Source organism: Phyllostomus hastatus, unplaced genomic scaffold, assembly GCF_019186645.2.
Source record: "Phyllostomus hastatus isolate PE091 unplaced genomic scaffold, TTU_PhHast_1.1 phas_contig_147, whole genome shotgun sequence".
Classification (NCBI taxonomy): Eukaryota; Metazoa; Chordata; class Mammalia; order Chiroptera; family Phyllostomidae; genus Phyllostomus; species Phyllostomus hastatus.
The window spans coordinates 187,290-302,593 of NW_025333603.1; the positions used below are offsets into that span (position 1 = coordinate 187,290).

At 37.3% G+C, this 115,304-nt stretch overlaps 1 protein-coding gene and 1 pseudogene across 1 annotated transcript; one reads left to right on the forward strand and one right to left on the reverse strand.

Annotated features, from left to right (window-relative positions):
* Window positions 1-17,653: 17,653 nt before the first annotated feature.
* On the forward strand, window positions 17,654-45,959 carry LOC123831710 (annotated as a pseudogene).
* Window positions 45,960-51,649: 5,690 nt separating this feature from the next.
* Window positions 51,650-111,705, reverse strand: HOOK1 (hook microtubule tethering protein 1). The gene is made up of 22 exons (XM_045857479.1): window positions 111,452-111,705; window positions 104,716-104,801; window positions 98,161-98,233; window positions 95,522-95,572; window positions 94,213-94,345; window positions 90,712-90,779; window positions 89,185-89,247; window positions 88,055-88,138; window positions 85,942-86,108; window positions 79,570-79,710; window positions 77,962-78,163; window positions 75,322-75,432; window positions 71,925-72,012; window positions 71,784-71,844; window positions 70,062-70,202; window positions 66,914-67,007; window positions 65,268-65,302; window positions 64,632-64,714; window positions 63,898-63,998; window positions 61,611-61,712; window positions 59,212-59,280; window positions 51,650-55,335 (listed from the first exon to the last, which is right to left on the reverse strand). The coding sequence occupies exons 1-22, from the start codon at window positions 111,512-111,514 to the stop codon at window positions 55,165-55,167; spliced, it is 2,187 nt and encodes a 728-aa protein (XP_045713435.1). The 5' UTR covers window positions 111,515-111,705; the 3' UTR covers window positions 51,650-55,164.
* Window positions 111,706-115,304: the final 3,599 nt, after the last annotated feature.

Here is a 115,304-nt window from a genome sequence, read left to right on the forward strand (position 1 = left end):
CTGTATTAGGTTCACCTTTCCCTTCACCAGAGAATTATAGCTCTCCAAGTTAGAGATTGGTGAAAAGGAAAGGAATTATTTATTCAAGTTATGCAGACTTAAGAGTAATGACTTAATGCCTTTATCAAAATCCCAAAGTCCCTTAAAACACCCAGAAACACACACAGTCCTGCCTTACTCCCTTTGCCCAGTCTGGGGTACCATTATCTCAGGAAAAGAAATAGAAGTCCATGGCTCAGGCAGCCCCAGTTCTTCCCAGGAATCCATGCTCAGCTGGGAGGACTCCCTCAGTTCCCAGCACCATCAGCTGTGTTGCAGGGATCTCCAGCTCAAGCCGTGTGGTGGTTCTCTTCTGAAACTGAGGGATGATTCTCTGCTGAAGCTGTGTCGTGATTCTTTGCTAAAGCCGTACGGTGATTCTTCTCATGGCTGCAGGGCAGTTGGGGGTGGTCCCCACTCTTCCAAAAGCACCTAATTCTCCTCACTGCCACAGCCGCATGGTCATCTCCTCAATGGCTGCCAACTCTGGGTTTAAATCCCTGCTCCAATCTTCCTCTCTAGCCCCATTTCCGACTCCTCTCACAATCAGCTACACTTGCCAGCAATCCCATATCCTTCCAGCTTTACGGGGCTGCCATCATGAGTCTGGGAAGAGGTGACCCTCATGCCGTGGAACCAATCATCTCCAAGCACTCAGGCAGGCACTGTAACTAGGGGGAGTTGCCTCCTAGTTACAACTTGAGCAGAAGTTCCTTCCATCTCCCTGGCTCAGAACATGGCCACAGCTATTTAACATATATATATGCAACCAGTTAAAGGTTAGAGATGTGTTAAATGACCATGCCAGAGGTTAGCTACAAAGGTCAGTTGCTGTGCAAAACAGCTCTCAATGGCCCTGCTCCATGTGTCCCTTCCCTCAATTCACATCTGTGGTGGAGGGCAAGGACATCCTATATATCTTTCTAATATTTCCTGGACACCTTGAGATCTGGACCCCATTACAAATCCTTATTTTGGGGACCCCCTGGCCACACCCTTCTACAAAATCACTTTTTGAAACTGCATAGATCTACATATACTTAAAATAAATGCTGAGACATTTTTAAGTGAAAATTGCAAAGTTCAGGATCATACTTACAGTAAGCAACAGTTTGTACATTAAGAGGATGACTGTGAATACAAATGCATGGACCTATGCAGGTACTTTCTGAATGCTGTCTCCACTCATCATCTCCCATTCTTTCAGCACTCCACAAGCTTCGTCTCCTGTCACTCAGCTGAGATACTCTGAGATCAGTGATTTCCACATTGACAACTTGAAGAAATATTATGTCGTTCTTATCTTGCTCTGTCTTCGTAAAGCCAACACACTGACCATTTCCCTTCTAAAAACCTTTTCTGTGTTTCATGTCCTCTGAGATGTCAGATTCTCCTGCATCTCGTCCTACCCACATACAGGTTTACAATCTTTCTTCCAACACTTTTTCAAGATCCTCCAAGCTTCTCTTGCTAAACCAGAAGTTGTGGCATGTACTTAGGCAGACTTGCTGAAATTCTGTTTGCTCTGCAGACTTCAAGTTCTGAATGTACTTTCCCAGACTTGTTTACCCTCACACCATCTACTGAGAGCTACTGGCTAATCTCTACATTGTTCCTGCCTCATAGTTCTCTTCCTCCTCCCTGTTTTCCTTTGACAAATCCATATGCTTGTATAACACCTGATGAACACCTTTCAGACTCTCAACCCTGCTAGCAGTTACCAAACACTTTCTGTTTCTCCATTTGTCTGGTCTGTATTTAAGGACTTCTGGCTTCTTTTCTCTTCCACTCCTATGTACTGGGATCTTTTATTCTGTTCTGGGAACTGTTTACTCCTCCATGCCTAGTCATTCTAAGTGATGCCACCCAATACCCTGACTTAAAAATACTTCTTTCCAGAACACTACACCTGAACATCCAACTCTCTACTTGACATGGCCACTTGGATATCTAATAAATGTGTCAAATTTAACACAGCCAAAAGAGTCATATTTTCCTACTCAAACCTGTTCTTACTTCTGTTTTCCCCATCTCAATGAGTGGTGCTACCACCCACAATTAAAATATTGACATAGTTTTACTTTATTCTTAAGAATTAGATATTTTACCTTTCTTCCTTTGTAAAATGTGGTTCATAAGAGTACTTACTATTGAGTGATTAGTGAGGATTGAGCAAAAGCCCTCAAAATATCATCATCATCATCATCATCACTTTTATGACTCTCTTTCCATCAACAAGCTGATGTTATTAATTCCATTTCCAAAAGCACATCCTGAATTCCATAGGATTTTCTTCACTTCCTCTACTGTCACCACTATTAGTCATTATCCACCAGCCTGTTCACTGCAGTGCCTGAAATCACTCCTCAGCCTGTCTCCATGCTTCTGCTCTAATAAGTACAATACATCTTCTTTAAGAAATGCAGTGTCTTTTCACAGGAGAAAAATCAGATCCCATCACTTTTTGGTTAAAAAAAAAACACTGCAGTGGCCTGTAATCAAACTTAACATACAATCTGAACTCCTTACCCTGCTTACAATTTCCTTGCCCTACATGATCCTGTCCTGCTGCCTCTCAAACATTTCCCTGTGCTTCCCTCTCCTGCAGCCACTCTCCCCTAGCCATGTTGTTATACCAACATGGTTCCCATCATAGGGTCTTAAACTATGTATATTATTTTATTTGCTCTACAGACACTTTTTAGGTAGACATACTCCTACCTTTCTATGTTTTGCTTTTGTCGGCTGAGCTTTTGTTGTCACATTGAAGAAATCACTGCTAAGCTCAATGTTGTGAAGTTTTTCCTTTATGTTTTTTCCAGAGTTTTATAGCTTTGAGTCTTATGTTTAAGTCTTTAATCCAGTGTAAGTGGATTTTCATACATAGTATAAGGGTACAATTTGATTCTTTTGTGTGTATACATTCCTTTTTCAAACACCTTTTGTCAATTGCTATTTTATAATATTGACACCCTTGTTGAAGATCATTTGACCATATATGCATGGGTTTATTTCTGGGTTCTCTGTGTGTCTGTTCCATCAGTTTGTATGTCTGTTTTTATGCTGGTGTCATACTGTTTTCATTATTGTAGCTTTGTAGTATGTTTTGAAGTCAGAAAGTAGGAAGCTTCCAGTTTTGATCTTCTTTCTTAAGATTGTTCTGGTTATTTAGGATCTTTTTTGGTCCCATGTGAATTTTAAGATTACATTTTGATTTCTGTAAAAAAAAATGCCATTTGAATCTTGATAGAGATTGTGTTGAATCACCTTAAGTACTATGGTCATTTTAGCAATGCTAAGTGCCCTAGCCCATGAACAGAAATTATCTTTCCATTCGTTTGTGCCTTCTTTAACTTCATTCAATTATAGTTTATACTTTTCAGCATATATTTCTTTTACCTGCTTGGGTAAATTCATTCCCAAGTGCCCATAATTTATTCTTTTTGATGCTCAACTGAAATAATTTATTTACACAGGTGACATTATGTCCTATTCAGAAAACTCTAAAGCTTTCACACACCCACAAATTGTTAGAAGTAGTAAATGAATTCAGCAAAATTTTAGGAATGATACAAAGATGAACATCACAAAAATTAGTTGTATTTTCATACATGAACAATATGAAAGAGATCTTGTTTTTTTTTTAAATCATTGTTCAAGTACAGTTTTCTCCCTTTTACTCCCAATCCAGCCCACCCACCCAACCCTTCCCTCTTCCCCTAGTTTTTGTCCATGTGTCCTTTAAATTTGTTCCTGGTAAACCCTTCCCATTGTCCCCTGAAATTCCCTCTTCTCTCCCCTGTGGTCACTCTCAGCCTGTCCTCTATTTCAGTGTCTTTGGTTATATTTTGCTTGTCTCTTTGTTTTGTTGTTTAGGTTCCTGTTAAAGGTTAGATCATATGGTATTTGTCTTTCACTGCATGGCTTGTTTCGCTTAGCATAATGCTTTCCAGCTCCATCCACGCTGTTGCAAAGGGTAGGAGCTCCTTCTTTCTTTCTGCTGCATAGAATTCCATTGTGTAAATGTACCATAGTTTTTTGATCCCTTCATTTACTGATGGGCATCTAGGTAGCTTCCAGCACCTATCTATTGTAAATTGTGCTGCTATGAACATCGGGGTGCATAGGTGCTTTTGGATTGGTGTTTTGGTGTTCTTAGGATATAGTCCCAGCAGTGAAATTGCTGGGTCAAAAGGCAGATCCATTTTCAGTTTTCTGAGGAAGTTCCATACTGCTTTCCATAGTGGTTGTACCAGTCTGCAGTCCCATCAACACTAGGGTTGTACTAGGGTTCCCTTTTCTCCACAACCCCTCCAACACTTGTTGTTTGTTGCTTTGTTTATGATGGCCATTCTGACTAGTGTGAAGTGGTATCTCATTGTGGTTTTAATTTGCATCTCTCTGATAGCTAGCGATATTGAACATCGTTTCATGTGTCTTCGGATTTTCTGTATGTCCTCCTTGGAGAAGTGTCTGTTCAAGTCCTTTGCCCATTTTTTAATTGGATTCCTTGTCTTCGTAGAGCGTAGTCGTGTAAGTTCTTTATATATTTTAGAGATTAAACCCTTGTCTGAGGTATCATTGGCAAATATGTTTTCCCATACAGTTGGTTCTCTTTTAATTTTCATACTGTTTTCTTTAGCTGTGCAGAAGCTTTTAATTTTGATGAGATCCCATTTGTTTATTCTTTCCTTTATGTCCCTTACTCTAGGAGACATGTCAGTAAAAAAGTTTCTGCGTGAAATATCTGAGATTTTCCTACCTACATTCTCCTCTAGGACTTCAATGGTGTCACATTTTATATTTAAGTCTTTTATCCACCTTGAATTTATTTTTGTATAAGGTGTAAGTTGGTGTTCGAGTTTCATTTTTTTGCACGTGGCTGTCCAGTTCTCCCAACACCATTTGTTGAAGAGGCTATTTTTACCGCATTTTATGTTGCTGCCTCCTTTGTCATATATTAGTTGGCCATAGAGACTTGGGTTTATTTCTGGGATCTCTGTTCTGTTCCATTGGTCCATGTGCCTGTTTTAATGCCAGTACCAGGCTGTTTTGATTACAGTGGCCTTGTACTATATTTTAGTGTCAGGTATTGTGATCCCTCCTACTTCACTCTTCTTTCTCAAAATTGCAGCAGCTATTCAGGTCATTTATGATTCCATATAAATTTTTGAAGTGTTTATTCTATGTCCGTGAAATAAGCCATTGGTACTTTAATAGGAATTGCATTGAATGTGTAAATTGCTTTGGGTAGTATGGACATTTTGATGATATTAATTCTTCCAATCCATGAACACGGTATATGTTTCCATTTGTTTGTGTCTTCCTTGATTTCTTTCCTCAGTGTTATGTAGTTTTCTGAATACAGGTCTTTTACCTCTTTGGTTAGCTTTATTCCTAGATATTTTATTTTTCTTTGTGCTATTTCAAATGGGATTTTTTCCTTGATTTCTGCTTCTGTTGTTTCATTGTTGGTGTACAGAAATGCCTTTGATTTCTGGATATTGACTTTGTATCCTGCTGTTTTGCCAAATTCATTTATTAGGTCAAGCAGTTTTTTGGTGGAGTCTATAGGATTTTCTATGTACAATATCATGTCATCTGCAAACAGTGACAGTTTTGTTTCCTCCTTTCCAATTTGGATGCCTTTTATTTCTTTTTCTTGTCTGATCACTGTGGCTAAAACTTCCAGTACTATATTGAATCAAAGTGGTGAAAGTGGACAGCCTTGTCTTGTTCCTAGTTTTAGTGGAAAAGATTTTAATTTTTGCCCATTGAGTATGATGTTGGCTGTAGGTTTCTCATATATGGCCTTTATTATGTTGAGGAATGTTCCCTCTATTCCCACTTTGCTGAGTGTTTTTATCATAAATGGGTGCTGTACCTTGTGAAATGCTTTTTCTGCATCTATTGATATGATCATGTGGTTTTTGTCTTTGCTTTTGTTTATGTGATGTATTACATTTACTGATTTGCGAATATTGTACCATCCTTGCATCCCTGGAATGAATCCCACTTGGTCATGGTGTATAATCTTTTTAATGTATTGTTGGATGCCGTTTGCCAGTATTTTGTTGAGGATTTTAGTGTCAATGTTCATCAGTAATATTGGCCTGAAGTTTTCTTTCTTGTTCTGTCTTTATCTGGTTTTAGAATTAGGATGATGTTGGCCTCAGAAAAAGAGTTTGGTAGTCTCCCATCTTTTTGGATTTTTTGGAATAGTCTGTGAAGGATATGGGTTAGCTCTTCCTTAAATGCTTTGTAGAACTCTCCTGTGAAACCGTCTGGTCCAGGGCTTTTGTGTGTTGCGAGTTTCTTGATTACTGCTTCAATTTCTTTTGCTGTTATTGGTTTGTTCAGGCTTTCTGCTTCTTTTTCATTGAGTTTTGGAAGACTGTATTTTTCTAGAAATTTGTCCATTTCACCTAGGTTTTCAAATTTCTTGGCATACAGTTCTTCATAGTAATTTCTTACAATCCTTTGTATTTCTGTGGTATCTGTTGTAATCTCTCCTCTTTCATTTCTGATTGTGTTTATTTGGGTCTTCTCTCTTTTTTTCTTGATGAGTCTGCTTAAAGGCTTGTTGATTTTTGTTTATCTTTTCAAAGAACCAGCTCTTGGATTCATTGATCCTTAGAAATGTGCTTTTAGTCTCTATGTCATTTAATTCTGCTCTGATCTTGGTTATTTCCTTCCTTCTACTTCCTCTGGGCTGTCTTTGTTGTTGTTCCTCGAGTTCTTGTAGACGTAGGGTTAGGTTGTTTGTTTGAAATGTTTCTAACTTTTTTAGGTGGGCCTGTATCATTATGAACTTCCCTCTCAGGACTGCCTTGGCTGTGTCCCATAAGTTTGGGGTTGTTGTGAGTTCATTTTCATTTGTTTCCAGAAACCTTTTGATTTCTTCCCTAATATCATTCTTGATCCATTCATTGTTTAATAGCATGCTATTTAATCTCCATGATTTTGAGTGTTTTGGGTTTTTATTCCTTGGGGTTGGTTTCTAGCTTCAGTCCCTTGTGATCCAAGAAAATGCTTGGTATGATTTCAATTTTCTTGAAATTGTTGAGGCTTGTTTTGTGTCCTATCATGTGGTCAATCTTTGAGAATGTTCCATGAACATTTGAAAAGAATGTGTATTTAGCTTCTTTGGGATGGAGGGCTCTGTATATATCAGTAAAGTCCATTTCATCAGGGGCATTGTTCAATGCCACAATATCTTTGGTGATATTTTGTTTGGAAGATCTGTCCATTTTTGATAGTGGGGTGTTAAAATCCCTCACTATAATTGTGTCGCTGTCCATATCTTTCTTGCAGTCCTCTAAGATTTTCATTATGTATTTGGGTGCTCCTATGTTGGGTGCTTATATATTTACAATATTTATGTCTTCTTGGTGGATTCTTTCCTTGAGTATTATGAAGTGACCTTCTGGGTCTGTCTTTATGGCCCCTTTTTGGAAGTCTATTTTGTCTGATATTTTGCCAGAGTACTGGTACCCTAGCTTTTTTTTTCCTGTCCATTTGCTTGGAAGATTTGTTTCCAGCCCTTCACTTTCAGCCTGTGTAGGTCTTTTATCCTGAGGTGGGTCTCTTGTAGGCAGCATATGTGTGGGTCATTTTTTCTTATCCATTCAGTTATTCTATGTCTTTTGATTGGAGCATTTAATCCACATACATTTAAGGTTATTATTGATAGGTACTTATCCATTGTCTTTTATGTACATGTGTTCCTCTCTCTCTCTCTCTCTCTCTTCCTTCCCTTTCTTAAAGCAGTGCCTTTAGAATCTCTTGCAGAGCTGGTTTGGTGGAGGTGTATTCTTTTAGACTTCTCTTGCCTGGGAAGCTTCCTATTTGGCCTTCTATCTTGATTGAGAGCTTTGCTGGTTAAAGTAGCCTTGGTTGCAGACCTCTGGTTCTCATTACTTGGAATATTTCTTGCCATTCTCTTCTGGCTTGGAGTGTTTCCATTGAGAAGTCAGCTGTTAGCCTTATTGGGGCTCTCTTGTATGTTATTTCCTGTTTCTCCCTTGCTGCCTTTAAGATTCTCTCTTTGTCTTGAAATTTTGCCATTTTAATTATGATGTGTCTTGAGGTGGGCCTCTTTGGGTTCCTCTTGATTGGAGCTCTCTGTGTTTCCTGGATTTGTGTGACTTTTTCTCTCATCAAATTAGGGAAGTTTTCCTTCATTACTTTTTCATATAGGTTTTCTATCCCTTGCTCTTCTTCTTCTCTTTCTGGTATCCCTATTATACGGATATTATTACGTTTCATATTGTCTTGCATTTCTCTTAATCCCTCTTCATTCTTTCGGAGCCTCTTTTCCTTTTCTTGCTCTTTCTGGGTGTTGGTTTCTACTTTGTCCTCTAACTCACTAATTCGATCTTCTGCTTCATCAGTCCTGCTTTTCATTCCTTCTACTGTGTTTCTCAGTTCAAAAATGGCATTCTTCATTTCCTCTTGGCCCTTGTTGAGATTTTCTATTTCCTTTTTCATGTTTATATAGTTTGTAGTGAGATTGTTATAGCTTCCCTCTAGTTTCTGGTAGCTCATTGTGAGTTCATTGAGCTTCCTGAGAATCATTGTTTTGAACTCAATATCTAATAGTTGAGTTGCCTCTATTTCATTTAGCATTTTTCCTGAGGCTTCCTCGTTTCCCTTCAATTGGGGGTTGTTTCTTTGTTTTCTCATTGTTCGTGGGATTCTTCTTGTTAGCCTCTGTTTCTTAAATTGATCTGTTCTGGTTCCCTGTGATTATGGTGTGAACTTCTGTGGTAGAATACTTGTGAGATTCAGTGGTGCAGTCTCCTTCGTGTGTCCTGGTGTTCACAACTTCCCCCTACTCTTTTTTGTGATAAGTTGGAGGAGTAAGGCAAAATGGTTTAAGACAGCAAGACAGTATACTATGATATTTACATTAGCAGCCAGTAAAGAAGAGATGGGATATCCTTTGGCTACTTATAGTTTTAACCGTGATCCTGCACCCCACTATCCATTTTTTAGAAAGGATGGAAAGAAGGTAAGACTCTTAATGGGGATGAGAGGATTGTTGGTTGGATTTAGAAAGCTGTGAGGCTGTGGGAGGTCAGATTCTGAGGTAGAGTTGGAATAAAGATTAATAAATAGGAGTAGTGTGTAAAAGAATAGAGACAACCCCCACAATAATATAGTTCAGGAAATTGTGAAGTGGGCTGAGATCAGGTAGGGGTGTTGAGTAGTATTTACAATTGTATGAACTAGGTCTTATTTATAGTAATATTAAAGCAACAATCTTGTGGCAGAATCTATGAGATCTAGATAACAAGAATATGAGTATAGAACCTTGAGAGGTGTACTAATGGAACACAGATGAAGCATAGTAAATTATCAACACACTGTGACTGAGATAACAGGGGGAACCTATCAAATGACAGTATAACCAGCCAAGCAAAGAAGATTATACAGAAAGAAAAAGAATACCAAAATACTATTAAAATGAAAAATGTCAGAAAAGTGAGAAAAAGAAAATACAAATTTGCAGTAACTTGCAAGCTCAAAAAAAAGGGAAAAAAAGCAGAAGATGAAGTGCAGGAGAGATAAATTTGGAGTGGAAGAAATAATACTAGGATGAATGGAAGAGAAACATAAGGGATTGAGAGATATAAAAATAATAAGAATTGAAAAATAAAAAGTCACTTAAAACACAAGATAAAATCAATCAACCAACAACAGCCAAAAAAAACAAAACAAAGCAGAACAAAACAAAAACCTCTTATTGGTTTCTAACTGGCCAGACCAGTTTTTCTGGTCTTGCTGACTTCAGCAGGCTGAGGGGCGTTTGAAATGCTTATCACTCTTCCCAGGCAAGTATCAGTAAGTCTCTCAGGTACTATCCCCAGGGCCAGCAGGGCGCTCTCCCCAGAGCCAATCTGACTTTCCCCTACAGGACCCTGGGCCCTCCCGAGCACACTCTCTGGAGCTCACTGCCATAGTCTCCCGGGCTCCGGGGCCCCGCAGGGCTCCTGCATCTTTTGGGTTTCACGATGCAAGCTTTGGGGATTGCAAGGAGACGTGCCATTCCCCCAAATTCCACTGCAACGGGCACTAAGTTCTCCAGAAGCACCCACAACTTTTCTGAATTCATGGTGCAATCTCTGGGGATCATAAAAGGGCGCACCCATCCACCAAATTTTTGAGTTTCAGGCTCTAGGAATGCTCTAAGCGCAGCATCCCTTCCAGGTTCACAACACGAGAATCAGGATTCCCAAGAGGGCATGTGCCTCCACAGTTCACCACTGCAGGCTCCAGAAACCTGAGAATGCCCCCACCCTTTCCTTGATTGGGGCTGCGGCGAGGTCTGGGTTTTCCACCGATCCACACTCCCACTGGTCTTGGGGTGCAGGCACACTTCCAGGCTGCCCTTGGTCATGCTGGCAGGAGGCTCTCACTTCTCCCAGGGCTATGGGTGGGTGCTCGCAGCCCCTGGGCCATTGTCTCCCAGTCCAACTCCCCTGTCTGTGCCTTTAAGCCACAAGGTCTCCCCTGGTGTTGCTCAACCCCCATTGTGGGTGGAGGGAGCAGCGACTCCGCTCTCCCGGGTGCCCTGAGGCAGACCTGGGAGCATTGGGCCTACACCCCCCTGGTTCCCACGCTGATCCTGGGGTCCCTGTTGTCCTGAAGCAGTCTTCTTACAGTCTGGTTTTTCAATGACCGCTATAATTTTTGATGTCCTGTTTTCAAAAATGTTTCAGTAACCTAGGCCACTTGCTCTGTTCTACTGCCAATCCGTGAGTTTCCTTCCTCTTCACAGAAGCTGAGAATCATGCTGCCTGGAGCAGAGCCACCATCTTTTTTTTTATTGTTTTTTCTTTTTATCCATTGTGACGGCCTCTGTCTTTTAATTAGTACATTGGCATTTAAAATGATTATTTATATACATTAATATCTATCATATTTATTACTGCTGAGTTTTGTTTCTTTTCTCTTTCCCTCATTTTCTACCTTAACTGATCATTGTCTAGAATTTTATTTTCTCTTCTGTTTTAGCATATCAACTATATTTCTTTTTCTAAACTTGTTAAGTGGTTGCCCTACAGTTTACAATATACATTTCCAAGTGATTCAAATCTACTTTCAAATAACACTGCACTGCTTCCTCAGTGGTGTTAGCAACTTCCAATTTCCCTAATTCCTTTCTCTGTTCCTGATAACATTTCCTCAATTCTATCACTTATTTATAAACTATAATCACTGAATAAATGATTGGTACTCTTTTTATTTTAAGCAAAGTGTTATCATATCAATTAAGAAAAGGAAAATAAAAGATTTATTTACCTTCATTTATTTCTTTTCCAATGATATTCCTTCATTTATAGATATAACCTATGTCTTTTTTCTTCTTTCTGAAGAACTCCTTTTAACATTTATTGCAAGGCAGTATTACTGGCAACAATTTCCCTTAATTTTTGTTTGAGAAAATATTTACTCCTCATTAATGTTCTTTAAAGCCTACTAATTTAGGATTTACTTTTATTTTCCCTCTAAACTCTAATGGATTTTTTCCATTACCGTTTATCACACTTATATCCCCCTCCCCTCTATATCACCCACCTGTTGTCTACCTGCATGAGTCCTTTTTCCTTTTTTCTTGATCTCTCAGTCCCCTAAAGTCCCCATAGCTATCAACCTGCTCTCTATGAGTTTGTCTCTATTTTGCTTGTTAGTTCAATTTGTTCATGAAATTCCACATATGAGTGAAATCATACAGTATTTGTCTTTCTCTGACTGGCTTATTTCACTTATCATAATGTTCTCCAGGTCCATCCAAACTGTCCAAAGGGTAAAATTTTCTTTTTTATAGCCATGTAGTATTCCATTGTGTAAATATCCCATAGTTGTTTTATCCACTCATCTACTGATGGACACTTGGGCTGCTTCCATATCTTGGCAATTGTAAATAACACTGCAATGAATATAGGGGTGCCTATGTAAGGAGTAGGGAAAAACTTAGACCATGAGAAAATAGGAACCTAGCTAGCTAGAGCCAGGAGATTACTAGGTTACTGAACAAACAATCCTGCCTTCCCGCCTTATGCAAGAATGCTTGGTTTGAAATTCCCGCGCTCGGTCTTTGTAAGCGAATTGCTAACTGCCACGTCTGCTTCTGTATAACGCTTGCTTGCCCGCCCCTATATAAGGACTTAGGTGTAAGCGCTCGGCACGTCTCTCGTTTGCAGCTCCTTGTGGACACTGTGTCGCTGGACACTTTGAGAGTTTGCCCCTGTGCAGGTTAAACTTGGCCAATAAAGTAACATCTTTGATACCCTGAAAGTCTCCGATATTTGTTCTCACGTTTGCTGGATGCTACAGCCTACATTCTTTTGAGTTAGCATTTTGGATTTCTCTAAATATATTCCAGGAAATGGTATTGCTAGGTCAAAAGGCAGATCCATTTTTCACTTTTTGAGCTCTCTCCATACTGCTTTCCATAGTGGCTACACCAGTCTCCATTCCCACAAATAGTGCAAAACGGTTCCCCTTTCACCACATCCTTGCCAACACTTGTTACTTGTTGATTTATTTAACAGCCATTCTGAAAGGTGTTCAGTGATATCTTATTGTGGTTTTAATTTGCACTTTTCTGATGGTTAGTGACATCGAGCATCTTTTCATGTCTATTGGCCATCTGGATATCCTCTGTGGAGAAATGTCTACTTGGGTTTTTTGTTCATTTTTCATTTGGTCTGTTTGTTGTTTTGGTGTAGAGTTTTATAGGTTCTGTATAAATTTTGGATATTAACTTCTTATCAGATATATGTGCAAAAATGTTCTGCCCTGGCTGGCGTAGCTCAGTGGATTGAGCTTGGGCTGTGAACCAAAGCATCGCAGGTTTGATTCCCAGTCAGGGCACATGCCTGGGTTGCAGGCCACGGCCCCCAGCAACCACACATTGATGTTTCTCTCTCTCTCTCTCTCTCTCTCTCTTTCTCTCTCCTTTCCCTCTCTAAAAAGAAGTAAATAAATTCTTTAAAAAAATGTTCTCCCTTTCTGTGGGTTGTCTTTTCATTTTAGTGACAGATTTCTTTGCTGTCCAAAAACTTTTCACTTTGATATAAGTGCAAAAAAATTTTGATAAAATCCAGCACCCATTTATCGTAAGAACTCTCAGCAAAGTTGGAATGGATGGAACAAACTTGAACTTAATTAGAGCCATATATGACAAACCCACTGGGGCATCATAGTCAATGTGCAAAAACTATAAGCCTTCCCCTTAAGACCAAGAAAAAGACAGGGATGTCTGCTTTCACCTCTCTGATTCAACATAGTACTGGAAGTCCTAGCCTCAGCAATCAGATAAGAAGAACAAATAAAAGGCATCCAAATTGGAAAGGAAGAAGTAAAACTCTCTATATTCACAGATGAGATGATACTGTGCATAGAGAACCCCAAAGATTCCACCAAGATTCTAGTAAAACTGGTCAATGAATTCAGCAAAGTGGTAGGACACAAAATTAATATCCAGAAATCAGTTGCATTTTTATACACCAGTAATGATCTATCAGAAAATGAAACTAAGAAAGCAATCCAATTTATAATTTCTCAAAAAGAATAAAATAACTAGGAATAAATCTAACCAAGCATGTAAAAGACGTGTAGTCAGAAAATTATAAGACACTGAAGAGAGACATTGAAGAAGATACAAATAAGTGGAAGCATATACCATGTTCATGGACTGGAAGAATTAATATCTTTAAAATGTCCATAATACCAAAAGCAATCTATAGATTCAATATAATTCCTATCAAGATTCCAATGATATATTTCACAGAACTAGAACAAATATTTCAAACACTTATATGGAACTACATAAGGCCCCACATAGTAACAGTGATCCTGAGAAAGCACAAAGCTGGAGAAATCACACTACCTAATATCAAGCTATGCTATAAGGCCATAGTAATCAAAACAGCATCGTACTGGCATAAAAACAGACACATACATCAGTGGAACAGAATAAAGAGCTCAGAAATACCCCATTCCTTTATAGTCAATTAATAGTTGACAGAGGAAGCATGCATGTACAATGGGCTAAAGATAGTGTATTCAATAAATGGTGTTGAAAAAATTGGACAGATACATTCAGAAAAATGACAATAGACCAACTTCTTACACCACACACAAGAATAAATTAAAAATGGATCAAAAATTTTTATGTTAGACCCAAAACCATAAAAATCCTAAAGGAAAACACAGGCAGCAAAATTTTGGACATTATTCATAACAATTTTTTGCCTGATATATCTCCCCAAGCAAGGGAAATAAAAGAAAAAATAAGCAAGTGGGAGTACTTCAAACTAAGAAGATTTTGCACAGCCAAGGAAATCATCAAAGAAATAAATGGACTATTTTTTCATGGAATGAGAGAACATATTCACAGACACATCTGATAAAGGGTTAATATTCAAAATTTATAAAGTACTTACAAAACTCAACACCAAATACAAACAAACAATTCAACTAAAAATGGGTTAAAGATCTGAATAGGCAATTCCCCAAAGAGGACATCCCGATAACCATGAGACACGTGAGAAGATACTCAATATCACTACCCGTCAGAGAAATGCAAATGAAAACTCCAATGAGATAACACCTCACACCTTTCAGAATGGCTATCATCAATTAATCAACAAACTGCAAGTGTTGGTGAGGATGTGGAGAAAGGGGAATCCTTTTCTACTATTTGTGGGACTTTGGACTGGTGTAGCCACTATGGAAAGCAGTGCGGAGAGAGCTAAAATAATTAGAAATGGGTCTGACTTTTGACCCAGTGATTCCGCTTCTGGGAATTTATCCAAAGAAATCCAAAACACTAATTTGAAAGAACATAAGCACCTCTGTGTTCATTAGAGTCTTATTTACAGCGACTAAGATATGGAAGCAACCAAGTGTCCATCAGTAGAGGAGTAGATAAAATAACTCTGGGACATTAACACAATGGAATCCTACTGGACAGTAAAAAGAGAAAACTTTACACTTTGCAACAGTATGGATGACCTGGAGAACATTATGCTAAGTAAAATAAATCAGTCAGAAAAATACAAATACCATAAAATGTCATTCACATGTGGAATCTAATGAAGAAACTGAACTAACAAGGAAAATGGTGACAGACTCATGGATGGAGAGCAGGATGACAGCATGTGAGTGGAGGTTAGGGGTGGAGAGTTGAAGCAAAAAGGAAGAAAGACTCATGGACATAGACAGCACTGTGGTGATTGCTAGGGGAAGGAGGTATAAAGGGACTAAAGGGTAATGGAAAAAACACAATAAATATTAAATAAAAATGGAAAAAAGGACTAATGAGAAAGCACATTGGAAAGTATAGTTTCATCTTTGGTTTCAAATAAGTGGTCTTAATTTTTCTTCTTATAGAAGTTTGAATCAATTAATGGTTTAGATGGGATTTAGAAGTTGGAATGAAAGAACATATTCACAGATACATCTGCTAAAGGGTTAATATTCAAAATTTATAAAGTACTTACAAAACTCAACACCAAATACAAACAAACAACCCAACTAAAAATGGGTTGTTTTCCCATCGAAACCATTAATTCTTGCAGCTTTCAGTTAAAGTCCAGTTCTTCATTTTTACAACTCTATGAAAAGTCAGTATAGATCACCTAATCTTAAATATGACATTATTCATTTAAGTCCTTGGCACAATCTCTCACTTGCAGTACTATACTAATGCTGTACTATTTTTAAAAAAATACAAGGGGAAGAAGGAAGATAAGTAAAAAATTTTCATCATCATGGAAAGGGGTAGAAAAATTATGGGGTAACAGTAGAACTCAATATGCTCCAGCAATTCCACTTCCAGGTATTTATCTGAAGAAACCAAGACACTAAATTGAAAAGACACCTGCACCCCTATGTTCTTTGCAGCATTATTTACAATAATAACCAAGACATAGAACCAACCTAAATGTCCATTGATGGATGAATGAATAAAAACATGTTTTCATTTATATGTATATATATACACATATTTTACCATATGTATGTATAGATGTATATATACCTATATTAAATAAATAAGCATATGTTAAATATAAATAAATATATTAAATATAAATATACATATATGTATATATAAATATGTATACACATATCCCATCATATATGTGTGTGTGTGTCTGTGTGATGGAATATCATTGAGCCATTAAAAAAGAATGAAATGCTGCCATTTGTGACAACATAGGTACCTCAAGGGCATCACACTAAGTGAAATAGGTCAAATAGAGGAATCCAAATAAGAAGAGCTCACTTACATGTAGAGTCTTTAAAAGTAAAAAAAATAAATAAATAAAACACCAAGCACATAGATACAGTGAAAACATTGGTGGTTCCCAAAGGCAGGGGGTGGAAGGTTGGCAAAAGGAGTAAAGGGAGTCAAAAGGCACAAACCTGCAGTTATAAAATAAATAAGTCCTGGGGGAGTAAAGCACAGCACAGCCACTATAGTTAGTAATCCTGTGCTGCTATTTAAGTTGCTAAGAGAGTAGATCCTAAAAGCTCTCATCACAAGAACAATTCTTGTAACTATGTATGGTGACAGATATTAACTAGATGTGTTGTGGTGGTCATTTTCCAAATGTATACAAATATCAAATCATTATGTTGTGCACCTGAAACTCAATTTAAAACACTGTGGTGTAGTGAGAGAATTCTACTTGGCTGTTAAAGAGAATGAACTGAAGTGACACATAGCAACCTGGAATGATCTCAAACACATAATACTGAGGTTCTTCTTAAAAACAGTTCTACAATAATTCTTTTAAAATAATAGTTATATTAATATTCACAACATTGTATGGATGGACAAAAACTGTAGTAAACAGAAAGATGTAGCCTGGAAGGATAAAAGCAAAGGTCTGACTAGTATGTCCATCAGGACATTGGAAAGATACCTCTTCAGTGTTAATCACCTATCAAGGACTAGGGCCAGTGCTAGGAACTTTGATGTAAGGCTCTTACCTCATTTAGATGTTTTGCAAACTGGTGGATTCATTTCCTCACTGTGTATTTGGTATTTAACCTATTTGTGTGCAAGATGGGACTAAGAAGAGCGTGGCCTAATTTTGTGAGAGTGAAGTAATTTGTATAAAGAGGCAAGTGTGCTGCCTGGATATAAGTGCCCAAGAAAGGTCAGCTGCTTCTGTTGGCTTGACTGTTTACTAGGCATGGTTCAGATCCCAGAAACTTGTGTGAGAGCATGATTGGAAAACACGGAGCTCAAATGCCTGTGACACTCAGATGCCTTGAAACCATAAAAGCAAGAGCCACAGCAGTCCCAGGATGAGACTTTCCAAGCCTAGTGCTGGTTCTCCCTGGTATTCAGTGCCTGAAGTCTGGCCAGCTGCCTGGCTGGGTGGGGAGAGGAGGAGGGGTGGAGAGGAACAGAGGAAGCTGGAGCAGGGCTGGCCAGGAGTAGCAGGGGGCAGGGCTGGGGGAAGTTCAGGAACAAAGTTCAGTGGGTAGGGCTTGGTGGAGTAGGGAGGGATGGTGCTGAAGGGTTTGCACTGACAGAGACAGACTGAACTTTCCTGCTTAGACCACAGAGAAGCCAGGAGTCCTAGCGATGCTCAGGGTGATGGGCTCCCTAGTGGCGGCCATCTGGAGGACATTCAATCCCAGCACTCTCCTGCTCGGTGCCATAGTCTTCCTAGTCCTTGCAAACTTCTTCAGAAGACAAAGGCTCCCAAAAAACTACCCACCAGGGCCCAGGAGTGTGCCTTTCTTTGGGAACTTCTTACGGGATTTTATGCAGCTTCATCTGTCCCTTCCAAAGGTAGGAGCAGGCTAAGGTGCTGGACCCTATGACCTGCAGGTGGAGGACCATCCCGGGACTGAGAGCAGGAGGATGGGTGGCTCTGCTGCTAATGCCAGTCCTCTGGTGAACCCCACTTTGAGCCTCATTTCCCTCAGCTGGCAGGATTCCATATGCCCTTTCTAGGGATGAAATATTGCTAACTGTTTACCATTTGTGTGCTAGGCATATTACATTCTTCAACTCACTTAATGGTATCTTGTTAAACATTATCATAACATATTATTGTAACATGATGACCTTGTCCTCTTTAATATTGGTATCCTTGAGGGGAGAAAAGCTGTACTTTCCCTCTCTCCCTCTTGAATGTTCCATTTCCCACGTGTAAAATACTAATACCACCTAAATCCTCACCACTTTTCAACTGAATTGCTCCCACCACAATGACTGAGCACCTGGGTGTTCTGCAATCATCTGTGTGGATGTAATTATGCAATATGCTAAAATGACTTTCCTCACCTCAGATTTTCTTAGCACTTCAGGATGTTTCTCCTTGACAAGTTCAGTCTCCATCAGAAGCCACATAGAACCCTTAGGACCTCTTTCCCCTTCTTTATAATAATTTCCCATCAGGGACTCCTTACTGGGCCACTCTGAAATCCTTAAAAATGTCTCCAACATCCAACACTTTCTCGACAATCCTCAACTGGTTTTCTGCCTCTCAGCACAGGTTCCTTGCTGAGAGGCAACACTGTGATACGTGGTTTTGGAAAATGAAATAAAACAGTGAAGGGTCCATAGTAACATGACTCAGCAAATGTGCAAAAAGATTAGTTCCCCTAGAAATGCCTGGAGCACTTGAAGCATGTGCCTATATACTCGAGTCTGGATGGAGAAGGTTTTATCAGTTTCTGGGAGGAACACCCAATTCGTAACTACTAACAGCATTAGTCACAGCATTTTAAAAGTAGGCTCTTAAATCTGTACCCTAGTTTAAGAAATGCATTGTTTTATTTCCAAGAATTGGGAAGTTTTCTAGTTTTCTTTTGGTTAATGAATTCCATTTTGATTCCATTATGGCCAGAGAACATACTTTGTATCATTTCAATTTTAAAAATATGCTAAGGTTGGCTTTATGGTTCAAGCTACACTCTCATGCATGCTTGCGGGGGAAAAAAGTATGCTAGTTGTACGTGGCTTTTCAACTGTGCGTTATGTCAAAGCCCCTAATCCTGGCTTTGATCAAGCATCATCTGTATTCTTCTGCTGTTGGGCAGAGTGTTTAATACATCAATTAGATGTTTATTGCTTGACTGTGTTGTTGAATTCTTCTATACCCTTTCTGACATTTTATCTATTGGTTCTACAAATTACTAGGAGAGTCATGTTGAAATCTCCAACTCTAAGTACAGGTTTGTCTATTTCTCTGTTCAGTACTGTTTATTTTTCCTTTATGCATTTGGAAGCTTGTTTACTTGGTGAATGAAGGTTATAATCATCATGTTATCTTGGTGAAGTGACTCATAAATTATTAGGTGACATCCTTCTTCATCCCTGGTGATTTTTTTTTTTTTTTTGCCTGGACTTTACCTTATGTGATATAATGTAGTCAATGCAGCTCTTTTTTTTTAGTATTTGCATGGTGTATGCTTCTCCATTTTTTCACTTTTATCCTATTTCCATCATTACATTTGAAATGAGATTCTTATAGACAGCACATACGTGGGTCATCTTTTTCTTTTGTCAATCTCTTTTAATTGCTGAATTTAGATAATTTGTATTTAATGTAATTATTGATATGTTGAAACATAAGTCTGCCATTTTATTTTTTTCTGTTTCTTATTTTTCATTGCTGATCTTCTTTCCTGTTTTCCTGTGGGTCACTTAAACATTTTTTTAAGATTATATTTTATTTTAATGTTTTGAGTATATCTCTTTGTATTTTGTTTTAAGTGGTTGCTCTAGAGATTGGAATTTGCATACTTAGCTTATTGCAGTTTCTGAGCCTCAACGTTTTACCACTTCAAGTGGAGTATAGGTAACTTATGACAGTTTGGGTCTCCTTAGCCTCCATGTTTTATAATATAAATGTCTTAAATATTACCTCTACAGACATCGAGAACCACATCAGACAATATTATAATTTTCCTTCTAATTGTGTAACACAGTTTTTTTTAATTCAAGAGGAACAGAATAGTTTAAGTTTTGCTATTTATTTACCTCTTTCTGTTGCTCTTTCTCCATTCCCAGTGTTCTAAGTTTTTTACCATGACTACTCCTTATATCTCAAAAACTTCTAAAATCATTCTTTTAGTGCTGGTTTGCTAAAAACAAAAACAAAAACAAAAACATTTCCTACCCTTTCATTCATCTAATAATATATTTCACCTTCCTTTCTGCAGTGCATTTGTAGCGGATATAGAACTGTAGGTCTACAGTTTCTTTCATTCAACACTTTTAACTGTTGTACCACTTATTTCAGGCTTCCATGTATTCTGACGAGACATCTGCTATCATTTAAATTGTTGTATCCCATGAGCAATGAGTTGTTCTTCTCTGCCTGCTTTCAAGAACTTTTTATTTGTTTTCACTTTTCACAGATTTGATTATTATATCTCTGGGTCTGAATTCTTTGTGTTTATTGGGTTCACTGAGATTCTTGAATCTCTAGGTTTGTCTATTACCAAATCTGAGAAATTTTTAGCCACTATTTCCTCACATATTTTTTCAACTCCACATGAATTTTTCTCTATTTCTGGAACTCTTGGACAGTGATGGCACAAGTATTAGGTCTTTTGTTATTCTAACACAGTTTCCCGGGTCTCAGTTTTCTCTTCTGTTTTTCCAAATTTTCTATTGATCTGTCTTCAATTTGAGTGATTCATCTGTCATTACCCCTCAGCAAATGAGGTAATGAGTTACTCTAATTAATGAGTACTCTACAAATGAGTTACTCTATTGACTATTTTTTTTGTTTGTTTAGATTATTGTACTTTTCACTTCTAAAATTTCTCTTTGGTTCTTATGTATGTTTCCTTTTTCTTTGTTAAGAATTCTTACTTTTAGCCCTGGCTGGCGTAGCTCAGTGGATTGAGCGCGGGCTGGGAACCAAAGTGTCCCAGGTTCAATTCCCAGCCAGGGTACATGCCTGGGTTGCAGGCCATAACCCCCAGCAACAGCACATTGGCGTTTCTCTCTCTATATATATATCTCCCTCCCTTCCCTCTCTAAAAATAAATAAATAAATAAAATCTTTAAATAAAAAAAGAAAAAAAATGTTTCTTTAAAAAAGAATTCTTACTTTTTAATTTTTGAGAGTGTTTATATTTGTTTCCCAAAACATTTACAATAGGTTTTAAAATATTTATCCTAGCCCTGGCTGGCGTAGCTCAGTGGATTGAACATGGGCTGGGAACCGAAGTGTCCCAGGTTCGATTCTCAGCTAGTGTACATTCCTGGGTTGCAGGCCAGAACTCCCAGCAACCACACATTGATGTTTCTCTCTCTCTCTCTCTCTCTCCCCCCCCTTCCCTCTCTAGAAATAAATAAATAAAATCTTTAAAAAAATATTTATCCTATAATTCCAACATCTGTATCATCTCAGTATTGGTGTCTACTCACTGAAGTTGAGATTTTCTGTATTCTTGGTAAGCTGAATAATTTTGGACTGTATCCTGGATAATTTGTGTATGATGTTATATGACTCGATACCATGTAAATCTTTTATTTTGTCAGGTTATCACTGGGTTTATGGTCAGAATTATCACATTTGTGGATTGTGGTTCAAATGTCAACTTAAGTTCTAAAACCTCTGCAGTGCTATCCTGATCTTCCCTCTCTCTCTCTGCTACACACACACAATGTGTTGCTTAAAGGAACCCCAACAGGACTCCATCCTCCATTCTCATCAGGCTAAAAAGAATGAGGGTAGGGACAATGAGGATGGCTAGGGTAGAGTGTTCCTTACTGTGGGGGAAGTTGAAGTCAGAGATCTACCCTGATCTGCTCCATGGGAAGGGACACCTCCTTATTTCTGGACAAGAATAGAAATCAGGGGTTCATGGGCCCCAGGGGACTGGTGAACTCCTAAATCTGCATACATAATTATACATGCATACAGTACTCTACTGTAGAGTACATCCATGACATACACTAAATTTCCAAAGAATTCTATGACAAAAAGTTAAGAGGTACTGTTATTAAATTTTATTTCTTATTTCCTTAAGTTTCTTTTTTTCTTTTCATTTATTGGATGAAATACTTTCTAACTATAAAAGTAACAGACACACTTTGAGATGGTATAAAATACAGCTCAGGGAATGAGAAAGAATCTTCCCTCTCCTTGCACCCACAACCCCAACACACACGCACACAATCACACACACACACACACACACACACACACACACACACACACACACCAGCTGTCAGTAATACCTCCATAGGACTTTGGTCTGTATCTTTTCATATTCCGGTATAATAAAAATAACATGATACCCATTTGTAACATTTTATTTGGGCTTCTACATATCAATAAATTAAAATTGAACTTCTGATACAGCAAATTATTTTAAAAACATAAACAGAAAAAATTTCAAAATGCAACATTGATATTGCCAGAAAGGTGTTAAACCTCAGTAAAACACATAAAAGACCTCTTTTGTCTATTGGAATGATAGGCACACGTTTGCACGCATGTGCACCCACACTGCTCAGTGCTGGTGGGAGTTCAGAGGAGCAGGCCCTCCCACCTACAGCTGGTGGGATTGAGAATTAGTACTCTCTTCCTCTTTTTAATTTCATTTCTTTGTTTCTTTGTCCTGATGGTTCTGGAGTTTAAGTACGTAGAGCAAGTAGAATCTCACTCAATTCTTTTATCACTAACCTTCCACTTGTAATTGTTTTTTCTTCTAAATATTTCTTTTGCTCCACCTATTTAATTCTACATTTGAAATTTGCATCCCTCATTTGAATTTCCTCTCTCTTACTACTGTATTTGCCCCTCATAGAGCTCCTCTGTTAATGCTTTTCTCTTTATTTTTTTATGTTCTTTCTCAACTGTAAGCCTGTGTTACCCTTTTCAACCACCTTATTTTAACCACATTCCTTCCTTTACTGACTGGTTTTTAAATGACTTGTTTAATGTTATACATTAAAAAGTATGGCCTATCTTACAAAGTCTTCTGAGATTCCCTCTGAGTCATACATTTATTTCCAAGTACAGCAATTACCACAATGACCAGTACAGTATATTCAACAGTTGTTGGGTATCACCAGGGCTTCAGGGGGTCCTGTGACCTATCCATGTTTACACAGCTCATCATACCATAAAAGTTTCTCATCCAGTAATCTTGGAGTATTCATGTACATGGACATAGCACTGGTAGAGATGGGAGTCTGAAAAAATTCATTTCAGTAAATACTAATGATGTGCTGACTCCCTCCCAAGTACTGGCTGAGAATCTAGGTGGTCTTTGAGCTTAATATGAGATTTTCAGCTGTTCTAAAAACATCCTTATTGAATATTCTAAAGTAGTCAAGAAACCCTTCTTGTAAAGCCTAAGAAGTTTATCCCAGTGTTCAACAAGATATCCCTGTAGTTTCTTACCAGCAGACCAGCTAGAGATGGAATCTGGGCTCTGCCCTTTCTAGCAAGACAGGGCATGCTGTGCTAGAGATGAACACAGACTGATGGAAGACTCTGGCCTGAAAAATCCACAAGGATTGAGTTCAGTCTCGATTTTTTAAAATTAATTTTTATTGCATTTCCCATTACTATTTATCCCCCTTATGCCCTCTTACGCCTCCACAGATCGACCCTGATCACCACACTGTTGTCCATGCCCAAGCATCCTTTTTTCTTTTTCTTGATTCATCCGCCCATTAACCACCCACCGAAGCAGTCATCCATAGCTTTGTCTATGAGGCTGTCTCTATTTTGCTTGTTAGTTCAGTTTGTTCATTGGATGCCACATATAAGTGAAATCATATGGTACTTGTCTTTCTCTGATTGACTTATTTCACTTAGCATAATATTTTCTAGGTCCATCCATGCTGTTGCAAAGGGTAGAGTTTTCTTCCTTTGTATGGCTGAGTAGTATTTCATTTTGTAAATATATTGTGGGAGATGGGTGGTGGAATGTGACCAAATCCATTATACTTGCTTCAATGGGCCTGATGGGGTCCAGGGAAATAAGGTGCACATGGGGGAGCATGAGTGCTTGGAAATCATGGAGACAAGGCCCCAGACACCTGGAGGAAACAGACCACTCCTATTAGATCCACTGCCTGCAGCTACACATGCCCAGCAGACCAGAGGCAGGGCCAGGCTTTACCAAGAGCCCTCCCTCTCTTGAATAGGCAGGTCAGAAAAGACTTTGATGGGTGACCACTCCTTGTCATTTAATCTGTCCTGTACATACCTGCACCTTTGTGCATATTCATGACACACCCACATACTCTTCCATTCTCCCCTCTGCCCCTCTCTCACTCTCACTTTCACTCTCTTGCTCTCACTAAAGTCAAAGGACCCCACTAAACTCTAAGGTCCTGGGACCACCTCAGATGCACATTCTTTGCCTTGAATCTTACACAATGCCTGCAAAATCCTTCCACTACTCAATAGCTTTCTCACCTTGACTACATTACTTTAGCTATGACTCATTTTCCTTTTCTGAAAGACAAGGGAAATCATTACTATTGTAGGGTATTGTGAGATTGAATTAGATAAAACATGAAAGATGCTTAATATGGTACCCAGTGGCTGGGTCCATCTGTGACCAGAAGTGCCTTCCTCCCACACATCCCTGGGGTCTGGTCCTGTCTTTCACCACAGAGCACATTCATTACTCAAGAGACTCTAGTGGCTGTGCACCAGGTACCAAAAAACAAACTGCCTTTCTCATCGCTTCTCTCATTCTTCTTCACAGAACCACTTGATGAAAGGGCCATATTCTGCCTTTTCTAGCTGGGGATGTGAGGCTCAAAAAAATGAGGCAATTTTCTCAAGAGCCCACAGCCAGTGAACTATAGAGTTACCATTCACACACAGCTCCAGAGCTAGAGTGCTTTTCCTCACCACTGGTCCCAGCCCTGGAATGCATTCTCTGTCTTCCAGAGCACATGTTGAGAAAAGGGACTTCTCTTTTGTTTAAAAAGATATGATTTAGTAAGAAATCCGTGCTTGCTATTCCAGACTTACACTGCACAGATGTCAGCCTTCTTTGTGAGCCACAGGTGCTGAATTCTGTTCACTAGACTCTAAGACGCTTGAGGTTAGAGACTTTGTTTATTTTATTATAGTTCCATCTTCATAACTCGTTTTCAGGACAGTGGAAGATGCTCACTCAATTCCTACAGGTTGAAGAACTGATAAAATGATTTATAAGGGATGTACATGTCCTATAGTGAACTAAATCCCAGTGTAGTTGAGAAGAGAATAAAACAGGGGGAAACATTCCTGTCAGCTCAAAGAGAGCACACACCCTTGCTCTCAATATAAGCCCTCCAGCTACACACTCCTTTCTTGGACACACAAAGGTGTGCACATTCACATCTGACTATTTATTTTTCAGTATGTGAAGAAATATGGGAACATTTTCATCATGGAGTTTGGTGTCTGGCCTATAGTTGTTGTAACTGGATTGCCATTAATCAAAGAGGCCCTTGTCCACCAGGGCCACAAGTTTGTTGACCGCCCCATAATCCCCGTTCGAGAACGGATCTTCAAGAAAAACGGTAAGTTTCTTGACCAATGTCAGATGTGTATGTTTAATAATTCTAAGGTCTGTTAATGGTGCCTCTGAGACTAGACCTCTCCAGCACACCCTAGAGACCACGCCCATTATAAAACTGCTGCCTTTAGTGGAAGCTTGATGTTCTCATTTCCCTAAAAAGGCTGCCTTCCTGAGGATTGTGCTGGGTCAGCCCCAATGTCAGGGAGTTAGAATAAACTCCGTCTCCTGTGTGAACTCATTCTGCATGCTTTGAAAAACAAGTGACCAGGCTTTGATAAACAATGCAGCATTCCATGATGCACTGAGAGCCAATACTTTCTTTTTCTGGTCTCCCATTGCAGATCTCTTCCACTAGGATAAGGGATGTGGATCTGCTTCCTTCTGTTGGTTTTGTCATTTCTGCTCAACTGTAGGTCCCTATGCTTCATCATTAAGGCTGTGTCCACAGGCTATCTCAAGCCTTCCAGTATACATTGGAACAGTATGGCATGAACAGTTTAAATTATCATTAAATAAACTTAAACATTTAAAAATCTAAATGAAAAACTCAAATTTATTACTCTACCAAAGCATAATTTTTTCAGATGCGTCCCCTTCCTCTTTCAAATATTTTATCTGCTAACTCTACATCCATCTACTCTATTATCTGCAATGTGAAGCACAGTGCTTAACACCAGCAATAAAACAATGAGTAGGACAGATACAATCCATGTTCTTCTGTAAGTCAAGTTCTAGTCAGAGAGAAAGACTATTATCTAACTGTAATGATTTAAAGTTGTTTGTAGATATGTGCAGAATGTACTTATTAGGGTAATCTAATCTAGTCCTAGGATTCAGGAAAAACTAATGTAAGTGACAAACAATTTAATCAAGTAAAGAGGCAATCAGGCAGAGGGAATAGAATACAAAAAGTTCCAGAGGTGAGAAGAAGCACAGTGAACTTGAGGAAATGAAAAAGTGGCCAATGCGGCAAGAACAGAGATCAAATGGAATAATTAAATGCAGATGAAGCTGGGGAGCTTGTCTAGGAATAGTTTATGCAAGGATTGGATAAGGATGTTGGGTTTTATCCTAAAACAAGGAAGCTCTTAAATGGTTTTCAGTAGAGAGAGGAATCATCATATAAACATTGTACATTTTAAAAACTTGCTTTGGTTGCAATGTAGTGACTGAAATAAAGGAAGAAACAGACTGTTGCAGCATTTTAGGGTAGAGAAGGTGATAGCTTGGACTAGGAAGGTAGCAAGATAAGACAGTACACTAGGTTACCCTGGGACAGTGGCCGTGAAAATACATGGATTCAAGATATTCAGGAGATAAATCCAGTAGGATGTGATGACCTAGAAGAAGAGGGAATAGAGGGAGAAGGAAGTGTTTAAATAGACATCCAAATAAGTATATGGATGGAAAGAAGGGTGTTTGGGAGACAAGGAAAGTTTGGCTTGGGTGGGGAGTTGTATGGAGAACAGCATAAATTCCATCACAGTGATGCTGAGTTTGTTTTGAAGTTGGTGAAGTCAAGCAGACAGTCATATATCTGTGTGTGGAGCTCAGAGATAGAAATAGAAGGTCACTATCAATAAATGCTATTTAAATGTTTAGGTGTGAGATTTTCCAGAAATGGAGTATAGGAGAAGGAGAGAAGACCTTCTCTCAAAGAACGCCATCATTTCAGAACTGGGTACAAGATGAACTGGCTAGAGATATGGGAAGTTCTCTGTTTTCAGAGAACTTGAAAAAAAAAATCTGGGAAGTGTGGTGTCCTGAACACCATTGGAAAAGAGTGTTTCAAGAAAAAAGTGTCTCATGTTGCTGAAAAACCAAGTAAGATGAGGTTAAAAAGCAACCCTCGATTTGAGAGCAAGGAGGGCCATTTCACTGAGAGAGTAGAGCCAAAGCCAGACATTAAAAGGAATTGAAGAGTGCTCTAGAAGTGAAGAAAGGAAAGGGGTGTGGCCTTACCCATGTTATACATGAAATGATGGTATGTTGAACACACCAAGATGCTGTCTTTTCCTTTGCCTGCATGGGATATTCTATTGCCTCTGCTTTCTTCAGTAATTTTGTAGGAGGGTGCAGCCAAAGGGTCCCCAAAAGAAGGATTTGTAATGAAGTTCAGAACTCAAGGTGTCCAGGAAATATTAGAAAAATATATAGAATGTCCTCACCCTCCACCCCAGGGGAAGGGACAAGTGAAGCAGGGCCATTGAGAGCTGTTTTGCATAGCAACAGCCTTGCAGCTACCCTCTGGCGTGGTCGTGGTCATTTGGCGTATCTATAACCTTTGACTAGTCACATAGATATGTTAAGTAGCTGTGATCAGCTCTAAGCCAGGGGAATGGAAGTAACTTCCCCACCCAGATGTAACTGGGGGGGGGGCGGGGGGCAGGTGCCCTGAGTTACAGCGCCTGCGTGAGAGCTCAGAGAGGATTGGCTCCAGGACGTTGGGCCACACCTGCCCAGACTCATGATGGCAGCCCAGTAAAGCTGGAAGGATAGGAGTTCTGGCGTGTGAGGCCGAGTGTGGGAGGAGTTGGAGGTGGGGCTGCAGAGGAGGATTGGCCGCGGGGATTTAAAACCCAGACTTGGAGACTATTGAGAGAGAACCGTGCAGCTGTGGCAGTGCAGGGAGGATCGCAGCCATTGAGAAGAGAGAACCATGCGGCTTCAGCAGAGTGGGGACTCCCGCAGCCGTGCAGACACCGTCTGGGATGCAGCCGCCTGCAGCTCCTCTACCAGCCGGCTCTGCAGCCGCAGCCACGAGAAGGGGCCACCAGTAAGTGACTCGGGAGCACCGGGTCACTGCCCGGCCGCCGCAGTCACCGCCAGGCCTCCGCAAGCTGCGCCCGCGCTCTCACCGCTCTCGGGCTCAGCTAACCTTGCAGCCACCTGCTCTGGCCAGGACACAATGAGCTCCGCGCTAGCCCTCTCGGTGCCACTGCTGCTGCTGCTGCTGCTGCCGCCGCCACCGCCGCCGCCGCTACCGCCCTCGCTTTCCCAGAAAAGGGGGATCACCCCCACGCCCTCGCAGCCATGAGAAGAATCACCATGCGTCTTTAGCTGGAGATCCTGGCAACACATCCAGTGGTGAGGTGAACTAAGGAAGGCCTGCCAGCTGAGCACAAATTACTAGGAAAAAACGAGAGCTGCCTAAGCCACGGACTTCTATTTCTTTTCCTGAGATACGGTACCCCAGACTGGGCAAAGGGGGGAAGGAAAGACTGTGTGTGTTTGTGGGTGTTTCAAGGGACTTTGGGATTTTAACAAAGACATTAAGTCATTACTTTTAGTCTGTATAACTTGAATAAATAACTTTTATAATAACTTTAAATAATTTTTTAAACAACTTTTCTTTTTCACCAATCTCTAGCATGGAGAGCTATAATTCTCTGGCTTAGAGAAAGGTGAACCTAGTACAGGGGGACCCCAGGAGAAATGGGGATCAATTCAGTAGCATTGTGGGACCCTCTTACCTGGTGGCCAATCGGGGAGGATCATGGGAAACCAAATGTGCAGTAGCTTTAAAGTAATGCAACTACTTGTATATACTCAGTAAAAGCCCACCAAAACTAGCCAGGAAGGATCCTCCCTATAAGAATAGAGTCCCTCCAGCCCATGAAGTCAATCTCTGCTTGGAGTTGGCCTGCTCCCATGTTCTCTTCCATGAACTCTGGGTGTTCGGTTCAATTCTTTGTCCCGATCACTAAGAACCTGGTTACCTGTGCCCACCTGTGACAATTTCTTCATTTTTGAAGGTTAAGTGTAGATGGGACCTCTCCTCTAAGACCCATTAAAGCCTTGCCTCTTTACAAATATGGATTTTCTTACCTATGGGTGCTTTCTTAGTGTATAGCATGACATAAACACGTAAATATAGCTATGTGACTAGTAATGAAAGCATGGGCTTTACAGTCAGGCATACATGAATTTGAATGCCCACTCAGATGCTTACTACCCTGTGTGTGTCTTTGCAAACTTTACTTTTTCCCTTTTACTTCAGTTTTTTTCATCAGCAAAGTTGGAAAGGGGTTGATAGTTGTATTTACCTCCCAGAGTTTCTGTGAGTACTAAATTACATAATGCATAAAAAATACTAACGTGTTTGTTATTTCCACCAACCAGTGCATGGGAGCAATTATATTCATTGCTCTGGGATGATGGATCTGAATACTGCCCAACTGCCTAATGACCTTTTCCTTTCTACAGTCTCATAGAAATTCCCATACCATATGTTGGCTTTCTTTTCATAATGCTGGCTTTCCTTTTGTCAGGATTGACCCTGTCCAGTGGCCAGATATGGAAGGAGCAAAGAAGGTTCACCCTGACAACACTAAGGGACTTTGGTTTAGGAAAGAAGAGCTTAGAGGAGCGCATACAGGAGGAGGTCCATCACCTGGCGCTGGCAATAGAGGAGGAGAAGGGTGAGTGTCCTCCTCTAGGACATGTGCAGGAGACTGTGGCTCTTTCATTCACTGAACAGATACTTCCTCAGTACTTACATGCTTGTCCTGTGCCCAGCACTGATGCGTGGGTCACCGGCCAGCAGTGATCACAGAACGCTGTGGATGGCTCGACGAAAACACGTGAGAAAAAAACATGCACAGAGACAAACTAGTTTCTGTGGAGAAGTAGGGACTAAATGGCCACCCCCTCTAGTGAGGAGCATGCTGATTTACCATCCACACCTGCTTTTATTTGGCTCATTTTGCATAATAATTCAGGTAAAGTACAGTACTCATTAGGGGGAAGTAAGGAACCATAGAAAACAAAGAACTCTGCCAGTCTATTTTGAGTCGGGGTCAAAGAGCTATAAGACTTTGAGGAACAAACTAACTTCCTCCTAGGACCCTTCTCATTCAACTGAGAGCATTCTAAACAAAGAAGGTTTCACAGTAATTTACATATTCTTTCTTAGGCCTGATCACCTGGGGAATACACCCTTTTCAGCACAGAGCTGCACCACCCAGTCATTGTTTCAGGCTTAGGTGGAGCACAGGAAGTAAGGCAACCAAGAGATACGGATATTTTCTCCCAGACCATGAGAACTCAGGCTATATCAAAGCCGAGGAGCGAGGGTCCGTCACCCCCTTTTGCTGCAGCCCCCCAAGTCCTTCTTTTGGGGGACCTCCCAAGTTATCGTGCCTGTCTTAGGTTGTTCCCCCCTTGGGGAATCTTACCCGTCTTTGGCTAACCGACCAAGCTTTTTGGGGTTCAGTTATGAATGAAGCAGCAGAAATAGCACTCCTGCCAGGGAGATAAGCTTTTGTCTCCTTACTGGCTTACGGTTCCAAGGGCGTTCCCTTAGCCTTAGCCTAGGTGGGGGTTTCAGCTTCTGATACCAGTCAGGGCGGTTCCCAACACAGCACTGTATTGGGCCCTGAGGATATAACCAAACAACTAACCATGACCCTGCCCTCAGGGAGCTCTAGAATTAAGCACAAGAAGAAGGGCATTAAACACATTATTGATTTTAAACCCCAGTCATCAGTTTGACTTCCTAGGCACTGAGTGACTCCTTGCTGTATGTCTGACCCAGTCTAGGGTGCTGTGGCCACCGCCTCAGGTGTGTTTCTGTCCTCAGGATGTCATATGTCATGTAGACTCTCAGTAGAAAACAGAAGCAAACCAGTCTGAAGGATCTACCTTTTCTTCCACCTCCAGGACAGCCTTTTAATCCTCACTTCAAGATCAACAATGCAGTTTCCAATATTATTTCCTCCATCACCTTTGGGGAGTGCTTTGAGTACCAGGATGATCAGTTTCAAGAAATGCTGAAGTTGATAGATGAGGTCGTACACCTAGAGGCGTCAGTGTGGGCCCACGTAAGGGTTTCTCTTTTCATTTCTTGGTTAATGATGCTGGGGCTGATGTTGGGCACGGGTTTTTTTAGTCTACAATGTAATCCTTTAAAATTGACTTCAACACAATCTTATTTGAAATCAACCTGTTACTATAGTGTTTTACATAATGTAATTAAGTACATGTTGTATGCAAAGAACATTTTCAGTCTTCACATGAAACAGTGAACTTCACATGCCATACACCTGTGCTCTTATCTTTTTTAATTAAAAAGGTCAGGAGTGCCCTTGTGTTTGAGTTCCCCCATCCATGTCCCTCTCTAACTCTGAAATTTCTAAAGGGATAAGAATAGCCACCTCAGACCTCCTGTCTCAGAACTTTTCTTCTGTGCTTGGTTTCCCCTGGGCATCCTGTTTTGTGATTCATTTGTATTAGTTGCTGTTTTTGAAAATTCTGGATAGTACTCCATTTTATGGGTATGCCACTGTTTACCACTCTCTTCTCTATTGAGAGACACTTGGGTTATTTCCAGGTTTTAAATGTTAGAAGTAAAGCTGCATGAACAATCTAGTACAATTGTTCCTGTGGATACATCCATTTATTTCTCTTCCATATATGAACCTCAACATTAAAGATGCCAGGTTTCCAATGCTACTTCCCTGTTTGCATGCCCATCAGCAGGGTATCATCAGTCTTCGAATTCCATAGGGTAAAGGCATTTGGGATTCAAACCTTGCCCCTACCTTGGTGGGCCCTGCACTCCATTTTTGTCCTGGGGTGTTCTGAGTCTGTCAAGAACTCTGTGAAGCTTCTTGGTCTCTCAGCCACTGTTCTGGGTTTGGAAGGCATGTCTAAGTAAAAATCAGCCCAAAGTCTTAAGGTAGCCTCTCTGGTATCTAGAAACAGGTTTATTTTTATGTATTCCTGATAAGCATCTTTGCCTGCACCTCTATGGCCCATCACACCAGAGTGGATAAAGATGTTAGTGTCAGTCCTGGCACATGCAAATGCCATAATGAATGTGAGCTTTAATTTTTATTATTGTTGTCAAAGTTATGTTTGAATTCCTTGTTCTCACTTCAGACATGTTAGTCCCCAACTCAGCGACTCCATTTTCGCTCTTCCTATTAAGACAGAACCCAGGAAGTCATGAGAGTTCAGGGTACCCACCTGACTTTCTCTAGGAAATGAAATTTCTAAAGGGATAAGAATAGACATCAGAATAGGGTTAATAGCCATTTCTTAGAGTCCCAAAATAGACCAGGGGCTTTGATGGACAACTACACATTCTATCTGAGTTAATTTTCACAGAAATCTTTTAAAGATGAAATGAAGCATCATGGTGTATGCAGGCAGGTAAGAGAATGTGTGAGCAAATCCACATAGTGGTGCACCGGCTCTGGGATAGGTGCTTAATGGAGCTCAGGTCATTTTGCCACCAGTATAGCCCTGGGGCCCCATCGGCAACTAGTTGAACTAAGTAGCAACAAGTTACATCCTCCTCCTCCTCATTATTATTATTACCAAAGTGTTATAGCTAGAAAGCAGCAGAGCTGTTAACCAAAACCAATAATGTAATAAGTCTAGGTGATTTTCCATTATGCTATGCTATTTCCTACCAGATTATTATTAGAGAAAATATATTCAAAACCATCTTTATTTCATTAAAAATGAAATAAGGTAATGCCCTCATTACCTTAATGGGGATAAACACATATGTACATTTATATACATGTACATATGTATGTATATGTATATATACATATTTTGTGATATGTGTATATACATATCACAGAAGAATGTTAACTGTCATGAAGAAAAATAAGACAGGATAAGGGAATGGAAAGAAGGTGACAGGGGTGCTGCTACTTATTGGATCATTACGTGAGGCTGCTCTAAGTAGATGGCATTTGGGCAGCAATTTAATGAAGTAAAGAGGCTGGAGTTCCAGAGATTTCAGAGGAAGAGCCTTCCAGCTTGAAGGAATAGCAAATGCAAAGGCCTAAACAGAAACATCCTGGTTGCTCTTACAGAGACCAATGGGGCAGACTGGAGAATGTAAGGTGGCTAGGAGTGACAGGTGTGTGTAGGCACCTGCTCGTGTAGAGCTTCTATGGCTAGAGAACATGTAGCAGTTTACCTGTGCGTCTTGGGGAGTCATTGAAGAACTGATAAACAAAAAGTGAAATGATCCTATTAAGCCAGCAATTTTTAACATTTCTCATCTCATGGCACATGTAAACTAATTACTAAACTTCTCTGGTGCACCAAAAGTATACACTTTTTGCTGATCTGACAAAAATAGGTATAATTTTGATTCATTCGCACTGTACAGCTATTGTGTTGGTTGTTGCCATTTTTTTTTTAATTTTACATTCTAAGGAAAAAGTTCCATGCCTCTGACTAAATAATCAGGTATTGCATGTTTTAAATTTTTTTCTGCACACCAGTTTAAAATCAGTGGATTAAACTGTTAAATGATCACTCCCCAGTTCTGTAGAAAATAGACTGAGAAGAGGGTTAAGAATCGAATCAGAAAAACTATCAGAGGCTGTTACAGCATCCAGACAAGAGACAGCGGTTTATTGGAGCAGACAGAGCAGTTGGGGTGGTGAGAAATGCTCTGAAACAGTACGTTTTGCCTGGAGTCCTGAAATGCTTTGCTGGAAGGATAAGAAGAGCGATGCGAGACAGAACAGTCAAGGTCCAAGTGCAGGCAGACAAGAGCTAAAAAAAGAACATTTCTGCTGTCTTAAAAAGTAGGGGACTGGGTCCATGATGTCTCTGTCATTGTTCTGTTTTTCTCAATTAGCTCTATAATACCTTTCCATGGATAATGCACTTCGTTCCTGGAGCCCACCAAGAACTCTTCAGCAAATGGGAGAAACTGAAATTGTTTGTTTCTCATGTGATTGAAAAGCACAAGAGAGATTGAAATCCTGAGGAGACAAGAGATTTTCTTGATGCATACCTCAAGGAAATGGAAAAGGTGAGGAAACCACAGTTGTTTCCTGAGCTTTGTTTTTGAAGAACAAATAGAGATGTACTGTTTCCTATGGATGCTGTCACGAATTAACTTAGTGGCTCACAACAGCACAAGCACAAATTTATTCTCTTCCAGCTCGGGAGGTCATAAGTCTGAAAGCAGTTGGAATGGGCTCCAGTCAAGGTGTTGGCAAGGCTGGCTCCTTTGAAGGTTCTAGGGGAGAAACCATTTCCTTGACCCTTCCAGCTTCTAGAGGTTGCCTGTGTTGCGTGGCTCATGGCCCTCTCCTTTATCTTCAAATCCATCAGTGTAGCACCTTCTCCGCTACCATTCTTACACCTTCTCCTTACAACACTCTTGCCTCCTGTGATTGTATTGGGCCCACTGGGATTCTCCACATTATCTTCCTATATCAAGGCCCTTAACTTAATCATATCTATCATAAAAAGGGATTTCAATCCCTTTTTTCCACATACCTTCTACTGGTTCCAGAGATTAGACATGGGCATCTTTGTGAGTCGTGATTAAACTTAGAACAGGGGAGTAAAATTAGAAGCAGGATTTCATACAGTGTAAGAGCAGCATTAACTTTTTCTGGCTGGTGTAGCTCAGTGGATTGAGTGTGGGCTATGAACCAAAGGATCACCAGTTCGATTCCCAGGCAGGGCACATGCCTGGGTTGTGGGCCAGATCCGCAGTAGGAGGCATGTGAAAGGCAACCAAACATGGATGTTTCTCACCCTCTCTTTCTCCTTCCCTTCCTCTCTCTCTAAAAATAAATAAATAAAATCTAAAAAAAGAAGAGCAACATTAACTTAGGATGGATGAAGCATTTAGACGTAAAGACTAGGGTTAGGTGATATTTGGCCAGAGGCCTTGGGAATGCCCAAATACTGCCTTTTCATCTTCTAGTCTCTACCCTCTACCTATATCTTAAGGTGCTGTATAAGAAAGGAAAAATAAGACTTGAGCCTCAAAGCTTTGTTTTATTCTTGCTTGGATCTGTGCCCAATTACCTACCCCTCCCTCCTTCCCCAGGACAGAATGCAAGGGAAGCTGAGTCAGTTGCCAGAGTTTATTCTCAAGGCTTGAGTGGAACCCCATATTACCCACTTTCCAACATTATAGGAAAGACATAGGGGTGGGGGGAAACAAATGGGATGTGTAGCATTTAAAAGAGTACTCCTTCTGATGAATATACTTCATTGCATTAGTTTCATAATTGTTAACTATCATATTATTTGTTCCTCCTGTGGAAGTTGGCAGAATCTTGGATTTCTTCCCAACCCCCTTTCTTATTTCACCTTCCTGGTGTGATATTAATAGAAACATTGATTTCTGATTAGAGGAGGAGACTTCCCTTGCCCTATGGTGTGCCCACATGGGACTCACAGTAAGAGGAATGTGGACCAATTGTGGCTTTCAGAGGAAGGTGGTAATGACTATGGGCTGTCCTAAGGAATGATGGGTAGATTCAGAGAGTTTTCACCTACAAGGAAAAGACTGACTGAGAGATACAAAACTTGTACATAGAAGAATTAAATTATTCTTTCTAGTATCAGTATAAATATTTGTTGAGTATTTGCTGTGTACCCACTGCCTCTCATATGAATCAGAAGGTCCTCTTCAGAGGCATGTTTTGTTATTTCTATTTTATAAAACGGGAAACTGAAGCACAGGCAGGTAAAGTAACTTGCCATGGGTCATAGAAACTGTGAGCACTATGGTTAATGTCGGAACCAAAGTCCATCTCCCCACTGGACTAATAGCTTCTCTTTCCACTGTACTAATTGCTTCTCCCAAACTATAGGCATTAAAAACTAATTTTGATTTCCATTCACCCAAACTAACAAAAGCTTCCAGCACTTGGGGAGGACTGTGCTAACAATATTGCTGCAATGAGACTCTGCCTCCTGAGGAGACCAAAGGGGAAAGCCCTTCCTCCTAGGGCCCCCTCCTCCCACATGCTCTCCCTAGGATGAAGCCCCTCGGTATCATGGTAACCAATAACCCTCTAAATCCACTAATAAGCATGGTGCTTTCTAGCATATGGGCAATGCTACTTCCAGTTTCCATGAGGAAAACCTCATCTTCACCACCCTGGATCTCTTCTTGGCTGGCACCGAGACAACTTCAACAACGCTGCGCTGGGCTCTGCTTTACATGGCTGTCTACCCAGAAATCCAAGGTGAGCATGTCAGTGGGTGTCCTGAGCCAGCACACAGTGGTGTCTCCTGGAGTATGCTGCCCCAAAGGTGGGAGCAGAAGATAGCATGGTAGACTGGAAAGGACAATAGGATGGTTATGAGGCCATGTGGACTTGAGAATGGGCACATTTGGCAATTTTTCAGTCATGATTATGGTGGATCCCACCCATACAAATATAACAGAGTCCCTGCCCTCAGGAAACACAAAGTCTAGCAGGAAAAACTTTGAAGGTAATTGACATTGTGGTGCATTCAAAGAGAGTTACATTCTCACGTGAAATTTTGCTCTAGGGGAGGTTAGATGTCAGACAATACAAAAGAGAAAAAATGGGAGGAAGGGAGAAAGGTGGGAGAGAGGGAGGGAGGGAGAGAAAGAAAAGAACCCTGGTCTTGGCCTTCCCTCCTTTGAAGTTATGTCTTCCATTGCCCTAGAGATGATGTTCAAACTTGTTAGTTTCAGACTTCATACCCTACGATGTGCCTCTTACTTCCTGTCCAACCTCACCTCCACCCACACTGCATGTAGCCTCATTAAATCACATGTCATTTTTGTTGCATTGTCATTGTTTATGCCTCAGTGTTATCGCACCAGCTTTTCCCTCTACAAGAATGTGTTTCCTTGATTTTCTGACTGGTAAACCACTAGCTCTGCTTGAAGAATCTGCTAAACACTACCTCTCATTCCATGTTTTTCCATTCCCATAGAGAATGCCTAGCACTCTCTCTCTAGAGATGACCTAACACACCTCCATTACCGTGTTTATTGCACATCATTTATACCTCTTCCTCACAGACTGCAGTTCATTCAGAGACAGTGAGAGTTAGAAACAGTTTCCTTTTTCCAGTTCCCAGAACAGAAATCAGATTTGTTATTATACAGTTGTTTAAACTGTGAGTTACAGTTTATCAGAGGAATATAACATAAATTTAGTGGATCAAAAACAATTTTTTTCCAGAAATAAAAATAGGATAGAAAAGATCAGAGAGCTTCCCATGTAATAAGGATAAGTTTATTTATGTAAATATATATATCTCCTGAGTCACAATGCAAAATGTCTTTGCACTCTAAATCACACTATTTTTTTAAAGTTTAAAAAACCTTGATTTCTGTAGTAGAGGCTCCAAAGTAATAATGGCTGAAGATGACAGCAGGTCACACCCATGATCACAGCAGCGTCAGTCACAGTCTCCAGGAGGTGGCAACTGTGTCCAGAGATGCAAGACAGGATAAACAAAATGTGGAGTATAATGGAATATCATTCATCCTTAAACAGGAAGGGAATTCTGACTCATGCTGAAACATGGATAAACCTTGAGGACACCGTGCTAAATTAAATAATCCAGTCATACAAAGACGAATACTGTGTGATTCCACTGTGTGAGGCATCAAGAGTAGTCACATTCAGAGAAACAGAAAGTAGAATGGTACATGCTGGAGGCTGGTGACCAGGGGGGAGTGGGGAGCTATTGTTTCATGGACATAGTTTCAGTTCTGCCTTTAAAAACATTCTGAAGACTGGTTGCATAACAATGTGACTATATTTAACACTATTGGGCTGTACTTTTAGAAAAGTTAAAGTGATAAATTTTATGTTATGTGTATTTTACCATAAAATGTTGTTAAATGAGCAGTAAAAGTACTATAAAATAGGAGTTTATTGCTCTCAGGTATGAAATTTGAACCACACTCTGCAGAGCCCACTGGGCTCCACCTCTCCAGTGTGTGGTTGTTGTGTTGTATCTAAGATGACGCCCTCACTGCAGTGGCAGATATTGCTCCCCACAAAGACTGCTTTTCCACCATGGAGACGGGATGAAGTGGAGGGGCACCTGCTAAGTATTAAACATTCCTCCTACACACAGTCCATTAGTCAGAACTTCGTCACATGATCACTCTTAGTCAAAAGGGGAATCTGGAAGATGGAGTCTTTGGCCTGATAACCAGGTATCCAGCTAAAACCTCTATTGTAGAGAGAGGAAAAAAACATATTGGGGGACAATTAGCAGTTTTTATTATTATTTGGGTGCTCACTTCAATCAGGTAACATAAATCTCAAAATATCCCTAAGATGGAGGTAGATTTAGTCTCACTTAATAGGAAGGGGAAACTGAGCAAAAATGTTCACCCAGAATTGTTCCATCCCACGACCAGCTTTCCACTCTCCATCTACCACCTTGAGAAACAAGAGTCGGTACAGCCCACTGCAGTGGTTGGCATTTTGATCCTACCTATTTATTCCATTCCTGAGCTTAACCAGGCTCAAGGAAAGTTATAGAATTATAGAACTTTCTCTTCTCTTCAAGAAAAAGTACAAGCTGAGATTGACAGAGTGCTTGGCCAGTCACAGCAGCCCAGCATGGCTTCTCGGGAGTTCCTGCCCTACACCAATGCCGTCGTCCATGAGGTGCAGAGAATGGGAAATATCCTCCCCTTCAATGCGCCCAGGTAAGTGACAGCTGATACCACCCTGGCTGGGTACTACATACCTAAGGTAATTAAGGACTCCAGCCTGAGTTCTTCAAGCTCATCTTTTTAAATGACAGGAATCTGAAATAGAAAAGTGACATGGACTCTTGTCCTAGAGAATCACTTAAATGGAGAGTGACATACATTATTCCTGATTCAATACTAAAATATTTCTTCATGTGTGGCCTTTGGAACATTAGTTCAACTAGATATTAACAGTTATTATGGAGGGGGAGGGAGATTCCTAGGTCAAATATGTGTCAGCAAAGACGGGGTTTTCTTCGCTGTGGGATTTCTGTATTACTGTAAAATGTATATTGTGAATCTGTGGAGATATAGCTGCGGCCAGTTTTAGTCAGATGTGGCCATGGAATTTTCTTCTTTGCCTTGGTAGAGCATCTTTCAGGACTAGGGACCTGACATAATTACTGTGAAAAATTCTGCTTCACAATCCTGGGGCTATATATGAAGGGTCAACTGAGACCAGCTGGACCAACATCTAACATTATTTTCCCACAGGTGTTGTTTCAGCTTTACTTGCAGCACCTTGGGAGGTGGAATTGGGGGTGGGGAGTCTATCCCATAAGAAAAACAAATCCAAGTGTGTGCAATATTCAGTATCAGAAAATGAGAGAGAGGAACTAACACTTATTAAGTAGCTATTATGTCCCGTGGAATACGGAGACTCTTTCAGAATGCTTCATCAGTTCTCAGTTTAAGTCTGTTATTTCTATTATATAAATTGGGAATCAGGGCTCAGTGATTCAGCCTGTGTAAGGTCTCTCAACTACAATGTGATGGGTTTGGTTCAGGAACCAGATCTCTTCTGATACCCTGGCTCACCTCTTTAATACTACATCCTGTTCTCTACACAGGAGTTGTGTTACTTTGACCTTAAGTGAGTCATCTTGGGATTGCTCTCAGTTCCTCCCTTTCAATCCCTTGTCCTCAGGAAGGAAATTCTGATCTCTGCCCCTAAGGTTTGTGATCTCAGCAGACAGCTCTCTTGTGCCTCCCGGTGCCCTCTCTCCACACTGCATGTTTACAGCTCCCTTGCTTTCTCACCACTTGGACAAACTCTGGGTGTCCGTTCTGGTTGTCTCTGTTCTTCTCCATGTGTCCTACCTGGAGACAAGCTTAAGAGGCAGAAGCAGGAAGGTTTATCCATTGTACCCTTTTTGGTCATTGTCCCTGCCCACCCAGGGAAAGCAGCTGTGCCTGTAGCTATTGCATTCAATGATTCCTGCTGATTCTACATTGTAGGTGAAGGCTGAAGTCTAAATTAATTCACAGGTGCTGCTTGCATTGTCATAGCAATTTATTTAAGCTCCAGGGAACCATCCCAGTCCTACCCCTGATTTTTAATGCCAAAGTTAATAACCATCATGAGAACTGAGAGACTTAAGTTACTGTGTAGTGGAGGCCAGGAGCCATGGGTTTGATGTCACATAGGCCTAGATCAAATGATGGTTCTACCTCCTTTTGTTATGTGACTCCGGGCATGTTATTTAACATCTCAGAGTTTCTCTTTTGTGGTTTGTAAAATTCATGAAAACCTACCTCACAGATAGTAAAATGAGACCATGCATGTAAACCATTAAATCTAGAGCTGAGTATAGAGAGTACTTTAAATAGCAGTTATTCTAAAATTAAATCAACAAATGTTCATTAAGCACCAAAATGCTCAAGTCTGGGAAAATGGCCCTGAGGACAATACCACACAAGTACATACTTAGAAACTATAATAACTTCCCCCCTGGAAACACTCACAGGTTTCTCTAAACATCAGTGCTGGCTGGAATGGGGAGTGGAAGCAGGAGTGGTCCAAGGAGGCTTCCAAAGGAAGTGATGTTTGAGCTGAGGACAGCAGAATTCTTCAGGGTTAGCTCAGTGACAAAGTAAGGAGGACAGACATTCAGATACTGTAAAGAATATTTCAAAAGGTACAGAAATGAGTGGGAGCAGAGCTGTTTGAGAAGCTGCAAGAGGCCAATGTAATGGGAGTGCAGGCAGAGAAAGAATGGCCCAGACGGGGGCCACACAATGGGTCTGTCACCTCAGAGTGATGGGAAGCTACTGAAATGTTCTCTCAAGATCAAGGTATAGGTGGATGGGTAGATGGGTATGACATGAATTAATCCTGTATTCAAAGTTCACTCTGGTTCCGGAGTGTGGAGCAGAATGAAAGGGGAGAAGACAGGAGACACAGTTAGACAGCTATTGCAGGAGTAGAGACAGGAAGGTGGTAGCCTGGACTATGACAGTGGACACAATGGAGGGGTCAGAATCAAGAGAAATCTACAGTAAAATCAGCAAGGCTCACTGAAGAATTTCATGAAGGCACAATGTGGGAAAGGAAGGCTTTAAGGACGACTCTTGGGTTCCTTGCCACGTACTTGCGTGGACAATGGTTCCCTTTACTGGGTGACCTGATGCTATTATCAAACCTCCTGTGCAGTGTAGTAGACATTGGAGGGAAGAGAATGGGGGACACAGGGGTGAATGAGACACCTTTTACCTTGCTAGCACTGCCATGGTTACCACTTTAGTGAGCAGCTGGGTTGATTTTGGTACAGTCCTGACTAGCAAAGCTCTTACACTGTATGTCTTCTCTAAAGTCCTACACTGCCTTGTCCCTGTGGAGAAGATCCATACTCAGTCAAGAAAAGCCCCACCTCCCTAATAAATTCCCAGAAGGCATTTGCTGTCCATTATTGCAAGCTGTACCATGGCAAAGACTAGGGCCCTGGGTGTGTTGGAGAGGGATGGCTGGACTCAGAAGATGGTGGGATTGGAAGGGTGAGGATATGGGCAGGTTCCGATCTGAGAGCAGGGTACTTCCACTGTGCTGCATAGGTGAAGCCTGTCCTGAGTCTTTGCTACCTCCTCCAGGGCACCACGCTTGTGACCAACCTGACTGCACTGCACAGAGACCCCACAGAGTGGACCACCCCTAACACATTCAATCCTGAGCATTTTCTGGAGAATGGACAGTTTAAGAAAAGGGAAGCCTTTCTGCCCTTCTCATTAGGTGAGTGTGAAAACAATGAGAGTGCATGAATCCAGAGTTCCTCTGCCAGCCCTTTTCTGCTTTTCTCCCCAGCATCCTTTGCTCTAGTTGGAATATCTCCATACTCCACGTGAGTACTACCTAGCATGGCTCCCTGTTACTGGGGTTACACCTCAGGATACCCTGGGCTGGCATTGCTTCAGGCTTCCCTCACTTCCTGAGCCCTTGCTTGCCTCTGATGGAGACTTCAGCTTCACTTTGTTCTGTCCCCCAGAACACAGGGGACAGAGACTCAGGTCTTGCCTCTTGCTCACAAAACAGTTGGACACTTGCCATCTTTATAGAGTTTTTAAATGTTTCAAGTTCTCTTTAATGGCTACCCACTCACATGGAATTAGAGCCTTTTTTTAGTATAATAAGGGGATGTGGTGGAACAAGGAAAGGAGCTACTACTTTTATTATTATGGGTATCAGGACAGACTGTGAATGCCATGGCTGGATTGGATGGAACTCTATTCTATATGTGTGCCCATTTTGCCTCTTTAAATTTAAATTGTTCTGTATAAATCCAGGTAATACATTTACATGGTAAACTACTTGAATGGTACAAAAGGGGTGCTGTGTCAACTCTTGTTTCCAAACCAGCCAGTTCCAAAAGGGTGTTATAAAACTGTGAAATGAATAACAAAAATTCTTTGTATGTTTTTAGTTTCAAATTAGGTATTTTTCATCAATTATTTTAAGTAATTTCCCAGTTCCTTAGTTCTAAAAACATTTCCTGAGCTATTGTGTGCCAACAAGTGAGGCCTGAGGATCTGACAATGAATGAAGTGGAAAAAAACAACTGTTCTTGTTCTAGTGCAATTTACAAGGTTTGTGTTACTGTCACCACTGTAGAGATAATGAAACTGAGGCTGAGGGGGGTTAACTATGGCAGCTTTTTATACTTTTATAAATCATAATTTCTTCCCTTTTTTGCATTGACTATGTATGATTTAGGGAGAAAATTATTATACATGCAAGAGAGATAGTTGTAGTGACTACTGTGGGTGTTGGAGCCCAAGTGGGGTGAGAAGGGCATTTGCAAAAAGGAGGGAACAGCGGGATCCTACACTGGGTGTCAGACCACAAGCAAGATGACGCAGGGTTTGCACAGCATGGCTATGGCAGCGATGGAAGAGAAGTTATATACACAGGATGCTGCTCCAATAAGTAAACATACTGAGGATAATGGGAAGAAATTACAAATAAGGGAAGGGAATAATAGAGTGAACTCTGTGGTGTTGGATTGAAACCAGGCATTACCTATATGAACTCATATTTTTGATAAATAGGTAGGTAGGTAGATATAAAAGTAAATGACATAAACATGGATGTATATGTTTAAATATATACACACACTGTATACATACACAGATTTCCCAGCTCTACCCACTGAGATGCCCTGGGAGCGACACCACCTTAATACCCATGAGCTCATTTAATGCCCAGATCTTGGTTTCTGCATAATGTTATCCACTGAAAGGAACCAGGATTTTTTATAAAAATTGCTGATTCCTGCCTGGGAGAGGGAAAGTATAAACTGAACCAGGAAAATATTTTTGTGCTCCAAATTAAGAAAATACCATCTGGAATGCTCATTTACTAGACAAATGCCAAGTATCTTGAGATCAAAACACTAATAACAAATTTTACCTCTTTGAATAAAAATAAGATATTATGAATTCATAAAACATAAGTAAATGAGTGTATAAATAAAATGCAGAGAAAAGGAAGCATTCCCTTTAACAATATTAATAATGCATAAAGACTGATGGAATTTTAAAATTCCTATTCAGACAACTATTAAATTAGTAATTTGTCCAAGAAAGAGCAATGAAAACTAGTTCTTTGAGGATTGGTTTATTCACATAGTCTCAAAGTAGTATTTATTAATTGCAAAGAGAAAAAGATAATTTTGCAGGAAAGAATTGGTAGATACCACCATAATGGTCACCAGTAATGGGACAGATCACAATCATGTCCCACCTGACTGAGTGAAGAGAACACAGCCTCATTTGGGTGATCTTGCCACCAGGAATGTGCGACCTCACAACCTGAACCTAATCATGAGGCAACTTGAGGGACATTTACAAATAATGGGTCTGTCATTTTCGAAAGTGCCAAAGTCATGGAAGCTGAAAAGTCATGTGCTGATGCTAAACTGGATCCTTTACTAAATGAAGGACACTAGTGGGAGAATGGCAAAACCTGATGAGGACCTCAGGGGAAGATAGATGATGGTGACTTCCTGATTTGGTGGTTATGTCAGATAATGTCCTTGTTTGAGGAAATCCACACTGAAGAGCTCATGGGTAATGTAGACAATTTACTCTCAAATAAGTGAGAAAAAAATTAAGTGTGTCGTATTATTCTTGCAAGTTTTCTATACATTTCAAATTAAATTAGAATAACGGGTACAATGTGGAAAGTATTAGAGGAAAGAAGTGTAATACACGAAAAGCTATTTTAGTAATGCTACCACCCAAATGGTTTACTTACAGTAGTCTTTTAAATTGTATTCTTCTGGATATTTTTTTTATAACTAATGAGACAAAGTTACAGATAACCTATTTTACAGCTGGAATGTTTGATATTGTCCAGCAAATATATTAAGATATTTTGATTTGCTCTCTATATTATTATTTGGATTCAGTGTGTATCTCAGGAAATACATAAAACACAGATCCCACGTTAAACACACATTTCCACCAATGCCTAGAGAATTTAACTTGCCTTGAATCACATGTCTAGAAAATGGAAGGAGTTGAATCTGATCTCTGTCCTCTGCCTCCAGTTCTGGACTCACATACCCAGGCCTGAGATATGGCCCTCACAGTAAAGGATCCAGCCTAGGGCCCATGTTAGAAGCAAAGGCACTTTAAAGGAAGGATCATCAGGCATCAGGACTATTCAGGGAGGGGTGCTGAAGTAGTTCCAATGTAGAGGGCCATCCATGTCAGCAAGGTCCATGACCATTAAGGACGAAAAGGTGACCTAGAGGACAGATGCCTAATGCTTTAGAAACCCTGCTGGCATTACTGGCTTATACTTTCAGATAGTACTCTTCTGAGGACTGGAAGAAATTAATGTTTTTCTGCTTTTGTCATTGTTGTTTGTTCACTGATTTTTTACAGTCTGCAGGCGAGACCTCCACTTTCTAGGTCAACCCAGGCCTCCCACTTCTATCATCACCTACACCCTGCACCTTCACCTGCCTGACCCTGAAGGCACTGCACTGAGTCCACACACATGTTTCCTATGCTTTGCTTCAGCCCAGTGGTGGTCAGATTACATAAGCTTCTGTACAGAACGCCACAGGGCCTAGCAGGCCCTTCTTCTGTTGAAGATTTGCAAGATGTAATAGGTTTCAATCCCTGCTGGGCACTGACATCAGCTGGAAACATAACTCATCTTGTGTTCTTGTCTTTCAGGAAAGCGGGAGTGCCTTGGAGAACAGCTGGCCAAGGCTGAGCTCTTTATTTTCTTCACCACCCTTTTGCAAAAATTTACCTTTAAGCCTCCAGACAATGAGAAGCTGAGCCTGGAATTCAGAATGGGCCTCACCATCTCCCCAGCTGACTACCGCATCTGTGCTGTTCCTCGGACACGAAGGTGGTAGGGAAGGAGAGGAGAAAGGAAAGCAGGAAGAACGGGCATGTCCTCTGAAGGCTCGGCACCTGCTCTGAACCGAGGAAGCAGAGTGGAAGTGGCTCTGAGCAAAGAGCGCAGGCATTGGAATCACAGGGAACTGGATTCAAATCCAGTTTTATCTCCTCCAGTGTAGCCTTGAGCAAATCATGTATCTCTAGAAAACACCCCCAATGATATTCCTAAAATAAAACCAATCACATCAGGCCTTGAACTTGCTAATTATCTTGGATCTTGTCTTACATTTTTTCCCAATCAGATCACCTGAGTGGCACACTGAGAAATTGGCCAAAATACTTCACATAATATGATCAGTCTCCTCATCTGTAAAATGAAGGCCTTTGTTGAAAGAATCTCTGAGTTCTGTCCCTGCCACACTGTACATTTGGGCTGATTGTAGATGGGCAGGCATTCACACACTCCGCGTGGAATAAATGTGAAGCCACTAGGCCTCACCCCAGCCTAACAGATGGATTGGGACCCACAGCCAAGAGAATACGACCATAATTAATGTGAAACTTTAGGGAATAGATGACTGGGAGTAACTGAAGTTTATGGCAATGTAAAATGACTCTTCTTTTTCCTCAAAGCTCTTTAGAGAGATTCTAATATGAAGTTTCATCCTGCCAAAGCACTACATAAAGCTTTTATGTGACTTTTATAACTCTTATTTCTCACCTAGTCTGAAAGCTCCAGGGCCACTTTCCCTCTTCCCTTGCATCCATGTCTGAAAAATAATGTGCAAGCATGTGACGTTGTCTGTGGCGTCCTGGCTAAGGCACAGATTTTACCCCAAAGGAATCCAGGCTGTGCATCTTTTCTTTCCCACTGTCCCACAGAGACTCAGCACTGTAAATATAAAACTTAGTCTGATGGCAGAGGATTTGCAAATAGAAAAGCAGAACACACAGGATAATCTAAGTTCATATGGAAATGTGCCCAGGTCAGACCCAGCTGTCCTACATGCCATAGGGAGAGGTTACAGCCAAAGAACTCTCAGGATGCCCTACATATTTACAGGCAGGCATCCTGTGTAAATACGTATTTACAGGAGGCAGCACTGGCCTGAGTGAACTAACAAAGTAATCAGCACAGTTTCCAGGGGTAGGAAGCTACTTTGTGAGGACAGGGAATTCAGAGCTCTAACTCTTGTCAAAGGTGCTCCTTGGTGCCAAGCCAACACCAACAGGAATTTGAGGTGTGGTGAAAGAAACTGCTTTCAGTGCAGAGGAACTCAATGGTGATACAAAAAGGCTGTGAAAACAGCAGGACTTTGAGGCAGCCCCAGGGCCAGGTATCCCTGGGGCCATGTCCCTCTTGTGCTGGGCAGGCCTGCTCTGCTCAACACTGTTCTACTCAGCTCTGTTCCAGTCCACTCTGCACCAGTTTGCCTCTCTCTGCACAGGTCTTTCTTCATCTGCTTCGGTGAGATGTCTTCAGTGTTTCAGTGAAGCCAAGGAAACAGTCTTGTCTTTAGTGGAAAGGGAAAGTGTGCTCTCCCAGTCAGTGGGGGTGGGGATAGCTTACCCTGGGTTCCTGATTGGTCGACCTTTATACAAATGAGGGCTCCAAATGCTTGCATTTTGATTGGTCCAACAAGCATGGCCTTATTAGTCAGCAGGGAGCTGCTCTGATGGTTAGTGAAGATGTTGATGGGAATAAAGCTGCACTGATATAATTGGACAGGGAAGCCTCAGGCCTATTGGTTGACACAAGATTTCAGGAACTCCTAGGATGAGATCAAATGGCACAAACACAGTCTAGAAAGGCAGTTCAGTGCAGGAGGCAGGAATCTTAGTGCAGGCTTTTTCCTGAAGTGTGGTTTGCATGAGAGGCCCCCGTATATAAGTGCCTGCGAGGGCCTGTTTTGGTTTGTTGTTGTTGCTTTTTTAAATTTAAGCCCAGTTAAGACACCAGAAGACCTTAGTAGTAGGCATCTTCATTCTCAGGTTCATTCTGGTGTCAAGCTCTTCTCCCCTTCAGCTAACTCCAGCCTACTTAGCCTGTTGAGAAACTACCAAGGGAAGGGGTAGCATATTGGGAGTGAGGACGTACATAGGACTCTGAGTTTCTTGTCTTCAAACTTAACTGTGACTTTGAGGAAGACATTTAACCTGGCAAGCCTCCGTTTCTTCCTCTAAAACATGGGTATGAGAGTAACAACTTCACTCAGTGGTGGTGAGAATAAAATGGACAAACATAGCATGGGACTCAATAGAGTGCAACAAAAATGTACCTTTATCCCCATATCCCCATCCCCAAACTTAGAGCAGTACTCCTTTCTGCCAATGAATGAAGTTTCCACAGAGTCCATCACTTTTCTAATTGCTCTTACATAACAAACATTCTGCTTGTCATTTTCATTCCGCTTGTCATTTTCATTCCCTAGAAGCCTGAGTTTTGGACATTGCAATTTGCAGCAATTTACAGCCTAATAAGTATACAATTTACAGAACTCTATAAATGAGCTAATTTAGCTTCCTGTTCAACCCAGTTTTAGAACTGAAAGGTTTCCAGGTGAGGTGGGTGGGGGTGCAGCCAATACTTCTCCGAGCACCAGGTGCTCCCTCCTTCAAGCATTTACATTACAGAGGGGATGGGGCTGCAGCCCAATTGAACAATGGAATGGAGCCCTTCACCATGAGAACCACAGGCAACTGAAGAATCCAACTGCAGCTCTATCCCTGAGCATGTCCCTGGTGTGCAGGGTGATGTCTGAAAGCTTCCCTTCACTACATGTGAATGATTCTATATCATATGGAACTTCAGAGAAATACAAAGTGTATGCATTCACCTTCAACATCTACAACAGCTGCCCAGGGTTTTCTGAGATGAGGGCAATGTTCTATATCTGTACTGTATATCATAGGCACATGCCATGTGTGGCTGTAATAAGAAAATAAAATTTAATTGAAATTCATGATTAAATATCTAATATGGCTAGCAGACAGCCTATTGGTCAGTGCAGGTCTAGAACCTTGAGTTGCTCTTAAGGAACTACTGCCCAAATGATGTGATGATGCTGGACCAGCATTTATTACACAGTTCAGGAAGTTAAATATACAGAGTCATGGTCTTTTGGGATCATGAGAATCTACCTTAAGTGTGACAGAACTTCACTCTTGTTTCCACCTTTGCAATCTGGCACATTAACTTTATTCATGGGATGAAATGAAAATCTATTGAGCCTCCATTAACAGCAACAGATTTAAACCTTTCCAAAACATAATCTAGGAATATGGAGACTTCACTTTTTTAAATATTTTGCAACTCATCTTGACAAGCCTGTATAGATAGGGAAATAAGATGCCAGAAGAAAGAAACCCCAAAATAAAGTAGGAATAACAATGTTTCTTAAACAAGAGAAATCTGGATTGCAGGCCCACAGCTGACATGGCTAAGTGATGACTTCAAGGATACAAGCTCTTTCTTCCTTGTGGGTCCACTGTCCTTGACAATTACCTTCAGACCAGTGGCATTCTAAAGAAGGGGAAAGGGCTGGCAAAGCATATCCATTCTTTTAATAAGCACACATCACTACTGTCCACACCTCTTTGGACAGAACTTACTAAAATGACCCCACCTAGTTTCAAAGGAGTCTGGGAAGTGCTTATGTTTCCCCCCTATATGTAAGGTAGATGTAACAAGTTAAAACATGGGGTTTACTAAGGACAAAGAAAGGAATGGAACTTGAGAGATGAGTAACAGTCTCTGCCAAAGAAAACACACATGATTTGAATTCCACAATAATGCAAAATGTCTATATTCTAGTGGTGAAATTGGAGAGATAACTGGGAAAACCAAAAATCACTTTTACACAACTGCTCATTCACCAAATAAATTCAAACATAAAACAAAATTAGAAAAGTTAAATTAATGCAATGACTTTTTTTTTTACTGATCTAAATATTCTACGTTCTGTATTTAAAGCAGCAAATAGGACTTCTGGCCAAGATGGAGGCATAGGTAGATACACTGTGCCTCCTCACACAAGAAAAAGAAGGACAAGAAATTTGAAAACAAAGAACAACCAGAACTGCCAGAAAATCAAACTATATGGAAATATGACAACCAAGAAGTTAAAGAAGAAACATTCATCCAGACCAGTAGCAGGGGCACAGATGGGTAGCCAGGGTGGAGAGGACTCACAGCAAAGCGGCAGCTGGAGGACTTGGGTAGGCAAGGTGGAGGCTGGTGGAGTGGGTGGTCCCACATTTGCGTGAGGATAAACTGGGAGGTACAACTGGGGATGGAGACAGACTTCGCAACCCAGGATCTCAGTGAGGGGAAATAAAGCCTCAAAATCTCTGACTGAAAAAACCTGTGGGACTTGAGGCAGCAGGAGAAACCCCCACCCTCACATCAGTTTCTTGGAGAGACCCACAGGGAGGCACCTAGAACACACACTATCCCACCAACCTGGGAATCAGCACCAGAAAGGCCCAATTTACGTATGGGTAATGTAGGAAGTTACTGAAAGCTGGTCAAGAGGCCAGAAAGCAGCACTATTCCCTCTTTGACCTCTCCTCCACCACCAGTGCCACAAGGCAATGATGTGGGTTTCCCAAGACCTAGGCTCTGCCCCTACTACGAAACGGGTATCGAGAAGAAAAATGGCCCAAATGAAAAAAAAGATCAAAGATCCAGAAAAAATACAACTAAGCCATGAGGAAATAGCCAACCTACCAGATGCACAGATCAAAACAGTGGTTATCAGAACACTGACAGAAATAGTTGAGGATGGCCGCAAAGTAGAGGAAAGAGTGAAAGCTATGCAAAGTGAAAGAAAGGAAAATTTACAGGGAACCAACAGTGATAGGAAGGAAACAGGGACTCAAATCAACAGTTTGGAACAGAAGGAAGAAATAAACATCAAATTGGAACAAAATGAAGTAACAAGAATTGAAAAAAATGAGGAGATGCTTAGGAACCTCTGGGACAACTTTAAACATTCCAACATCTGAATCACAGAAGTGTCAGGGGAAGAGGAAGAGCAAGAAATTGAAAACATAATGGAGAACTTCCCTAATCGGGCAAAGAAAATAGACTTCCACAAAGTCCAGGAAGCTCAGAGAGTCCCAGAGAAGTTGGACCCAAGGAAACACACACCAAGGTACATCAAAATTACATTATCCAAGATTAAAGATAAGGAAAGAATCTTAAAAGCAGTAAGAGAAAAAGAGACAGTTATCTACAAAGGAGTGCCCATAAGATTATTAGTAACATTTTTTTTTTCTCAAAAGAAATCTTAACAGGCAAGAAGGGGCTGGAAAGAGGTATTCCAAGTCATGAAAGGCAAGGATCTACATCCAAGATTACTCTCGCCAGCAAAGCTGTCATTTAGAATGGAAGGGCAGATAAAGTATTTGCCAGATAAGGTCAAGTTAAAGGAGTTCATCATCACCCAGCCCTTACTATATGAAATGTTAAAGTGACTTTTCTTCTTATCTAAAAAAAGAGGAAGATGAAAACTCTGAACAGTAATATGACAAAAAACACAACTATCAACAACTGAACCTAAAAGAAAAACAAAAATAAATTAAGCAAACAACAAGAACAGGAACAGAATAATAGAAATGGAGGACACATTGAGGGTTATCAGCAGGGAGGGGGAAAGGAAGAATTGGGGAAAGGGTACAGGGAATAAAAAGCATAAATGGTAGGTACAAAATAGACAGGGGAGGTTAAGAATAGTTTAGGAAATGAAGAAGCCAAAAACTGATATTTATGAACCAAGGATAGGAAGTAAGGTGGGGAGGAAGACTGGTGGGAGGAGGGATGGAGGGCTATAAAAGGGAGAAGAAAATGGGGCAACTGTAATAGCATAACCAATGAAATATATTTTAAAAATAAAAAACACAAATAAATCAGCAAATAAACATGCACTTATACCTACTAAAAATCCATCATAATCACACAGAATTGGAAAGTTTATTTACTTAAAACACTTTACAACTATTAAACTGTTATTGGACAATCATTTATTTAAAATACCCTAAGTACAAAAATAAATCAAACATTGCTTCTATTTTTCAAATGTCAAAGTCTTTTCCATAGAAAATAGAAAAAAACTTTTAGAAACTAAATATTACAATTAAGCTACATCAGGTTGTTTTTTTTTTTATCCTTACCCAATGACATTTCCATTTGCTTTTTTAGAGAGAGGAAGGGGGAGAGATAAACATCAATGAGAGAGAAGCATCAATTGGTTGCCTTCATAGCACCCAGACTGGGGTTCTGTGCCGGGACTGGGGCATCATAGGGCCAGACCAGGGATGAACCCAAAATCTAGGTATGTGCCCTTACTGGGAAATGAACCCACAACTTTTTGGTTATGGTATGATGCTCCGACCACTGAGCCACACTGGCCAGGGCACGCTACATCAAGTTTAATACCTGCACACCATTTTCTTTTGTGGTTGTGCTTTAGTGCTTTACCAATTTCCATACTACTTCTTTGCAATGTACAGGTTCACAATAAGAATGAATGCATACAACTGTATACACACATTTTACATAGGAATGGTTCTTGTTAAATACACATGCAGAGAACCTGAAATGGTGGTGTTGTGCACTAAAAGCCACCCCATGGAGTCAGATGTTTCACTACACAGACACAGGTATTGACGTACAAGCATTATCTAACATTCTGGTTAGCACTTCAGGTATCCAAGATAACATCATAATGAGGGATGCCCAGTTTAAAGTTTCTAGACAACACATTGATTCTTCACCTATTAGTTCTATTAATTCTAAATCAGTTCAACAACCTTATTCATTAAAAAAATACAGTGAACTTAAAGTATTTTTCAGTACATTAAGTTAATCTCAGGATAAACATCACTGTCATATGTATACATACTTTTTGTTTTAAAAAGAAAAATATTAGTTTTACAGAAAATTCTCAAAGTTAAAGATCATTTCCAAATTAGTCTGTGGTTTTACTTTATTATCACTGGGACATGTAACAACTTATCACAAGGATAAATGCTCAAGTTTTCTTCCCTGGTATATCCACTTAAACATCACTGATAACCCAGACACGTGTAACTCATGGTTTATAGGAAATATTCATAACGCTTTACCACCCACAGGGTGTCAATCTCACTATATTAACCAGATGTGGGAATGAATCTCACTTCTGACCAGTTCCTAAATTTCCATATGATTAACCACAATGATATAGAACTTTAAATTACATGAGTCTTGTATAAATACTTGTATATCAAGCAATTTAAATTCTACCTATCACCTGGAAAAGTGGTAAATCACAAAATTGCTTTTTCTCTATTAAGAAAAGAGTCTAGTTTTAGGTCCTTATTCAGAAATTGCATGGATTATTTAGAAATTCCAAGTATAATAATGTAAAATTTATGAGCAATTGAACTGTGAAAATACTAATTTATTGAAACTGCTGTTTTACAATAAATCCCTTTAAAAGGGAGCTTGAAGAGCTTGGAAAATCTCAATTATAAGCAAGTAGTAAATACCAAAGGAGCTCATGTCTTACATTGACCAAAATATACCAGAATGCCACAAAAATTTTAATAAGCATGCTAAAATATTTTCAAAGGCTTATTTCACAGGCAAGCAGAGACTACAAGGATATATGAAAATGCAAACCAACAACATATTTGCAAATATACTGGAAAAAGACATCAAAACCTAAGAGGTAGTCAACAGAGGTAACCCTGATAAAAACAAAATGTCCTCACAGATGCGCCCTAATCTAAGAAATTTAAATACAGTATGAAATTCTTGTATTTTCAGTAATTAAAAAAAAATTTTACTGGCAGAGAATCTAAAACCCAAGAATCTAAAAGAGTAACACTGTAAATGGAAACAATATTCGTGTTTTCAAGGAAACGTTAAGAATAAACTCTAGACCCAAGGAGGTCTTCAGCCTGCAGGCCAAATCTGACCTACCACCAGTTTTTGTAAAATAAAATTCTACTGAAATACGACCATTCTTATCTGATTTCCATATTGCGCATGGCTGCTGCTTTCATACATACGTCACAGCAGAGCTGAGTACTAGCTACTGGTCACACAGCCAACAATGCCTAAAGTAACTACTATAGTATTCAGCTTTAAGGAATGCAAGATCCTAGTTGTGTCACAATTCAATTCCTTTTTATAATGCGACAGTCCTGACATTTTTCAGCTTTCTACCTTTGTGGTCTAACATCAAAGAGTATTTCAACGTCATTATAAAAAGGTTTAGTATGGCACCGTCCAACAAAACTTTCTGCAATGATGGACATATTTTATATCTGCACTGTCCAATACTATAGCCATTAGCCATTGTGGCTCCTGAGCATTTGAACTGTGGCTGGTGCAACCAAGGAACTTAATTTTAATCAATTTCATTAAAATTGCTACGTGTGGCTTGTGGCTACAATATTGAACAGCACATATTTTACTGAACTAAATTAAAATGCCAAAGTGTAACTCTCAAAAAATTAGAAAAGAACACCGTTGAAAATAAAGAGCTTCAGGCAGAAACGAACTGAACACCATAAACACAGCCTGAGACAGATTGCTTATTGGTAAACAATATCAAATTGATTCCAAATTGTGACATCACTGCACCATCTCTTCCCAGTGAAGAGGCAAATTTATTACAGTATTTTTAGCAGAGACCCTGATCATTTAATGCTTAAAAGCAAAATAAATTGTAATCTTCACTTATTATATTAAAGAGCACATGGATGCTTCACACAAAGTATATTTTTAGCTTGTTTCACATCAGAAAGTCACCCCTTAAAAAATCAGTTGATTTCCTCACCCTTCACTATAAAGGAGAGGCTTATGCACTCCTTTATAATAGGTACACAGAAGTATAACTACTTCTGAATCTGCAAAATTTCCAATTAGTTACTTTACTACGGCAAAGTCACTTCAACAGTCAAAACTTCCAAATGTTTTATCTTCTATTACATGACAAAATATACACATTCAATGCCAGTACTTGATGCAGAGGGAAAACTTTGTATACATCAAATAAAAAATATAGCTCTTTACAGCCCTACGTGTATCTACCATAAGACTATTTTTATATGGATCCAAACAATCAAATGAATAGATATATCTTTAAGTTACTATTACTGATTATGTATTGCAAATTAACCGAGTTACTGACACAAATGAAAACATTAAACTAAAATATATGAAGTCAATCTGAAAACAGAATACTCTCAAAACACGAATGTTTGAGAGGTATGCCTAATTACATCTTTTAATGATTCAAGTGCACTCCCTCAGAGGGATAGCTAATTCTATATTTTGTTTTCAAAGTCAGCCAGCAAAATTAACTTCGTGCCTGTTGAACAGCTGGTATCCTGTATCATAAACTTCTTTTTCAATCTGGTAGTTAGCTGAAGGACAGAAAATACTTAAGGACACTTCTGTTTGTTTTCTTTTGAATTTAATCAGACGTTGTAGCAGGAACTTTAACAGAGAGATTTCTCCGGGTGCTGGTAATGTGCCGTTGCTGTGCTAGGAAGGAGCGTGCAGGAGGACACGCACCAGGGTCTTTGCAAGCACCACTGCTGCTCAGAAGTCTAGACTCCATCCCCAGTTTCTGAAATGCTAGACTCTAAACAAAAACAAACACATAAAAAGACTATTTACAGTTTAAAGCGCTTTCACATACATAAAGTCATTTCATCCTCAAAACAACCCTACAAAGCTGGTGTTTTCCTCATTTGTTATGGAAAAGAATAAGGCATCAGAAGCTAATTAATCTGCACATGCTAATGCTAATAAAAAGGAGAAAACAAGGACATGAAACCCAGTTTATGTTGTCACTAAGTACATAATCATTAAAACAGTAGCTTAAAGATGTTCTAGAATTAACTTAAATTACAACAATAAAAAAGGCTCCAAAGCAAAATTATGTGTTTGGGCTGTCACTCCACCCACTATGAGCAGACACAACACAACAGAAAAGCTTTGATAAATGGTTATCAAAGTGTGATCTCTGGCTAATATGAGCACCACTGGGAATTTGTCTAAAAATGCAAATTCTGCCTGTAGATTCTACCCAGACCTATGAATAAGAAGCTCTGCAAGTGAGTCCAATAATTTGTATTTTAACAAGTCTTCTGATGCATGCTAAAGTTTGAGAACCACAGTATAGTTCAAATTTACTATGGTTTATCTACATATTGATACTCAACAAAAGTACTGTGGCTGTGGCTGCTGGGTTTCTTAGGAAGGGAAATCATTCCTTCTCACTAAGGATAGCATATCACAATTTTACTGAATTTAGCATTAATAGTGATTAGTACAATACATAAAATCAAAAAGACCCTCAAAATATATAGGTTGAAATGAATAATGCATTATTTGGCTTTAATATCTTTAATGATTTATGTCTCAAAAGGCCACAGGAGAACAGGAAAACAATACACAATCCTCCATATTAACTAGGATGGTTAACCCATGATGGAACATTCTGGGAACACTTTGCTCATAATTTCCCTCAAGACCTTGCTAAATTAAGCCCCATTTTATCAAATAGAGAAGGAACGGGAAAAAAAGAACACAGAGGAAAAGTATGATGGTATGCAAGGAACAAAGCATGTCTGAGCAAGGACAACCAGTTCTATTCAGTGAAGCTCAGGGTTCACACGTAGGAGTCTACAACAGATATTCTCTCCCAGCAAAGAAGCAGCACCTAAGGTGGAGAGTGGCTGCATGATTATCTACTGTAACTGGTTGACATAACCCAAAAGAACCACATATGTTATGAACTGCTTCTTTTCTTAAAAACATCCTATACATACTAAGGGGAAAAAGTAAAATACATTTCAAATTACTTTATACTACTTTTCTCCTCGTAGGACAATTATTGAAAGGTATTCCCTGGATTTAAAAATAAATAAATCAATGCATTAAACGTCACACTGAGAGGCTCTAGAGGATGTTAAAATCAATGTTGATTACTAGAAGCACTTAGTTGTGATTTACATAATTGTTCTACTTCTAAACAAACCTTTTGTGGACCACAAATAAAATGTTTTAACTCAAATAAGGCAATTTCAAAAGTGTGAATGGAGTGTTGTACGTGTGCTTTATGTGCATTAATGAAATGTCTGTGAGTCATGGAATCAATGTACTGATTTTGAAAAGGTCAAAATCAACTAAACATATTAAACTAAAATACAAAGTCAGTTTGGATTACTACCAACATTTTGTTTATTTCTGAATACATTTTATTGATTATGTTATTACAGTTACCCCAATTTTTCCCCCTTTGCCACCCTTCACCCAATACACCCTTTTCCCTCTGACAATCCCCACCCTTAGTTCATGTCCATGGATTGTGCATATAGGTTCCTTGGCTACTCCATTTCCTACACTACTCTTAACATCCCCTGTCTACTCTGTACTTACAAATTTACACTTCTTAATCCATGCACCTTTTCCCCCATTCTCCCCCTGCCCTCTCCCAGCTGATAACCCTCCAAGTGATCTTCATGTCTATGATTGTTTTTCTGTTTTGCTTGTTTGTCTAGTTTGCTTTTAGATTCAATTGTTGATAGCTGTGAATTTATTGCCATTTGAATGTGCAGAGTTTTGATCATCTTTTTCTTAAATAAGTTCCTTCAACATTTCATATAATAAGGGCTTGGTGGTGATGAACTCCTTTAGATTTACATTGTCTGGGAAGCACTTTATCAACCATTCAATTCTAAATGATAGCTTTGCTGGATACAGTAATCCAGGTTATAGGTCCTTGCTCTTCAGCATTTTGAATACCTCTTGCCAGTTCCTTGTAGCCTGCAAAATTTCTTTTGAGAAATCAGCAGATAACTCCCTTTTTCTCTTGCTGCTTTTAAGATTCTCTCTTTATCTTTAACCTTTGGCATTGTAATTAGGATGTGTCCTGGAGTGGTCCTCTTTGTGTCCATTTTGTTTGGACTCTCTATGCTTCCTGGACTTCTATCTCTATTTCCTTCACCAAATTAGGCTAAGTTTTCTTTCATTATTTTTTCAAATAAGCTTTCAATTTCTTGTTCTCTTCTTTTAGCACCCCTATGATTTGAACGTTAGTATGTCTGAATTTGTCCCAGAGGCTCCTTAGCCTATCCTTGTATTTTTGGATTCTTTTTTTCTCCATGCTGTTCTGATTGAATTGTTTTCTTCCTTGTGTTCCAAATCATTGGTTTGACTCTCGACTTCCTCCACTCCACTATTGGTTCCCTGTAAATTTTTCTTTATTTCACTTACTCTAACTTTCATTATTGCCTGGGTCTTTTTCATGCCGTTGAAGTACCCAATGAGTTCCTTGGGTATCCTAATGACCAGTGTTTTGAACCCTGCATCTGATAGATTGCTTATCTCCATTTTGTTTCACTCTTCTTCTAGAGGTTTGTTCTGTTCTTTCATTTGGACCGTATTTCTCTGTCTCCTCATTTTCGTAGTCTCTGTGTTTTTTTCCTACATATTAGGTAGAGCTGCTTTACTTCCCTGCTTTAGTAGGACAGCCTATTGTAGAAAAGTACACAGGTAAGTTGGATGGGATGGAGCCTCAGGTAGTCACCGGGGTGGGGCAACCATGTAAACCAGGTTGATGGAGTCTCAGATATGGTATCCCCACTCTGTGGCTCTGTTGTGGGGAGGGCTCAGAAAGGGGCCAATGCCATTGTTTGGCCTCTGCAGTTTTGCCTAGGAGGAAGCTGTCCCCTGGCACTTGAGCTGATGCCAGACATTTTGGTTTCTCTCTGTATGCCACTGGTGCCCTGTCCGCTTCTACCCTGGTGCCGAAGCCCAGAGGGAATGAGTCTGCATAAGTCCTAAGTCCACTGCAGGCCCTTTAAAAGGAGACTCCTCGGTATCCCGCAGTTTCCTTTGGTGCCCCAAATCCCTCTGCTTTTTACAGCCAGAAGTTATGGAGATGTACGTTGCTGGCACTGCAACCCTGGGCTGCATGGTCTGCTGTGGGGCTGGGATCTCTCTCCTGAGGTAACCCTCCAGGTTTTTATCTACCACACGTGGGTGTGGGACCGCCCATTCCCTGTCTCCATGAGTCGACCTCTCCTACCCATCTCAATGAGTGTGCCTTCTTTAATTCCTTCGCTTTTAGACTTCCGTACATCTTGATTTTCTGACAATTTTGGGTGATATTTGTTTTATAGTCATAATTTTTGCTGTGGTTATGTGAGGAGGTGAGCGGTGTTTACCTATGCATGCATTATTCCCCTTGATATTACCAACATCTTTAAAAAACAGAATATGACAGGAAATAACCTGAGTGCAAGGAACACAGGGTAACTTTTGTTTACATATATAATGTGTATATACTGATTCCTGTGTTGATCAAGCATTTTGACCAATAAAATCTATTTATTAGTCAAATAAAATCTATTTGGTCAAAAAATAGATTTTGGTAAAAATCCATTTATTGGTCAAAATGTTTGATCAACACAGTTCTAAACATCCAATCACTGACTGAATTTCAACTTACCTTATTATACCAGGCAGAAACAATGAGTTTTTCCTCATAATCACGGAATTTCGCTACTTTACATTCACTCTGGAAAAAGATATGAACACTATTAAAATCCCCACAATAACCCCAAGTGACTAAAAATAGAATCATTTCTTCACATCTTTATTGAGAGAATTTGATGAATGCATTTTGAGGTACATGAAATCATCAAAATGTAAACTGAATCAGGGAGAAATGCATGTACAACAGCCTGAAAGAGTAAGGTTGTGACTAGTCAATCTTTATGTCTGAAACTTTACTGGTAAAATAGGTATCAAACAACAACAACCAAAGAAAAAACAAGAAACTAGTGATTCTTATGTCACTGTCCTCCATATCTAGAAAAAAGTAACAACTTGTTTAGATAACAAAACAGAGCAGCACCTACTGAGGAGTTAAAACTAAGGAGAAAGAGGATGTAATAAAAAATACCCCAGAAACTCCTCTACATCTTCTATAAAGCTTAGCATGAATTTTCATCTCTCAGTTCTTGATGACCTATGTACTAGATTACCTGTGGCCATAGTCACCTGACACCTGGAGATTGACATCCATTTCTTAATTACTCTAATATAGCTAATTTTATTATTTTCTTGAGTACCACAGGGAGTTGGTTCATATAAAAATTATAATGTGAAAACACCTGAATGTTCCCATAGGAAGACGATGATGACAGAAAAAGCATGCAGGAAATGAGGGAGGTGAGACACCTTTGATCTGGCTCACAACCACTCCAGGCCAACATTCCCCAGGAAAGGTGACACACAGAACACCCCCCGCTATTTACACTATGTTTCTCCCTTTTTAATTTTTTCAGTGTACATATAAGTCCACATAAATTCAAGTCCCATATGCTGTGACTTAACTGAGGTTTTCCTCAGAGCCCTAGAGCTAAAGGCCCCATTCTGTCATCACACGTGTTAGGGAGGTGTGTGTCAAGCATCAACAGCGCTGTCCATTATCATGGCTTTTACTGAGAAGTGAATAATAAGAGCAATTTAGATTTCGGAGATTCAGTCCACTATTTGACAGATGAGGAGACTGAGGACCAGAGAGGGAGGGTGAGGGTGACCACTTTAAGATAAGTTACCCGGAAAGCTGTAACCATGGCCTCTGATTTATGCTATATTTAAGGGTGGGAGAAAAGAGAGATAAGATTTAGTCTCTGGCCTCAATTTACTCTGACACGGTTCAAAAAGAAAAATGATGCTTCTGTGGGATGAAGGGAGGAGTGTAAATACATGCAGTCACCATGGAGAGAGAGTTTTGCCTAGGGCACTCAGGGAAAGCTTTACAGAGGAGGAGATGTTTGAGTTGGATCCTCTAGAATGAAGAGCATTTCTTCAGGGCTTTTCATACCAACTGACATGGCCTGAACAAGAACTTAAAGCATATGGAAGGCAGTTGTGTATTATGGATGTTAAAGTCTTTAAATCTTTAAACAAAGTATGTTCACCACAGCCCATATCTATTGATACTGGCTCAGAAATATCGTGAAGAAAATGGTAAGTGAACATAACACATTTCTTTGAAATAGAGCATTTCTGGTTGATTCAAATAGAAACCAACTATCAATTATGAGGATTTCAAGCAAGTATATACACTTCAACAGGGCTGGGCAATGACCTACATGTCATTACGAGGAAGTATACACTGGCTTCAAGAATTGCATCAAATCTCACCATAGTATTCAAAACAGTAGTTTTGTAAAACATTTGCAGAGGAAACTGGAACATGCCTAATTATAAAAATCTAAGAATATATAGTTCTATACTGACATACTTATACTTCGCCCAGCTCATAAAAACAATATAATTACTGACACAAAAATAACTTTAAAATGTAAAGACTCAGCTAACTAATGAGAACATGCTACTACCAACTTTGCATAATCCATAACAGACTGCCACTTTATTCAAGGGCTTACTGGGACTTTGAATTGCTTCCATCTCTCAGGAATTCCAGGTAATGAGTTTGTGTGGATTCAGAAAAGAGATGAGATAAATTTGGTTAACTGAGTACAGTTCCCTACTTAAAAGGTAAACTTGGTTTCTTTCTTTCATTTCTTTTTTTTCTGAATGAACTTTCATCCATATGATTTTAAAAGGAGCATGATAGTGGAGTCTATTAAGAACTAAGTGGCATCCACATGACAGGCTGGCACAGGAGAAAGATAAATGCAGCAGGGTTCAGAAACTGTGAAGAGACCAATCTCAAGGGCTAGTGAGAATCTCTGCAGTGAACACACAGTGGTAAGAGAGAGTATTTGTAATTTCTTATGAAACTTTATCAATGATGGCAAATTTATGTCAGTAGTTAATTACCAGGATTACCCAGAATAATTAAGGAGAGATATGTAAATATGGAAGTATTACCTCCAGAATCTCAATTCTTCTCTCTTTCTCTGCCAACTGCTTTCTAAGTAGCATTATTTCAGCTGATGCAGGATTTAATTTGGGATCTAAAGTTTTTATTACCTGTTGAAAGAAAAAATTATACTCACTTTCCTTATCAAATGTTGATATTTAAGAACATAGACTATAAAATCAGTGTTAAGTGGAAAATTATCCAGAAAGTGATCCAGCAGCTAACTATATATAGTGTGTCTCACAATTTAATCTGAATTGCAAGATAACTTATTCTACAGGTAAGAAACAATAAAAATTCAGCATAAAAATGCAAAGATCCCCAACCTAAAATCAAATTTACCTTCTCCAAGTTGCAGAAATTAGGGATAGTTATCTAGCTTTGTCAAACTGAGAACTGAGGTCTTAAAGTAACCCCTTCCACATGTGCCTGACTTGAGCATTTTTTTAAAAGTTAAAATGAATTTAATAATTATAGTGGAACTTGCTAATTGTACAAACTAAGAGTGATACATACAAAATATTCTTAGCAATAACCTTTTTTAATATTATTATCTAGTTAAATGTAGTAATTAAATATATAACATCAATGTAATAGATATTGGTGATTTTGTCTTCAAACACTAGTGTGCCAATCACATTTATGTAAATTACTAAAAATTAAGTGAAATTCAGATGTTTGAATGTAACATTGTTCTGAGACACTATATAGTCCTGGAAACTATATAGTCAGCAGTATAACAGAAAATCAACTTAGAAACATCAGGAATAAGTTACAAGGAAAAACAAGTTTCCAATAATAGATGTAATTACAAACCCATTAAAATATTTGAAGTTATTTAATGAGTTAGGAAAGTTTCATATATAGTTACAGAAGTATAGAAAAAAAGAGTAGAAAGATAATATGCCTAACAATTTCTGAGATAATATGCATTGGTAAATATCCACCGTTAACAAAAATATACCAAAAGTTTAACAGCAGTTGTCTCTGAGAACCTTTCTATACTTTGTATTTTTTACTACAGGCATTTATGTATCAGTAACTGAACAACTCTGAACTGTGGCATAGACTGCCTGGATGTTTACCAAGCCCTGCCTCCCTGGAAGTTAAGTGTGGCTATATCGCTGAGTTCTGCCCACTGGAGTGAGAGTGAAAGTGGCTTACACTGTTTCCAGGCTTGACTCATTACATACCTCCCACACAATCTATGCTCTTTCCCTCATCTACTAGCTGGACAATGTCAACGAACTTGGGAACTGTGTGTGGAATAAGGCAGAACCTCTGTCACCTTAGGACTGTGAATGACTGCATGGAGCAGTGCCTCCCACACTGATGATTGGATTTCATGGGACCAAGATTAAATGTCTATCTCGCTAAGCTTTAAGATCTGGGGGTTTATCTTTGCTGCAGGTACTATTTATGCCTTAATGAATAGTATATAAAACTTAAACATAAGAAGGGCAGACATTATCAGTATTTTTCTATTTTTAGACTGAGGCGAAGGGAAGGTGAAAGAGAGGGAGAGAAACATCAATGTGTGGTTGCTTCTCATGCATCCCCAACTGGACACCTGACCTGCAACCCAGGCATGTGCCCTGACTGGGAATCGAACCAGCAACCCTTTGGTTTGCAGACCAGTGCTCAGTCCACTGAGCCACACCAGCCAGGGCAAGACATTATCAGTATTTTAAAGCTTCACTATAGAATTCTTTTTTAATTCAGTATATTTTTTATTCAGTACATTGACATTTCTGAGAGAACATTTACCGTTTATTCAGAAAATATATGGTACTCATGAAAATAAAAGATTTTATGAGACTACTGCTAACATATTTAAAGTATAAAACTAAAAAAAGAGTAAGTAGTATGGTGAACATTAGAATAATGTTTATTCTTTTAACTGTCTAAGCTAGATTGGATATTTACCAATGCTAGACTAAATACTAAAATAATTTCAAACAAGGCTGAAAAGCTAAATTTTTACAAAAGGCAAATATACCTTCATTAAAAAGCCAAGGACGCCCTATATTATACTGGTTATTTCCTCTAATGAGGTCATTACAGTCAATGTTTAAACTGTTCCTATAAGCCATGTGTTTGTTTTATCTGAGGCTGCAGAGTGAGAGGGACAGACCACAGGGCTAACCTGGAAACACACCAGAAGCCTGACCAACAAGGCAGGTGATGAGAAGAAAGTGACATGATAAAAGCAAGAAGAGCAGTACAATCAAGTGGAACAGGCCTAATTAGCACCCGAGTCACAGAGACTTGAGCTCTGTAAGATAAGTCACTCACATTTCTTGCTTTCTCTAAGTACATTTTATATCGTTCCTCCATTGATTTCATGTCTTCATCTTTCTTCTGAAGAGCAGCTTCAAGTTCACTGATTTTTTGTGCTAGAATTGAAAATGAAATGAAACATAACCAATTATCCCCTATTAAAAATACTCCATCCTGACATGCAAAAATATATTTATCACATTTATTTTCTAAGGACTGATAAGAGAACTTAAACCTTATACTTATTCTTTATATTGAAATCTTATCTAAAACTTTTGAACTACAATCAATACATCCTCATTATTTCATATTATTTTTTCTTAAAAAATCTATAATTTGCTTTATCTAGCTATTTCTTTCCTTTCTATCAAGTATTTTAATGAACAAATATACCTTACAATATATATTACCTTACAATGTAAGTATAACCATCATAAGACAAAATAAAGCATTCTTTTCATATAATGTTCAAAGTTCATTTTAATCTGATTTAAATCATTATTTATATTTTCATAATATTAATTCTATTACACTTTAAAACGTTTGATACTCCTACATATCAATCAGTTCATTAGACCTACTTTTTCTGCATTAAGATTAGATAATTTATTACTTAAATCACTAAAAATTATCACAGTACTTATTTGTAATGTATATATCTAGGCTTTGACCAAAGACTCATGCACAGTTCTTATATTTTTCAACTAAAAAGGAAAAGTCCTTAGATCCAGGTTTTTACAAGTACCTACCATTCTGATTTACATCTGGCTGAAGATCTTCAATGAGCTCTTGTTTCTTCTGTAATTCTTCATGGACCTCTGTTAGTTTTTCCCTAAGCAGTAGAAATAAGAACAAGGAGCTTTGGAGCCAAACAGACCTAAGAATGAACACTGGTTTCTGCCATATAACATTTGTGGACTGTGGGCGAGTCACTTTCTGTTCCTTACTTCCCTCACCTGTGAAATGGGAAGAATACCTATCAAATAGTATAGGGGTTATTGTGAGGATGTAAACTGGCTGGCACATGATGGGTGCCAAAGACATGAGATTTCTTCTTCTACCACCTTTGCTTCCCAAGAAAGTTAAAAGAAGTATTTTATAGGATAAACATCCCACATTTCTGCATAATCTAGTTGTGATAGTTGCCAGCTTTGTAAACTCTTCAAATGGTATTAGTAATTGAAATATGTAGAAGTTTGGGATCATTGGCAGGTAGGCTGAACCTTTCAGTATGTTTCTCTTTTTGCTCTTTGGTCGCAGTGGTAAACATTCAATTGGCACCAGGTTATTTGCTTTTATAAACAAAATTAGACAAAATATTAAGTTTAGATACATTTAAAACCCTTCCCCTCTCATATTTGAAATTAAATATCAGTTTTACTTACATATGAGCTTCCAACTTCTGTTTTAGTTTGCTGGACTACAAAAATTAAAAACAGTTGCTGTAAGGTAACTATCATGGCAGAGATAAATTTTCCAGACATTAAAATCTCTTTACCTCCTTTAAAAGGTGTATTATTTAAAATTATAAATAGGTTGAAAATTTGTAATTGTAATAATAAACTTTTAAAAACATGAGTTTAGGTATTTTTTACTTCAAAGGGAAAGGAAAGGAAATAAAGAGTACAATACCAGAAAAATGCTTTATGTTTCTGAATACAATGTAAATAAAATCTGAACTTGAAGACAAGTAGAAAATGCAAGCTGAATGTGAGATATGGAGGAGTATCAAACACTTAAATGCCTAAAAAAATCATTTATTTAAAATAAAATGTTTAAGATTTCAAGCCTTTAATGAAAAATGGACTTAAAGAACTAAGTTATCTTTATAATAAACCTTAATCATTATAAATGTAAACAGTTTAATATTAACACCAATATGAAGAAATTAGACTGTGTTAAAAATAAAGTTCAAAACATAAAATTTCCTCTTTAAAAAATGAGGAATTTAAATAGCAATAGTAGTTCTGTATCTACTGAATAGCTTCAGATTTTAAAAATACATAATTTGAGATATAATGTGGACACCAACGCTATTTTTAAAAGTTAAAGAAACTTAAAATCTTTAAAACACTGCAGTCCAAAATGTACTCCTCCAAATAAATCCTATTTTAAAATTATTCCCTAATGTGCCTTAAAACTATATTTGTATCAGAAAGGTTACAATACCGTATATATGCACATATGAGATGACGCCATGCATGAGATGATTTCTATTTTCCAAGCCCCCAGGGAAAAAAGAAAAAATCATATAAAGCATAAAAAAGACAGAAAGGAAATATAACCCTTTCAAGCTTCCTTTTCATCTCTTTACTTATTCTCCCCTATCAACACAGGTGGAATCACCTAACATTCCATCTGATCAATATCTATCTAATACACAATTAGCCCTATCTTTCTGTTGTTTTTAATACATCCCTCCCTTAATTATTACTTCTTTTCTCCTGTTATATAGAGATCAAACTATAAGACTGAAGTATATTTAGGCTGTTTGATCTCTTCTAAGTCCGCTTATTTCTGCCCTCTAAATATATGCCACCGAAATCCATTAGGAATGGCAAGGTCATGAGTTAGTATGGAAGGAGGCAAGAAATAAGGGGCAATGTCTTCAGGACTACAGTAAGGTTTCTGTCCTTTGGAGGTTGGTATAAAACACTTTTTGATTGCTCTTCTGATTGAAATTATTTTCTCATTCTTTCTTTTCTTACTAGAAGTTCTCCTCAATTCTGACTGATGCTTACTCTTACACTAGGGTTTTTCTCAGTCTAGCCCTGTTGGATTCCCAGCAAAACTGTGAAGGACTCAGATGAAGCATGCTCTAAATCAGGAATTACCACGAGCTTCCAATACATATGATCAATTTATAGGCTCCAAGTTGGCAAAAATCACTGCATCTATTATGCAGATATATACGGTATTCAAGGGTGTCATCAATGATAAAGGTAGCCCTTTCAAATACAGGATTAATTTGAGCATTAGGACATATTACAGAGTGTCCATGCAGCAGAATTATAACTTTTAAGGAACTTACACTTTCTCCTTCAGACTTGGAGCCTTGCTCCTGTAAAGACTTCTGGAGATCCTCAATCTGCTGCTGCAATTCTTGGATACGCTCTTTGCTCAGCCTATTTTAAGATGAATTATATGTGTTTATTTGTACTGAAAGTCAAAGTAGTTAAGATTTATAAAGGTGCATTTATGCAATTTAACTCATAATGTATGCATTTAATAGCAATGACACATGTTGAACAATCATCTTTGGCTAGGTATAATATATAGTATGTAGGAAGCTACTTTGAAGGAAATATTTAATAAAAGAAGATGCTTTTATCCTGAAAGTATATATACCCACATTTAAAAATTTAAGGTACTTTATGTGTCAGTGGTAAAAGTTCAATATTTCTACATTGTACTAACTAGAAAAAAAATAAGAAAACCAGCTCAAGTTTCTTATGATTGTATTTATAATGAATGAAAACTAGGTTTACTTTTCCTATTTCCAATTTCACAGTGTGTTAGGAGAAGAGGAAGGTCACCATTTACCAGCAATTTTTTCATGACTTGTTTTTTAAATTAAAGAGATTGGTACCAGCAGTTAATGTAGATTTTTCAACTTGCCATGATCTCACTCCTTAAAACCCTGCTTAAGAGTCATCTTAGTTGGAAGTTACCAGCAAGAGAGAGTATCTGTCTAACTTTTTCTCTTCATATATATGTGTGAGTGTGTGTATGTATACACACTATGGAAAAAGTCCAGCCACTGTTAATATAATGAGAACAGTTTGAGTGACATCAATGTAATCTGGCAGCCAAGGAGAGTGGACTGGAATGCACATGCGTGAACAATGACTACTTCACTGTACTAGCTGGTAAAGGCAGTAGACGTTGGTGAGTGAGCATGTGTACTGTGTGGTCATTGCATTCCAAATGACTGAGAAAGTACAGCAACGAAACCGCATCAAATTTTGCATTACGCTTGAACGTTCCTCAGCAGAAACTATTTGGATGATTCAGAAGGCTTTCAGGGACAATGCAATGGGTGCAGTGCAAATAGAAGTATACATAAATACTTCAAAGATGGTTGAGAAACTGCTGAAAGTGATCCACATTCTAGAAGGCCTGCAACAAGCAGAACACCCGAGAATGTTGAACGTGTATGGGCTGCAATCAATAAAGATTGGCTACTGACAGTGCGAGAACCAGAGGCTGATCTGGGGATTCCAAAAACTACTGTGTCTGAGATTTTGTCACAGGACCTTGGCATGAAATGTGTCACGGCAAATTCTTTCCACAGCTTCTGCTACCAGAGCAGAAGGGACATGGTGCTGAATAATAACTTGATTCAAATCGATATCAATGAACCAGATTTCCTCAAGAAGGTCATAACCAGAGGTGACTCATGGCTCTACAGCTATGATTTGGAAACGAAGGCCCATCCATCCCAATGGAAGTCGCCTGGTTCTCTACACCCAAAGAAGGAGAGGCAAAGTCGCAGCAAGATCAAGACCATGTTAACTATGTTTTTTGATTGGGAGGGTGCTGGCCATCACAAGCACGCCCCTCCAGGCCAAACAATTAATGAGGAGTGCTGCACTTCAATGTTCTCTGTCAGTTGAGCAATGCAATATGATGAAAATGGCCACAGCTATGGGCAACTGGTGACTGGCAGCTTTATCACAACAACGTTCCCGATCATGCATCATGTCTCATGTAGTTTTTTTGCAAAACATCAAAACACCAAGGGGACTCAGCCCCTCTAGAGCCCAGATTTGGCACCTTGTGACTTCTGGCTTTTCCCAAAACTAAAATCACCTTTAAAAAGAACAGATTTCAGACCTGATCAATGAGATTCAGGAAAATATGACACAGCAGCTGATGGCAATTCCAACAAAGGATTTTGCAGTGTGTTTGGAACAGTGAAAAAGATGCTGGGAGAATGTATGAGGTCCCAAGGTGCCTACTTTGAAGAGGACTGAAGTGTCATTGTTCTACATACAATGTTTCTTGTATCTTGTAACTCCTTCAATAAATTCCTCTATTTTCATATTGCATGTGTGGATATTTTCTGGACACACCTTGTGTGTATGCACACATACACATATATGTGTATATATGTAGTTATCACATAATAAAATAATTGTATTTTTAAATATCTGTCTTCTTATACTAACTCTCTAAAAGCAGAAACTTAGCATCTCCACTGTCAAATAATATTGAACTTTGTCAGACAGTCATATTTAATGGTTTCTTCACAAAACTAAAATGTTATTCTTTGTTTAACCACAGCTGATGTAATGTATGCATACAAGTATGAGAGACAAGGTTCATGTGTCTATTGGATTCCTGGTGGTCTCTAAAATCTAATAAAATTTGGTCAAATAAATCAAAATCTCTTTAGTCCAAATATGCTATTTATAAGGCAAAGGTCAGCACAGTGGTTAAGAGCAAAAGCTCAGGAATCAGACTGACAGAGTCAAATGTAGGAGCCAGAATTTACTAGCTGTGTAACTCTGGGCAAGTTACTTAACCTCTTTATACCTCAGCTTCCTTATCTATAAAAAAGTGATAATCATACTTATTACTTCACAGAATTATTATGAGGACTTAACTGAGTTAATACCAACATGTGCTTAGAAAAGTGCCTAGCATATAGTAACCACTATACAAATGTTACATTTGTTAATATTATAATTTTGAACACCTCTCATTGCTATCAGATAAATACACCATTTGCTTTAAACACATTATCTGTAATCTTCAAAACCTGCAAATAGATATCACCTCAAATTTATAGCTGAGAACACTCAGTGTGGATTTAAGTAACTTGCTCAGAAGCAAACAGTTCAGTTTAAGAAGTGGGGTTCAAATTTGACTCCATGATCTATGTCCCATCTATGCACCAGACTGCAATGGAAAGCCAAATTATCATTTATTCATTTGCTAAATTTTCTGTGAGTTGTGAGAACACACAAATAAAGTTCAAGGATAAGCAACCTGGTTAACAAAGTCTGCTCAGAGTAATGGGTAGTGACAAACCAAAAACAACCACAAAAAATTAATCTTCTTCTAAAAATCCTAATTATTTTAACTATAATGATCTTTTCCACTTCTGTGAATCAAGATTTTGTGATTAGGTAATTAAATCACCATGATTTATTCATTATGAAGGAGTATGTCACCTTTGCTCAGTTTCCAATTCATTCATCTTACGATGCTTCTGGTCTAGCTGCTCTTGAAGTTCTTCAATACGTTGGTTCTCAGTACCTTCCTGCTGTAAGCGAAGCATCTTATTTTCATGTTGTAGTCGAATAAACACCTCCCTGATAATGAAAAATAAAATTTGTTTTAAAATTTGTTAAGAGTTTTTACATTCTTAACTTTCTAAAAAAGAGAAATTCCTGTCCACTCAATAGCTGTCATTTAAAAATGTTACCAAAGCTTCTGGAAGTTTTTAAGAAAAATACTATGTATACTGTAAGGCTATGTCTCAAGAAACAAGTAGTAAAGTTTTTTAAGGTATAGTATACAATTATGCTACATATCGTTAAATGTTTTTTATGCAAATTCCTAAGAGGTGATATGAATTATCTTAATTCAATAATTTAGAAACTAATCACTAAAGCTAATACAGAGCATATCCATAAAAACAAATAAAGGAAAAGCAATATATTTAAGAAGTTACTGTTTGCCTACAATTTTTAAATATACTTTTATGATAATGGCTGTCATAGACTATCTCCAGACTTTTTTTGTTTTTAGAAAAACATTTTACTAAAGGTTTACATACATGTTTTTTTAAATACAAATGATAGAAATGTTACTAAATAAAAAGTAATGCTGGCCTACCTGCTGCCCTCTTAAATCCCATTGCTCAAAAGCAACTACTATCAATCTCAATTTTTATTCCTCTGAATGCTAGCACCATAACTTTAAAAAATAGGCTCATATGGACATTTTAAAATGGTATTAGTATCACTAGATAGTAATAACTAAAAAATATACTTGATTTCAGTCCTGCATGTAAGAAGCACTACCTTAAACAAAAACTGAATACAGTAAAAAAGCAACAACTTTGTAAACATTATGCTTAGTGAAAGAAGTCAGTCCCAAAAGGCCACATATTATAAGATTCCATGTCTATAAAATGTCCCTAACAGTCAAATCTGGAGAGAGACAGAGTAGATAACTGGTTGCCTGGGGATGAACCTAGAGGAGAGGCAGGAGTGAGGAATGACTGCTAGTAGGTACAGTGGACCTTTTGGTAGAATGAAAATGTTCTGAAATTAGATAGCAATGATGGTTACCCAAATCATGACTATACTAAAAACTACCAATTCTACATTTTTAAATAGGTGAATTATATCTCAATAAAGCCATTTAAATAAAGTGTGGAGTTAAAGTACTAAATAAAACTGTCACCACAGAAAGGAAAACTATAAAAATATCAGATTAGTCAAACGTCTATAAGTAAACATAGTAGTAAAATATAAAGATAAAAGATGGGTAAGAGGAACATCTAAAATTTGTATTTTATATAACTTCTGCTTAATCCTTCTACTATTATTGACAGCTCCTCTCCTTGTCTTTTTTTTACCATGTGGATTTGAATGCCATGTTCTTAAAAGGATTTTCCATTGAGTTTAAGAATAGATTAAAAAGTTCAACACAATATAAAAACTAGAATATGTCATTTCAGCTAGTTTGTAAAATTTCATTTTGATACATTTTAAAACTGCTATTGTAGCAATAACAATGTGACTTAGAAACTTAAAGGAGATGAGATAAAGTAATTTTGAGTACTGTGACTCATAAAATGGAAAGTTTTAAAGGCTAAGAAATTTATTAAAAAAGAAATCATATTTCTAATATTAAGTATGGATTATCAATAGAACCAAATTTACCTATATTCCACAGGCATAATCTCAGCAGCAAGATTTTCATAACTTTTTGTAGCAGATGCATCTAAACAACAACAGCAAAATAGATTAACATTTCAGTATCTCTACTATTAAAACTTTTTTTCTAAATCCAACAAAATTTACCTGTTTGGTTCAGGTGATCCTGTTGTACTTGTGAACACCGCAGTTCTTCATTTGTTTCTTTCAGAGCATCACGCTGTTCTATTAGTCTCTAAAAAGGATTGTTTATAGAAGCAAAATTTTTAATTCTGCCCATAGATGGTGTACTTAGTGTTTATAATAATTTATTTTAATATGTTAATTTGATAACTGGCAATGTTTTAGTGCTGAGGGACAATTTTCTCCTGTATAAATCACATAAATAATATCGTCTTTGTATAACACAATGCTTGTCATTTCCCCATTAAGCAGCCTACCTTTGAACCAAATCACTGTAATCATGCAACAGAGTACAAATATATAACTGTGGAGTCATTTTTTTTAAAAGCATGGACTTGGAACACAAATTGATCATGGCCTGAATTCCAATCCACCCCCTCCTAGCTGTATTATCTAGGGCAAGTTATGAAATTATTTGGCTTTAGTATCCATATTATCAAAATAGGAATACTGACATATATAAACCCTTGCAAAGTGTTTTGAGCAACAAGTTAGGATTGTACACAGAATATAGTCTTGTGTGTAAAAGAAGTTGGAACTTGTTACTTTTTACTACTAGTATGAAATTCTACTGAAAAAACTAATAATTAGCATCTCAAAAGTATAAATTTGTGCTTTAATATCCAAAAATCAATATAATTACTAACCACACTAAAAAATAACCACATTAATACAATAAAAGACAAAAACCACATATCATCTCAATGACCCAGAAAAAGCATATGGCAAACTCTAACATCCTTCTATGATAAGAACATACAACAAACTAGGAATAAAAGAAACTTCCTCAACTTCATAAAGGGCATCTTTAAAAAACCCATAGCTAAAAATGTGCATTATGGTGAAAGAATGAATACCTTCTCCCTAATATCAGAGCCAAAAGAACGGTATCCACTCTTGCCACTTGTATTCAATATAGCACTAGAGGTTCTAGCCAGAACAATTTGACAAGAAAAAGAAAAAGAAGGCATTTAGATTGCAAAGGAAGAAATGAAACTTTTTCTCTTTGCAGATGTCCTGATCTTGTGTATAGAAAATCCTAGTGAACCTACTAAAAACTATTAGAAATATTAAGAAAATTCAACACAGCTGCAAGACACAAGATCAATGTACAATAAGAAATTGTATTTCTATACATTAGCATTAAATATCAAAAAACTGAGAAAATAACTTCATTTCCAACAGTAACAAAAAGAATAAAACACTCAGAAACAGTTTTAAAAAGTGCAAATCTTGTACAATGAAAACTACAAACATTGTTGAAAGAAGCTAAAAGCCAAATAAAGTGAACAAATAATGTTATTTCACATTCAAGGATCAGAAACTTAAAATAATTAAGATGACAATGTTTGCAAACTCATCTACAGATTCAGGCAATCCCATCTTTTAACAACAAAGTTGGAGAACTCATGCTTGCCATTTCAAAACTTAGTATAAAGCTGAAGTTATAACAACAGTATGGTACTACCATAAAGCTAAACACACAATCAATGGCAAAGAATTCAAAGTCCAGAAATAAACTCTTACATTCATAGTCAATTTTTTATAAACAATTAATAGAATCTTTGTTGCAGTTTCAGATTTGCCTAAAAATTAAGCAGATAGTACAGAATTCCCATGTATTCCCTCATCTTTCCCCTATGCCAAGTATCTCTTATTTTTAACATCTTATATTATTATAATTACTTATAAGAACTGGTAAACCAATATTGACACACTATTACTAACTAATGGTCACAGTTTACATTAGGGTTCACTCTGCTTTACTTTTACAAGTTTTGACAAAATGTATCCATTATTACAGTCTCATGATTTTTAACATGAGTACCAAGACAATTCAATGGAGGAAAGAACAGTCTTGTGAACAAATCATGCTGGGACAATTGAATATCCACACACCAATGAAGTTAGATCCCTATCTCACATCATACAAAAATCAATTCAAAATTGATCACAGACTAAAGTATAAAACATAAAACTATAGAACTAAAAGGATATAAATCTTTATATCCTTAAGTTACTCCAATGGTTTCCAATGGTAACTTATGGTTTCATAGAAACATTACCAAAAAAAAAGTATAAACAACAAGAAAAAAGATAGATAACTGTGACTAGATCGAACCAAAAATTATTCTGTAAACAATACCATCAAGAAAGTAAGATAATCCACAGACGGGAAGAAAAATATTTGCAAATCATGTATCTAATGAGGAACATGTATCCAGAATATATAAAGAACTTTAAAAATCAATAATATAAAAGCAAGTAATGTAAACAAAACATAAGCAAAAAATATGAAGGAACATTTCTCCAAGAAAAATATACAAACTGCCAATAAGTACATGAAAAGATGAACAACAGCATTAGTTGTTAGGGAAATACATATCAAAACCACAATGACATGTCACTTTATACCCATGAGGATAATTACAATTAGAAAGTAGTATTTCCAAGGATGTGTAGAAATTGGAACCTTCAAAAATTCCTGGTGAGAGTAAAAAATGGTTCATCCACTTTAGAAAATAGTCTAGTAGTCCTTTAAAAGGTTAAATTTAGTTATCATATGATCAAGCAAAGCTATATCATTTCTAGGGATATGCTCAAAAAATGAAAACATGTCCAAATAACAAAACTTTTATATAAATGTTCACGGCCACATTATCTGTTTAATAACCAAAAAGTGGAAATAGACCAAATGTCCATAAACTGTTGAACAGATAAAGTGTGTTATAGCTATACAACAGAGTATCATTCAGCAGTAAAAATGAAGCACTGACACATCCTACCGATGGATGTACCTTGAAAGAATCATGCTAAATTAAGAAATCCAGTCAGAAAACCCCATTTTCTGGGTAGACTAAGCAAAACTGCAGAGACAGCATATTACTGGTTGTAAAGACTTCGGGGAGGGGCACCAGAAGGCACAGTAACCACTAATGGGCCTAGGGGCTCTTTTTTGAGTGATGTCACTGTTCTACAATTTGTGGTGATGGTTGCACAACTCCATGAATATACTAAAAACTACTGAACTGTGTACTTTATGTAGGCAAAATTTATAGTATATAAATTATATCTTAAGATGCTAAAAATAGCATGTAAGGTCCTCATTCTTAAGGAGTTCACAGTACAGAGCTGAAAAACATTGGACCAAGACATATGACCTCGGCTTTGTTATTGATCTTCCCTTGTGAAGGAATTATCAACACTGCATAAAGAATTTTTATGAAACTTTCTTTTACACCAACAATTTCAATTTGAAGAAAGAAAGAACTGGTTGATATCTTTTCTACTCTTAGAATAGTAAGAACTGTATAAAAATCCAAAAGCAGACAGACATATTATCAATTATATTGAAGTTTACCTCTTTTTCCTTAAGTAAAGCTTCATGCTTTTCTTCAAGCCGCTTCATTTCAAATGCTAGTGTGTCAGCCCGTTTGGATTCAGAGGAAAGTTTACTGTGTAGATCCTGAACCTTTTGTCAGAAAAAAAAGTAAAACACAAGACTATTTGATACTGACAGTTCAATTTCAGAGCTCAATAAATGAGAAACTGATTGTAAATAAAATTATGGTAAGACTATAGTCTAATTCTAAATATTTGTGGAAATAGCATGTTGATGAGAAGGATTAACATAAATTTTAAAATACCCAAGTAACAATTTAGGCAAAAAAAACCCACAATCAGCATAATACTGTTTCTACAGGTTGTTTGATAAATGATAAAACAGACTATTTTACCTTATAGTTCCATTACCTAGGCTTTTATCACTGGTTACCAGAAATCTTAATACCCAAAAAGCTGTCCAAAAAATATATAAGCTCAGAGCCAATAAAAATGTAAAACACCTAGGTAACTCAAACTCAGTTATCAACCCCTGAATTAAAATTATACAGAGGAGAAATTTACCCTAAGTTCATAGCTGACTATAAGCAATGTTCCTTCACGTCTATGCCACTTTTTTTCATTGTTCAGCCTTTATTTATTTATTTTTTAATATATTTTATTATGCTATTACAGTTGTCCCATTACCCCCCTTCATTCCCCTCCACCCTGCACACTCTCCCCCACCCACATTCCCCCCTTTAGTTCATGTCCATGTGTCATAAGTTCTTTAGCTTCTACATTTCCCATATTATTCTTGTCCTCCCCCTGTCTATTTTCTACCTACCATCTATGCTTATTCTCTGTGCCTTTTCCCCCTCTCTCCTCCTCCTACTCCCCTATTGTTAACCCTCCATGTGATCTCCATTTCTGTGCTTCTGTTTCTGTTCTAGTTGTTTGCTTAGTTTGTTTTTGTTTTAGGTGTGGTTGTTAATTATTGTCAGTTTGCTGTGCTTTTACTATACATGCTTTTTATCTTCTTTTCTTAGGTAAGTCCCTTTAACATTTCATAAAATAAGGGCTTGGTGATGATGAACTCCTTTAATTTGACCTTATCTGAGAAGCACTTGATCTGCCCTTCCATTCTAAATGAAAGCTTTGCTGGATACAGAAACCTGGGATATAGGTCCTTGCCTTTCATGACTTGGAATACTTTTCTACCCTCTTCTTTCCTGCAAGGTCTCTTTTGAGAAATCAGCTGACAGTCTGATGGGAACTCCTTTGAGGGTTTCTGTCTCCTTATCTCTTGTTGCTTCTAGGATTCTCTCCTTCATTTTTAGCTTGGCTAATGTAATTATGATGTGCCTTGGTGTGTGCTTCCTTGGGTCCAACTTCTTTGGGACTCTCTAAGTTTCCTGGACTTCCTGAAAGTCTATTTCCTTTGCCAGAATGGGGAAGTTCTCCTTTATTATTTGTTTAAGTAAGTTTTCAATTTATTGCTTTCCCTCTTCTCCTTGTGGTACCCCTATAATTCAGATGTTGGAATGTTTAAAGATGCCCTGGAGGTTCCTAAGCCTCTCCTCATTTTTTTGAATTCCTATTTCTTCATTCTTTTCTGATTGTATGCTCTTTTCTTCCTTTTGGTCCACTCCACTGATGTGAGACCCAGCTTTCTTTCCATCACTATTGGTTCCCTGTTCATTTTTCTTCATTTCACTTATTGTAGCCTCACTTTTTCCCATCTAATTCATGACCAAAGTCAACCAATTCTGTGAGCATCCTGATCAAAAGTGTTTTGAACTTTGCATCTGATAGGTTGGCTATCTCTTGGTGGCTTAAAAAGATCAGTTCTGGGCTTTCATTTCTTCTTCTGTTTGAGCCATCTTTTCTTTTTTAGGGGGGTCTGGTTGTGCCTGTTACGTAGAGGGGAGGAGTCTTAGGTGTCACCCATGGCGGGGCACCCCAGTCACTGGGTTTTGATGCTGTATGTGGGGGTAGGGTCTAAAAGGGAACAATGGCACTTGCTCCACTCTCTGTGGACTTCAGTCCCTTCCGCCGCTTCCCCCAAGCAAACTGGACCTTTCTTGTGCTGATTCCTGTGTGGGTGGGCTTATGCACCCCGTGGGTCTTTCCAACAACCTCTCCTGTGAGGCTGGAGTCTCTCCCTGCGCCTCAACCCCAACAGGTGTTTTCAGTCGGTGCCCCGAGGCTCTATTTCCCAGCGCTGGGATCCTGGGTTGCACACAGTGCCTTGCTTCACAATTGCCACCTCACTGGGTCTGCCAGTTGCTACCCCTTGGCTGGGGTTTGCCAGCTGCTGCCTGCGCACCCAGGGTCTGCCTGCTGCGGTCTTACTCACCTGGCCCCAACGCTCTTTGTTCCGCAACCCCTGTCCACCCAGCTGCCCGACTCCACCTCTCCTACTGGTCTGGATGAATGTGTCTATTTTAACTCCTTGGTTGTCTGACTTCCATACAGTTCAATTTTCTGTCAGTTCTGGTTGTTATTCTGTTTCTAAATTGTTGTTGTCCCTATCTTGGTTGTACAAGGAGGCACAGTGTGTCTACCAATGCCTTCATCCTGGCCGGAAGTGTCTATGCCATTCTCAAAGCATCAAATGGAATAACAAAGTTGAGGTAATTTTATTTTAATAATTTAAAAAATTAAGATATTTTCTTACCTGTCTCTTATATGTTTCTAACTGTGTACGTGCTGCATTTGCCTTCTTTAATTCTTCTTGTAAGCTGACTGTATTATGCATATACATCATATTTGTTTCCTGTAAAGTTTTCACCTGCTTGCGCAGGTCGCTCAGATCTTGTAGCTTCTGACGATATATCTCAACTGTTGACTCCAGTTTATTTGCTTTGTCAGAGGTAGCTCTATAATAATAAAGACTAAACATTACTGTGTAAAAACCAATAAATGCACATAATTTTCTTCTGGCTGTAAAATGAGTCCTCCAAATAAACTCTCAATTGGCAGAAAAAAAGAAAACAAAAAAAAAGGAATAAGAAATAGAGAAATAATAAATTCTGTCAGAACTTTGGAACCAGACTCGGGCCTAGAACTGTTTGTAGTTCAGCCTTTTTGCTACAAAGCCATTTTTAAAAATGCTTCAAATTTGACGCACTAAATGATCAAACTGTTTCAAGTATTAGCACAATGTATAAAAAAAGTAATGATTTTGTAAGTATAACTGAACAATTCTGAGCTACTTTGTAGATTATGAGCCAATTGTGCTTTGTGCATAAATACCATTTAGTGTGATTTTATTTTCAGTATCTGATACTCTTATAAAGTTAATACAACTCATATCATTTGTCTGGTAAAGTACTTCCCTTTAGAGTTGTGCTTACTTGACCAACGGGGCTAGAGTAGAAATAAATTATAAAAAAATAAAAAAATGTGAAGTCACTCTCACATGCAGGTTCAAATTAATGATTACAAAGATTTTGTTTCAAATGGACATTAAAAACTGTGCAACAAAATGGCTAATTAAGAAAATGTAACAGAAAATATAAAAAGCATGTGGATAGTGTATTTGCTTGAGCAACATTTCATAAGCAAAAACTAAATATAAATTTTATATTGTCAAAACAATAAGAGAACCCTGAGTGGACCCTGAAATAAATGTTAACATTTTTCTTCATATTTATCTACCAAATGCCAAAATATGGATTGTGAGAGTGCATTTCCTTACACAAAAACTTCACAGAGTCCACTAATGAGTAATAATAAAGGTAAAGCTAAATGTATCTAAAAGTAACTCAGCTTACAGAATTTTAAGAAAGGTTATCATTTGATGCTTATAGGTTCTAATATGAAATTGTCCTTAGAAGAACTGAATATTCACTGTAGCCCTGGCTGGTATGGCTCAGTGGACTGAGCACCCGCCTGTGAACCAAAAGGTTGGCAGTTTGATTACCAGTCAGGGCACATGTCTGGGCTATGGGCTAGGTCCCTAGTTGAGGGTGTGCAAGAGGCAACCAATTGATGTTTCTCCCACACGTGGATGTTTCTCTCATTCTCTTTCTCCCTCCCTTTCCCTCTCTCTCTGAAAATAAATAAAATTTTTAAAAAATAAACTTAAAAAAAAAAAAGAATATTATCCTCAAATTGCAATTATTGTCAACAAGTATTAAAGAAGTAAAGACTAGGAGCCTGGATAAAAATTGATCAATACTCAATACATAGAAATAATTCAAATAATCCCTGATTAAAATATGGAATACTGAAATGACTAAATAACTTACAAGCAACATAATTATGTTTAGACATGCCATACCTAAGAACATCAATTTCATCTTTCAGGGCTCTTGTTTCCTCAGCAAGGCTAGTCAATTCATCATTCCTATGCTGAAATTCAATTAGTTGCTTTTCAAGTTCTTCACAGTGAACACGGTAATCATCTTTTGCAGCTTCAAGCCTGGCATTAAAAAAAAACAGAACAGCTATTCATAATGTAATTTCCATCATTTTCTTTATTACTGAGACATAAACTTAACAGAACTAGTTCTGTATTTTTTTTTAAATCCCACATTCAAAGAAGAAAGACTAAAGAAGTAAGATACTTTGGGATTCTTACTTTGTAAATAAGACTTGAAAAGTAATGTTCTGAATTTTCATTTTCACTTCTGAAATGTTGTGCTTTGTTATCTCTAGTTCAAATAGGAAGTCAATTTCAAAAGATGAAAAGAAATACATAGACATACTTTAAATTACTCAAAACTATACATGGCATGTAAAGTGTTAAAATATTAACTCTAAGTAAACTGGGATAAATTATTTAAGAAGAATACTTCAAGGCCTACTATTATAACAGAGATGAAAAGAACAATTAAGTGATTAAAATCAAATATTAAAATATTCCTTGAGCAACTCCAAAAAATAGAAGGAAAAAAGAAGATGGAACAAAAGAATAGATATGGTAAATGAAAAACAGCATATTGACAGACCTAAAGTCAACAATATCAAAAACTGAGATGAAGCAAAAGGACTAAATGCATTAATTAAAAGGGCACAGAGTTTCGGACTGGATAAAAAAGGCAATGCTCACATATATCCTAACTACAAGAATACTCTAAACATAAAGACACAGATTAAATGGAAAACGATGAAAGATGCCATGCAAAAAACAAGCAGAGAAAGCTGTGGTGGTCATGTTAACATAGAAAAATAAGTTTTAAGACAAAGAGATTATAATAATAAAAGGTTTAATTCATTAGACAGGCGTACCATAAAAGTATATATATACCAAAAATACAGTTTGAAAATATATGAAGCAAAATTGATATAATCAAAGGTAGAAATCCACTAATCCATAATCATTGTTGAAAATTTTAACACCAGTCTCCCAATAAATGACAGAACTAAACAAAATATCAGTAAAAATATAAGAGATCAGAATAACAATAAGCTTGATTAATTGACATTTATAGAACATGTCAGTCAAAAACTGACCACAATAAAACAAATGATGAACAATACAAAAAAATAAAAGAATTAGAAAATTAAGCCCTGGCTGGCGTAGCTCAGTGGATTGAGCGCGGGCTGGGAACCAAAGTGTCCCAGGTTCAATTCCCAGCCAGGGTACATTCCTGGGTTGCAGGCCATAACCCCCAGCAACCGCACATTGATGTTTCTCTCTCTCTCTCCCTCTCTCTCTCTCCCCCCCTCCCTTCCCTCCCTAAATAAATAAATAAATAAAATCTAAAATTAAAAAAAAAAAGAAAGAAAATTAAAATTTCAGGTAGTATGTTCTCTAACCATAAGGAGATTAAATTAGAAATCAGGCACAATAAGAAACCTAGAAAACCCTTAAATACTGGGAAATCAAACAATACATTTTTAAATAAACTGAGTAAAGGAAGAAATCACAAGAAAAATTAGAAAAGAATTCAGATTGAATAATAACAAAAAATATAACTGATCAAGTTTTGGAGACACAGCTAAACCAGTGCTTAGAGGAAAATTTATAGTTTTAAAGGCTTATATCAGAAATAAAGAAAAACCATTTTTGAAATTTTTAATCATTTTTTTACTGTTGTTCAAATACCCGTCTCCATTTTCTCACCACCACTCTCCCCTGCCCCCACATCCCACTCTCAAATACAGAAAAAACTTAAAACCAAAATTTAAAATCTATAATTCAATCTTAAGAGTCTAGGAAAAGGAGAACAAATTGAATTCAAAATAAGTAAAAGGAAAGAAATAAAGAACAGAGATGTAAAACTGACAATATGAAAAGCAACTTTTCAGAATAATTTTTTAAGTTGTATTTGTAATAACATCAAAAATGTAAAATATGCCCTGGCTGGCATGGCTCAGTGGATTGAGCGCGGGCTGCGAACCAAGGCATCGTGGGTTCGATTCCCAGTCGGGGCACGTGCCTGGGTTGCAGGCCACAGCCCCCAGCAACCGCACATTGATGTTTCTCTCTCCCTCCCTTCCCTCTCTAAAATTAAGTAAATAAAATCTTTTAAAAAATGTAAAATACTTGAGGATAAAGTGAAGACATACAAGACTTGTATTCTGGAAACAACACAACATTGCTAAAGGCAAGGAAAGAAATAAATGAAGATGCCATATTCACAGATAGAAATTCTTAATACAGTTATCAAATCACAATCACAAAGGGTTTTTCATTTTTTTTTTTACAAAAATTGCCCAGCTGATTCTCAATTTTATGTGAAAATGCAAAAGACTTGGAATAGCCAAAACAAATTTTGAAAAGAACCAAGTTGGAATGCTTATACTACATGATTTTAAACAACTTACTCTAGTGATACCATAATGAAAACTGGGTCTTATAGACATAAAGAAAGGCAAACTCATAAATTAAAAAGAACTTGAATCCACAAAATGACCCAAATTTTATTCTTAGATCATTTTTCACAAAGGTGCCAAAGTATCTGATTAAGTAAAATAAACATTTTTTTCAATTAATGACATGGAATAAGTAGATACTCATATGAACAATCAAAATAAAAATAAAGTTTGCACCTCCACACCTCACACTAGTTTCAAAAATCAATTCAAGATGGACCATAGACCTACATGTAAAAGATAAAAACTACGAAGGTTCTAGAAGAAAATACTAAATACTATCTTCATGACATGGGAGTAGACAAAGATTTCTTGGACAGTACACAAAAAGCAATAATCTTAAAAATACTGATAAATCAGACTTATTCTAAGTTAAGAACCTTTAAAGACACCATTAAAAAATAAAAAGGCAAGCCACAGAGTGGGTGACATATTACTACATATATATCCAACAAAGGATTTATATCCAGAAAATATATTTTTAAAACTCCCCAAAATAATAAGACAAACAACCCAATTTAAAAATAGGCTTACAATGTGAAGAGACAATTCACAAAGTATGATATAAGCACATGAAAGTGTTAATAAGCACATGAAAAGAGGCTTACCACATTATCAGTTTTTAGGAAAATGCACATTATAACCACAATTAGAATCCATAACACATCCCCTGGAATATCTAAAATTAAGACTGGTAAGACCAAATTATGTTATATAGGCACAGCAACTATGGCAACAGGCAGCAAACACAACCAGTGCAAATGTTAAATGGTATGACTACTTTGGAAAATCTTTTCCATACTGAAATCTTTGCAGTATCTTCTGAAACCAAACACAGACCTACTGTGCAACTCAGCAATATCACTTATATGCCAATAAGAAATGAAAACATGTTTACAAAAAGTTTTATATTCCAATGTTCATACCAGCTTTATTTATATTAGCCAAAATCAGAAAACTCAAATGCCCATCTAAAGAAAAACGGATGAACAAAATGTGACATAATGTGGAATAATTTTATATAATAATACTCAGCAATAGAAAAAAGATGATTTACTGATACATTAAACAACATGGTAAATCTCACAAGCATTCTGGACATAATAAATCAGTCACCAAAGAGTTCACACTAAATGATTCAATTTATACGGAGAGTTCTAGATGAGAGAAAAATCTATGGTGAAACATAATCAGAGGAATAATTAAGTTCTGGGAGGTAGGAACTGACTGGGAAGAAGCATAAGGAAACTTTCTGTAGTGACAGAAATGATCTATCCAACGATAAAAGTGTGAGTTACACAAAAGTCCATATTTGTTAAAACATGCCAAACTGTACTCAATATTTATTCATTTCACAATATGTAAATGCTATCTAAAAAAACCTGTAAACCTACTGAAGTCTATTATTTACTTGCTTTTTACAGAAGTATGCATTAGCAATTCTTAAATTACTTTGTGTGTTTTGGGGTTGAGTAAATATACTGAGGAAAATATAAGCCAGTTTTCTCACTGTTAGAGAAGAAAGTTACTATATCAAAATGGAGATTAGAATGAACCTTGAAGTCACTAGTCTAAAATAAAAGAGGTCAATATAAACTCATTTTTCATAATTGTAGACATAAAAATAAATGCAGATATGTATAAACACAGGTGTGGGAACATAGGCAAGTATGAACCTGTGCAAGTATATCTCCTAGCTCTGTACACCCAGGTGGCCTAGAAGCAGTGACAGAAAAATTTATCTGGAGCATATATCTTTGTTTCTAAATAACATTCTCCACTAAAAGGAATCAGAGCTCCTCAGAGAAATGGCGGATTCCAGAGCTGGGAAAGGGAGAGGAGAAAATGAGCCTGGAGCATTCACTGTACCAGAAATGAAGAAAATAGTCAAAGGATAGTGACATATTGAAAGGACACAGGATAATCAAATCTGGAACAATTTGAGCATTAAAATAAACGATGACAGAAATGGACTTATAGTATATTGACTAAGAATCCATAGTAAATGCAATACAATCCTGAATTAGATTCATAATCAGGAAAAAAATAACTATAAAGGACATTGAGGCAAATGACAGAATGTGAATATGAACTGTAGATTAGATGATGATACTGTATCATTGAAAGTTTTCTTAATTTTGATCGCTATGCTGTCGTTGATAAGAAAATGTCCTTATTCTATAGGGGTACCAGAATGGGAAGGAGAAAAGCAACAGATTGAGCACGTATTTGAACAAATAATAAAGGAGAACTTCCCCAATCTGGCAAAGGGAACAGTCTTCCAAGAAATCCAAGAAGCTCAGAGAGCCCCAAAGAAGTTGGACCCAAGAAGAAACACACCAAGGCACATCATAATTACATCAGCCAAGGTAAAAACGAAGGAGAATCCTAGAGGCAGCAAGAGATAAGGGGGCAGTAACCTACAAAGGAGTTCCCATCAGACTGTCAGCTGATTTCTCCAAAGAGACCTTACAGGCAAGAAGGGGCTGGAAAGAAATATTCCAAGTCATGAAAGACAAGGAACTACATCCCAGATTGCTCTATCCAGCAAAGCTCTCATTTAGAATGGAAGGGAAGATAATGTGCTTTTCAGATAAGGTCAAGTTAAAGGAGTTCATCATCACCAAGCCCTTATTTTATGAAATGCTAAAGGGACTTATCTAAGAAAAGAAGATAAAGAAAAGACATGTATAGTAAAAGGACAGCAAACTCACAATTATTAACAACCACACCTAAAGCAAAACCAAAAGAAACTAAGTAAACAACTAGAACAGGAACAGAACCACAGAAATGGAGGGCACATGGAGAGCTAGCAGCAGGGGGGGTGGGAGGAGGAGAGAGGGGGAAAAGGTATAGAGAATAAGTAGCATAGAATGTAGGTAGAAAATAGACAGGGGGAGGGCAAGAATAGTATGGGAAATGTAGAAGCTAAAGAACTCATAAGTATGACACATGGACATGAACTAAAGTGGGGGAACGTGGATGAGAGAGGGAGTACAGGGTGGAGGGGAGAGAAGGGGGGAAATGGGACAACTGTAATAGCATGATCAATAAAATACATTAAAAAAAAAAAAGAAAATGTCCTTATTCTTAGGAAACACATACCAAAGCACAAAGAAATAAAGGGGAATATCTCTAACTTTTTCTCACAGTTCAGGAAAAAAAAATATGTTTATCTATGTAAACATAGAGATACTGCTAAATAAATGGAGAAAAAAACTATAAAACAACTGAATCTGAGTGAAAAGTATAAACAAGTTCCTTTTACTATTCTTGCAACTTTTTTGTAAGTTGGAAGTTATATCCAAACAAAGCAACAAAAAGAACACATATAATACTACTAGAATGCCTGCTCTCGAGGCCATACAGTGCAAGGCTCAGTGCTAGGCACACGAGAGACCATCAATGATTACTAAAAATAAAATGTACATTTTTAAAGAAGAAATGTAAAAGTAAAATGAAAAGCATCTCTTTAGTATCAGATTTACAATTTTTCCCACTTATTGTCAAGTTTCCCCTACTATGTAAGAAACTCCCCTTTATCCCTAGACTTCACCAAGCACTCTGATAAACTCCTAGTGCACTTTCCCATGCCTTCATTTGGCGTTTATCACTTGCCATTTTGAATTGTTTGTTCTTATATATGTATCCTATGTACCCCACTTGCCTAACTAGATTATAAACCCTGTGAGGGCAGGAATCACTGACACCAGCTGGTATTTTCAGTAGCTTAATTAGTATCCTAAACATGCTTTATAATACAATTAGTTGTTAATTGTTTAGCTATCAGTTTAACAGAACTCTATAGAATGATTTCTACTAAAGATATTACCTGAAGTTTTCTTCCTGTAATTGCTCTAGTTGTAACTGTGCATGAAAAAACTTCTTTGCAACCATTGCATTTGGATCATCAAAAGATCCATCCAACTGGTCAAGTTTTTCATTCATCATCTCATTCTCAGAAACCAGTGAATTCTTTTCATCTTGAAGTGCAGTCACCTGAAAAACAAATACACAAATGTAGACATTAACAGCAAAATAGCATGGAATCCAGAGTTCTGGATTCTAATTCTGACTAACCCATTAAATTAACTTGATCAAGATAATTTCTAAGGATCCTTCCAACTCTGGAATTCTGAGTCTAGGAGGTTCCAGTAAAACAGAAGAAATTAGATTAATTTGATTAATATAGAGAAAACAGACTTTATATATATAAGGATATCATCTTTAAAATGTTATGCTTACTTTGGTTCTGGAAAGAAAATCTTTCTAAGTCTATAAAATTTGAGGTACCGATGAACTTCAAAAATTAACTGTTCCCATTTTAGTTATAAATTTATTTGAAAGGAGGCTGTTACCTAATAAACCAAAATACATACACAAATGCATGAAGTTATCATTTGAGTTTCATAGTAGAAAATTATTAGTACATTAAGTCTTCAGAGGACAAGTATATTATTTAGTTAACTAATAACAAAAAGCTGAATTGAATTTATTTGTACATTGAGACTGCTCTCTCATGATTTACAATGGACATGTAACTTTACAATCACATCAATATCAGTACCTCATTTTTTTTTATTTTACTTACATATTTATGTAACAAGCATAATTTGCTCTCTGGATTCTATTTCTTTTCCATTTAAAACATCTTTAAAAAAGTACAGTAAGGCCATGATGTTTCATAAGACCAGAGGTTTACATATGATTTTATTAAGATTAGTTAAGAAAAAAACTTGACCTATCATGATTTCCAACATCTTGATAAAGTTTGGTATTCATATTTTTAATAGGTATAATTAATTTAATCCATTTATGTAAATAAGACTATACACACACACACACACACACACACACACACACTGAGCTAGTAACAGGAAATTAATATCCTTAATTTTGCCTTAAATACACTACAGGCAAGTTACAGACATTGTCCTCCAGAAGAGAAACACAAAAAAAGTCTGGGAAAGTATCCACAGGCAGACTATAGAAGAAAACAATTCTTTTCCTAAATCCAATGCATGTATTCATCTTTGTCATATTTAGTGACTATTACCTGTCATGTACAATCCTAAATGAGTGAGATACATAAGATCTTTTAAGCAGAAATGTGAACAAAAAAATTCCATGATACATAATAATATGCTATATGTGTTTGAAGACTTAGTGCATAACTTCCATATCTGCATTTTCATATAACAATAGCAATGATGACATACAAACACACACACACAGTGTTATGAGTGCTATATACCAGGCCCTGTTCTAGGTGCTTTTTATTAATTCATTTAATCCTTATAATCACTCTGAGAGATATACACTATTATTACATGGTTTCTTAGGAGATAACTGAAGTATACAGAAATTAAGTAATTTGCCTGAGAGGATATCACCAGCTAGTAACATGGCCAGGTTCCGAATACAAGTGGCCTGGTTTGAAAATCGACCTCTTTACCCATTAACTATTTCCTCTCATGCCAAGTTTACTCTGCTAATATGTATATACAGATGAACACAAGAATTATATATACATGTGTTCATATACACATACATACTAGCAAAAGAAAATTGGCTCCCACATGTATTGGGAGTCAAGCACTTCCAAGTACTTAATTAACCACCTCACTTAATATTCACACCTTATTAAGTAGATATTTTAATTTCCTTTTTATGAAAGAAAAAAACTAATGCCTCATCTAAGTACTGTAGTTGAAATTCTATAATTAGAATGACATTTTTAAAGAAGTAGTTCAGCCAGCAATTTTCAACTCTAAGAGAAAAATAATTATGAAATTCATGCCTGAATATTCAAACCTATAATACATTCTTTTAATGGGCCCTCTATGAAATGAAACCCAACCTCCAAAACACTTTGACAATTACTTAATTAAAATTAAACCCTTGTAAATGTAAAAAGGAAATTTTTCTTAGATCAGGTTCCGTACCTGCATATCTAGTTCTTGGCACCTTTGCCTCAGTTCTTCTTTCTCTGCTAGTGCTTCCTGAAGTTCTTCCAGGGCCCTTTTCAGCTGAAATATAAAATGTCCTAATTCTTAGAAAATCATGTTTTAAACAAATTGAAAAATATATTTTTATCACAACACATAATGAAAAAGGTTTTTAAATTTTACCTGCTAACAAATAAGTCTTAATCTGTTGTTTTTATATGCATTAACATTAACAATTAAGGCTAAGCTCCCACAGAAATAAAACTTTATGTAAATCCTTATAAAATATTTAAACAAAAGAGTATTAGAGAATGCACTGCTTAATTTCATCACAGGAAAAAAATTTAGAAAACAAGTTCAACTTTCAATAAAATATTTCTAGAAAAATTTCTTTAATTTAAAATACTTCTACAGATGATTATAGAATTATATCCCTGAAGCCTATATAATTTTATTAACCAATATCACCCCAACATATTCCATTTGAAAAAAAGAAAAAATATTTTTTCAGACAAGTAGTGACACTACAACAAACAGATTTCCAAATATGTAAAAGGAAAAGTACTTGATACGCTTGCTTCTCTGCTAACCCTTTCCTTCACAACCAAACTGGGTTTCACACTGGAGGAGAGGGCCTTTTCCCCCATGTAAAACAGTCATGTAATAGAATCAGGGAAAGGAGACTTGAGTACAGGGTCTTTGGACTATTTCTTCAATATTAGGAGAAAGGAGTATAGGGTCTTTGAGCTGTTCTTCAATATTGAGAGAGGAAAGCAACTATGACAAAAATTATATTACCTTAGTAGATAAATTAGAACTCAGCAGAAATTTTTTAAATTGTCTACTATTTTTGTAATCACATAAAATGGGTCATATATGTATTGCAAGTGTCAGAAGGAAGTTCGATACCTCTCAACTCTTTAAATATAATCATAAAAAACTCTGCAGACTTGTATGCATGAAGGAATATATAATAATACTCAATTGAGATCTTGTAACAGCATAAATTATCTAAACTTCACAGATGAAAATAATCTTGAATATATTCTCTGTAAGCTTCATGATAGTAATTGGCAAAGTACTGTATCACTGCTTTCAACATTTTCCTCACATTCTGAAATACTCACCTGTTGCTCTAATTCTCCAACAGCATCATTTGCAGGAGAGCTCAATATTTCTTTACTCATCAACTAGGAAATTAAAACAGTAAATTAAGTATAATAAAGTGATGTTTATATGGTAAAAATGTTTACTTGAAAGAACAGTAAAATACAGTTTTTCCTTGTCTTAATTTTAACCTTTAGAATATAATTCAAATAAAAATTCTACAGAGATTCAAGTTAAATAATACAATGTTCAAAGACATTACACTGATGAGGACATTATAAGTATATCTGAAATATGTAAATATATTGAAAGTATTTGCATACTAAAAAATTATAATCTAAGTTATATGAAATGACTAAATAAAACTGAACATATAAAAAAAGATCCTTCCATAACATAAATTAAGACTTTTAAAAGGCAGCCTTTAAATGACTAATTAGCAAAATTACTAATTTAAGAAGAGATTTTAAAAGTAGGAGTTATACAAAAAAACACTGTGAAATAACTACTGTATTTGCCATGTATAATGCACATTTTTTTGCCCAAATTTTTGTGGGAAAAATAAGGGTGCACATTATACATGAGTAGTGCCTGAAATACGTTGTATCTATTCTTGTGTTTTATAATTATTTGTTACATAAAATTTCTTATAATTATGTTAAAAAATGCTAAAATTCCTTTATAATACAAAAACAAGTATCTGAATATAAATAAATTAATTAAAACAGAAGATTTTTTCATGCAAGTTTGGGCCAAAAATGTGGGTGCACATTATACGTGGCAAAATACGGTGTTTTGCATATGAAAGGCAGATTTATTTATGTATAGTGACACTTTGAATTCAAATCAACAATGCAAACTCAGAGTATGCATACAGACTTCTTAAGTCCTATATGATGTCTCCCTCTCAATCATGCCCTTTCCCAACTGTGTTTGCCCTCATAAATCCTTCACTCCACCTTCCCTCATGTCTCCTCTGTACCCTATCAGCCCCTGGAGTCTGATTTTAAGAATCAACGTGCAGCATATGAATTCTGATAATTCTGAATCTTTATGGTTAACTTAGATAACTAGACTGACTTTAAGCCAGGCTGCCTGGCTCTAAAACCTAAATGAGTATCACCATGTTTGCTAACATTCTGAAAATACATATGATATATACAAATACATACATATACATACAATTACACACACATACACATACATACACACTTTAGAAATTCAGGAAAGATTGCTCTAAGTGTCATCAAAAATTAAAAGAATTATAAATTCCTAACTAGAGGGAGGTTATGTGCCCTATTTAGTTGAAGCTATTTAAAGGACTTTAACGATATCAATTTACCTTTTAAAATGAAGAGGAACTAAAATTGGACTTAATGTCATTTTAAGATATTTGGGAGGGGAGGGAAAACACAATAGCTAAAGGTAAGGAAACATGCTGCAAAGGGTAAATTTATACAAACGGAAAAATACACATCATAAGATTTATGTGAAAAGTTTTATATAGTTTAAGATTTTCACACCTATGTGAATATGATATAACTTACCTCTTGAATAGCAGTCATGACCACATGTTGAACTGACTCTTCCAGTGTCATTATATTTTGAATATGTTCTGTGATTTAAAGAAGAAATCAGATCTGAAAAAAAATCTACTCTTTACCCATAGTAGTTCAGCCATTCAATTAAGAGTACAGAAATGCATTTACCGCATACTTGTCTATTCAAGTACATTATTTTTCCCCAAGAAATATGTCCAATGAAAACAAATAAGAAGAAATGAAAATATTCATATAAATATTTTTAAATGGCTTAAAGAAGAAAACCTCTAATTTTGGTATAACAAGCAGAAGAAATTACTATCTTAAAACAATTATGAAATTTCTTCCTTCTTGTTAAATATTCAGTACTTTACGATAAATTCAAGTATATTAAATTAACAAAAAATCTTAAACCCAGAAAGTTTCATTTTATCACCTATTTAGATTACCTCAGGAAGGCTTTCAAAAAAGGAACTTATATAGCTTCCTGTAAAAGCCTGTTCAACATTTACCAAGTCTCAAGGAAATACAGTATACTTACAACTTACTGCAAACACCCATGCAATAACTTAAGTTGATCTATCCCAATAAAAAATGAGAACTCAAGAAAAAAAGTCTTTCACATATTTGCAGATTTAAATCCATTTCAACTTTATCTTCTCAAGCTAAAATATTTTTCAAAAACTTGAAGGACTTCTTATTTTCTAATAGTTTTATTTTCATGACTCCTTTGAAAAACTTCTAAAAGTTCTTTAAATTTTTCTTTTATTTCTGAAGCCAAGAACTAGACAAAGATTTTGATTCTGATATGCACCTGACCCCTAAGTGCTATGAGGGTGGAGGAGAAGGAAGAATTAAAAACAGAATGCACAGGCAATGGAATTGTATCCTTTAATTGAATTTTTTGAATAGACTACTTCAAGTTTGCTAAAATCTTCATAAAAATGATCACTTTCCCCACCAAAATATACAGGGTTCTATTTGCCAAACTATGTCATCCTTTCAAGATTAGACTGTTGCAATATCATGGAATGATTTTGAAAATCAATTCTCAATTCTGCAAGTATGAAGGTGTAGAAGCTGCTTTATGTTCTGAATGCATTTTGTTTATACATTTTAATTAAATTACTAAGTTTTGTCTCATTTTTCTTCTGTTTACTCTTAAAAATTGAGAACCCAAACACATACCTACAAAAATAAATTCAAATAGTCCTGCTTCTTAATAATGAAAATTAACTATTTCTTTATATTTACTAATTGCTAAATTTTATTTATGTATCTAGGAATTGAATTTCCTTTTAAAAGTATGAAGACCAAATTGCTAAGTAATGCTTAGAAGTAAATTGTGAAAACACTACATATTACATTAAATTTTGTAGGAAGCAACAAAATCAAAACTTAAGGGAAAGTTCTGGTTTAAAATGTCAATCACAGCTTGAAATAGAAAGACACAATTTATAGTTACAGAAATGAGATAAAAGAACAGATATTAAACAGTACAAATTTAAAAAATCAAAGCCAAAGTTGTTTCTTTAAAAGAGTATTAAAACTGACAAACATGCTAAAATTAAGCAAAAAGATGTGTGAACCTTGACAAAGAAAACACCTACTAAGGTCTCCTGGTAGCTAACTGGGCTCAAATTTAAAAAATAAAAACAAAAACAAAAAAACAAAGCTTAGCAGCCATTTCTACACAGGGGCCTCGCAAGCAAACTGCACTGCAGGTAGAGACTACACTGAATTGCCTGATTGCACTGTGTTTCTGCTGTCTGAGCCAACTCTTATAAAGGAGGTCCTGGAATCCCATTTCAACCAATAGAATAGGATTGAGGCTTTCCCATCCAATTGGAAGTGTGCAGCTCCAACCAACCAGAGTGGCTCTATTCTGGCCAATCAGGACAGTGCCTTTTGGATCAATCAAACTGTGAGGACTTATCAGGAAGCAACAGTGGGTGGGTAGGCAAGCAATTCTTTCCACATTAGCCAGCTCCCCTCTGGCTCTGAGAGTGCATTCTCTGGCTGCACTGAAACACTGAAGGTGTCTCCCAGAAGCAGAGAGGAGCAGACCAGAGCAGCCTAGAGCACACTGGCACAGAGCAGAGACCAGTGCAGTGCAAAGCAGACCTCTGAGGAGCAAAGCAGTATAGCTGGAGAGGGCATCCCAGGCCTGCCTTACACTGTGCTGCTTTCACAGCTGTGCTGTTTCACAACTGAACTGTTCTGTACTGAATAGTTTCCTTCTTCACTGCACCCCAAATTGAGGATTCCTGTTAGTGTTGAACTCGTGCCAATAACCATAAATAGACAGACGTTATATATAACCAGTAATTGAAATGGAAACAAAGCATTAAGGAACTAAAAAATTAAAAAGATCATAACAGAAAATTGCTAATTTAAAAGTAAGATACTATCTGTCAGTTTGTAATTAAACATTAACAGAACTTTTAACTTTACATGAAGCAAATAGTCCTTATTTTTATGAAACCTGATGACCTCTGTATTATCTGTAAAAAATACAACCCTCTACAGAAGTCCTGATGTGCCCTAGAAAAAAAAACAGCTAATGATAGATATGGATAGACTAATAATAAATTTTCTGATATGCAATCCTTTTTTATTTATAAACTACAATTAATTTTATGTATTTTATTTTTCTTCTTTCTGAATGTATTTTTACTGAATTGATCCTGTCTCATATGCTCTCTTCTTCAATTGGGTAACATTGAATGTATTTTCTAAGTTCTGGCTTAAAGTATTTTACAAACTTAAGCACCCAACATTTTGCTTTAAAGGTAATGTACTAAGGCCAAGTTTTGCCAAATCATCCATAAAAAAATTACCACCTGGTAATTTTTCCACCTGGTAAAGATCCACAAAAATCTTACCACCTGGAATGAAGTAAGTCCCTGAGGCAAGCAGATCCTGGTCTGTTCAGTTTATCATTTCACTCACCATATTCAACCAAAAATGCTTTATGTTCACAGTAAATTATAGATCAATGTGTTTTGATATATCAATATAATACATGAAATCCACTTATAAGATTAAGACTGCCTATTTGGAGGATACATTGGGCAGGCACTCTTTTGAAGAGAAGAATATCATCTAAAGAAGCTTGGATTATAATTTAATACCTGCATATTTACTTATAAAAATCTGAATCATCCTAAGGTTCTGTTATGTTACAAGTGAAAAGAGATAATGTATCAAACAAATAGGTACAATTTTTACTGATTATCCACAAAGTCTTAAGCATTGAATATATTAAATTAAATTAAAATGTATTATATTTAGCTACTGAATATAAATCTCAGAATCCCAGTATAATTATGGTACTCAAGATTGTAGTTTTTTAGTGGCATAGCTGAACTAGAATTAAGATGTCCTGACTTACATTTCAGGGTGCTTTCTGTCAACCAGTAGATAGTATATTTTAGTGCTACTTTCTATAGCAACAGAGGTTGTTTCTAGAAAGCACAAGTTCTCGAATGACTGAAATTCACTTACCCTGCTTCTTTTCACAGTTGACTGCACAACCTAAAATAAGCTGCAGCAACCTCCCAAGCTCCACAGAATCTGAACATTCAGTTATTCGGTTTAAATCAGGAATAAGTTCTTCAGAAATCTGTTGCCCCAAAAACTGTGGTATTGAAACAATAAATTAGATCATTCATTTACGTAGCCTAAAAAAATTTCCTAAATTTAATTATTACTAGGAAAGTAAATTATAAATAGGTTCATGAAATGACAGATAAGTTAACAAATGATAAATCTGTAATTATTAGCAGATAAATTAACAAATGATAAACCTGTAATTATTGGCTAAAACCAGTTAGCAAAGCCACCACTCAAAATTTTGAGTAATCAACCAAAAGCAACTAACATGCTTTTATACCAAATATCCTTTGTTCTACTGTCAAAAATGGATTGCTTAAGAAGCTCCTGACCTGATCTATTATGACAAAACTTAGGCCATTAAGAAAAAAGATTTATGTTAAGCCAAAGAATATTCATAATATTTTGTTATACAACTGATTAAGAAAATCACAAAATAAACCATCACACATAAACGATAATGGATTAATCTTTCCTGGCCTGATGCTTCTTTTTTAGCTTATTAAAAGTGTTTGTGGCATTAGAAAAAGCTTCAAAATGAGTTTCAGGCGTAAGTTTAAGTCTTAACATTATTTGGAAGAAATTACAAGTTAATCTGTAGCAACTTTACAAAATAGACATAATTTTTTTCATGGTGCTTGCCACCACTTCCAAATATTAAGCAATAAACCTTTTCATACATATCAAATAATCCTACTAGAGAACTTATAATGCTGAATAAGAAAAAAAATCTACTTGAATAATGAAGTAGCTGATATGAATTTAATACTACTTCCATTTTTGCATTTTCCCCAATTCATTTGCATAAGCATAATTTCAAATATATTTTTGCTGTTGTTTACATTGGAAACAACTGGCAAAATAATGCTTTTGATAGAAAATAATTTCAATTTAACTTTAAGGTACAATTTATAGCATTACATAAAAATCAAATTATATAAAGGCAATTCTATTTCAAAATACAATGAATTTAAAGAGTGTCAATATAGAAGCAATATTATTTAACAAACCAACATATTAAGTTTAAGTCCATTTTGCTCACAAAATTTGAATGTTCTAAAGATAGCATAAAGAATAATATATTCTAGTTACAAATTATTTTCTAGTAAAATGTTATAAACAAAATGCCAAGTCATTTTTCAGTGTCATAATACTAACACACAGCATGTTTTATTTAAACAAAGTCAGATGTTTTTCATACCTCACTGTAATAACTCATGATTCCTTGAAGTACCTTCTTTAAATTACTAGCCTAGAGGAAAAAAAATATAATAATTAAATAATTTCATATTAAAAATTAAATAAAATGTGTGCCAAGGTGAAAAACAATAAAAACTGCCTAGGATAAAAGTTACAAAAATACTGTTATATTTGAGTTCTACAAATATGAGTACATGATAATTTTTAAACATCAAAGGGTGAACTGGTTTGACTGTAAGGAAAAACTGTCTATATGATTATACAGTTTAACCAGGGTGATTCTAAAGTGAGCCAACTTTAAATATTGAGCATGTCCACACTCAGGCATGAGCAAGTAACAGGCCTAGACTTACTCTCCTGACACAAACAACTGGAAAATGGGAGAAAATACAAAGACCAATTGTTTTCAACCTTTAGCCAACAGGCAATATAGAACTCTTATATCTGAGAGAAGAAAAATAAAGATGAGCCCTACACTACCTAAACCTGATGTTCTTACTGAGTTGAGATAGATATCAGCAGTTCAGGAAGATCAAAGTAGTTAAAATTTACATGGCAGACAAATGAGAAAGAACTCCAGAAATCTGCGTAATTCTTCCTTTGACTCTCTGAATATTAATTTGCATATGCATGGATGAAAGTCAATGAGATTAAATAAAAATAATTTCCAAGGAAAGAACAATCCAGGGAACTATATTCTGAACAATTCTCAATAATTACACAAGCCATAAATGGCTGAAATGTCTACCAATAAGGGTAAAAAGACTATGCTGTTATAAACAAGTAATTACTAACAAAACCAAAAAGATCGTCTAGCCCTAAAGGATCTGCTTTCCATCCCCCAAAACCTTGAAAGGATCAAACTGATTCAAAAGTATCTTAAATGCTGGCAGAAAAAAGTCCAACACTCTTTAAAAAAATACAGAAAAAAACCTCAGCACTAAACAATAAAATTCACACAGGCTAGCATCCAATAAAAAATCACTTACACAGTGAAACTCAGTCAATTACTACACAGGACAAACCTCAACCAATGGAAATAGGCCCAGAAATGAGAAATGAAAGAATCAGATGATACTGTTAAAACTGCTAATTTAAAAATGTTCAACGATTTCAAAAAAGAAATGGAAAACTGTTTTTTTTAAAGAACCAAATAAATAGCTGCTCACTGAATAAAAAAGCAAGACCCAACTATTAGGTATCTACATGAAACACTTCTAATACAAAAAATACAGAGATGTAAAAATAGAAAAAAATTACACTACAGCAAAAATAATCATAAAACCAAAATGGCTACATTAATATCAGACAAATTAGACCTTAGAACAAGGAGTATTATCAGGGATAAAGAAAGACATTTTCATAATGATAAATAAATTTATTCACCAATAAGACATAAACAATTAACATACATAACCTTCACAACAAAAATTCAAACCACATAATTTAAAAATTAACAGAACTGAAAGGAGAAATTGACAAATCCACAATTATAAGTAGAGATTAAAGAAGTCCTCTCACCTTAAAAAAATATCGGACAGGAAACCAATCAAAATATTAATGATGTAAACAGAATTATTAACAAATCTGATATAATCCTTATCTGCAGAACTGCAGAATACATGCTATTTTCAAGTGTATATGAAATGTTCACCAAGACAGACTATATATTAGGTCATAAAATAAGAATTTCTTAATATCAAAATGGAATTAAATTAGAAATTAAGAAATTTTTTAAAAGTTACTTAAAAATCCTCAAATATTTAGAATTTGAAAGACCTATTTCTAATGAACCCATAGATCGAAAGAATTATCACAAGGGAAATTATCAAATATTTTGAACTGAATGAAAATAAAAACAGAATATGTTAAATGTGTGGAATGTGGCCAAGGTGATACTTATTATTAGGGGGAAAAAGGCCTAAAACTGATGATTTAAGCTTCCACCTTAAGAAGCAAGAGAAAGAAGTGCAGACATACACAGAAGAAAGGAAATAAAAAAGATTAGAGAGAAAAATCAATGAAATAAAACAAAAAGCTCTTTGAAAAAAGTCAATTAAACCCAATCAATATCAAGCCAGACTTATCAAGAACAAAAACAGAGAACACAGAAATTACAGTGTCAGAAAAGAAAAAAGAAACAGAAGGAATTCAAACATCCATCAATATGCAACTTGTGGTAGAGCAATGTAATGAAATACTACTCATTAAAAATTAAAAAGAGAAATTTATTGCTAATGACAGATTAATAATAATTAAATGTATTAATAATACAAATTTATGAGTCTCAAAAATTTTATATTGAGTAAAAAGATGCTAGAGACAAAGAATACATGTTTGATTCCCCATTCATATGAAACTCTAGAAATAAAATCTTTAGTGACTGAGAGCAGATCTGCAGCCACCTGGGGCCAAGTTACAAATAAGGATTAACTAGGAAGGGACATATAAACATTTTCGATGAATGAAAATTTTCTACATCTAACGATAATGAGAGTTACATAGGAACATGCATACATAAAAACTCAAACTGTATTCAATAAATGTACCCTTAATTTTTAAAAAGAGATTTAGTTGAGTTTAGTACTGATTTTAGAAACAATATTTAGATTAAGTGCTTCTTCCATTAATTCTGCATACCTTTATTCTCCAGTTGTCACCAACATCCTCCTTAATTCGGCTTAACCAAGATTCATCGAACCAAGCTACATCACTAAAGCAAAAATACAAATGCTAAACATTAAATGTTTTATTGCATGTAAAATATCAAATTTAATAATAAACAGAGACAGTTATTTCATATCTTAAAGACTTAATAAGAATAGTACATATTATCTAAAAGACCCACTACATTTTTTGTTATTCCTAAGGAGTTATTTTGGAAGTTCTCATAATAAACTATTTAAAGTTATTAACATCTTCAATTTAAGAAACATTTATTAAATATGTTATAACAGGTACCCTGAAACAGGAAGATGTGAAAGTCCCTATCCTAAAGGAGAAAATAAAAAGAAAAGTAGCTTTCAATGTCTACTATGTCTCAAGCACTGTGCTTGATGTCTTTCCACATTACTTCATTTAAATGTCACAGTAACTTGGGCAAAGGATCTATCATTTCCAATCTTACTCATCAGGGAACCGAGGATGAGAGAACCTAAGTAATTTGCCCTAAGTAAAATTAGTATGTGGCAAAGTCCCAAATAAATCTGACTGTAACTGAGTATAATGAGTGTAATGAGAAATCTGTTAAGGACAAATTCAGTTTTTAACTTTTAAAGCTAAGTCCTATTGGTATGGAAGGCCAGCACAAAAAATTTCTATATAAAATACTTATGTATTAAATAAGGTTTCATTGAAGGATGACATTTGACTACAAACAGTGAACTACATTAATAGATTATATTTTAAACAAATATTTGGATGCCTACTCTGTGTAAGGTACTGAGTAAGATTAAAATGAAGATATATAATTTACTATTTGAACTCATAGAGAAATAGTTATTAAAGGGATTAAGAGCACAAATAACTATATTCAAAGGAGAATGGGATACATGCTTTACAGGTTAAGCCAAAACTACAAAATCACAGAATATAGTGCTAGAAGAGGTCTTAAAGGTCCCATCCAAATTTTTACTTTACAGATATGCCAACCAGAATGACAGGAGAAATTAATGGAATTCTTTTCCACAGCAGTACCTTGAATTTAAAAATGCAAAGCTGAAATTAGAACACAGTGATTAGCTTTTCAGAAACTGCCTCAGATGTTCTAATAGAGATGATATCACGTCTAACTAGAGTAACCAAAAATGGCTTCACCATTTTAAATTCCTTTCCTTTGAATTTTAACCATTTTCTTTTGAGAAAATTAATGTTAACTATGTTCAGCTTTTCCCAGATACTAAGGCTACAATTACCAAAATAATTTGGCTAACTCTACGAATGATGTATTTCTAATCAGTTCTTTACCTGAATAGACTCAATTAATTTAGTTAATGAGTCAAAAACTGCAGAAGTAAATTTACTTTCTTTTGACATCAGATTAAATAAAAGAGGCATGTATGCCAGTTGTACTGGTTAATTTTATGTGTCAATTTGGCAAAGCCACAGTACCCATATATTTGGCATATATTTGGTCACATACTTGGATGCTGTAGTAAAGGTATTTTTTAGATGAGGTTAAAATTTAAAACAGTAGACCCTGAGTAAAGCAGATTGCCCTCCATAATTTTGGTGGGCCTCATCTTATCAGTTGAAGGCCTTAATAAAAAGACTGACCTTCTCTGAGAAAGAGCAAATTCTGCCTTTGCACTCTAGCTGCAACATCAACTCCTCCACAGATCTCCAAGCAATCATGAGAACCAATTTCTTAAATCTCTCTCTCCTCTTATGTGTGTGTGCACCCCACTGTACATATATATACTTGTACATCTTACTAGTTCTACCTCTCTGGAGAACCCTGACTAATATACCAGTCTTCTGACCCTAAAAACAGTTCAGTTTGATTCTAGAGTTACTTGGTAATTACCTTTAGAACATGAATCTGGAAGTGACCTCTTCTAATTTTTTAGCCTTTTGTCTTGCATTTCTTCTTGTCCTCCTTTCCATCCCAAATCAACTTTAGCCCATACTTAGTATGCTCAGACTGCAGATAAAGACTACACACTAGTGGCTTAAACAACAGAAACTTATTTCTCACTGTTTTGGAGGTTGAGAAGTCCAAGATTAAGATGCTGGCAAAATAGGTTTTATTCTGAGATCTGTTCTCTTGACTTGTAGGAGGCTGCCGTCTTGCTGCATGTACTCACATGATCTCATCTTTGTATGTTTGTAGACAGGGAGTGACCTCTCTGATGTCTCTTTTTATAAAAAGTCTAATCCTAGCATATGAGGACCTCACTTTTATCACCTAATTAACCTTAATGACTTCCTTAGAGCCCCCATCTCTAATACAGGTACACAGTAAAGCCCTACAGAATTAGGTCTTTAGCCCATGAATTCTGAAGGGGCACAAACAGTCCATAATACCCTTAACTGAGAAATGCTTTTTAATTTGTTCATAAATATATATTTCCTGCTTTCTTTCTTATAAATCCATTCTTCTCCAACAATTATAATGACAGCCAATCTTTCACATTATTAAACTTGATATCCAATCTGAGAACTCTATGGACATATTGTAAATATCCTTCTTCTTTTACATTTTTGTATTGTCACACCTACATGCCTTAACCAGACTCTTACCCCAGCAACTAGGCCCTTTCCTTATATTTCCCAGAACTTCCCGGAAACTCGGAGGGCACCAAATAAGAAAGGGACATGAGACTAATGAAGCCAAATATAGTCCAACTGTTTTCTAATAAAAATTGGTAAGAATCACTACACAATTATTTTTAACTCCATCCATGGTATATGTCTTCCAACAATTTTTTAAAAGATTTTATTTGTTTATTTTTAAACAGAGGGGAAGGGAGGGAAAAAGAGGGAAACATCAACATGTGGTTGCCTCTCATGTACCCCCTACTGGGGACCTGGCCCACAACCCAGGCATGTTGCCCTGACTGAGAATTGAACCTGTGACCCTTTGCTTCAAAGGCCGGCACTCAAATTCACTAAGGCACCCAGCCAGGGCTGCCTTCCAACAATTTTACCAACTAAATACAGGTCATAATTAATGCCCACTGGTTACTATATATATAGCATAGTTGTGCTGCTTCAATGGACACAGACTCTATTCTGCTTGAATAGTCAAAAGACCTTTTGTACTTAACACATCAAATTGTGATCTGTAATTTGGACATGTACACCTGGCTTTAATTTATTCATCTATAAGGAGAGGATCTAGATAGTAGATTTTAATGACTATAGCTGACTGAGAGCACTGACTTTTGAGTCAGGCCAAAATGATACAAATGCTGGCTTTGTTATTTACTCATTATATGACTTTGTAAGAGTCCTTTTTCCCCTCTGAACCCATTTCATCATCTGTAAATTGAGGATAAAAATAATGTCTACCTCACAGAACAGTAAAAATTAAATGAAATAACATGTACAGGGTATAACAATGTCTTATATTTAGTAACTCCTCAGATGTCAACTATCATGATTTATCATTTTAAATGCTCATATATCTGAATGAATGAACACATTAGTGCATATACTTGAGGTCTCTGAATATTCTATATTCTACATCTCATTTTTCTTCCACTTGCCAAAATGTCTAGTCAAAGACATTGGAAAAAAGAGAAGTTTGCTAGTTCTTAAAGTGACAAAGCTAAGCCTTCCTGTTAGGGGAAGTAGTATGCACTATTTATAGTTGTTCTGTGTTATGTCCCCCTAAAAAGTATGTTAAAGGCCTAGCCCCTGGTACCTTTATGTGAATGTGACCTTTTGTGGAGATAGGGTCTTTGAAGATGTAATCAAACTAAGATGAGATCATACTAAATTAGGTGGACCCTCATCCAATATGACTGGTATCTTTCTAAGAGAAGAGGGCACACAAACTCAGAGGGAATACAGCCATGAGAAAATGAAGACAGAGATTAGAGTTATACTGCCAACAAATCAGGAGATGCTTGGGGTTACCAGACGCTGGACAAAGTGAGGAAGAATCCTGCCCTAAAGGCTGCAGAGGGAGTATGGCCCCATCAATAACTTGATTTAAGATTTCTAATCTCCACAACCATAAGAGAATAAATTTTTTTGTGGTAAACCAACCAGCACAGGGTACTTGGTTATGACAACCTTGGAAACTAATACAGTTGAGGTTATAGTTTTCCCCGATGTATTTTTTAAATAGCAATAACTTCTACATACTTTTAAAACAAAGAGATAACCTATTATGTATTCAAATTAAACATAATTAAGAAACTGTAGAACCCTAGCAATAATCCCATGATTCCCCATGTCTCAGTTGTATAGTTTGGGCATTGATTTTTAAGATCTCATTATATAGACACATACCTACATCAGGTAATAACAAAAGAATCATTCACTAAATTTTTCTACTTCCTTAAAAAAATGTTTTCTTCTCATCTTCAGCAACAACTTTGATGTGATTTTATGTGAGTCAGAATAGCCATCAATGCCATACATAATAATCATAATATATCAAGTGCTTTTAAGTGTTCAAAAATACAGTAAAATTTGCCCTATTAGCAGAAATATGATACAATGACCCAATTAGGAAAAAACATGTAAGTTTCACTGTCCATATCTAGACTTTTGAAAAGCTACAAAATTAGAAGGGAGCTCTAAAAGAAAAATAAATTTAAAACTGCACTTATATGATAGAGACTTAGACATCTAATTGCATGCAATAACAGACAAACTAATCAAAAACGGTTCAGGCACACTTTAGGTCACTACCATTTGTTGTATGAAGAAAGACAGCTTTCTGATTGGTTGACTATTTTATTATTCCTGTTGAAAAGCTGTTAAAACACAGTAAGAGACAAAAGACTAAAAAGAAAAATCAGCAGTAACAGCAGACTCAATAGATTATGGACAAAAGACTTGCTATTTACGGATACAGTTTAAAACTGAGCTTACCCAATGCTAAACATCAGGTATAGTTACTAGAGGATAGGAGATCAAAGAGCCATTTGCATCATATCATGGTAAGGACAGGTCTCTTCTACCATGGTTTGGTATAAAGCACAGGTGGCAAACACAAGGCCCACAGGCTGAATCCAGCCCTCCACCTTGTTTTATTTGGCCAGGCACCTTGTTTCTATCCGGTGACAGCACTGAGCTCCTTGCCCCCAGTTAAGGAGTAGTTACATTTATACAGTCCTAAAATTACACTTGGCCCTTTAAAGCAACTGCAAGGCTGATGTGGCCCCTAGTGAAAATGAGTTTGACACCCCTGGTATAAAGCTACTAAAAGTACAATATACATAAAAAACATCTTTGGATGGCACTATTGAAGTAAGTGAACACACATCAGTTTTATATCCATACCAACCACAATGCAGCTGTATCTACATCAATACCCACAACATACTGCAATGAAAAAGGTAAGGTGTATATCTTAACAACAAAAAACAATGATGACTTCCCCAAATCATCAAGAACGAACCATTGTCAGAGTGCTTGGTGCTGACCAATTAAATCACCTGAAACCAATCAATATGACTAAACAAAATATTTAAGAAATATCTTTAAGAAAGCAGGGAAGCAGGCATATTTCAGAATGATAGCCCCCCAAAAAGTTAATATGTTAAGCTTGTGTCTTAAAATGTTAAGCTTGAGTCAACTATAAAAATCTGTCTATTCAAATTAGATCGCTTTGCATATTCTGAGTAATTAGAATTTTGATATTGTTTTAAGCTATTTTTTTAAGAGTGATAAAGAATTTTTGCTAACCCATCTTATGGGGGTTTTCCATCACAACAAACATTTACAAAGTGATAGCAACAATTAAATAAAAAACCTCTGACTCTAAAAGAATGTAGCAGAGATAGGATTCTCATCTCATTGAAGATACATTATCATGAAAATAAGATAATATAAAATCAATGACTATTAATAAGTTATGACTATAGAATTGCCCATGTTTGTTCTAAGGGCACAGCTCATTTTAGATGTCCTAACCCTAATGCTTGGCAAAAATCAGGAAATAATGGATTTAAGAACTTTTTATATTATATACTTAAATAAAATGGGCCTAACCCGAAGAAAATCACTTTATTAGTTACAGTTCTCCAGCATTTGTGACTTCAAGTTTCATTTATACAACATTTCATTATTGGTAGATTCAAACATTCCTGTTAGTTCAAATATAAATTTTAAAACTTAATATTTTCTAAATCCAGTATTTTATGTTTCAATTATCTCTAAAATAATAATGTCCATGCATTGATACCTTCAAATGACAACAGTATAACCGAATATTACATTTAACCTGTTCCTTACAGTTATTACAACTTGTGAACACAATCGGCACGAGTATAAAATTAACACCTCTGAAACAGATAAGAATCCTAATAGTTCATTTAATTAAGATATATCTTGATGAATAAGGGACAATCAGGTAATACGCTTTTTTGTTCCCTACATGCAAGAATGCCTTGGTACCATATGCTTGTCACTACTAAATAGGATAAAGTTTCAATAACCTTTAGAACACAAGTCTAAGTTTTTTCCCTTGGTATTGGGTTTACAATTAGTTTAGGAAGAGCCTGTACCGCCACTTACATCTGATGAAGAACTTGTGCCATGGCAACTCCATTAGTCAGCTGTTTTACATCTTGACAAGGTGCCGGAGTATTGAATGTCTGCAGCTAAAACAACATAAAGCAAATGACTTTACTGCCTTTTTATACCTATAGGGTAGCATTACCACCGCCCCCCCAAAATATATATGTATGAACACAAGAGAGAAAAACAGCTAAAAACGTGTCCTATTTTGTTTAAATTCAGACCCTGCCAAACAAATGAAACTATACTAATAAGTTTCTGTGGCTGTGTAATATTTTTATAAAAATAAAGACTTAACATTTCATAAAATCATAAAAGTATACTGAAAAGTCAAATATATTGATGTCACAGATGAAGTACTTTAGAATTTCTGAAAGCTACATATAAAACTCTTAAGTATAGTCAGTGTTTTATCTATTTTTAGAGAATACCATCAGAAAAAGAACTTTAAGATAACCTAACATCTGCAAGCTAAAATTTCACTCATATCATTTGACGTAGGAAAACAAAGGCTAGAAAAATCAAGTCTAAACCTACTTAATTTATTGATGAGCTCTAAAATGAGGAAGGACTTCTGCCTGCCATTCAACATTTATCTCTGAGGCATGAACAGTCCAGAGCCTATCTGCCATGTCAGGCTGTTTCTACCTGGTTTGGCTTTAGATATTACAACTTTTCAAATCTCTATTTGTTAATATTACACATTACAAAGAGAAATGAAATATTATATATACAGAGAAGTAAAATAATGGCATCTTTTTCTAATAAGCAAATACAAGATAGAAAATATTTTAAAAAGCAAATTATAGCAGGGCTAAAATTGATCATATACTTTCTATAAATCTAATCTCAACCTATAATGATATTAAATTAAGTACACTATGATTCTTTTTTCCCCACACACATTCATCTCCTTTACTATTCAATTATAATTCCTTAGTTTACGACTTACTTTAATCCAATAAATTCTCTCCCACCATAATTCACCATTAGTGGTTGTGAGTGTTTTGAGATTCTGCAAATCTTTCTTGTTTATCCTAATACAACATGGAAGAGTGGCATAGACAAACTAAATCTAGCCACTGTTACTTTCAAAGTACACAAAGATACTTTGCTGAGCTCCTACTCTATGTGGGCTCTGTAGTGCAGGATGGACTTATAAACAATCACCATGTTTCTACCTTCAAGTATCTTTAATCAAGAGATAAGGAAGGGAGAAAAAGACAGAAATCATTTCTAGAAAATGCCATTTGTATCCCCATGATTGTAGTATGCACAAATGTTCTGAAATGTACCAGTCAAGTAATCTTATTATGACTGATATTTAGGAAAAACTTCTTAGAGATGATTCCTGGACTGAATATCTCGAGTAAATAAATGGTCAAGGGAAGGAAAACTTCCAGAAATAGGAATGTGATAAAAGCACAAGTCAAAAATAAGATGGTATTTTTAGGCAATATGCAATTCAGTATTACTGGATTCCCAGTGCAAAAAGGGATGGGGAAGGGATGACAACCAATGGGGTTAAAAAAAAAACCAGTAATGGGCCAGGACTCTGAAGGGCCATGACAAAGGGCTTGGACTTTTCCTTAATGGTACCATCTATATAATGAGAAACAGTATATAATAGCTTCTATTTCACAAGATGATTGTGCAAATTAAATAAATTAGCAAACAGTGTACTTAGATTAGTGCCTGGCACATGGTATAAGCTCAATAGCTGTGAGTCAAGATTTCGCAAAGCCTGGGGTCTAAGAACAACAGGTATCACACTCTCCAGACATAGTAAATCAAAAACTCCCCAAGTGATTCTTATGCACATCAGTTTTTTTAGAAACATTGCTGTGGGTGATGAAGAATCACTGAAGAGTAATAAGGAAAAAAAGCAACATATTTAGTATACTTTAGATAGCAGCAATAGTTACACAGAGAATGAAAGAGAATCTGGTAGTATACACAAAATGGTTGATGGATAGCTTAGAGATAATTAGGGTAATGCTGACTGAGAGGACAGAATGAATTAATGAAATATTTAAAATATTAAATATAAAAGAAAAGGGATTTTGCTATTCAATAGTTGTACAGGGAAGAGAAACACCAGGGTTTAGGGAATCTTTAAAAGGAAGATAAAGTATGGCTCCCACTTTTCAACCCTTCGTACTTATACTTCACATCATTATTTTTTACAAAATGAATATGATTTGCAATTTTAAAATAACAATTTCAGAGGCACAGAATATCTGACATACTAGTAAAGAAATATGTAAAAGGAGAACATATATTAAGTAGTTGTCCAGTTGCCCACCGTACCCAGATTAAGACCAATTTCTCCTTCTTACTGCCATGGAAATTGGAGTGTCTCTTGGAAGCTGTTAAACTAGATCTAAAATAAACTAGATCACAAAGAATGTAATTTCACTTGACTAAGTTGAAAGGCTTTATAACCAAGAAGAGTGAATACATTAAAAAGCTTCATGGGGGGAACAAGGCCAAAGCACAGGGACAAAAGAAAATGTATTCGGTCACACTACTCTTCACAGAGGTAAAGAGGCAAAGGTCTTTTTAGTGGGTGACCCTAAAAGGACAAACAGGGCTTCCATCACTAAACACAGTGTTCTGGCAAACAACCATCTTACATTCTTCTTTATTTTTTTAAAAGATTTTATTTATTTATTTTTCAGAGAGGGAAGGGAGGGAGAAAAAGAGAGAGAGAGAAACATCACTGTGTGGTTGCTGGGGGTCATGGCCTGCAACCCAGGCATGTACCCTGACTGGGAATCGAGCCTGTGACACTTTGGTTCACAGCCAGCGCTCAGTCCACTGAGCTACGCCAGCCGGGCCCTCATTCTTCTTTATTTTTAAATAAAGCAAATGATCAACAAAGTGCAAATGCTGTTCCTGAACAGCTTCAATACAAATATTACAGGAATCAAGGAAGAAAAGGGGGTTTTCACAACTGATAAGAAACAACTCAACCTAGGGAGGGATAACTCTTTTCTCATATTCTCCTCCTCTTGCTGCCCAGTTCAGAAAGATCATTGTTTTGAGATTTAAGATCTGCATAAGAAAGTTTCAGCCTTTAATATTCTTTGTTAATTTGGGCATTGGTACTAGTCTTTCCTTCACCTGCCTGTCAAAGTCAAAGACTGCAAGAACTAGGGGAACCATTTTTGAAAACCTGTTCCAGCCCTTCAATATTATCAGTGAAAGTACATTCCAAAGATCTGAAATTTCCAATTCACAGAGTCAACAGACAGAATTAAATTGATCTTTGTACAATAACTTCAAACTCTCATACACTTGTTCCATCATGTAAATGATGCCCAAAATTTATCCTTCAGCCCTGAATTTTTTGCTAAGCAGCAATATAACATTTCTCAGAACTAATTATTTCATGATGAGTTCCAAATCGTAAAATACAACTTTTTAAAAACTTCCACAGAGGTATCACTTTACCCAAACCAATTTTGTTTGATGACTTCTCTAATTCTGCTAATGGCAGTTCTATTGCCCTATAATATCTAGTGGTAAAAAACACAACTTATCACCAACTGTCTTCTTACCTCCATGATTTGGCTCCATCATAACTTTTTTATAATGATATGTCCTACTACTTTCCCTCAGCATGTAACATTACTTAGGAAGCACATTAAGAGAGTAGGGATATCATGACAAACATGTCTTCCACTACTTCTTTTCAATCTGTCACCAAAAGAGACTATTTACACTACTAGTAGAGGCTCTTCCCTGTGTCTGGAAAACTCCCTTCCCCTGATTTCTACTTGATGAAATCCAGCAATCCTCTATGATAAAGTTAAAAAGTCAGCCCAGGTATCTACAAAAGCCTACATACTCAATACTAAGATACTGAATGGTGAAATGCTGGTCTTGGAGGTCAGGACCAAGACACAGATATTTACTATCACCTCTTTGATTCAATGTTGAACTGTAGACCCCAGGCAGTTTTTGATCCTGGGGATAGAGCAGAAAACAGTCTGACAAGGGCTCTGACCCAAGGAGCAAACAGAATGACTTCAGAAAGTATTAAGTGATACAGACACAACAGAAAGGGGTTAATAGGTTACAGTGGGGTAGGAGTGGGGGCACGTTTTGATAAATCACTGTCACAGAATCTCTCTGAAAGATGACAGCAGACATAAGAACTGAATGGTATGAAGAAGCCAGCCACTGGAAGAGCTAGGAAATTATTCTAGGTAGAGGGAAGTTTAAAAGCCTCATTTATTTTTTTTAAAAAGCTTAACTTCCTCAAGAAGTATAAAGTCAATGGACTTTACCATAGTCAGCATGGAGGACTATGGCATCTGGGAATTTGGAGATATTTAGAGAGGTATTCAAAGATTTGAATATTGTTGCTATTCAGTGTATATCAACAATGCACTGGCTGGCAAAGGCAAAATAGGAGGAAAGATTCCCTGGGAATCAACTAGAGAGGTAAAGAAAAGCCATGAGACACCCAAGAAACTAAAGTGGAAGACAATTTTACAAAGGAATCCATTAAGTAAAATAAGGATAACAGTGACCATTTGTCAAATCAAGTAAGTACAGGCCTTAGAGAAAAGAAGCTTACGTACAGCGCACTGAGGAGTAAATGCAAGTTTAAGAAATGTAAAGGATAAATATTTAAAAACTAAAGAAATTTGACCATAAAGGGAAGGGCAATATAGTATGGTTTTAATAGGGAGTGATGGCTCTTCTCTCTTTTTAAAATAGGGAAGATCTGAGCAAGTTTACTTGTGGAGAAGAAGAAGCCTGTGGCGAGAAAAAAGCTTTAAATACAGAAAAGGGGATAAGACAGAGCCAAGTTTTAGAAAGGTAGAAGGGAGGGGATTTAGAGCCAGAACCAAAAATATGGAGGAGGTCATTTTCCTGAGGGGGAGAAGGTTGTGGACTCAAATAAGGTATTGCTAAAGATTTGCAAAGAGATATGTGAGAGGAACTGTGTGGTTATTCTTAATCATAAAGTGGGACAGTATTATGGCAACAGGTGGACTTGGCTGTACCAGCATCTGCAGAGGGAGGCAACAGTCTGCACTGTAATTTCATTTTCTCCGTAGTGTTTCAGCAGCCTGACAGAGACCTGGAGACGCAGACAGCCAATTTTACTCTCACCTACGATTCCTTATCATTTGGTTTATAACAATGCAGTTTTTAAGAAATTGTGCCTTCCATTGTAAAAATACACAGCTCTACCAACCACTCCAATTAACAGAAAGTTCTTTGATTATTCTTGATATCTCTCCTCCCCCGTGCCTTACACAAAGTAGAAACTCAATACTGGTTAAAAGAATGGACATAGCCACATAATACTTAAAAATATTGCAATATAATTTAAGAAAATCCTGTACTTCTCCTCCACTTCATATTTAAGTCAACAGACGTGGGGTTATCTAAACCCAGATAAAGACTGAGTTTACTACTTAAGTCAGGTGTTTAGTGCAACAATGTAACAGATTAGGATATACTCTTAATAGTCATTTAACGAAACATCATTAAAAGTAAGGTCGTCTTGTTTCATGAATCTTAAACACAGTACCTAAGCCCCAATATTTACTTTATTTACCTCCAAAGTGTAAAAGTTGCTTTAAATTATGCTTATGTCCAATACATTTCACACACTGCCAGAAACCTTCCCTGGCTTCTCATTCTTTTGAATTGCACACATTAGGAGATCACCTGGGAATCTCATCAACCAATTACCACCTCCTGATCCAGTCTGTGTACATTCCATTCTGCACACACTACCCTACACAAAACTAAACTGGTTTGGGCATGGGCATCATTAACATCTTGTGGATCATGGAGCACTCACCTTGCTCAATATGGGTTAGAAACCACATCATGCCAGCTCTCTGAGAGCTGAACACCTTCAAAAGATGAGACATCATTTTGAGGAATACTGAAGACAGATCTTGCCAGTCCAAACTCAACACAAATTAACAGAAATACTAAGCATGACTAAAGTACAAACACAAACGTCACGTCCTTTTCTTAAAAAAAAAAAAAAAAAAGGAAAGAAAGAAAGCTTGTCCGTTGGAGGAGGGGCAGCGAGAATAAGGGAATATGAGCCCCCGCCCCCAACATCTTTTTCTCCACCTAAGAAACACGTGTACACATCTCTTGTAAGCGGCTTCTACAAAATCGGACGTCCTGGTGTGGTGGAGTAGCACTGACCCAGGAAATAAAACCACCTCTTGGACACTTGTACATGGAGAGCAAGGTGGTTGGGGTGGAAGGGAAGTTTTCGGAGGGGATCGTGACTCCCAAGTGGCACAAAGGTCCCTATGGGAAGGCTGCACAGCAGACGGAAGGTGAGAGAGTCTGTGATTCAGAAGTCTAGGGCGGGAAGGAGGGCAGGAGAAAATGCGATAGGTAAAAGGACTAAAGGGGGTGGGCTCTTGGCTCCAGCCACAGCTGTCAGGAAGGAACACAATCAGGGGTTTAAAACAAGCCTTTTCCAAGCGGTCCCCCGGAGTTCCCTTCCCCTCCCCCGCCCCCTCAGATACAAACGTACACACACAAATACGCACACGCAAGCACCGCGGCCCGCAGGTGGCTCTCTCGTGATCAAGAGCAGGAGGCGCGGAGGGCAAGGCGCCGAGTCCCCGGTGTCCGCTGTGCAGGGAGTCCCAGTACTCCTTAGGCTCACCTGGGGCAAACCTGGCGCCGAAGCAACAGCCGCGGCCCCCAGCCCTCGTCACCCCCTCATACTCACCCAGATGATGAGGCTGTCGCACAGCTGCAGCTCGGACTGCGGAAGCGGCTGCGTCTCTTCCATGGCCGCAGTTGATTACGCCGCTGACCCCGACACCTCCCCGCCCGCACTCCTTCAGGAGGCGGCGTCGACGACCTGCTCGCCTGCCAGGAAAGCTCTGTAGCCAGGCCTAGCGCCCGAGCCTCTCACGCGCGAAGCCTCGCGCTGCCGACGTCGCCAGCGTAACCCCCTCCTCACCACCGCCCCGGCCCCGCCCTCCCGCTCCGCCGTTCGCCCCCTCCCCAGTCTGGCACCCGTCGCTCAGCTCCACACCTGAGCCCCGCCTCTTTTGACCCATCCCTTCCTTCCCCTCGTCTCTCCTCCCTTTTTTCCACCCCTCCACCCAACTGCACACCTCTCCCCGCCGCAGTGAGTGACCCGGACGCTCGCCAGTCACAAAGAAGATAGGTGCCCGAAAAGGGCGGGAGAGGCGGGGAGGGGGCGGGAAGAGCGGGAGTAGGTTGCGCAGGAGGGACGCGCCCCCTTGGGCTCTAACCAATCAACGAGAGACAAGACTGAGCCTTAGGAGCTGACTTTCACTCGCGGGTGAAAGGGGTTTATGACCTGGCAGGTGCAGTGAAGGCGAGGGTGGAGAGCGCGCGTGCGCAGCGGGCTGAAGAGAAGCTGAAAAGAAGCTGAAGCGAAGCTGAAGCTCACGCTACCCTGAGAGGTTTGTAGGTCCCGTTTTGGGCCTCCTTCCTCACAGAACGGCAGCGCCTGGCCACACCTGTGGAAACGCACACTCTGCTTCCATAACGTGTTCAGAATTAGCTCCTCATGAATACAAGCAGGGAGAGATGATTTTTCTCCTAGGCGCTCATTGGAAAAGGATATTTAAATTTGCAGAAGTGACATAGACATGTGTTTCTTATGGGGGAAAATACCCTAAAGCTGCTTAAATCAAATAAGCTTCCAAAAGATCCAAACCATGTGCAATTTCATTTTAAATCGTGCAAAAGGGAAGACGATTTGAGGTACGAAAATGAAAATGAAATGATATTTTGGTTTTCAGACATTGAGGATATCGATGTGCAATCCATCCTATTTTCCTTCGATGGTTGAAAACCTGTCTTTTCTGAGAATGTTCTTGGGGGAAGGGTGGCGCAAATTGGAAGCTCCGGAGGTACCAATACATGGCTTAAGCTATTGAAATGGGCTAGAATATTTTACTTTCACTGTTGATTTCCATCACTTCATTCATAAACTCATCAATTCATGCTCTGTATAAAAATTTCAGCTGGCTCATTTACATTACTGCGCCTTTATATTTAGACATTGAAAGTTTAAAACTGATGGATGAATGCAATTAAAAGTCCCTATATGTAAATCAGTTTCATTTAAAAAAATACAGTACGTGCATTTGCTATCAAGTCCATTAACATTATTTGAGAACTTCTTACTCTATGTGGAGTCATTTTATCTCTGGACACTAGCAACACTGGTTATAAGAAATGAAAACTAGCTGAAGACCTGGTCTGAGTCTTGACTTTACTTGCCACTGACTGACAACAGCTTTCTTCTGTGGAACCTAATCTCACATTCCTAAAGTAATGCTGGTGGCAATAACCTACCCTACCTACCTCACAGGTAGGCAAAAATGATAATGGATGTGGAAGAGTTTTATGAATTTAAAAGTCATTTGCAAATATAAGTTACAACAGTTATATGCTTAGAAGCATGTAAGAACACCTATTGCTATGAGCCACAGGTGATAGAATGACTCAAAATATTCAGGAAGAGTAACTGGGGGCAACTGAATAATCCTGGGATCTGTTGCAGAGAATAGATCTTCAGGGAAGGATGCTTGATTCTCTTTATGATACTAGATCTAATGGAAATGTATGCCAACAAAATGATCACGAATTCATAGAATACAAATATTCAAATATTAAAACGTTAGAAAAATGCAAACATGAATTATTGAAATAAAACAACAAAACAATAATGGCAACAAGAGTAAATTGCACTTTCATACACAACTGAAACAAGCATTTTAGAGAATGTTTTTTGTAATTTTTTTCCATATCGAAAAGCTTTAAATACACATAGTATTTAAACCTGCGACTTCATAATTCCACTTCATGTTGTAAATTCTACCAAAATAAAAAATTCAAAGATTATGAACAATGATATGTACTGTAGTTCTATATGTACTGATTGTTATATGTGCAATAAGCAAGAAAAGTTAACTACGGTAAAGCAGGTTCAAAAGATAGAATATTCAATGCTTGAAAGTGATGTTATCACTAACCTGTTGGACTGCCCAACAAGAGATTATTCTAGATTTCAATGGAGAAGTTCAAACCAAGTTCATGTTCAAAATAAGGGTAAAATCATCTCTGTCACTGGGAAATGTACGTCTATAGTGCAAGGGATTTTAAAATTACACTGTAAGTGGGAAAAAATGCAGGAAGTAAACTCTGAGATGGAGACTAGCTGCAAGAGGTTTAGTAAGAAGTACTCTTAGAGATGAGAGCTGTGGAGGGGAGGGAAGGAAGTAAGTGTGCACAGGGGAGAAAGCATGCTGTATGAAGTCCTAATGAAAGTCTCAACTAACCCTGGCAGAGCTTTGAAGCTGGAATGGCCCTTCCAAGTTGTCTGAGTTTGTATAAAGGGGGCTTGGTCTTTATGCCTCCATGCTGACAAGTCATTAGATGAGGGCTCCCCTGGAAAGGTGATGTAACAGCTAAGGCAGATCACAAAGACTGATGATGGCTGTCTGCCAACATCTCTCCCAGTTGTTGGGGACCTAGGCATCACATCACAGTATCCTCTGAACAGCAGTAGTGCCCACAGTCATTTTGGGTGGAGGTAGGGTTGTCATCACTCAGAATGATAAAGCACGGTGTCAGAAAAATATGGACAATAAACCCTCACTGTGACAATGCTATCAAAACTACAAAGTTAAAACAGCCACAGAAGAAGAATGCTGGCATCCTTGGTTCTTGCATTAAGAAGCCTCCAAAATGGAAAGGGGTTGTAGCCACAGTTACCAGTTCATGTAGGGGATCGCATCATAAATAGATGCTGCCTTGGAGGATTTAAGACTGAGGTGCCTGAGGAAGCAAAAGTTACAAAAAGATAAATTATAATACAAGATAATAATTTCTATTGTATTTTAAACTGATGGGAAAGAATGTTTAGTTTGCCATTTATTGAGTGAAATAAATATAACTATTTATTAAGCATACTTAGACTCACCCCAAAGTTCTAAGTTAAATAAAATTGGACATAATTATTTTATCTTGTTCTAAATAACTCAAAAAAGAAAAAAATAATAGCAAAGTGTATGTACTATATTTCTAAAAATTTAAAAATGCAAGTAACAAAAATGGACATTTAGTAAAATGTACTGATAATGTAATTGAAAGTATCATTAAAGCATATCAATCCTGTCCTATATATACCAGTTTATCTAAGTGAATCACAAGATACATCTTCATTTTGTACTGTTCAAAAAGATGATCCATGCTTCACACTCCATTGGAGAGCTATATTTTTTAAGTACAAATTTCCCTCTAATCCATGTATGCAGATTTTAAATATAAAAACTGAACACTGACACATAGTGGCTAATCATTTAATCCACAGATGTTTTTCTCATAAAAGCAAACACAATCTGTCTTTACAATATAATTACTTAAGTTACTTCCTGTTGTTTACAAAGGTATTGAAAATGAATATTTTAAAATAAATGATTTAATTTATACTATATAAATGGGAAGTGGATATGTTCATGAGACAGGGTTCACAGAAATAATGACAAGGGCATGATTTCTAAGCCAACAGGGATCACTGTGTTAGAAATCCTGCT

Bases quoted from the DNA above. Each gene is read 5' to 3' on its own strand.
- HOOK1 (XM_045857479.1), bottom strand. From the start codon at position 111,514: ATGGAAGAGACGCAGCCGCTTCCGCAGTCCGAGCTGCAGCTGTGCGAC. The intron at 98,234-104,715 runs GTAAGTGGCGGT...TTTTTGCTTTAG, and splicing joins GCACAAGTTCTTCATCAGAT to TGATGTAGCTTGGTTCGATG. The intron at 55,336-59,211 runs GTAAGTTGAAAT...GTTTTTGTTTAG, and splicing joins TTTCTGCCTGGTATAATAAG to AGTCTAGCATTTCAGAAACT.